Source organism: Balearica regulorum, chromosome 7, assembly GCF_011004875.1.
Source record: "Balearica regulorum gibbericeps isolate bBalReg1 chromosome 7, bBalReg1.pri, whole genome shotgun sequence".
Taxonomy (NCBI): Eukaryota; Metazoa; Chordata; class Aves; order Gruiformes; family Gruidae; genus Balearica; species Balearica regulorum.
Window position 1 is genome coordinate 8,012,138 of NC_046190.1, and position 142,109 is coordinate 8,154,246.

General features: G+C 40.1%; 2 protein-coding genes across 4 annotated transcripts; one reads left to right on the plus strand and one right to left on the minus strand.

Moving 5' to 3' along the window:
- Positions 1 to 24,519: 24,519 nt before the first annotated feature.
- SHTN1 (shootin 1) lies at positions 24,520 to 92,514 on the plus strand. 2 transcript variants are annotated; one of them, XM_075757816.1, is made up of 18 exons: positions 24,576 to 24,731; positions 34,498 to 34,550; positions 39,569 to 39,673; positions 42,351 to 42,411; positions 46,925 to 47,019; positions 49,168 to 49,336; positions 52,637 to 52,734; positions 53,710 to 53,791; positions 56,356 to 56,450; positions 67,909 to 68,055; positions 69,392 to 69,545; positions 70,476 to 70,581; positions 72,274 to 72,356; positions 75,711 to 75,820; positions 76,479 to 76,532; positions 81,071 to 81,191; positions 82,087 to 82,270; positions 90,593 to 92,514. In XM_075757816.1, exons 5-18 carry the CDS (start codon positions 46,933 to 46,935, stop codon positions 90,801 to 90,803), a joined length of 1,701 nt encoding a protein of 566 aa, XP_075613931.1. In that variant the 5' UTR covers positions 24,576 to 24,731; positions 34,498 to 34,550; positions 39,569 to 39,673; positions 42,351 to 42,411; positions 46,925 to 46,932; the 3' UTR covers positions 90,804 to 92,514. The 2 variants fall into 2 exon arrangements, with proteins under 2 accessions (XP_075613930.1, XP_075613931.1); XM_075757815.1 differs by lacking the exon at positions 39,569 to 39,673 and having other exon boundaries at positions 24,520 to 24,731.
- Positions 84,954 to 113,419, minus strand: ENO4 (enolase 4). 2 transcript variants are annotated; one of them, XM_075757812.1, is made up of 15 exons: positions 113,096 to 113,315; positions 111,548 to 111,676; positions 110,120 to 110,310; positions 108,547 to 108,692; positions 106,412 to 106,581; positions 106,052 to 106,183; positions 104,545 to 104,610; positions 103,731 to 103,796; positions 101,491 to 101,658; positions 99,531 to 99,656; positions 97,024 to 97,219; positions 95,982 to 96,049; positions 95,299 to 95,416; positions 93,038 to 93,250; positions 84,954 to 85,059 (listed from the first exon to the last, which is right to left on the minus strand). In XM_075757812.1, exons 1-14 carry the CDS (start codon positions 113,249 to 113,251, stop codon positions 93,078 to 93,080), a joined length of 1,905 nt encoding a protein of 634 aa, XP_075613927.1. In that variant the 5' UTR covers positions 113,252 to 113,315; the 3' UTR covers positions 84,954 to 85,059; positions 93,038 to 93,077. The 2 variants fall into 2 exon arrangements, with proteins under 2 accessions (XP_075613927.1, XP_075613928.1); XM_075757813.1 differs by lacking the exon at positions 84,954 to 85,059 and having other exon boundaries at positions 92,725 to 93,250; positions 113,096 to 113,419.
- Between the last annotated feature and the right edge of the window lie 28,690 nt (positions 113,420 to 142,109).

Here is a 142,109-nt window from a genome sequence, read left to right on the forward strand (position 1 = left end):
AATAGCACAAATGTAGTAAGTCAGTCCACCAGGCACGCTGGTATCCTGATTGATACAATTTTAAACGAAGGAATTACAAGGTGTAAGGATGGTGCACAGACGTTTCCGAGAGGCTTGCAACTGCCCGGCTGAAAGTAAATAAGAGGGAGATCAGAAGTTCGGTCAGTCCGTGTTGGCTTAGCCGCACCGGTGCACGAGAAGGATGCGGTCTGCTAGACGAGCACTGGATGTCATTTGCTACGGTGCTTATTCGTGTATTTGTGGTAAGCAACAAAATATGGATTTCTCTCCGGGTTGGCGTGAATAGAAAAACCCTAATCACGATCACTGTCAACCTCCAGGTTTATACAAATAAGGAGAGATTCCACTTAGTGCGACATTCTGCAGCAAACATTAATACACTCGCTATGTGTGGCTTTGCCCCTTCCTACCCCCTCTTTAGTTTCAGATACTGTATTGTATTTCTTCCGACATGTTGATTCTACCTAATGTTAAATGGTAATTGGCAGTAGTATAGGTGGGGAGAGAAACATTGTTATATTTTGTTCATTTTTCACACTTCAGCAGTTATCCCTTTCTCTCCCTGGCTGTACGCTTATTAGTGTATGAAATGCAGGTGTGTGGGAAATGGCAAGCACACATTGACAGGTTATTTTGTTGGCCACTGCCTAATTAGTAGCATAGTGGATGCACCCTGCTAAGCTTTAGTGTGGTGCAGTAGAGCTGGTCTGTTCTAATTTCCTCACAGCTTTGATATTCAGCAAGAGATTGACGGTTAGCACAAAGAGCCAAAGCGCGACGGAGGCCTGCAGAAACAATGGCCCTTCTTGCTTGTAGACACCACAGATGTGAGAGAAAGCTGACTAAAAACAATTGGCCGACACTGTCTAATTGTCTCCAATGTCAGCATCATTAATGTTTTCCCATGTAAAAAGTAAAAGGCCAAGGTTGTATCCTCCCTTTATTTTGAGTCACATGATTATGTAACTTACTGAGATTCAGATTAAGTGTTAATTGTATTTGTGCAATAAAGAAACTGAAGCTACCTTGAATTTAATGAATATGTACTTAATTAATTTTGACAGCCTTTATCTTTATTACCTATTGAATAATCACAATCAGAATTAATAACATTTATAGGCAATTAAAATTACAGCCTATTTAATGATAATATATGTTTACATCTTTTGCTGAGATACAAATTATGAATACTTATTAGCAAAGAAGTTGTTTCCCTGCCAGGAGGGTTTCTTGTCTGTGTTAACAGCAACAAACAACAATAATCAGTTCAATGTGTAATAGTGCCTTTCACATCAGACAATCTCCCAAAGCGCTGCACAAGGGCACATGAGAAAAGGCTTTGCAGAATTTAAAGGTAATCACTAAATGGCAAAAATTGTAGTGTGCCTGGAACAAATGCGTCAAAATTACACACGATAAGACAAGTCTGACAATATTTGAGCAGTTTCAAAGCTTTATTTTCTCACAGAAAAGAATAATAAGAATAAAAAGGGTCCATTGAGGGTGCAACATCAAACTCCTTGCTGACCCAGTAACACCAGACCAGAGTTTCAGCAGCCACAACCCAGAATAGCTCCACTGATACCAGTGTGGCTAAAAGTCTTTTGGCCCCAAGATTTTACGTAGAAATTCCAATTCCCTGGTACTAGAGAGGGAGAACAGGCACAGCTCTGACTGTACCAGTGCCTACAAAAGTAGATGGTGTGACGTGAAAACCAGTAAATCGTACAAATAAAGATGCTTTGGAACAGTGAATCCTCTCTGCCACCATCCAAGAGGGTCGTTGCAATTTAAAAGAAAAAGGACATGGGCTGTTCAAAGAAGGAAAAAGGATAGGGCCTGGGGCTTGGCAGGTATAACTTAAACCATGAAACACATCAGAGAGAACCAACTGGTGCATACGCCCACCGATGCCGCATACATCTGCACGTACACACTGCCTGTATTCGTTTGCACAAGTCATTCCACTCTTCGAATGTTTATTTTCTTAACATCTCTTCCATTCAGGGGATGGCAAGTCTTCGTCCCACCACACGGCCACTGGTCTCAGAGAGATGCACAACTTCCACTAAGTAATGGGACTTTGCATAACCCTGTTCAGGAAAGAATCGGCTCTGATACGCACGTAACCTATGAGAAATAACCACCTACCTCATTAGACCTGAACACATGGCAATTTGGTAAGTCCTCACGAAGCCAGGATTCGAAACATGCATGTCCAGACTCACGCGCTCAGCATCAGCTTTGCTTTGCCTTCCCAACCCTTTGTCCCCCCAGTGCCCTTCTTGGCTTTGCAAGGCGATGCTTCTGTCTCTCTCACTCCTGGCCCCAAATCATCAGGCACAGACACTTGGAAAACCTATGGCAGCAAAGTGACACTGAGTGCCTAAAATCTCAGTGCAGGAGAGAGCCGGGGGGGGCTGGGTGATAACCGGGGGAACAGGGCCATTTTCGTCTCTATATATTCAAAGGTGTCTCACCTACCCCATCACATGGCTCGCTGTGGGAATTTCCTAAACGGAGAGGTCTCCTAAAATAATGATTGAAAAGGAATAGGGGTATGCAGCTCCTTCCCTTCTTCTAATAAGGAAGACTTTCTCCCTTTTTCTAACCATATAGCCTCACCAGGCAGCCAGCAACCATAAGCAAGGGAGATGCTCATTATTTGCCTAGGAGAGGGGAACTGGCATTTTTGGGTACTTCTACGTGGTTAAATTAAAGAAGGGAAAGAGCAGACTGGACACCTGGGCCTTCCATTAACCATATTGTTTAGATCACTTCCCAGCTTGCTCTCAAGGCTCTAGCTAAGTCTCCAAGGTAACATTAAGAACAGATTGTTGCAGGGATTGCTCGCAGAAGGTAGCATGTCTTGTGATACCATGCAGTTTGGCTTCTCTGGCATTATCCCAACGGGCTTTGCAGCCCCAAACATTCTCACAGATCCCCATGTCTCCAACCCCAGGGCACAACACACAGTCTTGGTTAAAAAAAAAAAAAACAAAAATCTAGCGAGCTGCAACACAGCCCTTGTGTTATTTCAGGTATTTTGAATACTAAAAATAAACCCTAAAAATACAATTATTTCTGTCTAAGGCCACAATGTGCCTAGGAAATACTGAAATCCACCTCCAGCGTAGTGTAAACACGGCCTATCGAGAGGAACTAGCCCTGAGCAGCAACGATACAAGCCAGGCTGAGCCTGTTGACCCTGGGGATAATGATTTCTCCCTAGACTACTTTTGTTTATCAACATAGATATAGCCTTTGTAACACTTTCTGAACGGGCAACCATTAGAAACCATCAACAAGTGACTAACCTGGCTTAGAAAAGGAGGTCACTGTATCCCAAATAACCTCTTCCCTGTCCATTTTGTGAAAAGAATGGAAAAAATCTGAAAAAGGGAAAAAAGAGTGAACAGTGTGAGACAGAGAAGCTGAAGGAAAAGGCAAAGAGGAAGATCTGGAAAGGGCAGAGCCTCACCGTTCTCATGTGGTTGTGCTCCTCAACTGATGAGCAACAGGCTCCTGGGCTGGGACCTGAGCTGTCCCAGCTGAGGCCACCAAGCAATTACTGGCTCCTAACTACACCTGCCATCACCCTGCTGCCAGCCCTAACTCTATTTAAAGCAGCCCCACACAGGGGGAGTGCTTTTGTGCTGTTCACCTCAGCCTGGTTTGAATGTTCCTCTGGTTTGTATCCTGTGTGGTTGGCTGCTTTCTGTTTAACCTTGCATCACTGGTGTGTGTGCCTTGATCTAAGTTTCAATATTAACCTCTGGGCTGGCTTGTTGCACCTTAGTCTCTTATACCCTGTGTTATTTCAAGTAAGTAGTTTTTGCCTAAAAAAAACTTTAGGAAATTTCTGATATTGACTTCTGTGAATCCTTGTAGAAGTTAACTGCAGGGTACCTGGAGAGTGAGTGCTGGAAAGGATTGCTGAAATCATGAGGTTCCCCTTGGTCCTGGGTTTGGAGAACTGGATCTCTCATCTGAGCAGAGGTCCTAAGCAGGCAGTGCCTTTCTAGAAACCAAGCATAAAGGCAAAAGATGGAGCCTCTACTTCATGCCATAGTGATCCTAATAAAGCACAGGTGTTTAAGCTTGAGCATTTAAGTCAAGCTTTGAGCACCTCCTGCTCAAAACTTACTAGCCATGTTAGTCACCATGCCAGTGTAGAGTTAATGGAACAAGTTGTGCTTTAGTTATGTCTGATGGCTAAGAAAGCTTATTGTGTAGTGTGAAGGAGGAGGGGAGTGGGGCAAGAGGGTAAAGGGCTAGAAGCTTGGGCAATGGAGAGCCTTTGACTCAGAGAGACCAACAGAGCTTTGCTTGATCATCCTATCAAAATGGCATGAAAAAGGGGAAATTGTTACTTGTTACAAGTATGTAGGGAAAAGAGCCCTGAAGGAGACAAGCTATAAGGTAAGGCTGATGCTATGAATAGGTAGTTAGATGTTGTCTAACCTCTAGTTTAACATCTGAGTAGCCTTGCAATCAGAGGAACTGTGAGCAGTGACAACCTAGTCCCAAAAGGGAGCTTGGTAAGTGTATGAGAGGTATTGTGTGAGATGATGCATGGGGCTGAACAGCACGTCCTGGATGTTCTCTGTTGGCTCAAGTTCCCCAAGCAGCCAAAGATCATGCCAGAGGTGGCTGTGTACAAAGAGTGTTGGTGCGTGAGAAAAAGGAGTCGTCCTCCCATCCTGACTTCAGAATCTGGACTGTAAAGGTAAACTGAGGCTTGGAGAGATAGAAACTAATTGCACTAATTCAGATCTCTGAAGAAATGCATACTGACATTCACAAGCCTTGAAGTACTACATTTGAGGGCTCTTACCAAGCATTTAAAAATGAGTCTTATGACTGACTTCAAGGTAAGACTCCTGCCAACTCCCCTCTTGCGCAGGGAGACAGCAAATAACCAGTTACTGCTGGGCATTGACAGAAAAAACAAACAATACATTGCTTTGTAATAGCTGCTGTGTATGAAATCATTCTGTTAACTTATAAAATCAATGTCTATATATTGTTATGCTATTCGTTATACTGTGGAGTGCATAAACAGTAGTTTCACAACCCTGAATGCCTGCTCCATTCTCTTTTATTCAAATACAAGATCCACCTCTTTAATCCCATAATTCATCAACTTTGTTACACTTAAGACATTGACTTTTCCATCAAGCATAAGAAAGTGAATCACTCATCCCTTATGCAGCTGTGTGCTCTTACATCAGCTCCTCTCCCCTTAGAAAAGTGTACTTGGTTGTACCTAGGATAATTGAGAGCTCAAAGCTGGGTTGCTTCAATCTAGGGCTGAGCATTAACCTTTTCTGCGCTGCACAGCAGTTGCAAGGAGGCTGTGCTACTTGCGTACCTACTCAGAAAGTGCAAAGCAGGAGCAGATGCTGTCTGGAGCAGAAAGCAACCCAGGGAGTCCAGGAGTATGTCAGACTTCTGATAGAATGACAGCCAAAGGTGAGACCTTGGGGACTGTTTTACAACTGATTATTTTCAGGGATTTTATTTCCCATTATAAAAGTTATGGAGTTTAGTCCTAGCCAGGCAGTTAATTTTCAGTTATTGGTTGTATGACTGCTTTTCTCAATATGTCCAACAGTGTAATGTATTGCCGGCTGAGCAAACAAAAATACAATATCCAGAAGAGCTGAGACAGTGCCTTGCGTTAGTAAGTAAATGACGACACAAGACTCACACTAAATAGATAAATTTCTTGTACAGGCCAGCGATGAGAGATGGAACTTGCTATGTGCCAGAAATACTTGCCCATGTGGAGGGATGTGCCTTGCTGTCTGGCCATGGGATATCCCCACCCTCAGTGGTGCTTCTCAGCGCACCTCCCTGCACACGAAATGTGGATTAAGCAGGACCTGCAGCACAAATGCACTGGTTTGAGCACAGCAGTGGGAGATGGCTGAGGGAGGAGAGCTGCACAACACTACTAGCCCAGGCACTACAGTTGTTCTTGCTGCTGCTGACACTCCAAATACGAAAGCAAAGGATGCAGACTTAAAAATATCCTTTTCTCAGATACCATCTGTCTTGGAAGCCATTTGTCCTTTAATCATGGCTTGCATTAACAAATATGAGTTATCAGCTTGCTTTTCCTCACTTTGTTTCTTGGCAAAGGGTAAACTACAGGGCTTTGCATCTTCCAGGGCATTTACTCTGCCACGTCAAGGAAGAGAAAGCAATGTGCTACTAAATGAGTTGTCTGACGTACTGCCCTTGCACTCCTCAAAGACATTCAGTGGTGTGCAACACCCTGTTATAGCCATACCTGACAACAAAATGACAGAATGTGAGTGCTTGTCAAAAAAAAAAAAAGTGGTCATATAAAAAAAAAAATCACAGGTTTTGTCTGAAGGGTACATCTCTGGGGAAAAGCTTCCTTTTGGTGCAAGACAACTTGAAGTCTTTAAGTAGCAATGTCTTCACTATCTGCATCGGGAGGCTTTGAACTCCAGATGTTGCTACAGGATCCCTTTGCCCAACTAGGAGCTTCTGCACCTAGTAAATCCTAACTTTCTCCTTAAAAACAGTTGGGAGTTTAGCAATGTACATATTACATTGCATTTCCTGCCAAAAGTGCAGACTTTAAGCTAGGTTTCAAAAGCCAATCCTCTGCAAGTACTCTCCTTACCTTTTCTCAGTGCTTATTTTTTATTTTCTTAGTGTTCTGAGTTTTCACCTGAATGCATTTTGTTTATCTTCATAAAAGGTAGTTTACATAAATGGTCCTGTTTCATCCATTGCTATGGTACCCATCAGGGAGATCAATAAATGAAGCAAATTTTACTAGAAATAAGGAGGCCAAGGAAAAAAATGTAGGTGAGTTTTGTAGTATCATTCACTCAGATAATGGTAGTCTGCAGTAATGTAGGCAAGAACAACAGTATCGACTTGTAATCCATTATGAACCAAGGTGATAGCTTTGTTGCATGGTCTTGTTTTCATTTTTTAAGACTTCCCAGTGGCTTTTAGTACTTTACATCTTCATTAAGGATTTTAAAAGCAAAGATCTTTGCTTACATTTATAATACTTTCCCAGTGCTGTGATGAAGCACAGTCACTTGCTAATGGATTTCTGAATGCCATTTTCATTATAATATTTTTATAAGACCCCTCTCTTCCTCTATTATTACATTTGCTTTTGTAAAATGGTTGAGACTGCTCATCATGTACTTTAGGTCCTTTAAATATTGTTCCTGTTTACCATTATGGGAGAGAGTTGGTGTTTTATTTATATAAGAATAAAGCCATAATCCAGTTTGTATTTGGCAGCTAAGTGCGTTTATGCAGCACCTACATTTATTCCCAGGATGGATAATAGGTCATCCTACTTCAGTATGAATCAGTCATGCAGTTAACTTTGAACTATATACACGTAATATTGGCTGAAGCATTAGTCAATGTAGTCTTTATATTTGTAAGTGTCCGGGGATTTCATAATGCCATAAAAATAAACTCAGCTGCATAAGATAAGCGGTGTTATTTAGGGGAGATAAAGTATCGACAGCTTGACCATATCAAGCATGACTGTATCATCTGTCTGCATGAAGGGGAAGGGAGGACGAAGTGCTGCAGTGTCCCTGCCCGTGCACAGACACCTGCTAAGAGGTGGCTCCTGTTCGGAGCAGCTCCTGATGGCTGGGGCGGCACGCAGTTGTCTTAGGTAAGGGAGGTGTGGTTGGCTCCCTGTCTCCAGGCGGGAAGGTCTCACCCTCAGACCTCCCTGCCAGCCTGGAGGCCTTGGTACAGAAATCACCCTTTATTTAATGAATTGGCCCATAGGCCTGACTCCAGTCCAGCAGGACTCCACCAGCCCAAAAGCCTTTCCTGGGGCTGCTTTGCCCCAGCCTCTTCAGGCAGCCCTGCAGCTTGTGGGATGGGAGCTGAGCGCCCAAACCTCCCTGATCCGTGTAACGGCCCGGAGGTGGGAACACCACCTCCACTGCTGCTGGCGGCTTGGCGAGGAAATGTTTGACGACTTCTTGGTGGCTCCTCCAAGGCACCCACTACCCTTCTCTTCACTTGAAAATACAGCATTAGATTCTCTCCTGATCTATATATAAACAAAGTAGGAAGGCAATTGTTCTGGTTATAACACTAATATTTCAACAGCCACAGTCCTCTATTGCAGTCATCTTTCTTGATTTAAATTCATGCAAGGTAGAGCTGACTCTTGTTCTCTGGATATAGTTCTCCAAATTGATGTCAATAGAGATGCACTTGTACTTTAAGTAATAATCTAAAATGAATGTGGTTCCTGGCTGCCCAGAATACTGAGCAACCCTATGAAGCAATGGTTCAGAACAACTGTTGTAAATACCAGTAATGTTAAGATACAGAGTGTTATTACAGAGCTTTTGCGATATATTTTTACTAGTGTTTTTCAGTTATTCCTGCCCTAGTATGTCAACAAGCTGACTTAGTGGCTCAGGATTTGCTCCAATGGGTAGAAGTCAAGGAAAGAAAAGCAATTCTTGAGCTTGAGGAGCGTTATATTCTGCCTTAATGCATCTTTCAGCTGATCCGTCAGAAATATTTCAGACCTATTAATCCTGCAAATCTTCTTTCAGTTCATCTGTATGATTTGTGCTGATAGCTCTCCTCTCTTGGAGCAATGATAACAATGCTTTATAGAATTCCTGCATAGTTAAAAGCAGATGCTACCCGTCTGAGGGTGATGAATCCCACATGTTGAATGTGCCAAAGCAAGGACAAAAGCCCAGAGCCTTGAGCCCAAGGGCTGCTGATAGGCAAAAGATGGAAAAACAGCAAGAGAGGCTGTCTAATGGTAGCCCTTCCTTTCTACTTGTCTCTGCTTGCATTATCTATTGAAGCTGATTCTTTTTTGGGGGGTGGGGATGGAGATGTTTAACTGGTATACTGTCTTCAGGAGTTTTTATGGCAGCTCTGATGATGAGCATAGGGTTCAGCTAGAGCTGGTTAAGTGCCTTTGCAATGCAAACAAACTGAATACAATGTCGAGCAATTCCAGGTGGGGAATTCCTGTCCCAGCTCCAAAGGCTGGGTGCTGGGTGTCATGAGCAAAGTGAACCTGGAACCTGAAGGGACCTGGAAAATACCCAAACAGTGCAATGTTTCAATGTTTTTGATCTGAGCAGGTGAAAGAAATGAGGAGGGCAGAAAGGCAGGGGGAGACAAAGTACACACCAGAAGGCTGATCCTTCCCGTGTAAATATTGCCCAGCCAGTTGAATTCTCATTCCTACTGTGATCTGATCTGGTCTTTTGTTTGATATTTCCACCCCCCTCCTCCCCCTTCCCTTCTTCATACACTTCTGTCCAACTTGTACTACTTGACCATTTGTAGACAGCTTGAAGTTGACGCAGTCCCACTGAGGCAGCTGGCTTCATCCTAGACATCAGAGAACTGGAAAGCACTGGGTATTTTGAAGATATTTTCCTCCTGTGTTCTTGATGGGAGGATGATTTTCTGATGTTTGACAAAAGCCAGTTGGTTTTAAACCTGGAAATTAAGGCTAAGATATGTTTCAAAAGCATTACTGAAATACTCCAGAGAGTATCTCAGACCAGAGACAAAGACAGTAGAGCATTAGAAACAGCAGGGCTAGAAAATCTGTATTTACTGAAAGTGTGGCTGGCTTTTAGCAGCTCTGGATGTGTGGGCATGTGTTCTGCTGAGAGAGGAGACTGAAATTCAAACTGTTCATCTTTAGGTTCAGACTGGGTCAAGATTTATTTGCTGATGTAAATAGCTTCCAGAAAGAGACAGAAAGGTGTTAGCATCTGTCAGCACTGATAAATTGAATAAGTGAGTTGTGGGTGGAACAATTTATAGTGTTTTTTGACTGCAGTCCATTGTTCTTCAGCAGAAAGAGTAAGAATAGAGACTAAATCACCATCGGTGCATGCCAAGGACTTTATCAGACCTGGACAGTCTTGAGACTCATTACTAACCCGTGCTTATGCCAGAGCCAGAACTGGAGGAGATCTCACAGACTTGCAGTGCCAGCTCTCCCCAGACACGCAGCAATTCTCAGTTCCGCAATCTGCCTTCGTTTCCAGACTCTCCTGCCAACGGATTTGGTCAGAGGATCTGCCCTTACTTCCATAAACCATAGCTGGTTCTTTTATAAAAGTTAAATGTGATTTACGACAGGGTAGAACAGGCTGTTCAGATGAGCTAGGCAAGCTGGACCGTGTCCCACGCAATACACAATTTCCTGTGTTTTTTACTAACTACACCAGAATGCCTTCTTTACCAGTTCAATAAGCACATGCTAGTTAAACAGACGTAATTCTTGAGGCACTGTAGGAAGTAAAAATGTAAAAGTTTTTTTTTTTTGCCAAGCATTTGTTCCAAAGAAATCTGCTGTTCAATACAGCCTGCCTGCTCCTGGCTCCTCTGCCGCCTCCAGAGCGGCTCGGAGGCGTGTGCATGTGTTTGGTGGGGGGGGAGAGCGGTTTCTTCAAAAGCTGCTGTGGCCGTAGGTCAGTTCATTCAGTGTGGGGATCCAGAGCCAGGACGGAAGTGTTGGTGTGACATTTTTGCTACAAAGCCACGCTATACCTATTTCAACATCTAGTCTGCAAACATCTTGGAGCTGGTGGCATTGCAGGAACTGTAGGGATGACTCTCCTTCCTGCCTCAGTAGTCTCACATGAGCAGTGCCATGGGCGACCCAATTTCAGTGGCAGCAGAAAACAAAGTGGCTCCGCATCTTCTTCTCTCTGGAGGGGATGGAGCTGCTCAGACTTGCAGCTGTAATCCCATCATGCGACAGGAATGCGTGTTACAGCAGCCTGAGCTAATAGTGGGGTTAATGCCCCCTTCGCGGCGTTCCCTTTTCCCTTCCTTCCTCCCGCACCTGCTGCTGTAAATTCCCGCTCCAGAGAAGAATTGTCAGGATTAGAGCCTTTGTTTAGAGCACTCAGACCCAGATTTTTTCTTTACAAAGTCGAGTGCCTAACTTGCCATCCTCAAAAGGGTGATTATTTTGGGTTTGTCTTCTAATACCACCTACAGGCCTGAGCTGACTTTGGGTTGATAAACACTCAGCTTTTTCTGAAAATCAGAGCCTTTAAGGATTTTCTTTAACTGGATGCCCCAGGAAGACGAGTCACACAGGAGTTGTGATGTTTTCTTCCCAGCAGACATCAGAGTGGTTTCATGAGTATTACTGAGCTGTGTAAACTTCTCAGAATAGGGATTACTTTTTCTGCAGCGATTGCTTTTTCTGCAGTGGTAACTTTGCAAATGTTCTGGTCCAGATGTAAGTTAATTCAAAAATAAGAGGGAACATGGCTGTTGCACTGCTCTGGCTACCCTTCCTGCATGGTTCAGAGTCAAAGACCTTGGGATGGCAACCTGCCTGAGTATTAAGTTTGAGGGTATCTCATGTAAGTGTCAGAAAAATCTAAATGCACAATGAAAATGTGCTGAAGTGGTGGATCAAGATGTACAGAAGAGTATGGAGCACTCTTCTAGAGAGTACTCTTGCAGGGTATCCAGCAGCAGAAAGTGGGCCCATTTCCTACCACACCCTGGGGAGGCACCTGTTTAGCTGATGCTGTGGTTTCAGCGCTCAAATGCAGCTCTTTCACATCAGGGCAACGTGGTGCCATGCTCAGGCTCAAGTGGCTCTTGTAGAAATGAGCTTCCTTCTGGTATTTCTCCTTAATGTGCTAGGAAGCAGGACAGGTTTTCCGTAAGCGGTGAGGAATGGCGTTCTCTTCTACCTGTGATTTCTCGAGCTGGCATGCTTTGCTTTGAAAAGTGGGAGAATAACGGTACTACCTGATTTACTCTAAGGTCTTGTTTTTAATACTCGAGTACAACTGCTTACCACCAAAAGGAAAGACATTTTTACCTTGTGCCATAAACCTAGCCCTAAAATTAGACCTTAACTCCCCATATTCCAGAAAAAAATAATCTATGTTCAGTGTAGAAAATGGAATTAAATTGTTAACAAACAATATCAAGGCTCTTGGATAATACAAACAGTTATCCTAACTTTAAAAACATAAATACTGTCTTTAACAGAATGTTGCCTTAACTACCTCTAACAGGCTCTGGCGTTTAGTTGTACAGCTTTCAGCTCCTGCAAGAAGATGGGCAGGGTTGCTATTAATAGACAATTAACAGCGTGTGATCACATGCCCAGGACCGCATCCTGAACTGTACAGATAAGGTAAGACAAGCCAGGCTTGCTATGGGAACAATCTTGCAAGTGCTTCACAGTTGGGTCATGCTTCATGTTATATTTCTGGATGCTATTTCCTGAGTTTTAGCACATTAAAAGCTAGGGGGAGGAGGGACAGGAGGCAGGTAGGAATAGTCTGGAGCTTTCCCCCAACATGAATGATCACTGAGGACGAATTTTTCAGAGCTGGTGTCTGGAGGGGTTGGTAGCCAGAGGAGGGGGCTCACTGCAGTGTGGACACCCCACCAGAGGTGATGGAGACACTTTGTTAGTGGGCTCCGTCATCAGCTGTGGAGCCAGGGAGGAATCTGATGCTCGGAAATAATGGGATCCACTCCAGCTGGGCAATGGGTCCCAGTACTCTGGACCCCACTGACCCTCTTTGACCCCAGGTCACCTGTTTTCCCAGCTGCTCTCCCCTCCTCTTTCCACACTGTTCTCTGTAAATGACTCCCACCCACTCTATCTCCTCCTTCTCATGACAGCCCCAGTGTACGCCATCTCCTCTCACCATGCCCCCCCTCATCCTCCTGAGGCCAAAAGGCTGTCACTGCCCATCTCCAGGTTGCTCCAGCTGAGGCGGTGCAGAGGCCACCCTCTCCAGGGTGCCCCTGCCCCAGCCTTCCGCTTTGGCAAAACCAAACTGTGGGGCCAAGAGGTCTCCTGGCCACCACAGGGATCCCTGGCTGGGTTTTTAGAGTTGCTACAAGGTGATGAGGTTCTACATGTTCCCAACCAAGTGGCAATAAATTCTTTTGTTTGGGTTCTTTTTTTCTTAAGGTGCTCAAGATCAGTGGCAGTGTAACTGCTAAAACAATCCCCAAATTTGGCTTCAGCCAGAAACTTGCCACTGAATTCTTTAGTCCGTGTCATTACGTTTTTGGCAATGCTATAAGCAAAAGCAAACCAGTCCTTATAATGGCATGTACGTGACACTAGATCTGCTTTACAGTTCGTCTGAAACCTCTTACAGTAGGTACAGAAATGTTTTGATTCCCATGCATTTGTATATAAATACATAGTGCTGTATCTTTGTAGGGAGTATCCAAAATTAGTCATTTATAGTTTGGGGTTTCTTTAAATTGTTCTATGGCCCTCTAATTGAGGACAGCCTTCTTCTAAAGACATGTTCACATACACCACCCACCAACCAAACTTTTTTCAGTGTCTGTACCCTTTGGTATTCCATATGAGATCATTCACTGAATGGTTTAAAGGCTGTTTTTTTGTCAATTTTCAGCAGCAATTAGCATCAGCACAGCCCATCAGTGTTGACACCTTGGGATTGAGGCCTTAAATGAAAACAACCAAGGAAAGAAACATTGCCTCTTCTGTTTTTTATTTGAAGTGTAACATTTTTAAGATCAAAGCTAACCTATTCTGTGTGAAATCCTCCACTAAATTTCAGCTCAGGAATGCAAAAGCAGGGTTATTTTATTTTTTTAAGTGTATCAGCTGGATTTCTGCACATCTTTAAGTGGTTTATACTGCAGAACAGTCTGATCTCCTGCATTGGCACCTTTTCTCCAATGTTTTGCCGAGCGCTGCTGTATGCAGCCTGGGGTGATTCAGAGTTTAATACTTGGTCCCTCACCTACGGAGGTGCAGGAGCGGTGGGAAGGGCAGCCTCGACAAGCCACGGTGCGAGCGATGCAGCGGGCAGCGCAGGCAGCATCACGGCACGCTGCCTGCAACCAGCCATTCCGGTGGGCTGCGTGATGTCAAATGCAGAGTGACACGCGAGGGAGCGTCGGCTGAACGTCTGATCTCCAGAGTGCGCTCACTTGCTCTTCCCAGAGCTGAAACACGGGCTCAGAAATACTGCTTGGGTCACGTTTTGCATATGCATTTTCTCTAAGTGTTTTCGTCTTATCAAGAGATGCTTTGTATAGCCAATGCAAATTACATATCCATCTTCCTCCAGGAACAGAAGGAGAAAATAATAGAATAAGGGATTGGTTGTTTGCTTTGGCTCCTAGCACAAAGTGTAAGTGCCTACCATAGCAATGTGAAGCAGATTTTAATATTTCCTGTTGTTTAGCAGATAATCAACAATGGCAAATGTTGTTGTTTCATGTACAAGGCAGTGTGGGGAGCTGATTAAAGCAGGAGATGGAGACATCTTCGACGATGGCAGTGGAAAGCTCTGCTGTAAACATCGAGCTAGACACTCAAAGTAGCTTAAGCCTTACTTAGATAACAGCTTTTCAGTCCCTGCCGAGCCAGGATGTGGCTCAGAGGCCACAGCTCCAAGTCTGAACGAGACAGTGAAGTCAAAAGTGTCCAGCACAAATCAGATCACAAGCATCTCATTTGGAGTATCTCAGCTGAATGCATTTGGGGGGGGAATAATACAAGATGGCTATGCTGAAGGCTGCACTGGCACTGCTACGTTATTCAGATGAGTGGCTTGCAGAATTTCTCAGCTCCTTTGTACCTTTTATCCTTGGGAATAGTGTTCTCGATGAACCTTTTGGCTTATTAATGCTCATCATTATCCAAATTGCTTTTTGTCTTTCAGTTATTGCTGCCTCTTCTTGTAGGCGGTGTTCATAGGAACTTCTTCCAGGGACAGAAAAATGATGATTAACCCTTTGTTTGCCTTTCCATCTTCTCTTGATTTTAATAAGATATGAAAGGCAAAAATCTGAGACATCTGTTGTTTCTTTCAGCCATTTCCGCAGAGACATTAGATAGCATTTCAAGCACTCAACTGACAAAACAACTCACCTTGTGAGAACACTCTGATTTATTAGATTATTACATTGCACTAGTTTAGTACAATGTAGTGAATAGTTTTTTCTCTGATTTCAATTTTTTTTCCGTTAAAGCAGTATTTCCACATAGTTTTATGCTATTTTATTATATATGAATAAGCATATGTCTGATATTTGGAATGTGAAGGAAGTGAGTTAAAAAGAATGCAATTAATCCCCAAAATAATCTTCTGATTGGACTCAGATGTGGTTAATGCATGATTTGCCATCTACTTTAACTAGAAAGCCTTAATGTAGAATCAGTATACAAAGAAAAAACACTGGCAGGGTAAGAATATGATACACGCTTCTTCTAGCAATAGAAATAGTGAGAAGATGATATATGCTACTTCTGGCAATAGAAATAGTATATATTCTCATCTAAGGAATAGAGCAAACTTCACTTTGTTAAAATTTTAAAGCCAAGGTGGTTACTAAAAACTAATTTTAGTGTGGCAAGCAGGATTTTCACCCTCAATGTTCACTCTAAGGAGGTCGTGCACGGCCTGTTTTGTTAGGGAAGACACAGTGGAGTGGTCTGTTGGAAAAATGCTCCACAGGGGCCTGGCTGGGTGATCACTGGTGGATTTGCTGCTCCATGAGGTTCTTCTCTGTTTTCACTGTGATTCTCAGTTTCATACTCTTGTGGGAACTTGCAAAAACCTATTGCTGTGCATTTTAAAAGGCCACACAACACTGAAGCTACAGGGCAAACCCTGGCTCCAGTAGACCCATGCAGCAAGTTCACTGGGGTGGCCAAGGGCTCGCAGGAATGAGTTGCTCTGTGTAGGCTCCAAGAGGAGGTTGTGGATGCCCCATCCCTGGAAGTGTTTAAGACCAGCTTGGATGGGGCTTTGGGCAATGTGTCCCTGCCTGCAGCAGGGGGTTGGAACTAGAGGATCTTTAAGGTCCCTTCCAACCCAAACCATTCTATGATTCAAGAGCAGAGAGTTCTCTTAAATGCTAAGAAATGCTTTGGGCCAAATTCAGTTCCAGTAAAACTCCACTGTGAACAGTTTTTTCTCTCTCCTGAACAGCCCTCTATGAACTTCTTGGAATTTCCAGTGCAAGGTTCATTACAGAATTTCTTTATCTCTGTTTATAGTATTGCCAGTAACAGCATTGAGTGAGCTGTAGGAGCTGCCCTCTGGTACAGCAGATCAGCAAAATGAAGAGCGTTGCAAGGGATACATTTCTTTGGTACCTGATGATGAACAGTTGGGCAAGTGGGAGAAAGTTTGCCTGATATTTTTATGGAAGTAAATTTGTTTACTCCTTGGTCCCTTTAGTTCTGCCTTGTTGAAGGACTTCCAGAAATGCTGAGAATACTTATGGCAACTTTGAGCTTTGCCTCTGTCCTGAAATTCTTACAACCCCCCCCAGGTTTCTACTGGCATGAATTGATAGAGCTCCACAGCGTACAATAATGCCATGGTGATTTTTATCAGCAAAATACCTGGCGTAATTATCTTAGTGTAGCAAGTGTGGTCAAGTGGTGTAATGTAATCCAACACCATCTAAAGAATGCACGTGACAGCTTTGTTTTGCAAGAAGGGAGTAGAAGGGCTTGTTGGAAAGAGAGCCCAAATGCCCTTTAATTCAAGGAACTAGCATCTGACCCTAATTATGTAGTGAAAATGGAGGTAGTGCAAGCACCAGAAAATGGACAAGTCTGCAACAGGAACAAAAGTATCAACTGCTGGTGAGCTGTATGCGAAGTTCAACTGAGAGAGAGACAGACAGACAAATTGGCTCCAGTTGCACATAAATACTTGATGGAAAGTGTGTTGAGGAAGCAGGGCACTGGGTTATTTCTCATAAGCTGCAAAATTGCTTAATATAAATGAATTGAATTGCCTTCCTGTAGAAATTAATTATGAACGCAACTTTACAGAGCAGCGTAATAAAGACGTAGGCAAAATAAGTGGCATTGAATTCAAAAGCTATGCATAATGAATGGTCTATTAACATGCCTATGATCAGTACCAAGAGACCTTGACTGTTGTATAGTAACATACTTAAGTTTCTAACTAACTGATTTTATTATTTAGTTTGACATGATGCTGTTTATCTAAGAACAAGGTCTAAAGTAGCACTGCGAGCTCCAGGAATAACTTACCAAGGAAGAATTTTTTGTATTCAGTGACACCTCATTAGATTTCAGTGTGTTCTTTGCCTAAGATTTCTCCCATGATAAGCATCAGTCCACACTAAAATCTGATTATGTCCATGTTTCATAATGAAATTATGAGCACAGAGATACTTCATCCTACATGGCTAAGATTTATTTTTTTCACCCAATCTGATAGATCATCCATTCTTCCTGGGGGGGGTGGGGGTGGGGGAAGGCTTCTCTACTATAGTCATTTATCATCACGTAACACACTGTAATTGTTTTAAGATATCAGAGTAGGGACTATTGGGAGTAAATGCTGTTAAAGTATTTGCAGATGAGCAATACACAGACCAGATACCTGTTAACAGGCAATTTGTGAAATTTCCAGAGTGCTAATAAGATTGTGTAGAGTAACTTATTTTGTAGTGGGGAACATTGGATTCTGTTTCAGGCAGATATGTTCACATGCAGTCTTACCAGTTCATCTCTCCTCTTTGCAGAATACCATAGAAGAGAGAACATCTGACCAGAGGCATCGGTGGAGGGACAGTGTCTTTCACAGACTGATTGAGGTTGGAAGGATCACCTGGGGGTCCTCTTGTCTAACCTACCTGCTCAAGCAGGGCCATCTAGAGCCAGTTGCCCATGACCATGTCCAGATGGCTTTTGAGTATCTCCAAGGATGACCTCTCTAGGCAACCTGTGCCAGTGCTTGGTCACCCTCACAGTGAAAAAGTGTTTCCTGATGTTCAGAGGAAATCTCTTGTGCTCCAGTTTGTGTCTCGTCCTGTCACTGGGCACCACTGGAAAGAGCCTGGCTCTATCCTCTTTGCACCCTCCCATCAGGTATTTATATACACTGAGATCCCCCCCAAGTCTTCTCCTCTCTGGGCTGAACAGACCCAGCTCTCTCAGCCTTCCCTCTACATGAGGTGCTCCAGTCCCTTAATCATCTTAGAGGCCCTTTGCTGAACTCTCTCTTTTATATGTAAAAAAAAGACTTTAACATTTCAGCATCAATATTTGGTACACAATTTTCCATCTGAAACCAAGGGAATTGAATTGGGAACTCTAAGAGGGGACTACTAGCTCTCGGGCTGCAGAGCTGTTACTGGCAGAGCTACTGTAGGTTTGTGTTTTTAATGACTCGGGTCACCAGTGTAACATCTGCAGCAAAAAACCTCATGTTACAACTGCTTTAAAGAAGTGATGTGGTGCCTCAGCCAGGGGCCTGTTCCTTCCTTCAAATAGACAAAACAAGTCTCAGATGTTCTATGTGAACACAGTAATGTGTTTTCTAAGGAGAAACAGGATGCTTGAAAATGTTTCTTGCAAGGATCCTCTCCTGTGCTGTGGCAGCCCATTTTATCCAAAGAGCTACAGAATAAACCAGAGCAGAATCCCAGAGGACCACATATAAGCCACTGCAACAACTAGTGAAGCACTGCCTTCCCAGTGTGATACTGGTGAAACAGGGTGCCCTGCTTCAGGAAAGAGGTCTGGAGAGTGACTCAGTTTCCAGCTTTCCAAGAGCATGATATTTGTCCCTGCCAGGCTGGAAGCAAAGGAGATCTCACATATCGCTGATAGGAACATAGTGAATCACTTCTGAGCTATTTGTTATCTCTAAATATGTGTCGTTGCGTGTGTTGGCAGGTGTTCACATCTCAGCAGGTGAAACCCACCACCTGTCGGTGCTTGCAGACAGAGGAAGTACCTATTTCAACCAAATTATATGAGGTGAGCATTCACAAAGTATGATGTACTGCTATGAAGGGTGGGTAGATATAATTTGCCTAGTTATATTTTATAGTTGCAAATTTAATATGCAAGGTTGTTAATTATGGTATAATTGAAGCATTTTAAAATGCCTTGCTAAATACTTAATCTTCTTCTGATTTATCCTCCAATCAGTTTGTGCCTTTTTTTTTTGTGTGCGGATAGACATGTTTGCCATCCTAGATGGGGATAACTAGCAAAGATCATGCCAGTGTCTCTAATCAAATGGTTAAGTTTTTCGAACGAATCCATATTATCTGAGTATTTTATTTTTAATCATACTTATACTCCAGTTTGAATGTGTGTTGATTAGTTACTTGTCATCTTAGGGAAACAAGAAATGCCCATATTTACCCAGATATATTATGCTAGTCATTATTCAGCACTGATTGGTTTGATGGAAAAATATACATTACCTCAGCAGATAAGCTGCTTAGTCTTATTCATCGTGTTAATTATATACTCAAATAGCTATTGCCATTTCATTTTTTTGGTGTTTATTAATAGTTGTTTATCTGTGCAGTGATTATGTAGTTTATTCTTCCTTACCCCGCTTCCCCCCCTCCCCTCCAAAATATGTCTGCTCTGCAAGTGGTAAACATCTGGCTGTAGTCATGCCCTGAGGGTAACTTCAGCCTGTGGTCACAGTTGTTTCCACAAGGTAGCTCTTTCCTCAACACGAGGATGATGAAACCTCAAGAGTGAATTTAGGCTTTGCGGGCTGATGGATGCCGCTGCTTCAGAAGAGAATGCCCTCCTCTCCCAGCCGGAGGTCTACTGCTCCCTTTTTGCCAGTTGTTCTTGGAGATGTTGGGGATTTATTTGTGAAGGAGAAGTAAGATTGTCTTTGTGTCCATGAAAAGGTCCGAGTAATTTTTAGCCCAAATGAGGAACAGGAATATGCACATTATAGCAACTGCACCAAACTTCTGATTGTAGTATCTATTTGATAAGGCACCACACTCTTCACTTCTGCATGTACAAGTATGTGCAGTGTTCTGTTAAATAGCTAATTTATGAGAAAAAAATTTCTATAAGGATGAATAGATAAGGTTCACAATCTACTGTCTCTAGATGATTCCAGGCCAAAATCACTCATTCACAATATAAATGTTTCCAATTTCTAGCTCTTCACTCTAAATTCTATAAATTTAAGAGTTATGTGAATTATCACTAGCATTTGCTTCAGTTTGTCATTCTGTGATATTTTCAACTTGCAGAGTCCATCTGTGTGAATACTCATCAAAGTCCCACAAAGCATGTTCTTAACCATGTAAAAAATTTGCAGAAATTATATGCAAGCTAATTACTAGTAAGATTCTGCACAGCTACAACAGTCTGAGTTACACACATGTGTTGGGAACTGTTCATGTTCATCAGCTTCAAGCATTAGTGAAAACAACAGGAGGCGTCCAACTTCTCACTAAGATCTATCCCAAGGGAAGACAAAGAAAATTAAACCTCTCAACCTTCTTCACCTTCCATTTTTTATATAATTATCATATTTTATACAGTTTTTGGCTACTGTGAAATTGAGAATATCAGTCAGGTTCTCATATTGCAGCTCTGAGTTCTTTGTTACTTGCTTTTCTCTTACTTTTTGATATAGCCCCAACTGCAAGCTTCCCTTCATGCTGTCTGCTATGAACATCTTTTGTTAATGAACGTCTCCAGAGAGAGACAAAACCTGATAGTAACAGGAAGAAATGATGAGCAATGAAGGTCCCAAACTATCTTGTAATTAGGAGAGTTCATGTACGGTCACAAAAGAAATTGCCCCTCTGGGAATGGCATCATCATTTCAGAAGTACCTGACTTGTTGGCACTGCCCCTCCTATTCTCTCTGGATACGAACATAAGATCTGCTGTGTATTTAGAGCAGCAGGATCAGGGACAGGCTTGTGGCTAGTGTCTGCAAGAGGTTGAGGCTCTCTTGCTCATCAAATGCTCTTTCACTTCCATATTGGCACCAACTCTCCTGGAAATCCTATGGAAGGACTGACCGTACGAGTGCAGCGTGGCTGAACTCTACCGCGTGGGCAGCTGCCAGCAGAGAGAGGCAGTGCACAGAGCCAGAGAGGCTCTGGAAGGACAGCAGCCACGTTTTGTTCCAAAGATAACACCTGGAGCTGCTGCCTTCCACTACTGTTGTTCAGGGATGCTGCTCTGGATGCTGTGCCTAGGTTGTGACCATTTATCGGTGGCTCTCTCCATTCGCTCAACGAACTGTGGAGATGTGGCCATACCCCATTTCCATGGGTGAGCCCACACAGCCCTGTACATGGCTTGGGAACAACGGATGCAAAGAATAAATCTGTCCTGCTGCAAGAAGAACAACAACAAAGGGGTCTGAACAAATGTGTCAGTGTTATTTCCAATAAAGCTGATAAACTTAATCATCTGTGAACAACGGGGTGGGAGCAGAGATATGGGAAGACTGAATCATCCCTCAAAACACAGGGCTCTGCAAATGCTTCCAAGTTTCTGGCTTGGATTACAATGCCGAGAGATTCAGCAGGGAAGAGGTATTGCTGTTCAGCTCTAGTTTTCCCTCCCATCCTTCTCAGAGCTTAGTCAGAGTCCATCACCAGCTCCTGGGTATATGTAGACCTGCCTGGAGATACTAAATTGCCTGCAAAGAGTTGGAAAGGTGGCAGGGGAGACTTCTTGTGAAGTTAGCCTTGGTGTGGGTGATGGGAACTGGAGGCAGAGAGGAGCGGGAGTAGTACATAATAGTCTCCCCTCTTACAGTTTAAACCCTGCACTAATTCTCCAACCCAACGGTTACTGAGGACAGCTTACTAACAGTTTTGTGATAGTCCTTAACTGATATCAAGACCTTCGTTATTTTTTCCCTGCAGGAAAGAATCCCCCCCCAAAACACCCTTTTTTCTTCTCGCAGGCCCAGGTTAGGTTTAGAATTGATTGCTCTCTGCAGACTCTCCCTGGCAGGTCTATGTTTCTATTTGACGCATAGTAGTAGGAGCTGGCATGCTATTCCGCCTGATGTCTCACCAGAGTCAAGCACAGCAGGAATAAACCACAGTGTGTCTTATGTACTTATTTATATTCCAGATTTTGTCTTTTTTCACAGCCACATATTACCTTAATTTATTCAAGCTTCCAGAAAAGATGCACTTATTTTACTAAAGAAAAGCAACACTTGCTTAACAATTGATTAATATCTTTGAGGAATAATGTTGTAGTGGCACCCACCCTACTATTGCAACCAAAGGGGTCTGCAACAAGGACATCCTTGTTTTAAATTCTTACTTTTCAAGGTATTGTAAACTTGATGTAGGTCTAAGTGAAGAATAACAATAAGAACAATGATGAAGCCGCAATATAGAAATTATGGAAGGGAATTCTTTTGACAGAGCCATAACACTTTAATTTGAATAAATAAATAAATAAATGGAAGAATCAGCTTACTGTCTGCAGATATCAAAGAGATTTTATGCCTTGTTCTGGCTGTGTACAACAGACAAAACATTGTTGCAAGACGAAGATGTCCAGTGTCTTGGCACGGTGCAGGGATAACGAACTCTACAATCACTCTTTTTTTTGCAAATCCTGCTATTGCGCTGCATGAAAGAAATTGGTTTGGAATTAGAGGGGGGTGATACCAGCAATGGGAAGAGGAGCTTGGAATGAGACCTGTGGCTGAAGGGAAGCCAACAGGCAGCCCAAGAAAGGATGCTAAAAAGTAAAACACTGGTAAAACTGCTTGACTTAAAGTGGGGGGCTAGTCAAGACCAAGGTCAGCTCAGAACTCTAAGGACCTAAATAAGACCTCTGTGTTCCTTCAAATGGAGGCATTTACTGATGTGTGACTTTATGTGTAGTTTTTATGTTCAGCTTTTGGTTACAGACACAGATTCTGGTTGACTCTTTTCCATTAGGTTGAAAAGCTCTGAAGTATTAGAGGATTTTCTCCTGTAAATTAACATAATCAAATAATTTGTTTCCTTTTTGCTCAATTAAAAAGATCAAGGGTTTGAGGTCTCTCATTACAAAGCACTCTCTTCAAAACTTAGGTCATTTTTTTCTCTTGTGCTTTCTCCGTAAATGTCTCTGTACCATCTTTTGAAGAACTGGATACAGAAACTTTATTTTGGTCTTGTCAATGTCATAGAAGAATTTTTTTACCTGTCGTCACTGTACATCCCATTCTTTTGCTGCAATACCTTACTGGCAACACATATGTAATTACTTGCACTTTGCCTCCCACTTCCTCTACAGAGCCTTCGTTTTCCAAGATAATTTCCCATTCTTTGCATATGACTCCACCTCTAGGAGCATGAATTTATAACTTTGCCTTTGGTACAGTTAAATGCGCTTTGTGCTGACTAGTTCAAAATAAGCTGACTAGCTTACGAAACTTCCCTGCGTGACCTCCTTTGCCTTACACGAGCATACCACGCTTATGAGACACCAGTATAGCTCACACGGGTCTCCTGGTTTCTTTCCAGGATGCTACACATGTTGTTAACTACTTCTGGGACAGATAATACTGTAAAGCATCAGAATGGAGTCTCTTCACGTTTTAAAGGTTTACTAGGTCAAGACAAGAAGACTACAGGATGCAGCCTGGGAGGAAGGCGGCAGGAGGACTCAGCAACTCTTTGTAGTGAGGTCTTTTTCCTTTCCTTCCCAGGTATTTCTAACTAATGTTGCCATGTGTGCGCCAATATTGTGTTTTCTGACCTGCCTGCCATGGTGAACGATGCGTGTTCGCCAAAGAAGGAGGGATGGAGGTATATGAATTGCCCACGCAAATCTGAAGATAGCTGCCTCTCAGCTGACCGCTACTGAAGCTCAGCAAAAACCAGAGGCAGAAACAAATTCTGCAGTGCACTCAGTGTCACTCTGGATAAGCTGGGTAAGGTAACCACTTTAATAGAAAGATCATCACTGGATCCACTCCTTTTCCACGCAGGGATTGTCAGAGAAGAGCAGAGAGAATTGTGTTCTTCTGAGATGAACATAACAGGGTCCAAAATTGCAGTTAAGTGCCAGACACTGAAACTGGCACACTGTTGTTTCCCTCTGATCCTCACAAAGAGTAATGCAATCCTCCAATTCTTTTTTTTTTTTTTTTAACCTGTTAGTTTTCTTCATACCACAGTACTCAAACAGCAGGCTTATGGCCTCCCACCACTCCTCTGGACAGTGCACGGATCCTAAGTGGAAAGCTGCCCTATGCAAACCGTGCAAAAGGGCTTACTAAAAATGCACACGTTCACGGGCGTGCAGGGAGCGGTGCCGAACGGCTTCTTCCCAGCTCACGGGGTCCCCGTGGGAGACCCCTGCCCGAGCGGCTGGTGAGAAGGTCCTTAACGGCCCGTCTGTGCCTGCGTGAGGGCGGCTGGAGTGCTGACCACGCCAACGGGGTTACTAGAGCACCCGTCTCCTCTGACCGGTGGTCTCTTGGTGCTTTTCTTCCGCTCCTACCCCCTCGTTAACAACCAGAGCAGCCCTCCGAGGCCCTGCCCGGCCTGGGGAGCGGGCGGGGTGTGACAGGAGCCCTGAACCCGCGTGTGTGCGGGCTGTGTGTCAGCCTGCCAGGCGGTGCCTGCCCGCGGGCTGAGGTGCCGCCGTGCCCGCACCCTCGCACATGCTCACTGGGGCGCCGCGGGAGTCTGGGCATGTGCAGAGCGGGCCGGGCCGCTCGCCGCGCCCGCCGCGCCCCGGGGCTCCGGCCGCCGCCTCACGCCCGCCCGCTGCCAGGTGAAGCCGCGCTAGGTGAGGCGGAGCGGGGCAGCCGCTGGCCGGCGGCGGCGGGTCAGGATGAACAGCTCCGATGAGGAGAAGCAGCTGGAGCTCCTCGCCAGCCTGAAGGACCAAGGTAGGGGCGGGCGGCGCCGTCGTAGCCGCCTCCGGTGCTGGAGAGAGCGGCTCCCCGTTCTCTGCCGCGGGCCTGGGCTTGGCCGGTGGGAGCGCGGCCGCCGCGGGGCGGCGTGAGGCGAGGGCTCCGCGCCCGGCGGCGCAGGGGGACGGGGCGCGTCAGGGCGGGCGCGGCCTGCGCCTGGGGGGGCGCGAGCGGCTGCGGCCTGGGCGGCCCCCAGCCCCGCGATCGGGTCCCTTCTCGTTCCCAGGCCCCTTTGTCTGTACAGGCAGAGGAAAAAAAAAAAAAGCCTTTAAAAAATAAATCAGGGGAGTGAAACGTTTTGGCTGTGCCCCTTGTCAGTGCCCATCCCAGCTGCCTTGCCTCCCCACAGGTGCTCTTGGCTGAAGCTGGGTGAGCGCAGGTGTCGTGGTGGCCGATGGCGGGTTGTGGTGAGGGGGCTGAGGTGCCATAGCACGTGGCTGTCGCTGTTGTCAACGTGACCCTTCCAGCCCGGCGTTCAGTCTAACCTGTGTGCTGGTAATGGGTGCATGGCTAACAGCTGGCGTTGATCCCCCAGCCAACAGCACTGGTGAGCCTGGATGTCTGACCGGCTCCAGGGGGTGAAAGTCCATCTGCCTCACTTTTCTCTGTGGAGCTGAGCTTCATGTGGAGTGCCTGGCTGCGCCTAACCCGGCGTTGTGTCCCGTCTCCCACACTGCGTTGCAGGATCCGATACTGACCCAACCCATCAAACACTCTCTGTCCCACTCTGCATCAGTGTGTAAACTTCCTACTGATAGCTTGGGACTTGCACTGATATGCTGAAAGTTGCTGTAGAGCCTTTGTAGTTCCAGTGTAAATGAAAGGAAGCACTTGTCCTGGGCTAGTTTGGTTCCCTGTGTGAGTCACCCTCGGTGCTTTTGTAGAAAAGTCCAGTGCTTTAGCTTTGTAGATATTCAGCTTCGTGAGTGCATCGTGAGTGGGTAGTTTGGCTAGGAAACTAAAACATTGCAATATTTCATCTTCTGCAAGAAGGGACGTGGAAAAGAGTTTGGATGCTCAAAAGGCAGCCCATTTTTAACTTCCCTGGTCAGTCTATCCCTAAATCAGGTTGGTCCAGCAAAGTTTCTACCTTGGTTAACCAGGTAGGCAACATTTGAAAAACTAGCATTACCAGCCATTTGAATTGTGGACATTTGCTTGTGAGCATGCATCAAGTGATCGGCGTGCCTCCTATTTCGCAGCTTCATGGGCTGTAGGTACAGAGTACCAGTGCTGTAATTCACAGCTGCATTCTTCTGGGAGGAGCTGTCTGGAAAGGACCTGATGGACAAAGTTGTGTAAAAGAGTGAAATTACAGGGATGTGATCAGTGCCCCTTTTTCTGTCATTCATTCTGACCATAAACGTGCTCAGTCACCTTTGCTGTATAGCAGAAGCTTTTCTTAACCAAATTTCACTTGGATATTTATGAACTATTTGTGACCTGCTTTGGCACTTCTTTTTTGATTGTTCCCATACACTCAAGCATTGTACATTTGTGTTTACTAGCTGCACTGGGTAGATTCTGACTTACAAGGATTTCAGTGGGTGCAAAAATTCATGATAATCTTATAGCTGTGTGTTTTGACAATGTGGGACCAAAAAATAAGGCTAAAATTCTGGTTTTTTGCTGCTTCCCTCCAGTATTGTTGGCTCCGGAGGAGCTATCTGTGCCAAAAGGACAGTTGCTAAAATGACAATAATCAGTTGCAAAAAACACGAGTTTGGGTTATTCTTTGGAGAAATCCTAGCCTCTTGCAATTGGTTAGATGGGACTTCAGTTCTGAAGTCTGAAAGTCTTCAGTTCCAGTGGGCTGAGCATCCTTTAATGTCTAATGAAATTTTACAGGACTGCAGGAATTAGTTCAAGGGAAAGTTACTGTAACTTGAGGACTGGCTGTCCCAGATCCACTTCAGCTGTTGAAATAGAAACTGTACTCGGCAGACCCTGTCCTGTAAGGCACTGTTCTTGGTGATGTTCATCCCCAAACATAGGAGTTGTAGTATCTTGTGAGGCTAACAAATGTTTTTGTAATTGTATGGCTGGTGAGAAAGTTGTTACCTCGTGGAAAACTTTTGAAAATGCTCTCCTATATGCTGGTTTGCATCTAAAGCAATGCAAAATTATGGTAGCACACAGTAGTTAAATTAGTAGTTAAAGTATGTTAACTGACAAGTCTGAGGTGCCCAAAGAGTCCAAGTGGTGAAAAGGTAATGAGATACATAAAATTATCCTAACAGTAATGACCTAAATATTGTTACTGTGGGCAGGTAAATTTGCTTCCTCTTTATGTACTGCAAATTTGAATCTGTAGTTTCCCCTTCACTCTTATTGATAACAAAGCAAGACTATTTCAGATACTAGCATCTTTCCTCAAGTGATTTTAGTATACTCTGTTAAACAGAGGCAGCATGAAAAGAGGAGGAAAAAAAAGTCTCTCATTTTTCCTTGTTGCTGCCCACAGGTGTAGATAACAGTATTACTTTGGAAGTAAATGCAGTTGGTGGAAGGATCTGCTGTCTCTGAATATTTTGGGTAATGAGTGTATGTACTTTGCAGGAGTTCTATCTTTATTGCATTCAAAGTGGCGTATAGCTTTGTATTACTGTAACATTATGGTCCGTAGTCAGATTTCTGAAAAACACCCTTTGATTTAAAGGGGTTTCAGAGAACATTTGTTCAGTAGCCCATGTTTGCTTTCTCTTTCAACACGTGTTTTTGTAGTCTTGAGAAACTCGCCTGACATCAGGTAACTAAGCTGGCTGAGAAATGATGTGAAAGGTAGAGGGGAAGGCAAATAGCAGCATACGTGGCTGATTGCTGTCACATTTCAACTGCTGCTTAGACTTCCCCTAAACAAGGTCAGTAGATTGAACCTGAGGCAGGTGTTTCGTAGCTGTCCACTCAATTCCAATGGCAGCTGTGACACTGGCTGGTGTCTGGGCAAATTCACTTGGCTGTTTGGCAGAGCTTTGAATGGTGACAAGGACACTGAAGCTGTCTGTGTGCAAGATATGCTTATCTTTCACCCATGCTGAATTTTCCAAGTCCTGTGTGTTAGACTCAGATACCCGATACTGATCATCCTTCAGCTTGCTCCATTACCAAGTTTAAGGTGAGCATCATGAAGAAACACGATCTCTGTATTGATCATATTTAGGACTTAATAGTATTGTTTGAGTTTTAGTCTTGTAAATAGCTTTCTGAGAGGGCTTGGTTAGATAAAGCAGATTGACTGTAAATATTAGTATTACCTAACTGTACTCTATGTGATATTTTCAGCAGTGCAGATATTTTCTGGCCAACTGGCCCTTATAATTTCTGTGGGTAAGACTTAAAACTGAAACAAAACAAAATCAGGTGGGCAAAACCTTGTGTTACTAATGGTTGGTTGTAGAACCTGAGGAACCGTAGCAAACTAACAACTGCATCGTAACAGCGGTTGGTTACCTGCCTGGAAGGTTGCCTTGTTTGTCTTTGGTTTTATTGGCACTGCTGGTACTTTGCCCTTAAAGATAGAGTCGTCTTCTGCTGTGTCACTTCTTTGTTCAGTTGAAAACAGGATTCAGCAACCAAAACATCTGGAGTTATCCAATAGGTAAAAATACACTTCAGCCGCCACTGTCAGAGTCACATTTCTGGTCACTTTGCTAAATTACTGTGCTTAACAACTACTGTTAACTACACATACACTAAACATGTCTATATTGCCTGGATTTTCTTCACCAGTTTTAAAGGTCTTATCTTGCTCTGTGTTGGCTGGATTTCATGAAGTGTGATGAGTTCCAGTCTTTAGTCTCAAGCACTGTGGCTCTGTATAATTTTTTTTTTTTTTCTTTTAAGATCTATTTGATGTCTTTAAAAAAAAAGTGCCGGAAAGTTTGAATAAGGGAATACCATATATATTCTAAGGAACAGACTGCAAATCTGACAGCAATATCTCAGAGCAGTACTTTTAAAATATGTGCTATTGACAAGCTTTTAATATGGTTTGACAAATATATTCTTCTTTGTGGCAGAGTGGTAATTTTTATGGCCAGAGGAATTTCTTTGTTTAGGGTATGTTTATGTTGGTGTTCATACACAGCAGTCACCATTCCCCAGCAGAACCCATCCTGCTTGAGTGCTTTCTTCATTTATTAGAGTTTAAAAGTGTTTCCTGCTTCAGTTTCTTGTTTTTCAGACACTTGTGAAGGCAAATCTTTTGGTGTGAGCTTACTGGTTTGGCTTTATCAGGCTGTGGTGTGTTTAATTTCCCTGTCCATTTTCCAGAAAGCTTTAAAACTGCAGCATGCAAATTTGAGGTCTCATTAAAAAAATTGTTTGTCCACAGTTTTACAGATTTGAGTCAAATCAAAGCATGTGGGAGCACCAGTGCAGCATCTGACTTACAGTATTTGTACTTAATGCTTACCCTTATATCCTTACAAACGTGATTTTTATTTGTTTATTTTTTTAAAAAGAACTATTTGGTAATTGAATCTTGTAAGTATCAGCTAGTGCAACTGACATGTGACCAAAAGCTTGGTTTGGCCATATAAGCTTTAGGCCTCATAATAGGTGTATATATTATAACTGACTCAAGATTTGGAGTCATTGTAAAGTAACAGGTATAATGCCATCACATACCTTCACCTTTACACAAGCCCATAAGGGCTTATTCCTTGGCTCCATCTCTCTTTCCTGGAGGCCCACGATAAGCTAAAAATGCCGCTCAGGCATCAGTTTGAAGTAGCTGGCATGTGGCTGATGCTGTCCCATTGAGATAGAGATTGCCTGGTTTTAGTGAAAGGACTCTTTGAGCCTAAAATGGGGAACAAGAGAAAAATTGAGCCCTTTTGACTTTTGTTTATACTTGTGACAGCAATTAACAGCTCTTGTGCATGCTTTGCTTGTAGGGAGACCATTGCTATTTGAGAAACGGTCTGTGCAACAGACTTGGCCTGACTCTTCCTATTCCAGGTACACTGGGATGAGGAGGGTGGTGGCAACAGTCCCAATAAAGCTTCTGGTGCAGTGTTGCTGTCGGGGGTAATTCTTTCTCTAGTGATACATCCGAACCTGCAAAAAGCCAGGTGTTAACTTACTTCTACCAGCCAAACCTGACTTCATTATGTTAGCTTGTTTCATCCTGACCAAAGGACATCTCATATTGTAAGCTCTTTCTCTTGCCTTTACCAGTAAAGACATGTCTGGTCCGTAGTCTAGAAGAATAAATAGTGGAATGGCACTTGCTTTCCTTGACAGCTTTGCTTACTTTCTGATTAAATAAGTAGGGTTGAAATGCTGAAGCGGCATTACCCATTAATTTGGCATGGAAAGGCTCTCAATCTACTTGAAGGCCACACTGGTTTACAATATAAATGCTAAAGTAAATGCATGTAGCATGTTTAAGGTTGTTTTTTTTTAATTTGTATTATTTTAATACACAGCTTTAGAAAAGAGGTTGATGAATTTTTTAATAAAAAGAGTAAGAAGAGTCTCACCACCTCACTCTGCATAAATGAAGGTGTCTTTTCTGTTGTTCGCTATGAATTATAGTCATTACATACTTTTACCCTTATGACCTTTTTTTACTAATAAGTGCTTTTTAGCCATAATAAGTATCTAATATATAAAACATCTAATTTAGATAATACAGATCTTCTGTTAGCAAATCCAGGTTCAGGAGACACAGATTCACAACTAAAAATCAAAAGACTAAGATATAATTAAAGGAGCTTCTGTATACAAAATTACCTGCTTAATTTAATACAGATAAAGTGCATTAATACATGTTGACAGGACAGTCTCTTCTGGCCAACTGAGCTGAGGAGTAAGTAGTTGGTGAATGAGCATGGTCACATTATGAAGGAGCGTGCTGTGTTCACTCATTTTGGCTGTTTTGTGGTTTGACTGTTTTACAATAGGAGCAGGGTGGCTGGGAATATGTTTTGGGTGGGTTAAGAGCTATAGCCCAAAACATTCTGTTCTTTTCTCCTTTTTCCAGCTTTTTTCTTTCCTTAGTCTTGAAATTAAGTTGTAGTGTTGTTCTCAGGATGTATCAAGGTAGCCTGAATGTGATTTGGATCCTGATAAAATGTTTATATAATACTGTTGTATATCAGGAATAATTCTGTTAAGGATAAACAGAAGCTGATGTCAGACAGTGACAATACCTCAAGAAGTCTCTGATATTTACTTATTAGAGTTCTTCAAGATTCACTGGAGGCTAGTGAGTACAACATAGGCATTTTACTATCAATATATGCTACAATATTGATTCTTTGAGAAAATTATGTATAATTCTGGAATTTTAGTAGCACCTTTAGTAAAGCATCTTCACTTGTTTGTTTCATTCACCACTAATTTATTGGAAAGAGATATCTTTATTCTAGGCTAATTTATATATAGCATAATCTGATTGAGTCAAGTGAGATGTAAGAAGTTTTGAGATGCTCAGGTACGATTGTTGTTGTGTATATTGTGTGAGAGTCTTCATAGGTTAGGGAGAAAAAATAGTCCTGTTTCTCAGAGAAGGTTTAGGGAAGTCCTCATACAACAGGATTTATGGCTTGTCAATCTATAAATGAGTGATAATGGTACCTCCTAAGCTACCAGAGAGGTTTTAAGGTTTAATAATCTAGATGAGATTTGGAAGATGTAAAGAGTTGCCTAGTGCTGCTGGTATTAATTGTTCTAGAGTAGTTTTAGAGCAAAGACATCGTTGTCACCTTTATGCCACGTAGTGCTTCAGTGAAGGCTATGTAGACTCTTGACTTTTTTTGAGATGGCCTCAAAACTTCATTGTACACAAAACACTTGAAAAACTTTGCATAAAAAATTCCCAATACCCCCCCAAAGTAAAAAAAAAAGAAGAAAAAAATCCAGTCACACTTCATAACTTCTAAGTCATCTTCTGTCTTTTGCAGAGAATCTGATATACAGCAGAAAATGCATGTAGTCTTTTTTTAATTACTATTTCTGTTTCCAGGCCTGATAAAACCAGCAGTTTCTTCATTAGATTTAATGTTTAATAAATCCATACCTGAAAATCTGAATGATGAGATCTGTGTGGGAGCATCATCTAGACATTGCCATCCATTCTTTTAAGAGATCTGACCCTTACTAGGTGTTAGGTGTATTGAAGGAAGAACTAATAGTTTTGCAATGACAGTAATGGGGGAGCATGGTAAAAAGGCACTGAAGACAGTTTCCATGTGAGTGCAGCATGGAGTAGCTGATGATTTTGTGTTTGCATTCCATGACGAACATGCCGTGGGCTACCATCCACGGTAAAAGAGGGAAGGGCTGCCCTGAACAGGCAGTTTAATTTCCAGTGAGCCCTTACTGGGAATTGCTGGAGTGTTGTTTAAGTTCGTGTCCTTGTTTTTTTGGTAACTTGTTCTTGTATCCATGCCTTAAGGGCTGATGATTCAGAATTCTCGGATCACGGAGCATGTGAGGGGAGCTGTCGTGGGTGGGGCAAATCTGTATTTACCTTTTTCAGTCACTTGTAAAGTATTGAATAGCAAGTATAAGTTTGCCTTAAAGGCGAGCAAACGCGAGCAGTTTTCAAGTATGAAGAAGCTTGAATTCTTATCTGTTGGTAGAGTTTTCATTCCTTTTCTTGCATCTTGATGCTAGAAATCTCTTCCCTTCTTTTCCTGCAGGGAACAGGAAAATGTCTTAGAAGTGGAACAGCGATCAACAGGCGTAACTTTGGTGTTCTTGTGTAGGAAATACGTTGTTTCACTTTAGGTGCCCTTTCTTAGAGCAACTGCATCAGTGTGGTATCTTCCCTGTTCATCTACCTGTTGTTTTTTTTCTGCTTCTTGAGTTTGAGAGAGGGGTAGGGGTCTCAGGGGTAGGTAAGGAGAATTGGGGTCAAAGGAAAGGGATGGATAAGAGACCTTGGTTTTACTGGGGTGGGGATACAGGGCACATTAAGAAACCTGGTTTTGTTCATTCCACTCTTTAGATACACCTTTTTACTCCAATGAGTGGCAGTGAGGATTTTTTCCCATCTGTTTAAATTACCAGATTTCCTTTGAGTTTGCATGTGGCATGAGACTTTGTTTTCAGTGGTTTTATTGAACTTTTTTTCTTTGAGAGCCCTGGAAAGTTTTCAATGCTTGCTGGTAACAGCAATGCTGAGATTCTGGCTAAGACATGTCTACTGTTCCTCAGTTTCCCTTTCTAGTTAATACAGTCTGCAGGGTCTTGCCATTTCCCCATTGCTGGTCTGGGCACATAAGGAGCAGAGTCCTGTGTTTTGAGTTACTAGCCCAGGAGCTAACACTGCTGTCTGTATCCCAGGCTTAATGTACATCAGTCCAGCATCTCTAAAATGAACTGATCTTAGAGAAAAAAAGAATTATGACAATTTGAGTTTTTTACATCTAAGGGACTTCTGTGCTGCTGCTGTGAGTAATAGGTATGTTGAAGGCAAGCAGAACAATGATGCCATGGACCTAGCTTTCAGGAGTGAGTTGAATTAGTTTTATTTCAGCAGATTTTGAAATGCTGAGGAGAGAGACGAGGGATGTCACAACAGTGTAAAGTATAACTTTGTAAGTGCTTCTTGTTTGAAAAAGTTCAACTATCTAAAGCTCGAAGGGGCTAGTGGGTTTTCAGGTGGCTAATCTACCAGACTCTACATGATCATGTCTTCGGATCTAGGGTAAGACATGTTAAATTTAAGATGAAACTCCAACATATCTGCTATCATTAGCTGAAAACTATATATTCATACATTTTATCCAGTTTTAATTAAGTTGGCTTGAAATAACACCTATATCCTAGCGTAGCTGCTGTTAGGTACGAGAAGAAATGTGAGGAGAAACTGAGGGGCTGGAGTAAGATGCAATGTCAACAGCCCTCTCATTTTATTCTTGCAGTATGCATCTTAAAGACTGGAAAGTGATCCTTTTTAGCAAGGTTTGTTTCTCTAATGTTTGGAGGTGTATTCAGCTTCTTTCTAGTGAGAATAAAATTTCTGGTCTCAAAGGCCAAATAGCCCATACGGGACACATTGAGAGAACAATAGAATTGGCAAGTTGGGGCAATGATGGCACATCCGTAAGGTAGTAAAATAAAAAGTTTAAGAAGGGCATACAAAATTGCACAGTAAACTGGAAGCTTAATTGGTAGCCGATCAATTGTTTCTGCATATTATTTACTGGTTTGAAACAATGGACTTCCAGCATCCTGGAGGTTGATCGCTTCCCTGCTGGTCCCTGCAGCTGAGTTCTTGTGTGATCTTGGGTATATTATACAATCTTTTCATGTCTCCTCTGTGGAGTTTAAAGAAAAAAAAACTCTCATAGGACTCTTGTTGGAAGAAAATGTTAATAAATAAATAAATAAAGGTGCTCAGCTACTCTGGAGGTACCTATGTGTAACAGTATTGCATTAACCATGATTTCTAGCATTGATCTGTAACCTGAGCCAGTGTGGGTTTAAAATGGTGACTGCAAGCCAGTACATTCACCTTGTAATTTTTGAACTCAATCAATGAGATTGTTTAACTCTCCATTGATCAAAAATTGATTGTTTTGGGAGCCACCATCTTTTTCAGACACTTTCCAATTACTTCAATTCTAAAAGGATATCCAGTTCATCCATAGGCTATTAATGAAGTTTATGACCCATGTTATTTAAGAAGTCTATGTAGATAGCCAGAAGAGCTTTAAAATGAGTAAAAAGGAGGTAAAGGAGGTGCTGCAATATTAACTTTTTTCCTTTTTTTCTTCTTGTTTAGCTATTGGCGAATATGAAGAACTTAGAGCAGAAAATAAGAAAACGAAAGAAGAGGTTTGTATCTATTGATTATTTATTTAATACTATGCTAAATATCTGAATACCTTATTGGTTATGGCAGGTTGTTGTCTGCTTTTGTGAGCTCAGCTGATTACTTACAAGTAATAAGTACGTATCAAGGAGCAGTGAATGCAACTCCCAACAGCTATTCCAGCTGCCCCACTCCAGAAAAGTTGCTATAAATATATATATATTTAAATGATTGCTGCTATAGCCAGTTTGCGTATGATTACAATGTAAGCATAGACCAGCTCAAGTGTTTAGATATTCTTAGGAAAATTTGTTTCTCTTGGATCTAAGCCTTGTTTTATTACAAATTGATTTGCATGGTGAGACTTACTGAAAAGAAAATAGAACAACTTGCATCACCCAGCCTTTCTGAAAATTCGGAATGTAGGAATATGATTTCTGAAGGTATTTGAAGTGCGTGTCCCCCACCCTGAAAAAACCTAATCCAGTTTTTAACAGGAGAGCAAGATGTCTTATCTCAATTCGCAGAATGGTACTGCGGCATAAAATGGATTTGCAGCATATCACGCATCCTTCTGTGAAATTTGTGTGCCTGTACAACTTGAAAAGAAGCTTTGAATGTATAGGCTGAACTTCATACATTACTGCAGGCTTAATTTTTTAATGCTCAGAGATACTGGAGAAGAAAATAATGACCACTTTCTAGATTGTTCATTGTAATTATGATGAACTGTCTTTCTAGTAGTAAAATTAAACACATTCGGTAAGGTATCTCTTCCCACCCAGGACTCTTGTTCATTCAACACACCTGCTTTCTGTGAGGAAGCCAACAGAAACAGAGAACTCTGAGAGAGATTTGATGGTACTGTTGTGTTGCATATATCCAGGCTGATGTGCAAAAGGTTTTTAGCAGATATTTGCCAAAAGAAACTGTGGGCAGAAAAAGCCTCTTATCAGTTCTAGATAGCGAGGAAGGCAGAGGAGTCTGTGCTGCACTGTGTTGTAAACAGAGTATTATCCTTTTTCCAGTATTAGTGAGCTGAAGATGAAGAAACATGTTAGTTTTCAAATCCCTGTTAGCTGCCAAGGCATGTAGGTTTAATTTAGCTTTTTGTGAAGTCATTTCTGAATGGTCACTTTTAGTCCAGTTGTTACAAACATTACAATTCAAGGCTGTATTGGGAAGACCTTGTCCTTAACTACTTTCTCATTATTAAAGAAAACTGGAAGCTTATCTTCATATTCTGCTTCAGCAGTGATTATGTGTATTTCCACCGAGCTCAGCGTATTGTGCTTCACTCCCTCCTACCCACTGACCTTATCTTTTTACTGTGCTTGTTGCCGCATTCCCGTTTTGCTGTCTTACACCAGAGCCTCAGATATCCCAGGAAATCTGTCCTCTATTTTTGCTGTCCGGAAGACTCTGGCAATTCATCTCCTAGTGCTCAAAACAAAAGGAGAATGAAACTGAATTAGACCAAGAGTCCATTTAGTCCAGTATCCTGTCTCTGACAGCAACATGGAGGGAGGAGCGGAAAAGCACAAATAACACCTCCACAGAGTACTCTTCCAGTCTTCAAACCACTGGCAGCCGGGGGACTTCCTCAGCTGCATGTGGTTTCACTGCATTCTGCCGTCCACAGCTCTCTCCCTTAATTTTGTCCTGTTACCCCCAGGCCCATGCTGATTGTTGGCTTCCATCACGTGTGAGGAGTTCCACACCAGGACTGTCCACTGCAGGAAAAACCCAGCTTTGCCCTGAACCCAAGTCCTGCTAGTTTTGGTGTTCCTTCAACAAAGCTTTGTTTAGGTTGGGGGCGGGGAGGGCAATGAGGAGGCTTTTCTTGAGCTGCATTTTTATTTAGAAAATTTTTTTCTTTAAAGGCAAATCTAATGAAAAATTTTGTTGCCAAAATTGAGATGAAATTAGATATTCTGAGGTTGTTTCTTGCGTTCTGCTCTTCTTTCTTCCCTGTTCCTCTCTCTCACAGGACTTCTTTCCTATAACTGCATATCTCTAGCCACTTCTGTGTGTTTCTTCTGAAGGTTGGTACGATGTTTCCAGAATACTTGCATAACAACTGAAAATCCCCCAACCCTGAGCACATGGGGATTACGTCCCCAGTCAGGCAAATAAGTTAAGCACGTGCTCAGGGTTGGAGGATTTTCAGTTATGCAAGTATTCTCCATCCAATAACCTCTATCCTGCAAATTGGTGTGCCTCTGTAAGCAGTCCTGCTTAATTGTTTAAGTGCTTGGACTCAAGTGGTTAAGTGTGAGGCCCTAAGTGCATTTCTTCTACAAAAAAAAAAAGAATCTACTGATACAGAGTTCATGGTTATGTTTCCTTACAGTGCCAATAGTGGAAGAAACTATTCCTCGTGTTACTGCAGGGCTGGGTAAAAGCTCGTTAGCTTCTCTCTAACTTTGTATCTTAGCTTGTGCTTTGCAGGATCAAACCTGATATTGGAGGAAGTATAGCACGGGCTATTTCTGCCTGTGGGTCTGGGAAGTTGTGGGTGCCTTCTGTTCCAGTTTCTGCCACTGTCAGTGTGAGTGTAAGCAAATGGCTTCCTCTGTATCAATTGTGGTCATATAATTGCGTCGATAGGAGGAAAAGAATAGAGAATTAATTGTTTCAGAAAAAAGATTTGCTGATTATTTGTGGAAAGTACCATACTGTGTATGCAGTTAGATAGCAGTCTGTATGTATGTGCTTTTGACGCACTTGGTGGAATTTTTTTCCAAGTCACCAGCACACTTTTATGGCTCTGAAAGATGAGCTGTGTCATGGAGGAATGATTCTAGTTTATATTAGAAACATGGAACGTGGTGCATAACAGGCAGCTAACTTAAAATAAGATTAATTTTAATTTCTGAAAATTTATGCACTTTGTTCCGTATTTTTTCTTAAGATTAGAAAGTAAATTGACTTTTACGTAGGTTACTTTGTTCAAAGCACTGCTGCTTAAAAGGGTGCTAATAACCATGAAAATTCAGGAGCAAAATGTAGATCTTTGATCCGCAGTGTGTCTTCCTCATTGCCTTGCTAAACTGCCAATTTGGAGACCTCTGGTGGGGTCTCTGACAAAATTGATGCAGGCATATTTTTTATTAGTATTTTTAGTACTTCCAAAACCGGAACAAAAATGACATTGGCAGATTACTTGCCTTAGGTCATCCTTTTAATTGAAGTACCCAAGTAAACATGCATACCAGTCCCCAAAAAAGAGATAACTAACATTTAGTTGCACACAGATGTAGATAACTTAATATGCAGTTCTGACCTATTTGGAGTCAGATCATGAATAAATATTTGACTACTTGCTAATCAAACAGAAATGACTTTGAACGCTGGTTTTGACAGTGTTTTGTCATGCTGCCAGTAGGCCAAAAAAAAAAGAAAAAAAAAAGACAGCTTTCCAAAACAGTAGGTGTAATACTGTATCTCTGATACATCATTCATGGTGTTTGCTCTGTTAAAGAACATGTATAGAGTGGATTATGTTTTGTCACCAAATGGGAACAGAGAAGGGATTCTGCCTTGATGACGTGCTCATTCTGTCTGTAAGTAGAGTACAGCAAATGTCATAGGATACTTTCGAGCACTGTACCAAACTCATAATTTTAGAACAAGCATTAAATCTGCATAAATTTCGCAGTCTTGTGTAAATGGGAAAGAATGGATCTTGTGTTGCTTAGCAATGGCTTAATTGACTGGATGGCTACTACGTGAACTTCTTGCATCTTAATATCTGGACTGAACAATCTGTTTCTTGTTTTTGCCCTTTGAAGGCCCTTTACTGAAGTCAGTAGGAGCTTATGTGCAAAGTAATTGGCAAAAAAGAAGTCTGTTAGAAGAGAATAGACAAGAAAACCAGGCCTCCCTGGAATTAGTGGCAAAGAGTCATTAGGCTGGTGGGAGCGAGTGTGTGGAGACCTGTGTACCCACAGGCTTCCAGGTGGTTGTTGTGTGCATCGACTTCCCAGCATCACATTGTAGTGTCAGATTCCCATGATGGCATGGTACTATCCTGGTATTGTGCTAGCTCCAAGTGCAGGCCAAGTTCGTGTACTGCTGTTCACCTTGCTATATATGCAGTGTTTGGTTTGAACACTGATCTTTGACATGTTATGTGATTTGCTTCTAAGTAGTCAGCATATCAGTTCTCTGTACTAGAAATGAAAGTATTGCCTTGTATCTTGTATACCTAGAAGGCAAAAATCTGAAACCGAGTGGGATCGGCAAAGCTCCTGAACTTGCTCCTCCAAAGATGAAGCATTGTAAGGAGTTATTCACAAAATGAATTTTTTAATTGTTAATTTGTTTCTAAAAATACAGATGCAAATTCTTTTTGCTGCCAAGAAATTCTTGTTGACTCCTATAGTTAGTTCAGGACTGGAAGAAGAGCAGCGAAGCTGGTGAAGGGTCTGGAGCACAAGTCTGATGAGGAGCAGCTGAGGGACCTGGGGTTGTTCAGCCTGGAGAAAAGGAGGCTGAGGGGAGACCTGATCACTCTCTGCAACTACCTGAAAGGAGGGTGTAGCCAGGTGGGGGTTGGTCTGTTCTCCCAGGTAACAAGCGATAGCACAAGGGGAAATGGCCTCAAGTTGTGCCAGGGGAGGTTTAGATTGGATATTAGGAAAAATATCTTCACCAAAAGGGTTGTCAGGCATTGGAACAGGCTGCCCAGGGAACTAGTGGAGTTACTGTCCCTGGAGGTGTTTACAAGATGTGTAGATGTGGTGCTTAGGGACATGGTTTAGTGGTAGAGTTGGCAGTGCCAGGTTAAAGGTTCGACTTGATGATCTTAAAGGTCTTTTCCAACCTAAATGATTCTATGATTCTATAGTCTATTACCTTTGGTTTTTATTGAGATAATGGTGCTATAAATATTAGATTAAAAATATAGTACATAAAATTGTGTAAATGCTCATTTTCCTCTTCAGAGAAGATGAACGTCTTACTAAAATAAAGTTAAAAACAGAAAATTGACCAACAATCCAGGAGTTACTGACTTTTTTTTTTTTTTTCATTTGAGGGTACTCTTGAGTATGGCACTATCTGCTAATACTGACAAGGGGACACTTAGTGAATACTTGAAAGCTGTTCCTCCTCAACAGTTGCATGCACTTGAATGTGAAAGGTGAACGGTAGATTTTATAGTAATGTTATGCTATTTCCCTTTTAATATTTAGGATTAGCGATATTCTTGTCCATTAACAATTCTACTGTATATGCCTCAAATTGCTGTTATGAAAGGTGAGGTGATTGTGAATGTTACAGGCTTCAGTGCAGCTTTTTGAGATCAACTAACACTTCTAAATTTTGATATTTTAAAACTTAACTGTTTTAAAGGTAAGGTCAATTTATTTTAAGGGATGACAGTGTTTTTTATTTAATTACTTTATAGGAATATTTTGTTTGCATAACTTTCCAGTTTGAAACAGTACAAGTAGTTAAAGACAATCTCAACTTTTTCTAATTCCTCGCTAAATTGGAGATAAACTAGGTTTTTTTGGTAGGACTTGTAACAGCTCTGCTTGCACGGGTCTGATTGCAAGACAAAAGGCAAAGTGCTTTCCATTGATCATTTCAGCAAGGGCAACAATCTCCTGCTCTCCTTTTCTTCCTGCTTTTTCATTCTGAAGCACAGTAGCAGCAAAAGAAAAATATTCAAAATGCTGCAACTGGGAGCAGGAATTGCTCTGCAGACACCTAAATCTACAGACCCTGATGGTGCAGAGAAACGTGTAGCTATCAGGAGAATAGCCAGCTTGCCGTGGTCCAAATGGAGCTCTCTGAAAATAGCACTCAAGGTGAAGTGGAATAGGTCATTTAACTTCCCTTTTTGCTGCACAGGGGAAGCTGTTACGCTTTACACCATGTCGCTGGAGGATTTCAAAAGGAGTTTTTCCTGTCATTAGGATAGGGAGGTACCGCATCCTCTACATCAAAGTTTCCATCAGTAGGAAAGTGTCTTGTTGACTTCCACAGGCAACAGATCGGATCATTAAAATGCTAATCTTCCTGGGTTTTAAACTGAGCATTAAAAGCGCTTGATCACTTAATGGGCAGTGGGCTGAAAGCTTGCAGCGTGGGGAAGAATCTGTGGGTGAAGTATGCCAGTGTGGTTACAGTGTGTCACTTGTAAAATACGAAGAGGCAGCAGCTCACACTGATCCTCCTTTTGCAGCGGAGCTGTGCTCTGCAGGAACAATCAGAAATACTTTCTTTCTGCATCTTTTACTGTTCTTAGACTGTACTTCTGCCAGTAAGGTAAGGCAAATTTTTGCTGAGGAAACTGAAAGGGAGAGCAGCAAGCAGCAAGATTCATGCACAGATTTCCCTTCCCCTCCTCTCCTGTGCAAGATTCTCTGATCAGCTTCTTTGTTAACAGGGCCAGGTGAAACGGTGAGTCCTCATCCAGCACTGCTTGCTCAGCACTCCTTGCTCCTTCTGCAACTCTTTCGTGTTTCATAGACCTTTACAGCAGCTGGTTACTTACCTGTCCCCCCTACTTGGCCGCTGTCCCTTGCCTCAACAACCCAGTGCCGTGATAAGAGAGATTGCGAGTGCAGCTCCTTTTGCTCCCACAGATAGCTTCCAAAGCCTGCATGGAGGCTGCTCCTGAGGCGACATCAATGGCATCCTCTCCTTGCCCAAGAGCAGATCCTCCTTTGGGCCTCATCCAAAGTCCTCTGGAGCTGATAGAAGGGCTCTCTTGAATTTGGCTGTCTTTGAATCGGACTGTCTCCCTTCTTGTTGCTTAACAGCAGGCTCCTTTCCCAGCTAACTCAAAGTGGGTCCTCATGTGGAAAAACTGAAAATTGAGCAAAATCATTTCAGGTTTTTTTCCCCAGTTCTGTTCCACTGACTGGTATCCTTGTAATTGCAGTTGCACTGGAAGGAGATCAGTCACATAGATCTCTTCCAGAAGTTAATTCATGGCCTTACGTTGATTTGTTACTGTGAACATACACAGCTGCGTGTGAGGAAGGATGTCTGGTACGCTGTGTGTGTAAGACACGTTGTGTGCTGGTCATACTTCCCCTCCGGGTCATGTGTTTTTCACAGTGTAGTTAATCACTGACTGTGTCTCTTGTGAAGTTTACTCATTTCTTTGAGTTCTTTCATTTGCTTATAGAAGGGGTTTTCTTAGAGAAGTCTATTTAACGTCTGCTTTATTCTTTCTTTTTGAAGAAACCTTTCCACTGTAAGATCAGTGATTGCAGCCCTGTGTAGTATTAGCATTGACCCCCAAATTAATAAAACTGGGGTGATGGGAAATCCTCAAAGTATGAAAATGAGCGTCCTCCCCTCTTCAAGGCTGAAGCTTTGCTTGTGATGTTATGAAACTGAACAGCATGTCCCTGTTTATTGGCTTTGAGGTTTTCCTTGCACATGGTAGGTATAGAAATGCAGGCCTCTCTTCCAAGTCTATTTGTGTTAAGTAAACTAGACTTAAAGCATATTCTTGATGTGCAAAGTAGTATTGCTTTTACTGTTGTGTGGAACAGGATAACTGCTTATATCAGTTTTGGATAATGTGGCTCTTCTAAAATATTTTCAGAGTAGCTCTGAATTGAAACCTAAAATGAAGTACAACTTGCCAGTTTGGATAGGAAATACTGTAGGTAGTGAATTTTTTATGCATAGTTTCCATTGATCTTACATGACAGAGCAAAAAGAAATGATGCTTTCATAGGCTTCTGTACATTATTGTGCTGGCAATTGATCTTTGTTGATTTTGCATGTTGTGACTGACTGCTAATTAAATAACTGGGATCGGTGTTTCATTTCAATTTTCTCTTCTCCTACAGTGCGACAAAATCAAGCAAGAACGAGATGAGGCTGTCAAAAAACTGGAGGAGTTTCAGAAAAGTAAGTTGATAATGTTAGTGGGAATTTCTTGATCTAGAGAGTTATGAACATTACTCTGCATAATCTCCAGCAGTGATAAGAATGCTGAGATTCAAGTCCACTTGCTGTTTCTCCTTCAAAGCGTTGTTTTAAGGAGTTAATCCAGTGAGACTTTGACCGTTGTCAGACTAACTGCTGTCACAGCATTTGTATGCTCTGACACAGGTAGCCATTCTTAAAGTGCGAAGTGGTGAAAACACAGTGGTACAAATGCAGCTCTATCTCACCTGGATTCAGCAAGTGACTTTCAGAACGATATGTGCTTGGACTGAGTGAGATTTCACCCTATTGCTGAGATTGCCGCTAATGATAATAATGGTAATTTTTTCATGAAGAAGGACTAAAATTACTTTAAGCATAGACACACCAAGAAAAGGATTTTAGGATGAACTGCTGTCTCTTGATAATTTTTAGAGCAAGTTCTGTCTTGTCAGGGCTGTAAGAATGTCAATATTCACTTTTACACTTTTGTAGTAGTGGTTCTATTGAAACTCTGTGGTGTCTGGAAGCAACAAAGCACATCTAATGGGAGTGGAAGTATCCTAGTGGAATAGCTCCTTAGAAGAGACAATTACAATAGGATTGTGGTCTGTTATGTCTGGTTTGTGCCAGTATGGTGAACTGCACTACGAAGCATCAGAAATGTGAGTGAAGTTAATGCAGGAGAAGGAAATCATATGGTCTATACTTTTGTGTGACTGTATTAATAGTGGAATTTGCTCACTTCTCTTTTATAATTGTTCATATGATACAGTTATGGAAAATAATCTAAAATCAACAGGAATCATCTACTGCCTTAAATGATCTTAGGTAACTGTTCTGTGAGGCAAGAATGTTCTCTATGAAGTCTAATTCCTCTGGAAAAAATTGCAGCCTGTTTTGTTTTTGTTATGATACAAGGAATACCGGAGTGTGACAGAAAATGTCAAGTAGTTAAGACTTAAAATTTGAAGTAATATTTGATGTTGTAAAATTTTATAGGTTTCTTTTATCTTCCTTTCACATTTTTAAAGGACATACCTTGTAAACATAGTGATAAAATGCCAGGAATATTAGGATTTTAAGGCAATAATAGAGCCCATTATTTAAACGACAATATAAAAGGCAATTATATTGATGAAGAGCTACATCGGCTTTGTGTCTGTGAATAAACTTGGCCTGTACTCAGCTTCTATTTGTTCTCCTGGCATAAACACATATTGTGTGTGATTCCAGTTTAATGGGGCCCCGTTTGTATGCCAAGCAGCTGCATTTTAGGCCCTATTGCGTGATTTCATAGCTCTCTGAAAATTGGTTCTATTGAGCACAAGAGATAGAAGGTGGTGGTGGGGGGGAAAGCTTCAACACACAATCATTTCTTTTCAATTGGAGCCAGCAAGGTTGATGACAACATGACCATTGTGTTATAATGATAAGACCACTAAGGATCTGTACCTCTCATCAAGGCTTTCACACAACAGCAGATACAATTTAATTCACTGCTCTGTCAGCAGTGCTGATACCATTATGCCGTCTGTCTCCACAGTTATAATCACTGTCCTCCGAGAAATGCAGTTGAAATGATCTTGAGCAGTCAAAGAAACTCTCAATTAAGGCTGCCACTTCCAATGTGTCAGATTGTGTCTTATGCACTTGGTACAATTTTCACTTCCAATCCTGTTTATTTACAATGTCTACCAGTAATTACGCTTAACATGTCATTTAGTGAGGGTGCCCCTGCCAAGGAGATTGTTGGGTGCTGCAGTACCATTGAGTGGGAGTTTCTCGCAGTCAATGCCATCAGCGGCTTTTAGTCCCTGATGGGATGCAGTAGTAATGTTGATAATGCAAGTATCGTGCTCATCAAGTCATAATTAGATGCCACTCAAATGTGCCACTTGTAATAACAGTGTTGATTCATGTTTTCTCGGTGACTGCAACTACTAATTAGTTAAGTGGTTTTTGGTTGGCCTGCATTTGCTGCGGATTATTATTACCCCTGAAAAAAACTGTCAAGGTTAGAGATGTTTCAGGCCACTTAGTGCTGCTTTATGAATTTTAATATTGACATAATAAGAACTTTGGACAGACTTAGGAAATAATATATTTTTGTATTTAATTTGGAAAGATTTTTTCCCCTGAGTTAATCATAATTGCAGGTTAATTAAGTTTAAATGAACCAAGAATAATCCCTAGTTCTGCCATGTGAGCCCAATCCTTGTTTCCTAACTTTGCTTGAGGCCATTAGATTCCTGTCTGTAAAATGGGAGCAGCTCTGTATCCTCTCTGCTCCCTTATCCTGCCCAAAGCATTTCATTGCTCCAAATTCCCAGAGCTAGGCAGAATAAAACCAGAAGAGATATGGACATGTTCTACCTGAAGCTTTTCCTCTCTCAAATTAAATACAGCAGCTGGTATGGCACCCTTGGAGCAGATAATTTCTCCAAATTTTCCATTTCAGAAAAAAATGGAAATAAAAAGACAACCAAAGAAAGAGGTGTGGTTGCTCTGCTGTTAAAAGACTTTATGTGAATATAGTTTTTGGACCAAGATTTCTCAATACGCTGCCCTGCTCTTTTTTTGACTGCTCATATTTCATAGAACTTATTTCTTGCATGCAGCTACTGATTTGACAGCAAACTCCAATGTATTGCTGGTTTCCTATGTTATTAATGAAAATGTTAGTTAATATTGACTAAGTAAAGCTGCATAAATAACACTTAACGGCCTGCTTTTTCCTATCCTAAAGTTCTGTTTTGTAGTCATTAAAATGACCTCTGGATATCAAAGAGGACTTAAGTATCTCTCCTCAATATTTAGGCAAAAGTCTTGGAAGAGGGCAAGTGGGACTTTATACCCAGTGGTATGAAATCACTAGTTTTTAAAGCTTATCTTCATGAAAATGAAAGGAGATAGTCCTTCATATTTACACTATATTCTTCCAGCCTTGTTTCTGCTTTAAAGTATTGTTTAGCTGTGAATAGTTTTTTCTGCACATTGAAATCCTGACACGGGGCTGAAAAAGAATCTGCAACATCAAATTACTTACAGAATTAGGGTCCAGTCTGCTGCTTGGGATGAATAAAGGTGCCAGGAACCAAGGAGGAGTTGCATCAATGGGCAAGGCGCTAGCCTGAGAAATGGGAAACTCTTGCTGGGTTTCCTGCTTTGCTCCAGATCCCCTGTGCGACTTGAAGCTTGTCACTTAGAAGATGACTTTCAGCACTAGCGGTACCTGCGTACCTCTGGAAGTTGCGAGGAATTCCAAGCCAAAACGCACCTGTGTTTTTAAATGTCCTCTAACTCACATTGGTATCCTGCATTGCAAAATAAGATTTGTTCCGTAACTTTTTGGTCACTCTAGGAATGTTGCGTATCTTCAATACAGCGATGTGTACCCACTGCAGTAATAGGGATCCTGTAAATGCAAAGGACAGATGTTTCTCTTGCTTTTCCAGCTGTGACATCAAATATGGTAGCACAGTCATGTATTTCAGATGCAGTCAGGCAGCTCACTTTTGCGCAGAGAAGATTGTATGTGTCTCTGTGTGTGTGTGCTGGTGTCTGAATCTGTGTAGGACTGTAAAGGCAGGGTGTGAGACCGCAGTGCTTATTTTAGGGCACGCTTAAGCACAGAGAGTCTTCACATAAGAAACAGTTCAGTCATTACAGAGCTTGGGTTGTTTAGCTGAGGTTGTCAAAAATCGGGCAGTGCGTGCTGTGTTGAGTGTCCATCAGGATTGCATCCATCAGGGTGTATCCCAGCTGCTGCAGGTAGTGTCGAAGCTGATGAGGCAGAACCGGAAGGAGCAACTGTGCTGTGCTAATGATTTTACTTCAGTGGAGTATGTGCCGTAGGAGGCACTACAAATATGGAGGCTTTGGTCACTTAACTGCTTTCTCCATTTCCTAGTAAACTTGCCCCAGGCCTGTGCTATATGTCTGTCCTGCAGCTCTCCCTGTACAGTGTGTTTAGCAAGTATGATGATGCTTAAAATACCATATAAACCTGAAGTCCGAAAGGTGAAAATAAACTTTATAAGACACCTGAGTTAATCTTGCTGTTTAAAAATACCGAGGTTTAAACTTCTGAAGATGGCATCCATACCTAACTTTCAAGAGGATTATGATGGCAATCTGAAGGGACAATCCTAGTGGTCTGACTTGCATTCCTCAAGTGTTAATGAAATAAAGATGGTGAATGACGATGGTCAGGGAGGCTCCTGCTGGCCGCCTACTTCCATAAGTTTATGCTCAGTTCTCTAGTTTCCCCTCCAATGATGCGGACACAGCTTGAGCAAGTTGCTTAAAGCAATGAACCAGATACTCAATGTTCAAAACAGTCCCTATCCATGGAGATTATCTAAGTACGTATTTCCCTGTGTTTGAAATGCTTATGTAGAAAGTTAACGGAAAAACATGTAATATTTCTGATCATGGGATACATGTGTCAAATGCAGGAAAATACTGACTAATTTTTAAACTCTTCCCCTAGTTTCTCACATGGTTATTGAGGAAGTAAACTGTATTCAGAACCATCTTGAAATTGAGAAGACGTGCCGTGAAAGTGCTGAGGCTTTGGCTTCTAAGGTGAGAAGACTTATGGTGATTCTGTTTCATCCAATTTCTTTTTTAATTTTGGTTTTTTAACTTGAGATTGTATATGTGTCCATATATGTTTTTGTATAATCTTGGGGATGTGGGAAATTGTTTTGAAGTGGCAAAAGCTATAAGCCATATGCGAGATGTGAAATACAATTCCCTCCTTTAAAGAAAAAAATACCTGTTTTAATTTATTTTCTATTTTGGAACAATAAATTATGGACCAGCATCTTGATATCTAGTTTTTATATGCATTTAGGTTAAATGGAAAACAAGTTTTAGAACTGTCCTGTGTGAGATATAAAACAATAATGAGCATTTCAGTGTCTAAATCAAATGGAAAAAGTCAAACACTGCATTACATTTCAGGTGATTGTTTATGAAAGCAAAGCGAGGGCAGGGGAAAGGTGACCTCCGCTGCTCTGTTGATTGCGTCTAGTCTGATGAATTTAGCAAGTGTGTAATTTTCTATATTCCATCTCATCAGAAGTGCATTATTATTAAAGAATGTTTTTATCTCTCTGTTATATATTTTTGGTTGTGTAAAATGCATCTGAGCCACTTCATCAGAAAATGGATTACAGCAATTTTGAACCAAATTTCATTAGCAATGCTGACTGCCTTTTCTTTTCTTTTTTTTTTTTTTTTCCCTTCCCATCCCCTGCCCAAAGTACATCCTTAGATATGGTAAAAATCACACCAGCAAGAAATCACTTTAATTTAGATGCATTAGCAATGTACTTTCTGGAGGTATTTACTTAATTGTTTGCATAATGACACTATATTAGAATTCATAAGATAGACAATCAGCATATAAGTAAGAAAATGAACGTATTTATGCAACTTTTCTTCTTCTCTGCACTTTTCCTGTAATGCATGTACAGGGACAGTTCAAAGACTAGCTTTACCCCATGGGGCTGCTTTGCTAAAGCTGATTTGTTTGTTGTTGTGAGCTGACTAAATCAGGTTCCTTACCCCACCCTTCCCACTTGCTCAGTTTCATTCTTTGGGAATGAGATGAAGAAGTTTTTGAGTAAATCTCTTGTAGTTGGGGGGCTTAGGAAAGGGGGGATCAAAGATGATTGCTTAGGTAAAACTTCAGGGTCAGCCTAACTGTTCGGTATGCATTTTATTTCAAGGTAAACATTGGACTTCTGAAGTCTATGTTGACTTCAACATGTTGTACTAATGGTTAGTAGAAAATTGAGCCTCATTCTTAGACCTGAATGCAAGGAGTGCTTGGCTGGTGGCTGGGCAGTCACCCCAAGATATGCCTGAACACCCCTGAGACTGTGCTGAGCTTGCTGAGAGCTGCTGGCAAGGGGTGTCTAGATACAGAACAGTGAAGGAAATGGTGAGAGTGAAACATTTGTAGCAGTCTCTGTTGTTCAACTATTCCTGGCACCTTGGTGGAGATGGAGATGCCTTACAAGACCAATTCCTTATCATCCACCAATGAGGCATGTGTTTAACCATCCAGCTGAGAGTGGTTTCTGACTTCTGGTTTGACCCATAAAGTATTGGTGTATAAGGCTTTCATCTTACATATATTGACTCTACAGTAAGAATTACTGCGAATTGAAAATAATTCAAAAGGGTTTTGAGGTAATTCTGCCGTGACTGGGAGTATAGTAGTTGTGGTGTTAGTAGTTTATAAGCAAAATAAGGACAAAGGAAGAAGTAAGAATTTTTATTTGACCAATTAATATAGCTGGGAAAACCAGACGAGGTTTCAGGAACACAAACTCTTCTTCAGGTTATTCAGTTAGGGCTCCTGTTGATGCTGGTACATGCTTAAGGGTATGGAGCTGAAGCAGCTATCACAAAGAATGTGATAGCATTAAGTAAGCCTGATGATAGTTGATTTAATTTGAACCTACACAGGGTATTTATTAGTCAGAAGTACCAGTGAGGAAGGAAGAGCATAGATGAAGCATCATGTTGAATTCAAGCTTCCTCAGAGGAGGAGGACAAGCTTCCCATCTTCAGACCATTTTAATGTTGAATGGAGCATTTAATCTAATGTTACTTTGTCTTCTTTGTTTGATAGATCTTTTAATGATAAGGGAGAAAAAAATAGAGCAGCTTAAAGACAGACTAACTAGCTTCTTACTGTTTGTGCTTCTCAACTTTCAGCTGAACAAAGAAAATAAGACCTTGAAAAGAATTAGTATGCTTTATATGGCAAAACTGGGCCCAGAAATTATCACTGAAGAGATTAACATTGATGAGGACGATTCATCCACAGATACAGAAGCTAACTCTGGATCATGCAATTCTGTGCATTGTCAGCAGCAAATAAAAGGTGAGTGTTGTTGCTGAGCTTACACCACCATACAAGGCAGAAGTTGTCTAAAGAATGGCAGTATTGGTTTGGACCAGAGATCTGTCTGGCTCAGAGTCAGGCTTCTGAGAGTGGGCATCAAAGGATTTCCAGGAAAGCCGGTAAGAACATGGTAGGCTTGTAGTGATACTGTGTAATGTATACAGTGGATATACAGCCTGCAAAGTAAGTTACAATGCAACAGGAAAATGAGATTTACAGGCTAAGAGATTTCAGTGTTACTGAGTTGGTAGAAGAAATATTTCCTCAGATCATTAACAAAGTAAAACTTAAGCAGAAGGACAAGGTCACCTTGATATTGCTTCAACTGCAATGTCACTATTTCAAAGCTTGTAAGACGGGACTCTCTGTTTCCATTTCCATTATGTACCTTTGTATGCACATACTTCAATTATATTCCAGAGCTGTTACCAAACAAGCAACTGAAAAAGAGACTGTTGTACTGGGTAAAACAGCAAAGCTTGGGAACGTGGCAATACATTGATAAGATAAATCTATGCTTTATTAAGAAATTTCTGGTTCTTTTCTGAAAGGCATTTCCTATTTCTGTAATCCAAAATCTGCCTTCCTTTCTCATCTTAACTCTGTGTTGAAGCCATCGTGATTCTATATGTTGTTATATCATAGTATGCAAAAAATGGAAATGCCCACATTCTGCATTTGGTGACAGAGAGAGAGATTAGGTGGTTCACTTTTTTAAATAAAAAGCTTTCACTTTTTTTCTGATAGACATAATTCGCTATTGTAACTTACTAAGTACAGCTTTCCTGAACTTTCAGCCTGACCTCATTAATTGTTTTCTGCTGGAATGCAGCAGCCTCAATGAAGTGGTACAAAGTACCACCGAGAAAAAAGAAAGTGTGTTGTAAAAGTTCTTTTCAAAAAAACCCACCCAAGAAATAAGATGTCATAATACCCTTCTATAATAAGCAATTTTCCATCCTATAAATGTAGGAAAAGAGAACAGCGTGACACACACCATGCAACCCATCTGAATCAGAAATAAGACTTGGGACTTCCTCCTGTCTTTTATTGGAGAAAGATGTCAAGGATACATTTCAAGAGAGCAAAGACTCTGACTGCAGATCAGAGAACGTGGTTAGGAGGGTAGCAGGGTCAAATGAGAGAAATATTTCAAGAAGAGCTCTGATGTATATGCTTTCTGTCTTGAAGAATTCATTAAAGAATGAAATGTGGCATGTTGTAAGGAATTTAGAACTCTGGCTTCTGCTCCTCTCTCTAGCCTTATTATTGAATGTTAATGACCTTGCTTTTACAAGTGCTGAGTATTTGTAAAAGCATTGGCATCCCATTTGCTGTAGGAGAAGATATTCCATCCCTGTACCTGGAGAGAAGCATGTGTGTCTGTGGTAGCAGAGTGACCTGACCACATGTACCAAAAGGCAGTGGTAGGGCTGTGTCCCTAGCCTAGGCCAAGCTGCATGGTGTTTGTCTTCAGGGAAAAATCTGATGTTACAGCTTGGAGTACCTGCTAAGTGAAAGACCATATGCAATGAAAGATGTGTTTTCAAAACTCCCCTTAATGTTTTGTGGTGTTGTCCAAGGTGAAATCTGCCTATCTATGCATGTTTATGATTCCTAGCGGTTGTGTTTTGTGCTGGGAACCTTGGAAGTCTTTTAGCCTTCTCACTATCCAACGAAATACTGGATGTTTCTTGGAATGATTCCTTCCTTCCCACCACTTTTCTGTAAGCATATACAAAAAAACGTAGTAGAGTATGAGGGTCTTTCTTTGATTAAAACCTTCTCATTTATTAAAGGGATAAACTTTTGTCCCTCTGATACCTTCCTCTGTTTTTGCTCTCTTATAGATTAGGGAAAGGTGATAGTAAAGCTGTAGTTCCTAATGCAAGTGTAGAGTGATCTCAGAGCAGTACCTGAAATTCATTTATAGATTTTGGGTTTTCTTTTTCTTTTTTAGCTGACCTTTCCGATATAACAAGAACTGAAAATTAGTTGTGTTGGTCAAACAGTTTAGTGCATACCCTGTATCTGAAAAGAAACATTTCTTATATACACATTTATAAAGATTTAGTTATATGGATATGATTTATTCTCTGTATGAGGTTGATATATATATATATATTGTAAGACCTGACTTAATCCAGTTACTATAAATTTCAGACCTTTTTTCCCATTAATTTCACTGGAAAGCACAAATCCATAAAACAGACTATTTGATTCAAGAATCTTCTGGGAAAACAAGTCTTTTTATTTACGTTAGAATGCGTGTGCCTTTAATTTTGAGAAAAATAAATCTGAGGCTCCTGAATTGGGAGGGGGTGGCTGGGGTAGAATCAACATTTTCAAGATGTGACACCAAACAGAATGACATCCAGCGTGTCATCATCATCTGCAATTGATTAGCAACAATTTTCTCAACTTGTGGCTGGTATTCAACGAAGAGCAGTACTATGAAATACTGGAAGCAGGTGGGGAATGAGAGCACTTACTGGAAGCTAATATACATCAATAAATTTATATTTTTATGGTGTTTTTATGTTAACCTAAACCTTGATATATTATGTATGCAAACTGATCTCCTGTTAAGAAGTGATTATAATCAAATGTTTTATTCCATTGTGAATTTAATTTATTTAATATTTTGATAATTAAGGAACAAAAATTCTGAGGGGAAAATTACCAGCATTAGCTCTTCCATCGGTAAAGGTTATATTCTGACTCTGTTCACATAATGTTACAAAGACTATAAATTGGCAGCTGTTCAGGACAATTTCTTCAGTGAAAACCTCCCAAGTACTAACTGCCTGTTGTTTTGTTTATTTATTTCCCTTGTGACAAGAACTCATGATCCAAAAAGAACTGAAGTGCATTAATTTGTTTTAAAGGATGTCTATTAAAAATTGCTTTCTGCCACCTCTGTACCAGAGTCTCTGTGATGTGACAGTCTCCTGAGTAGGACTGAGGATACTCTGTGGTGGCAGGATTGGCCCCGTTATGGTAGAGAATGAATCATTCAGAATGCAAATAAAGACGGCAGTACTGAGCAAGGCAGCTTACCTCACGAGTGTAAATCTGAAACTGTGGCCCAGTTATAGATCTGTTACTTGACTCTCATGCGAAGTCCTAAATTATTGAGGATGTACCTTGAATACACCTGATGCTTTGTATGCAGTTAAGGTGTTCTGTACTTGATTGTATTTGCATTGGTGTGACATTTCCTTTGTTGTTTTCTTGCAAGAATAAAATATATTTTTCATTTCCTTCCTCAAACTGTAGAGCTGCGAGATCAAATCATATCTGTTCATGAGGAAAAGAAGACCTTAGCCATTGAACTGGAAAACCTGAGGTGCAAACTTGTAGAAGTAATTGAAGAAGTATGTATTGTACCATGGAAGGCGAGACCATGTTAGCATGTAGTCAGTACTTTTTGTATCTCATTTTGCTAAAAACGCTCAGTTGTGAAGTTAATTGAATACTATCTGATCGCAGGTCCTGCTAGCCAGCTCGTATGATGGACCATTAGGGCATATGCCTAGAAGGGGTCTTCTACATCAGAGTCCAGTCTGCTGCTGTTGCGGGCATATGACTTCTCATGCTCTGTTCTAATGCCCATATTATAACTCTCATCTCCACTTCCCAACAGCCCCTCACCTATCACAGCCTGTGGGGTTTGGGGTTTTTTTTTTTTATTTCCTTAAACCTGTGGATGTGCAAGAAATACTTCTGGACAATGTCCAGTTTAATCCCTGGTGCTACTTCATTGAGCATATCCTTGAGTTTAGCCATTGGCAGTGCCCTGTCATGGTAATTAGACCAGCAAATTGTTTTTTTGAGCCAGCAGAGTTTCATTCCTGCTTGAAAACTGGATAAGCCATGTACTGATGCAAATCAGGACTTAGTGGCTCTTCCTGTCTATGCAACACGTGCATTCAGAAAGACACAGCTGACAGCTCTTGGACAATAAACAGAGCCCAGGAAAAAAAGCAAAACAGCAGCCTGACTATATTAAAACGCAAAGTCAAGCGCAAGCTAGTAACTTTTCAACCAGGTGCTGTGGTGCCTCATCCTGAAAGGTTCCAAAGATGTTGTATTTGCAGCTGTGACTGGTACGTGCCATGAGAATGGGCCATGGGAGCCACATGTGAAGGATTAGTTCATATTCCTTCAATGCCATCTGTTATGGGGTCTGTAAGTTGGGTAAAAATGCTTTCCATTCCACCGGAAACCCTAAGATCAAGCCAAACCTAAGAAACAGAAGTGCTGAGAGCGAAGTATTGCTTGCATTATGTCTTGGTATATACCTTATGCCACTAACTAAAATATTTTTTTTTTTCTTTACACTTTCCTAGGTGAATAAAGTGAAAGAAGAAAAGGCTGCTTTGACAGCAGAAGTTAATAAGCAGCAAAAACTGCTGGAGAAATGTAACAGAGGTGTGTGGTCTCAGCAGGTTCTCTAACGGTTTGCTACATTCTTTGCAGAAGTTTCAGAGCTTTTATGTTGTAGCACAAAGAGGTTACAGAACAGTGACTGTGGTCCAGATCTGACATTCGGCATTATTGCTGCGGGCACTGCATAAACACAGAAACTATTCTAGACTGTCTGTATTCCAGGAAAATGGAACTGTGTAAATAACAGGTTGAATGTGAGAAGAGGAAAACTTTTTGCTCTGTGGTACAAGTGGCAAGCTAGGACTCCTTCATAGAGATGGAGTTTGAATCTTATCCTGTTTTCCTAAATCATTACATTGCCTTCCATTTAATTGGGACACAGCTAATGATTTTGAATATCTAAAGACTTGGGAGCAACTTGCATGTTCAGAGGATGATGGGGAAAAGGCAAGAGTGCTGGGAATGAGATAAATAGGATTTCCAAGTTATGGAAGGAGAGCAGGGACTTTCCTTTCTTGGAAAGAGATGAGAGGTAAAACCGGGGCAGGAGAAGTCTAAAATAGGGCTCAGAAAAGGAAAGCTTTTCCTTAATGAAGGTGAGTACTTCCACATGAGAAATACTTGGCCCAAAAGTAGTTCAGAGGGGAGGGTGAAGATTTTAGTGTCTTGGATTACTGTGCCCTTTTCTCTTGTTGCCAATTTAGCCTTGTGAAATTAAAAATTGTTTGGTTAAAAGTCTCCTTGGCTGTTTCACGTTTTCCTGAAGTGGAAGACGACGAGTCTGGTCTCTAATGTCTCCTTGTCTTGATGCATTACTTGTTTTACCTTCCAGAGGCACTCAGTTATTTGTTCAACAGCACCTTAACAATACATCCTGGAAGTCTTCAGCTGCATTCCCAGTTATTCTGATTTATCTGTTTTACTTGCTTTCCTAGGGAGGAAAAAGAAAAAGCTCTTAAGAATCTCCCAGGAATTCTGAAACATTTGTCAGGCAGTGGAGGGAATGGCCAGGGCTGCTGCTTTCACACAGAAGGACCTGTGGAAATAGCCACAGCTAAGTAGTGAAAATACAGAAGAAAAGTGCAGTCTTTGGAGTAGTGAAGAGTCCAATGATGGCATGGCCTTCTGCCAGTAATATTCTTTTTCTTTGGAAAAAGTATACAAAATCAGCATCGTCCATGTTTTCAAGGATACAGCTGAGTTTTGAATTACAGAGCAATGTATGAGCTTTTAGTGGGAAATTATATTCTCTCTTTTTCTTTTACTGTCCAGTGGGACAGTGTCTATCTTCTATGAATGCTGCAGCTGTCTCTTAGCATAGAGAGAGGAGGTTTGCATAGTAAGGCATGTTCTGTAAGCTTATCTTACCTCTTTCATGTGTCTGCATTGCTTGAGGCAGTATTTGAAGACTCTTAAAACACCAAACTTTGGATAAGTTGATTAGCCAGACCAACTTGAAGAAGCTTTTGATGGGATAGTGTGGCAGATCAAATGTTTCTGAAATGTTTTTTTTTCTCTAAGCACAATCAAAAAAAAGAATGTCTTGTTTCACGTTTGCCTGTTTTCCAGGAAGGAGGAGTTATACCAGGTTAGGTCCTAATGCACAGGCAACAGAAAGCAAGATTTTTTTTGTATGCTTGAAATGGCCTACCAAGGTATCTATTCAATGCCTATTCAGTATCTGTTCTATGTGACACTGTCTTGGAGCTGTGTTATCAATACATTTCAGTCAGAGTTGGTGAATTTATCTTGAATCTTTTTGAGTGTATGGGTTTTTTGGGGGTTTTATTTTAAGTTTACATAATTTTGAGAGTCAAGAGGTTTGGTATGTGTATCCCACACTCTACCACTTACTGTCTGTAGCTTTAAAAACTGTTATGCTTGTCTGCAAAGAAGCAAGGAACTTACATAGGACAGTGTTAGAAACCCAGTGTCATCATCCTAGAAACTAGTCTTCAGCCAGTAAGAGCTGAAGCTTATGCAGGTAGTCACTGAGACATGTTAACCACAAATGATACTTGAGTACTCACAAAGGATGCTTGCTGTCGTGGATTGAGGGCTGTTCAGCATGGCTTGGGGAAGCATGCCCATGGTTAGCCTTAGCCACCCATATGAGCCGTGCTTTTGTGAGCACAGTTTAAATACAGGCAACACAAAATTGCAATGCTTTCTTCTTGAGGCTCCTTTAAATCTCTGTTGTAAAGGGACCCATCAAACCTTACTCAAACCAGGCAGGCAAATACGGGTGCCTCCAAAATAACATAGTAATCTTGGATAGGTTCAGCAAGGCTCTCTTGAGGCTTTGATTGCTAACACAAAGAGGTGAAATACGGTCTGTGCTACATGTTACTGGAGTTTTGAGTCCAGGCGGGAGGAGTATTACTCTATTCAGAAGATCAGTAATTGTGCATCTCTATATAGTGAGGTTTAGAGCAAACAGGACAAATGTTGCAAACGGGACTATATATGGAAATGTAAAACTAAGTTATACCTTCTTTCAAGGATTTGCAGTATTGGGGAATAACAACTTATCTGGGTAAAGCAAGCAGTACTTTCTTCTTATTTTGATCCATTCCACTTCTTATCTTGTTTTGTTCTATAAACAGTGTCTGTTCTGGCAGTAGAGGAATATGAAGAGCTTCATGTAAACTTTGAACTGGAAAAGAACCTGCGTAAGAAAGCAGAGTCGTTTGCACAAGAGGTGAGTAGTCAAGAAAAAGGGATCTTCTAAAATGAAGACATTGCAACTGGGCATCTACCAGCTTAGATGACTTGATTTCAATTCCTAGCTCCTGTACAAAAGATGTCTTTGAATGTCCATGTACTACTTAGCTAACATCTGTACTTCATCTGTAAAATGGGTTTCCTGTTTCAACAGCATTTATAAAGCACTTCAGAATTATCCGTGCAGTCTTACCTCTTTCTCCTTTTAAAGCAAGCCTTTAAATTTGTAATGGGCTTAGTCAGCCAAAACATTTCAATGTGGTATGTGTAGTGGTTGGATCTGGGAAGGATTAGTTGCCTTTCTAGTGATATAATTTGAAGCACTGTGTTTTTCCTGAAAAATATGTGAATTCACAAAAAAAGCATTGCAAAATACAATATTAGTTGTGGTTTGTGCAAGTTTGGCTACTATTTAACATATGCCTTTTGAATAACCTATTGCAGGGAGCATTCAAGCTGAAAAAAATTGTTTCCATGTTCTAGAAAAGGTACAAACTCCCAGAGAGGAAAGTGAGTTACTGGGTAGCATTATGGAATGGCTGGTGGTTGCTGCCTTAGGAAATGCTGACAAACTCTTTCATTCTGTTGGTAGACAGAAGCCCTATAAAATCATGACTTTGTTTTTGTTTTTTTTTCTTTTTTTTTCCTCATGTGCTTTTTCTGTTTGCACTCTGGATTTTGAAAGCTCTGCATTTGGGTTATATTTTCAAGCTTTTCTATCCCAAGCTATGCATCAATATTTTCTTTAATAACAATTGAGCTTACTAAGTAATCATTTTTCAGGTAATCTTGGGTTTAAAGAAAGCTGTTATATATCAAAATTACGTGAGTCATCAGTAGTGAAATATTGGAAATAAGGGGAACATCTGATATGAAGTGGATTTTAGATTTTGAAACCATGGCTGCCAGCAAGCAGGTATTTAGCCTACCAGAAGTCAGCTTTGTCTTTTGTAGAGAGCTCTTTTGCTTTTTGTCTTTGCTGCTGCTGTTTATCTCTCAAAAAAATTTTAAAAATATATTTGATAACTCCTGTACAGCTAACTGCATTCAGTCAGTGATTGTAAGCAAGGACATTTATACATTTTGAACTTGTATAGAAAACAGTGAATAGACTTACTATGTTTTGTTAATCTTGTGGGCTTTGCTGGGTATTCGAGTGTTTTGGATATGAACAGAATCATATAGCAACATTTTAAACGAAACAAATTTTTGGGGATTTGAGATAAACTGTAAGTAGGCTTGAAAATCTGGAAGCTAGGGGTGAGAGAGTTGACCCAGATGTTGCTTGCACTCGCTCTTTCTTGTGTGTGTGCCCTCTGTCTCTGTGCCATGTACAAAGGCTGGAGAACTTTACAGCATCTGGGCCAAGGGTACCGGTTCACTTTTTCCTCATTCCACCTTTTACTACTCTTTCCTGTTCTGTCCTTTGCAAGGTCACCCCATTGACCCTTTGGGAAACGCACTGAAGGAGCTAACTTGGCAGAAACCTAGTAACTTCTAGGTATAGATCAATTTCTGTTAATAGGAAGATTTGCATTTGGTAACAGGGCTGGGTGCTCATCCTGAAGGAGAAAGATATTTGCAAATTCAAGTGTATTAAGCTTTGGAAGATTCTCTTTCATTCACACAGGTAGCTTTAGATAAACCACTGCTTATCAGTTCCACTACTGAAGCTTCAGTCATTCGATGAGTCAACTTGTAATTGAAGTGAATTTAAATGTTTGTGACTTGAATATACACACATACCTGCAGTCTCCTGCCTATTGTTGTCAGTGTCTCTGCCACATGTTGAAAATGTAACTGTACTTCAGGCAAAGCTAAAGCAGCTGACACATTTTTCCCCCCAAGGGAATAAGAAACAATAGAAATTAAAATTATTAACTAGTTATTAAAATGTCCTGTTAACTCCCAAATTGTAAGTATAGAGATGGACTTTTCAGGATTCTGTTAGAGTCAAGAGATGTGGGAGAAAAATGGCTCAAGAGGAGTGATTTCTGAAATCCATGCGCAGCCGCCTCCAAACTCCACTTTTACAGAGCTTTGTGGGATGGAGCCAGAATTCCTCTGCTGAGCAGAACTGGTCGCTTCCCTTTGCCATGGCTTCAGTGCCATTGGGCCATTTGCTCACTGTAGTGTTTTAGAAATAAAAATGAGATCTGCAAATTCCATTCAAATTTCTTAAAGATAAAGGCATTTATTAGTAACCAAAAGTTGTTAAAATATTGCCTATGTTTATTAAGTAATCATTTGGATTTTTTTCAATATGGTTACCAGTCTGTGTTATAAAATATTACCTTCTTGCAACTATTTTTAAATTTTAGGAATCCTGGATTTGTTCATTACCCATGCTTTTATAATAACTATTTTTATAATGCATTTTTGTTAAACCTCTTCGGATTGTGCAGGCATTATTGTTTTATTAGCGGTGTTTGTTGACTGTAATATCTGCAGAACTGTTATTTTCAGAAAACAATTTTCTAAGAATGTTAAACATGTTCATCTAGCATGCATTTTTACAGTATCTGTGTTGCATCTCCTACTGTTGCTTTGCTTTATTGTCTGAAGTACAGAACGATTACATGCTTCTGTTCATTAACTGACAACAGAAGATTGTACATAAAGGTCTTACCTCTCTCTGAAATTAGTAATTTATAAATGCATAGTTAAGCTGATTTTCAGATCATGAAATAGTATAATCTGATACTCTGGGCCCGGAACATTGCTTCTGTTTACATTCATACCTGTAATATTGAGACTCCTATACATTTTGAAAAATGCTCTTTAAAGTACTTTTTGTATTTGAATAACAAGCTGTTAAGTACTATGCCAAGAAATGCTCATTATTTGCACACAAGTACTTCTTGGTTTTTGTCATTGTTTAGTTGTCGCTTCCAAAAATATGAGCCCCTGTTGCAGATTGACAGTGTAGCTCTTCAGCTGAGGCTTTTTATTCCATGAAGTTCTCTAGTCCAAAACGGGGTCATTACAACAGTGAGCTTCAGGCCTGTGTTAGTGTTCCCTTTGTGTGCCTACTCCTCTTCCTTTTGCATCATGCTATTCAGAGAGATTTTTGGAAAGTTTTTTAAAATACAGGAGCATGTGACAACAAAGGCATTGCTCAATTGTGTCTGGGGAACTAGTAGGATTTCAAATTACTTTAAAATTCTGTTATCATTGTCCCGGTTTCACACTGATGGTGTCCTTTAAGTGACCTGAGACATCAGACAGGCAGGCTCTGGCCCACAACAGCAAACCTGTATGCTCGGGTGAGGTTGTATGGGCGTCCTCTCGCGTGGATCTTGCAGCAAGGTCGCAGCTGTGTTTTGAGAGCTGAGGTTTCTAGGATGTGCTTACAGGAGCTGTTTGGATTACGCTAAGGATGTGGAGGGATTTTCTGCTTTCCTACATCAGCCACATGTTTTCTCTGTCCCTATATAATGTTTCTTGAAAAACCAAAAACATCTTGCTGGATTTTTGCTTGAGTTTTGCAGAAGCTACAGCAATTGGTTCTGATAAGCTGTGCAGTGTTGAGAGAAGGAATAGCTTTGAGTGAAGGCAGCATGGCACATTCAGTGCTTTGTGCTTGGCTTGACTGGAGTGCTTTGAGAAAGGAAATAGGCTCCGAGTAACGCGGGCATCACCGCTTGCACCAGGACATAGACATCAGAACAGCACATTGGCATGTTTGTGACATCTTGAACAGCCTAGGTGTGTCTTTTAGCTCACTGAAATATGGAGTTGCTGCCTGTGGAGGGGCTCGTTTGGTGGTGGGCACATTGTCTTTCGAAGAGGCCAAGGTATCTGAAGCTTGCCTTGAGGGGAGGGTTGGCCCGTGTATTCAGATGAACCCCTTTCTCCATAGCGTGGCTTCATCTTTTAGCTTTGCCCTCCTGGGGTTGCATTGTGGCTGTGATGGGAGGAGACCAGATGAGTGGCTGGCACGGGCTGCTTTTCGAAGGGATGCCCTTTGCGTCCTGCCCTTCTGACAAGCGAGGAGGATTTGCTGCAGAACGCGAGCAATTGGGAGTGCAGGTGTGAGAGATAATGGGCGGGTGAGCGTGTGTGCAGAAGCAACGCAGATGGGGGGGAGCGGAAGGACAAGGAGCGAGAGAGGGAGGGAGCAAGCACATATAGGAGTGAACGAACACTTGAAAATCAGAGCTTTTGATTAAAAAAAAAAAAAATCCAATACAGCTTTAATTATAGTCATGCTGCTGGCACTACCATAATATATATTTAATTAATCAGAAATGATCCAACTTCAAACATTAGAATTCACGGTCTTCAGAGGTTCTAAAGAAACTGAGTAAATATTGTCAGCCGTGGTGTGGAGAGGGGGAAGGAAAGAGAAAGAGGGTTTGAAGTGAGTCACAATCCATTGTGAAAGGTACAGGAATCTGCATAAAAGAGCTAAATAAATAGAGTGTGTAAGGGGCGGGGGCATGTAAAAAACTGTACCTACCTGAATAAAACAGGGTTGTTAACATAGGAATCTTGGCAAGCTTAACCAGAATTCTAGTGTCATGTTTTAAGAGACACTTTAAGATCTCTCAGCTCTTTGTGGAGCAGTTTATAAGAAAACAAAGGAAGGCAGAGAGTATCTTGAAGGCCATCGCAATAATATAGAGGCTAGCCCTGAAAAGCACTCTTCCACAAAGATGAGCAAAATACAATACATACAGCCAAAGCAAGCCAAAAGAGGAGGAACACAGTGAGAGAAGTAAATTAAAAGTCTTAACGATGTAAAAATCCCAGGAGTTTAACAAAATAATCTGGCATAAATGGTTTATTAAGCATATATCGTGCCTTGCAACAATATTTTGTAAAGTGAACAGTTTATTACTGTCGTGTGTGCTGGCATGGAGACAACCCCTGCACCTAAAGTTACTCTGGAAACCTCCCAGAGAAGAGGCAGTGTGCTCTCAAAGTTAGCATTGAGCTGTTGTTTTGTGTCCTCTGTGTCTTGGATAAATAGAAATGAAGTGTCAAACTGCTGAGCAGGTTGGTTGGGGTTCCTCTTACTTTTGAGGCTAGCATAGGCTTTTTTTTTTCAAAACAAGCAACTTGGAAAAAAGGTTTTCCCAAGTGTTTATGGTTATCTGTAAAATAGTTTGCAGTTTGAGAGGTTGAAAGGCTGCATTCAAAGGAACTGTGATCCAGGTGGATTAAAAATTGAAGTGAATCTGTAATGTGCATTGTTCATCTTCTCCTTGACTTTCCCTCCAATTCTCAGTGCTTACTGATGTATTAAAAACCAAACTGTACCTATACCTGCGTTCCTAAAAAACTATTACACAACAACATGTTTCCATTTAACTTGTTTACCTCAGAATGCCTGCATCCCATACCTGGGCCAGTGCACATCTAACATTTCTTAATCTGGGACTGAGTCTTTCAGTATTGAAAGGTAAAAGGTGGCTATCATTTTATAACACCTAGGAAAAATTATTGTCATTCTTAACAGATGTCTGCACTACTCATGAGGTTGTGTGCAACGGATTTGGTTATCTCGATGACATGAGCTCTCAAAGAATTCTTCCTCAGATGCATTTGTGACCTTTTGGGTTAAATTGTGAGGACTTTTGCATTAATGGGCCACATTTGTGAGCGAATACTGCAAACCAGCACTCCTGGAGAAACTCTGTGCTTACAAGTACCACACTTTGTGCATTGCCAAGGATAGTTCAACAGCAACTGGTATCTGCAGACAATTAATTTGCAGTCCAGCTGACTGAACTGGAAATAATAATTAAAGAGACATGATAAGTGGTTAGTACTTGAATTCTCCTGAGCTTGAATGTTACCACTTTTGAAGCATGATGTAACACTAATATGTTTCATCAAGCTTTTTCCCAAGAACAGGCTTGTGAAATGGTAACAGATGTATGCTCTAGGAAACTCTCTCTTTGGTCTCTCTCTTATTTTTTTCCCCCCCTTCTCTTTTTTGTTCAGGCAATTAATCTATTGGGGAAAAACGGTGAAGAGGCTTCCTCCTCCTTCTGAATATATTAGATGGTGTCTAACTGCTGTAAGACTGTGAGCATTAATAGAATGTACCACTATACTTCTACCATGGGAAAAAGAAAACCGTTAACTGCAGGAAATTAAGAAATAAATAACAATAGAGATTACTTTTTTCCCCCCTTTTATTAAGGCCTTGGGCAGTTATGCCTCATAAGTGAAGAATGAGTGCTGTAGTTTAACGAACTCTTTTGTGTGGAACAAGCTGGTAAAATAAATAGTACTGTGTTTTTAAGGAAGTCACAATGCTGATGGGGATTCAGTTTTCTCACACTCAAAATACATGCTCCAGGCACCTCTGTGGTGAGAAGCAAATGATGGACAAGAAATAGGGTTAACTCATCTACTCCAGTTCCCCCATTCTGAGTAAATTAGACCTCTTCTTTTGAGCCACTTACTAATGCTGCATCTTGTAGCTCTTTAGAAATAGTCCCTTCAGAAGCTGTCTGGCAAATACTAAAGCAACTGTATAGTATCTTCATTAGTCTAAAATTGATGCAGGTCTTAACAAAAGCTATTAACTGTAAAATATTATGAATCATCTAGAGAGAGAGAGGAGTGACTGTTGGCTGCCCATAATCATGCCTATGTCCTTTTTCATGGTCATATTGCTCAGTTTTCTTTGGCAGTTTGAAAATCCAGCCAGGGTTAGTCTGGCTCCTCTGAAGGAGGAAGGTCACAGCACCTTGCCAGAAATGCTTCGCTCTGGTTTTCCGTACTTCATGGTGGTTTTTTTTGGGGGTGTGTGTTTGTTTGTTTTTGTTAAAGAGAGTCTTGTCCTGTGCCCTCCATGCCCTTGATATTAGCTGTTTGGGTAATCTTCTTTTTCTGTCTGACATCACATGACAGTTACTTTCCATAGAAGCAATTCCCAGGCAGGGAAGAATATAAGCACCAGACAAAATACTCAGATGAGAGTAATGCCATATGTACTGAAAATTAAGTGTGTGCTGAAGTAAGTTTCTGGATTGTGTCCTAACTGCAGAATCCGTGTATTTGTTGTAGCTTTTTTCCTGAGTAGCACTTCAGACACACTAAACCACAAGGGGTTTGTAACTCATCCAAGGCTGATACTATTGCTTGATGTGCAGCATTGCGCCTGAGGCTAGAGAGAGCATTTCTAGGTCAATGTCCAAACTGTGGGTGTTTCTTAATGTGTTTTAATAAGATAATCCGTTTTTCAACTTTTCTGTCAAAAACCCCCAGTAGCCATTGTTTCCTGCTGTAATATTTATATGCAGTGAAGCTCACAAGCCCAGGTGTCCTTGATAATACAGTACAGTTAAGCAGTTATAAAGTTAGAGTACATGTATTTATTTTTTTCCTGATTCGCCATTGAACTAAAATCCACACCTGGATTTATATTTTAAACTGAGTACCTCCTGAATTTAGAGCCACTTAGTGCCCTGTCAAGCCATAATCGGACAAGATCACTCTGTCACCCCCATCACATAAAATGCTTCAAACAGCCTGTTCTTTTGGGGAGATACAAGTACCTTGACCCTACCTCTGTTGGGACTTATTTCAAGACTGAACACAAGACTATAAGGCTTCAGGGTACACATAATGCAAAAGACGTCAGCTCCTGTAACCTGTGACAAGTGTAAATGAGTGGGTTACCACTCCATAAGGATGATTTCTCACTAGGATGTGGAGGGGATGGAGCAGCGCTGCCAAGGATTGAAATCAGGGCCAACTGCTCAGTTGGGTGACCTTCTCTTTTCTGTTTGAGACTTCTGAAGTTTGACTCTGCCTTGCTACATATCTTTTGTTATTCTATTCGTAATGGGTAGCGTTTGCCACGGATTTTTTTTTTTTATTTTTTTTTTTTTTATGCAAGCAGTGATTACCTTATTATAACAGTGCTGCTGTATTGAGACATTCTTCTCCCATCAAACTGTGGCTAAGGCAAAAAAGTTATTCCACGTAGTGAGTATCCAAACAATGTATAGATGGAAGTGTAGCAACATGTGGATATTAAAGCATTTTCTTTGGCCTCATTTTGCTCCTGGGAGAGGATTTAGTTGGAAAGCATCCAGTTATACTCTGAACGCCACTTGAACGAGGATCGAAGTTCCCAGGGACTTGACACTAACAGAGTTGCTTTCTAACTTTTTTAATGAGGAAGAATTCCTTTTCCAGCTCTGGTGTAAACAAAAAACAGCTGCAGTGAATGCTCTGTGGGGTAATGGTTAGAGCAGGGGCTTGAGAATGAGGTGTGGCCCCATTAAGGTCAAGGGAAAAACTTCTGTTATTTTCGGGATTTCACCCCCTTCTCTCTCCCCTCCCCAATTCTTGTGCAAACTCTGCTGATGGAAAGTGGCCAAGTCCCAGATTTCCTGCATGTTGGAGCTTCTGTTTGTAAACTCACAAGGGAAATATAACTAGCTGGTTTGCACAACACTTGGAGATTTTGTAAATGAAAATGATAGGTGTAAGCAAGCTTTGTCCTTTGCGATCTGCCTTTAGTTGTAGTCGTGGTTTCAGTAGATTCCTCCAGTATTGACTTACGTTTCTAGCATTGATTGGGATACTCTGCAGATAATTGTCTAGCAAGTGGCAAAGTCGGAATTAATCCATCAGTTGGTTAAATTCCACCTAGTCCAAATAATCCTGTTAGTAGCTGTTTTGCCCTTTCAGCAGTCACTTTAATTAATAGTCAGGGTTGTGCAGGCAGTCAGGTTTCTGCCCTCCTTACTCACCGAATGATTGTTTTAATTTTAAATTAGACTTAATTTCTAAGGATCTTTTTGGTCCCACGTCACACACACAGAACAACCTCTCAAGAACTTCCTGTCAGTTCATCACCAGCTCTCTGCTTTATTTGCTATGACCATCTTGTCTAATTTTCTCTCTTCCATCTGGAATATGCTGGTACTTCAAGGACACATGTGTAAGTAACTTCTGAAATGAATGGGAATCCCCATGAGAAATTGATTCCCACTTATCTGATTGAAGTATTAAGTTATAAGCAACAAAGTTTTTTTGTGGTGGAGAAGACATTTTCACATATATTGTAAGCAGGAACGTATTTGCAATGTCATGAAAACAATTTATAAAGCTAATTGAAAATGCAGGACGTCACATTAAAACTTCTGAATGAAAAGGTTTTCACTCAGTTCAAGAGGATTTTTTTCATTTTATTGCAGAGGAGCATGAAACAAAGTGAATATGAATTTTCTACATTTGGTGAAGTATCCGCTCAAGTCGAAGAAATCAAGTTGCTCTACTTGATTTCTTCTTGTTTTGGCAGCTTTCTGCTCCCTCAGGCTGGAACAACTCTGTTCTGTTGGTTTTAGTGGCAGAAATTCAGGGAACAAAAATCTGGAATTATCACCTCTTATTGTTTTTCAGATTAAAAAAAAAAAAGTTTTCTCATTGATTTGAAAGTTCACAGTAGGTAAACTGTGATGTTTGCTAAAGGTGGCTTCTAGATAGATGATGTTTCTGTCAGGCTTAAATAACTTTTGACTGACTTAACAGGAAAGCAGGAGGCTTTGAGACAGTATTGAGTTCTTTAGCAGTGATTTAGAGGCCTTTCTAAAGTACGATATTTTGAAGATGCTGTTTCTTTTAGGAAGATAAAATGTTAATCGAATAGATGAGTTGCAATACAAAGACAAACCTTTACAGGTTGGGGCGAGTAGCTTTGATTCTGAACTTCTCTTGCCTTCGAATTGTTTTTGCACAGCCCTACTAGTGTAAGGTAATGCAAGCATAATTGGTTTGACTGGCAAAATTTTGGAACTGATGGCCAGTGCACATTTGCACCACAGTGGCCTGTGTATTGTCGTAAATTTTTTTTTTGTTTGTTTAGTAACAAAGTATAGTACTTAGAGCTTGTATTCATTGTTTCCTCTTCATCGAATACTTCCAGTCCTTTATTGCCTACCCCCACGGCACAGCTTTGCCCAATGAAGTGTTCATTGTGGGTTTTATTAGTATTAAGGCCGCATCAATTGACTCTTCTAGGCACGCAGGGTCAAGCAGGCTGCCTTGTGAGTTAAAAGTTCAGCACGGTCAGCAGGCTGCTTGGTCTGTGTGTACGGCTAGGGAGAGAGTTGCTTGCTAAGAGACTCACTTGAAGCCTCTGTGCAAAGCACTGGGCGGAATGCTTGCCGCACATCTGCATCAGCTGCTGGTTCTTTAAAATTCAGTTATATTAAAAAAAATAAATAAATCACGTAGCATTGCAGTAGCACCGAATGGGAAGAAACCATACGTTGTATCTGTAATTTTGGTTTGTGAATAAATAGTACGGGAACCTGAAAAGATCTCATGGAACTTGCGTATTTCCAATACTTTATTCTTAAAATTTCTTCTTGCTTTTGCTGTGCTATACAACAGTGTTTGTCAGTTCAGTCAGTTGTACAGTCTGAGGGAATGTCTGTGTTCTCAGGCTGTTCTCTGTTCTCTTGCCATAAGTGGCATGCTTTGCTGACCTGTGCACACTCATCTGAAACCTCAGCATGACCCAGTCCCTATTTCGGCTGTAAGAATAGGCGCAGCTGAGTTTGTCAGGAGTGGAAACCCTGTTGCCGGGGGGAGCAACCCTCTACCTGAAAGAGATGTCAAGATGCAGAATAAATTCACTGAGAATTTTTTTTTGGTGGGAAGCAATCTCGTTTTTCCAAGTTCCTAAGCAGTCTGGAAGGAGGGGATCTCTCTTACAGAAACGGCATGTGCTGACAGCCTCTGCACCTCTTAGGGGAAGCCAGGAGAAATGTGTGGTATTTTTATCGAAGTCGTGTGTCTAAACCATTTACTCCCCCCCTGCAATGTATCCATTCCCTACATCAGAAGTATAACCAGGGAAGAGGGAAAAACGTAAGCATCGGAAGTAAAAGGCTGTAATTGCCCTGAAATGTCTTTTGCCAGGGAAGTGCATACACTGATTACACAAACATGAACAGAAATTCATTTCCCAACGACACTCCATCATTCACGGATCCAGGTAGCCCTCAAATATGTGGGCTTTATGCCAAGGCTTTCAAATGTGTTTGAGGAGATAGCTTGTGAATTCATAGACATTTTTTCCTCCACCCAGAGTTCTCTTAATCTCTCCAGAGCTCTGAGAATAGGGATCAGATTGTTCCTATTCCCAGGAAACAAAATTCAAGGATGTGTTTAAATTCTGAATCCTGCCAACGTGTGGGTGATTGAGGTGCAGCAGTGGGTCATTCTCTCAGCAAACACCTGCTTCCTTTCAGTGAGAACTTAGCTCTTGCAAATTTTGCTCTCAGAATTCCTTTCCCCTTCCTTCTCACCTTCTTCCTCTCTACATCTACCATATTAACACAATGTTATTTTTTTCTTTTTTTTTCTTTTTTTTTTTCCAGTTGCTGTATTTCCCAGGATAGCATTGGACTGTGCTTAAGCATTGTTTTTGTTGGGGGTGGGTTTTGTTTTGGCAGATGTTTATTGAACAAAACAAGATGAAAAGGCAAAGTCAGTTGCTTCTGCAAAATTCTGCTCCTGATCAACAGCTTTTGAAGGCTTTGGATGACAATGCTAAACTAACCCATACATTAGAAGAGGAGAGGCTTCAACACCAACAAAAGGTAAAACAGGATTACTTTTCATCTCATGCAGAATTCTTTGAAAGCCTCCTGGATTTAAGGATTCTCATGTACTTGTTATGTTCAGAATTATTTGAGATCTTGTCCCCCAGAGGACTTCACAATCTAAAAACTGAACTTCAGAGAAGATTGTGATTCCCTTCTGGTTTGCTGGTAAAACGTAAGTATAAAACCTGAAGATTTTTCAGCCTGAAGGCTCTGATTTAGTTCAGTATTTTATTCTGGATGCTAGTAAAGTATAGGCTTAATTACAAGCATAATGTGAAGTTCCATTAAGTGAAGAAAAGGTGACAGAGTATTTTGGATGTTGAGTAATATAAAGGGTATTTTGGGGGAACCAGCGAAGAAAACCAGGAGGTGAGAGGTAGGCAGTTCACATTAGTAGTCTGGTTGCTTGTTAAAGACAGATGTGGGGGAGAGCTGGACATACCGGAGTAGGGAAATGTTAGGTGAATGCTGCAAAGTGGTGTGATAGGATCTAAAGTGCTAGGATCTAAACAAATACATTATTTGAAACTGGACTAGATCAGTCTCTAACTGGGAGAAATTACCACTGCTTCACTTGAAAGCCTGAAAATAAGTTTTCCCTTAGTTGTGAGGTCTGTTCTTAAAACTCTGGTAGTAGAGCAATGCTGGGAAGAGGTACACAGTTCCTGTGCTTTCATCAGTGCAGCAATACTGAGATTATATGTAATCTCACATCCATCTGAATGAGTATTTTGGAAGAATAATTGCCAATTCGTAGAAAACCTCTGCATCTTTGCTTCCGTGAAGTCCAGTGCAAAATGTATATATTTAGGGAGTTGGGAAACAATTGCCGCTCTGTGCCTGAATGCTGCCTCTTAACCTGATGTTCCATAATTCGCCCGCTGGCATCTGCACGAGTCGAGACAGGGGAATTTAAATAACCAACCCTGTCAGTGGAAGCAGTCAGTAAAAGAACAAAAATGTCAATGTTCTCATGCTTCAAATGAAGAAACATTTGAAATTAAATTCTAATTATGTGATAAAAACTCTATAAAAACAAAAAGGGAACAATTTATAGCTTAAGTACTTTACAGCTAAGGACGTATTCTAAAAAAGAGATAAAACAAGTTATCATACAGATAAAACAAGGTCACGACAGAAAATTCTGACATCTCTCAGAAAAATCTGTCCAGTTCTCATTCAAAAATTGTCCTCTTTCCGGGAGTTGTAGTTCAGTCCTATACTATAACATCATGTTTTCAGGAATAACTGTGCCTAATGGGTTATTTATCAAAAGGAAGGACAGAAAATATCTTTTGTTGTAATGAATGCTATTGTTTGCCAACTGCAGATCAAAGAATTGGAAGAGCAGCTAGAGAATCAAGCACTGCATAAGGAGATTAGCCGTCTTAAACAGCAACTAGAACTTTTGGAAGAAGATAAAAAGGAACTAGAGCTTAAGTGTCAGAACTCAGAAGAAAAAGCTAGAGACCTAAAGCATTCAGGTAAATTCATGTAGTAACTTTCATTTTAGAGATACAATTTAGGGGGATGTGAGTCATGCATGTCTAATAGAATTATACATGTTACATTTGAGATCCAAGAAGCAACAGCTTTTTTTGTAGCTGAGATCCAGACCTCTGTGTCACATGACAAAATTCAGCAACTGACTTCAACCACAGAACAGTCATGTCCAGAAAGTGTGTGAAAGAATAACCTTTCAGTACAATTTCTGTAAGGTGTAAGAATATTGTTGTTACATTGCCCTGAGTTTTACAATGGAATATATATGTGGGTTTCCATGTGAAAGACATAATCCTTCATACTCAGTTAAAATGTATCCTCTTACCTAGTTTTAAAAATAAATGGTATAGCACAGTGTTTCTGCCCTTCTTGAGTTAATTGCATTTGACAATATTTCAAGTGCAGAAAAGTAATTTCCACATTTTAAATCTGACACAAAAACAGGAGAGAAAGAATCCGTTCCACCCACCGCCCAGTTTTGGCTATTTTTGCGGGGAAAAAATACACCAAAGTCCATCAGAAAGACACAGGGATGAGACTGGAAGCTGAAATTGTTCATTTCTCTCGTCTCTTGTCAGTTCATTCTCAAATACAACCTCGAATAGAACATAGCAGGAATGTGAGAAACTTCCCTGCTCGGTCATTTCACATGAAGAATCCTCTATGAGGGAGAGTGTCATTTTAGTTTCAAAAGTAACTCAGGTTGGAGGTAACTGGTTTAATAAGAATCCTGTGCATCTAGGACATCCTTCTTGGTAGAAAATGTTGCCAAAAATAGGACTTTGTAACAATGGCATGGTTTAGTCTTCTTTGTTTTTTAGTTAATTATTAGTGGCTTTTTTTTGTAAACCATCAGAGCAGATGTGAGAAACCAAGAACTCACTCTAGTTTGCTTTATTGCTCTTACGCAGTTGATGAACTTCAAAAACGAATACAGCAATCTGAAAATCCTGCGCCACCTCCTCCACCGCCACCACCGCCTCCTCTTCCTCCTCCCCCTCCTCCTAACCCTATACGGTAGGTGCTTAAATCAAGGGTCACAGCATTAGTGCTTTGCTGAAGCAGAATGCATTACGTGAACTTGCATCCAAGCAGGAAAAATGTCTTTAAAAAAAAAAAGGCTTTCTCCATCTGTCATGGGCTCTTTACCAGCAGGACACACTCTGCCCCACCTGCCAGCAAACAAACACCCTGACAGTGTTTGAACAGTGTCTGCCTTGCCAAGCCTAACAAATTGTCTAGACTGTGACTTTGGAGGAGGAGGGATACCTGTCTCCTCTAAATTTAGGAGTTATTTTTTTCTGTTCACCTGATAGCTGTAATTATAGACCTGTGAAGTGCTTGTCTGAATCTACTGCTAAGAAAACCCCTTTGAACCAAAGGATATGTTGGATTACTGTGTGTCCCTTCCTGTCGGATACGGGTGATGAAAATGCAGACTCCATTGAGTTCCCACAATTGCTTTCATAAATTAAAAAGACCCAGAAAACCACCACCCCATCATCAAGCAGTTTTGGGCAAAATTATCAAAATTAAGCCTGATTTTTGCAAAGGACCGTAAAAGAGGCTGACCAATACACGATGTATCAGGTATTAGACACAAATTAATTAACTAAGCCCTGAAGTGTACTTAGTTAATTTTAGGAACTCAGCTAATCTTCATATTGGCTGCTTGGTTTTAAAAATAAATGGACTTTGATGACACTTTCTAACCTTCCGTAACAGAAATTACATACAGAAATCTTGTTAACTACTGTGTTGAATACATGAATAGGAATGATTACTAATGGAAATTCTTCCATTTGTGCATCTTGCTTTGTTTTTCAAAGTCCAAACTAAATGTTTCTGAACAATTGCATTTTGGTCTTTTGCTCCTTGTATGTCCATTAACTCATTTGGCTTGCTGCTTTCTCACTAATGCGTAGCATGAATTAACTATGTGTGGGTGTTGTGGGATTTTTTGTTTTGTTTTGTTTAAGTAAGTTTGTGCCCTTTATTATTTGGAATAGATAACACTATTCATTTTAAACCTTGTAGTAGCTAAATCAGAGTATTTCCTTCAGGCACTGTGAAGTTTATGTGCATAGAGGTGGTTTCAGAGCCTAGGCACTGGATGCTACTTTGTTCTGCGACAGAGTTTTGACCCTTTATGTCAGCGAGGTCAGTCTGCCCCATAAGAGGCAATGTTCAGTAGGGAATGATGAGCTTATACTTGGGCTTTAAGATGAATCATTTCCTTGCCTGACTTTTACGTTTTGACTATAGTGAAGGGATAATTATTTGACACTAAGAAGATGGCAAACTTGTAGTTGGTGAGGGGATACTGATCACCATATTTAAGTGTCCTCTGGAGAATAATACTTCACTTCAATATCAGCAGATCTTCCTTCTTTTTATTGTGCTGGAGCAGCTTCAATTTGTCATGTGTCACAATGAGACACTGTCTTTTAATATTCAAATCTTTTGAGTGTTTTGATTTGTGTCTAATGTCTGTTAAAAAGAAATAAATTTCTCTGGTGCATTTTGATGGGAGGCATTGTAGGGGGTAATTCAGTACATACATCTGCATTCAAGAACTGTTAAATGAGTCTTTTGTAAGTAGCTGTATAATCAGGTATAAGCAAGCTGTTTGTGTGTCGTGTCCAAGTTCATTCTAACAGTGTGTAATACAGGACAGAATGACAATCTGCAGTTTCATTTTCCCCACAGGTCTCTCATGTCAATGATTCGCAAGAGATCTCACTCCAACACCAACGTGAGCAAGAAGGAGAAACCTCCTCAGCAGGAGTCAGGTATGGCTCTTCCTTTCTCAAGTCATGTGGATTATTCACTCGGTACTGCAGATAAAGCTAGTGGGGAAAAAAAAAAAAAGCTGATATCTGTGGGTACAGACAGTGATGGAAATGCTCATAATGTCAACATTAACAACTGCTATGCATGTCCCAGCATATTCATCTACCTTGCAGTCCAGAAATGTGATTGCAGCTCTGAAGCAGGAAGTGATATCTTTGGCATTTTTGGTACTGCAAGTTTCCTTGAGATACCAAGCAAATTTGCATAGCCCTCATAGCCATCTGTGCTCCCACAACTGCTGGTGATCAGTATCCAATTTATTTTTTCCAAATGGATTTCAGTATGAACAGTCTTTGAGGCTGCAGTTAAAAAGCCTTAAGGGAAGACCTTGCACTTGCTGTAACTGAAAAAAAATTTCTTATCTTCCTACTTCTGGCTGTCATGCTTATCTGATATGTCACTGAGCTGATTTCATTCTCTAATGTGGCAGAAAACAATATCTTTGTCTTTTTTTCCCTTGGGGAGAGGGTGGTCATGTTTATTATAGGCTCACAGAAGGACCTGACAAGATAAGCACTTAGCTGGGTATGGTGATATGCTGGGTGAGGTGAGGAGAACAGGATGGTTCCGTTTCGGCCCCGTGCTGTTATACTGACCCTGTCCTGCTTGTTGAGTTGCACCCTGGCAGTTTGATACTGCCTGTAGTAGTTGTACTATAGCAGCACTGAGACGCTCAACCTATGCCACTACATGGGAGACACTACAGCGTGTAGCTGCAGCTACAGTATGTCCAGGGCTTTGCACTTCCACAGATTATCTGGAAGAGGGAGAAGAACAAACCCAACAAGCATGAAGCAGAGAGCAGGTTATATACAGTATAACACAGGGAAGTTTCAAACTTCCAAATGGCTTCTTGTTTGTTGTTTCTTCTGTCCAGAGCATCTCCGCAGAGCTAGTTTGTTAAATGCTTCCGTTTTCATCCCTCAATTCATATCGTATGAAATTACCACTCAAAGTTGACTGTAATGCTAATCCTTTAATAATACTGAAAACCTAAAACAAAACAGAATCTTGCACTAAGGTGGCTCTGCATGCAAAGTAACAGCTGAAATTGCATTTTATTGTTGTTAATGGAAGCTGGAAACATAGTAGGTTGAGAACAGGAGTTAAGTACAGATTTAGAAATGAGCATGGGTGCCTGAAGAGTCAGAGCTAGTTAGACAAGCATTGCCGGTTAAATAACTAAGGTTTTTTTCGCTGTTTCTCTCTTCCTTCTGAAACAGCAGGAGTTTGTACTGAATTGCTTAACTCATTTGCTGCCACTTAAACAAAGAAGGGAGCTGCAGAAGGGAACGTGGCTGAAATTATAGGTATAGGATATAACTGTTAAAGAAAAAATTGCTGTAAGCAGACTGTACTGGTATGTAAGCATGGCTGGATTGTTGGATGGGCCCAACAGGCAGAAGGTGGTAGAGCGTTAGTTTTACCGCTCCCATTTTTTAGGTGAGGAACTGAGGAATGAGGTGACTTGTGCAGGTCCCTGGGGGAATCTTTGGGAACCGGTTACCAGTCCGAGAGAAATAACGTGATTGCTTTGGGTAAAATAATAAAAAGAAGTGACCTTGTACCGAGATCTCTGATGAAAAGTCAATCTTATCTTTCAGTAAAAGTTCAATTATGTTGCCCTCATTTATCAAGTTTCCTTACCTTGAAGCATCCTAGATGTTTTGATTACACCTTTTTGTTAAGACTGTTAGAAACAGTGATTGCAGGAAATACTATGAAATTCACTGTAAGTTCTCTACACCCCATTCTTTCGTTGTTTATTAGCAAACTTTAACAGTTCTGACCTTTCTTCAATCATATATAAACTGCTGCTTCTCTTGATAGTTGAACTGTTCTTAAAATAAAAATAAAAAAGGAGGAAAGTTCTTTCTTGATCTAGTTATTATATCCAACTTGAGGCTTGTTTTGACCCTTGTTAAGGACTTTGAATGAGTGATTTCTATCCTATACCGCCAATTAAGCTTTTATATTTGAAACAGCCTGTTTGTGAAATCAAAGCCTGATGTTAAATCGGCTTACAATACAGAAACTGCATTTCTATGAATCATCACTAGTACCCTGACAAGTGAGAGAGCGAAAGTCTATTTAAAATTCCTGTTATATAAGGTACAACATTGCGGCTTTGAGTAATGTCAACCATATTCCTCCATGTATTTGCTTTAAGTACTCTTTCTTTTTTTCCCCTTTTTGGTATGACACATTAAGTGTCTTTTGTTACATTATCCAGAACACTGATAAGTTAGCAGGTATAGCTTAGGTTCATTACACAGCTTCCCATTTCATCTGAATATTTAGCAGTCCTGATACTGAATTTCTTGAAAAAGCAACTGTTTCCTTTCATACTATTTAAGTTTTGTCCTTTAACTCGATGCAGTGTACATTAAATGTGTGTTTTTAGTTCAGTCTGAAATGTCAGTGTATCATTTCAGCAGGGTTCTTAAACCCATGTGAAATATGAGACATATTTGGTAGTCTTGTGACGGGCTGCATATCGGGCTCACCGTGGGGCATTATCAACTTGTCCTGTGTCAGCGAAGCTGTGGAAATTTCTGCTGAGTTGCAGTGAAGAGATACAGTAGAAGTGGGGCTGTATTCTTCAGGCCTTGGTGCTTCAGCCTATAGCTCTGACCTTTAGTGAGTCCCAAACAGTTATAGGAGCTTTGCATTTTTCGGGATCTGGGCCCTGCTTCTGTCCAGACTTTTGCAGGCACTGCGGTTTGGCGTTTGCAAAGTCCACAGCTGTGTGTAGTCCTCAATGTGTGTAGATCGGCATTTTAGCCTTGAAGAGCTTGTGACAGTTTAGATGATAGCAGAGATTGTGCTGTATCCAGAAACTAGAATTCTTGATAACTAGAGATGAGGTTGCTGGTTTCTGCTACCATATAGATATATGCAGTGTAAGGTAAAAAGTGCCTCATTGTGGTGGGGAAAATTAAGAGTAACATAGTGGTCCTTTGAACAGCCCACTTACAGGGAGAAAAATAAGCCTATATATTCATGTTTATCATTTACATTTTTATTAAAACTGAGAAAAAGCACAGATTTGGATCATACATGAGCAGTATGCATCACACATACAGGCAGGAAGACCTACTGCACATATTATAACTAAATACATTGTATATATATAAATGCTGTTTCATCATTAAAAGTGATTCATGATGATGGTAACTGGCTGTATGTGGCAAGCAAGCTGTTCAGGAGGCTGTCTAACATGTTTTTTTCTTTGTACTATTTCTCTGGAGTTCATATCTGGAATGTGATATGCTCTTTGATTTTTGGAGCAGGTGAAGAAGTTACAGATCTGAAGAGACAAGCTGTTGAAGAAATGATGGACAGAATTAAAAAGGGAGTTCATCTGAGACCAGTCAACCAGTCAAGCAGGCCTAAAACAAAGGTTTGGAATAAATAGCAGAGCAATAATATTAGCTAAGTACAGTAATTTATACTAAAAATAAATCAGGCTTTCTGTAAAACATTCAGAAGAATACATTTGCCTCACCTCATTTGCATTGCTTGATATTGAATAAAATTAGTTAGAGCAGCATATATCTGAAGAACAGAAAAAGAAGTGAAGCCAACACTGAGTAAACAGAAGCCCAGTTTCTTTGGCACAGAAAGGAACTGAAAGCAAACATCTTGTAAACAAACAGCTACTGAGAAACAAAAACCACAGTGAGAATAACTGAATTGAGTAAAGGGAGTGATCCAGAAGTAGACTGTATATAGAAATATTTCTTCCATTTATGCAACACTTAGCACTAATACCTGAATGTGGCTACTATAAAATATTGCTTACCATCTTCACAAAGCATAATCTTCCTTTATGTATAGGCTGTGGTTCACAGTGTTAAGAGCTAAGACTCTTCCCTTCATCTGTATAAGAAAATAGATTGAATGTTAGCTATGTGCCCATGAGAGGAGAGAGCAGAGGAGCATAATGCAACTGCGTGCCTCTGCAGTGGACCCTCATGCGATGCCTGTCTTCAAGTACAAAGTCTGTCATGGACCATTTCATGTATTTTTTAACATGCATGCATTGTGTTTGTTTACAGCCAGAAACACCAAAGCCCTCTGAAAGTGCAATGAAAGAATTAAAAGGGATTCTGGTAAGAAAACTTGCAGGTTTTATTTCAGTTTTTTTCTTCTGTGGTGGGTCGACCCTGGCTGGGGGCCAGGTGCCCACCAGAGCCGCTCTATCACTCCCCTCTTTCATTAGACAGGGGAGAAAAGTACAACGAAAAAAAAACCTTATGGGTAGAGATAAGGACAGGGAGAGATCATTCTCTAATTATCATCACGAGCAAAACAGACCGAACTTAGAGAGGGAATTCATCTTATTTATTACTAAGCAAAACAGAGCAGAGGAATGAGAAATAAAACCAAATCTTAAAACAGCTCCCCCCACCCCTCCCATCTTCCCGGGCTCAACTTCACTCCCGGCTTCAACCTCCGCCCCCACCCAGCGGCACAGGGGGACGGGGAGTGGGGGTTACGGTCAGTTCATCACACGGTGTCTCTGCCGCTTCTTCATCCCCAGGGGGAGGACTCCTCTCATCGTTCCCCTGCTCCAGCGTGGGGTCCCTCTCACGGGAGACAGTCCTTCACGACCTTCTCCAATGTGAGTCTCCTCCACGGGGTGCAGACATTCAGGAGCAAACTGCTCCAGCGTGGGTCCCCCACGGGGTCACAAGTCCTGCCAGCAAACCTGCTCTGGCGTGGGCTCCTCTCTCCACGGATCCACAGGTCCTGCCAGGAGCTTGCTCCAGCGCGGGCTTCCCACGGGGTCACAGCCTCCTTCAGGTGTCTCCACCTGCTCCGGCGTGGGGTCCTCCACGGGCTGCAGGTGGAATCGCTACACCCCCTCATCCTCCCTCCATGGGCTGCAGGGGGACAGCCTGCTTCACCATGGTCTTCACCACGGGCTGCAGGGGAATCTTGCTCCGGCGCCTGGAGCACCTCCTCCCCCTCCTTCTGCACTGACCTTGGTGTCTGCAGATGTTCTTACATCTTCTCACTCCTCTCTCTGGCTGCAAAAGCGCTCTCTAACTGTTTTTCTCTTTCTTAAACATGTTATCACAGAGGCGCTGATTGGCTTGGCCTTGGCCAGCGGCGGGTCCGTCTTGGAGCCGGCTGGCATTGGCTCTGTCAGACACAGGGGAAGCTTCTGGCAGCTTCTCACAGAAGCCACCCCTGTAGCCCCCTCCGCGACCAAAACCTTGCCACGCAAAACCAACACATCTTCTCATTGAGCTGACATGGCCTTCTGTGCGAAATAGCCGAGTATTTGAAGGTTCTGCATTAGTGTTTTGGTTTGAAGCTGTAGAACAGTTCTGGAGTGGTTGAGGGAGGTGATTCTCCCCCTCTACTCACCCCTCCAGGTGGGGTCTCACGATACTCTGCTCTCGTGAGACCCCACCTGGAGTACTGTATCCAGCTCTGGGGGCCCCAGTACAAGACAGACATGGAGCTGTTGGAGCGAGTCCACAGGAGGCCACAAAGATGATCAGAGGGCTGGAGCACCTCTCCTACGGGGACAAGCTGAGAGAGTTGGGGTTGTTCAGCCTGGAGAAGAGAAGGCTCCGGGGAGACCTTATAGCAGCCTTCCAGTACCTGAAGGAGCCTACAGGAAAGCTGGAGAGGGACTGTTTACAAGGGCATGCAGTGATAGGACAAGGGGGAATGGCCTTAAGCTGAAGGAGATTTAGATTAGATGTTAGGAAGAAATTCTTCCCTGTGTGGATGGTGAGGCACTGAAACAGGTTGCCCAGAGAAGTTTTGGATGCCCCATCCCTGGAAGTGTTCAAGGCCAGGTTGGATGGGGCTTTGGGTGGAGGGTGTCCCTGCCCATGGTGGGGGGGTTGTAACTACATGATCTTTAAGGTCCCTTCCAACCCAAACCATTCTATGATAGGATCTATGATACATGATATGAATCCCCTGATTCCGTGTTTGACTTTTTGGTTCAACTGAAAGATTGGTTTTAGTCTTGCTAACAGAATTTATTTTGGAGAAAACTAGTCTATTAACTCTGCTCCAGATTTGTATGTTCCTGCCACTAGAGGGGATGTTGTGGTCTGCACCTGCCATAGATCCTTTGGAAACTTTCTAAGGACTCACAGTGGGGATGCTTAGGGGGGGAGAGGCAGCTGAATAAATCTAGTCCACAGTAAACCCCTTGAACTGCATATATAGTAGATGTAAGGTTCTTATCGTCAACTTCTCTGAACTCCTGCTCTCTCCTGAGGCACCAAATTTCTTGTTAGCATAGACATAGCCTAAATAGAGCAAGAGTTCTGTAGTCTGTCTACATTTATGTGTAGAAAAAATGTTTGTGAATAGCTGTCCACATACCCATGTATCACTAAATAAAAACATTAGGCTTGTGTGTGGTCCTGCTTAGACCTGGTCTTGCCTGCTCTGTCCTTTACTTCTATATTGCGTTGCTTATTTAATTGGTGGTTTCTTTTGCACAAGTGCTAAAATTGTGCCGAACAGTCAGAAGGAGCTGTAGTTCTCACTCCCTGACTTCTGTGACCCTGAAGCTTTTAAAGCTGAAGTGCAACTTTGGCACATTGGGTGAAATTTTGCCTTTGTAAGGTGAAAAACGGTGAAATTTTGCCCATATCGAAGCAAAATGCTTCACATCCACTCCACAGAAGATAAGGCTAATCATTCTAATCATCCATGATAGCACCTAAACAGCCCTTATAAAAATAACTTCAGTATTCTCTTGGGTGATGCAAGACAGTGCAGCAAAGAGTGTAGCCACAGCTTGTGCTGTGATTTCAAAGTCACAAGTGTGGCACCAATCTTACAGGGAAGATCTAGAGAGCCCCCAGACCTTATTGCTAAGTTCCAAGTAGAAGGACATATAATTGAACGTGGAGGTACATAGAAAAGGAATAGAATGAAACACGGAGATTATGTTTTAAATGAAACTCTGTAAGTATATGAATAGTTTGACATGGTGCGTTGTTTGGAGCAGTGAGGGATGGACTCAGCGATCCTGCCAAAGGTCCTTTCATTTTCCAATAGCAGTTTCATTTCTTTGACACTGTATCACTGACATCGGGGGAGACTTGATTTTGTAGTTCGGAGGGAGCAGGAAGAAACCTGCAGTCGCTGTACTTCTGTATCTAGCTTGTTGCTTTTGAGCCCTTCAGGATATTTGTACTATAAGACAAACTACATAAAATCCAATTCCAGTCTGTTCTTGAGCCCAATCATTATGCACAGTCAGACAACAAACATGGGGGTGGGATGTGATGGAGTAAACATTTGTTGTTACTATGCTAATTATGCATTTCATGTAGACCTCCATATAATTGTTACAAACAAAACACATTTATGGTCTGTAAATTGCAGAGTTTGAGAGACTCTGTCGCTCAAGTTGCTTTTGCACATGTACAGAGCTTGAGCATACCACTCATTAATAAAGTACCTGCTCAGTTAAATTTCAAATGGTTGCCAAAGGAAATATTTTAACTTTTGGGTGGGGGAGTGAAGAATTAGAGTTTCTTTGCTGGGATCCTGAAAGTAGCACAGGCTTTGCAACTTGCAGTGCCATTTCCTTTTGTCATTTGCTATTTCTGATCAGAAGTTACGTGCTTGTCAACAAAAGATGTTACAAATGTGTTAGTTATGCTCTGGAAAAAATGCTCTATGAGTCTGACATGTTTTGGAAGGCTGAATCAACAGGATTCCTGGGGCTTCTTAAAGATGGCAAGACTCAGAGGGAGAATAAAATAGCACGTGGGTCCCAAATTTTCAGTTGCATTATAAACATTTTGAGGAAACTTTACAGTCGAGTGGGTGCTGATCCAGTAACTGACTCTTGTCAGTTGGGAAATGCATGCGGTATGCACTATGTGTGTGTTAAAATTCCTGTGGGCAGCTTTGGGAGGTTTCAGGTTTGATTAAAGCCTTTTTTTTTCCCCTCCCTTTAAGAAAAGCACTGCAGCTTCGCTGATGTAAAATGCTAATCTTGGCATAAGGCAGTAATAGCATGCATTTCTATTTTGTATGTATAAAAAAACTATTTCAACTTGAGATCTGAGTCCATGCTTAAGAGAAACCACAAAGTATGTGGACGTAGGGTCATGTTTTTGGCAGATCAGCTAGACTATAGGATATAATAACATGCTGCAGTTGCAGCTGGTACACACTGACTTCTGCAGCTATGTGTCCGCACCACAATGCAGCAACACAGGACCACACTAAAATATAAAACATGCTGAAAAATATGGATCTTTGGCTTTTTTGCTAATAGGGGTTAATTATGGGCATGATAATGCTCTGGCAGTTTTTTAAGATCCTTTAAACGTTAGGATGGAAGAAGTTGGCAGTTCACTGCAAGCATCAGAGTTTGTTCATTAGTGATCCAGAGCATCATTCTTAAGCCTGCTATCAACCCACTAATGTGTAGGTAAGTATGGTTCATCCCTGCATTGGAAACCCAAGTAGAGGGAGGAGTGGTGAGCCGAGGCCCAGATGCTCTGTTGTACTAAAGAGAGAGCTGCACACGCTGGTCTAGAACTGCACTTGCTTTTCTGCAGTTTAAGAGGTTCTCACGTTGTGCATCTGGGATGTTTGGCAAGGCGCAATGTGCCCTCACAGAGCTTTTCATGCCTGTTTCTTGCTGTAGGAAACATTGAACAAATCCACTAGTTCCCGAAGCTTGAAGTCCCTTGAAACAGACAGCAGTGAAACAGAGCTGGAACGAGTTCTGCGACGCCGGAAAGTGACCACTGACCAGGACAGCGGCAGTAAGTGGCCGGACTCCTTCATAGTCCTCTTCCTCTCCTTGCGTTAAGTGACTCTTGAAGCTTGACTTTCTCTTCCAGACCAATCCCATTTCAGCCATTACGGAGAACCCTGCTTACTTCTACAGTGACTCATTCTCAGTGACATTTTCTCCAAGAGATGCCTCTGTCAGGATTTTCTGCGCACTCACACAGCCATATATGCCCAGGTTCCTCTGTCCTGCCTGGAGCTCAGACTGAGGTTAATAGTCTGAGCCTACTGCGAAAATACTTTTGAAAGGAATGCTAACCAGAGGAATGAGGGTTTAGGAGTAATGTTTTGAATTAACCTCTTCTGCAGAGCAAGGGTCTGCAGTTTTTAAGCTATGCTTTACTGTCCGCATCTGTAAGAAACGATGTTCTGCCTGGTTAGAAACACAGTTGGTGCAAGCGTAAGTCCATGCCATAGTCTATGCAGATGTGGCTGGTTTTAATGTCACTGTATGGTTATAGCTTGGACTTTGTAGACAGACAGCTCACTGACTACTCATTAGTACGAGAACAGGCTGCTTTGTTGTTCGGCTGGCGCTCTCTCCGGCTGTGCTTCAGGCTGGGAGAGCACTGGCGAGTCGTGAGTTGGTACTGCTGCATGGACAGCTGGACTTACCATCCCAGAAGGGGGTTGAGTGCGCGGCTGTGTCATATAGCAAACCCTGCTTGAGGTACGAGAAAGGGTTAATCTTGGTGGGGAGAGCAGAAGCTGCAAATATGATATTTTGATACTCTCCATGCACTGGATGCTGTTCTTTAAAATTCCTTTTTGATTTCTGCAGTTAGCTTGAATTCTGCTGTGCTTATGTGTTGTTTCTAGACCAGTCAATCTGGATAACAGAAGCATGAAACTTTCTTTGGGTTTTAGGTCCCACTGGAATCTTGGCCACATCAGAATCGAAATCTCTGCCTGTGCTAGGTTTGGGAGCCAGTGCCGCACAAACAGCATTGAACAAGAAAGACCTGGAGACAGAATTCAGTTCCAAAGTACCCGACTCAGATCCTGTCTCTAACCAGCTTAAGGGTGTCACGGGCTCCAAGCCTACATTACAGTAAGTGGAATATGGATTTCTAGATATATTTTAGTACCAGATCTGTTCAGCTGGTGCATTTTGAAAGTGATTTAACATCTGTTTTGGTTAACAGGATAAATGTACAGTCTGCAGCTGTTTGCCACTGACTTCTCAAATAATTTGCAGTCTCACGTAGAGGTAGAAATTGAATTCTCTATAATAAAACTCTTTTCCTCTAGAATCTCTGAACATTCTTTAAAAATAAAAGTTCATCATCTCTGCCAAAAAAAAAAAAAGAACTCAAAGAGTTTTCAAGGAATAGCAAGGTTGAGTGTTTCTCTATATCTGAAGAGGGGAGATAGTTATATACTGAATTCTTGGTTTCTAAAAAAAGGTAGTTCTAGCAAGTTTTTTAAAAAATAGAATCATATAAATCATATTAGTTTGTATACAGGTGTGCAGGGCAGTTTCCATTGGACCAAAACAGGTGCTATTACTCTTAAATGTTTGTTGGTAAAAACTCTGAATTACCTTGAAATCCCAATGTTAAGATTCTTCAAAAAAAACCCCTCCCTGAGCTCCCGGGTTGTGCTGCATTTGCACAGACAGGCAGAGGAATCTTTCGTCTCACCGGATTGAAGACCCGAGGTGCCAGCTCAGCATCAAAGAGTTAAACCTGCTGCGGAATTACTTCTTTCAGACAGATCCCGCGGAGGATTGGTTTGTGTTACAACAATACCAAGCTCCTTTTGAAATTAGGCTGTGCAGTTGCTTCAGTTCCCTTGCCAGGTTGTTTGTCAGTTTGTCACTTCAAGAAAAGGAAATAGATCAGACAAATCAGATCGGCAGAATATTGTAATCATGGCTAATTAAACCTCTTGATTTCCTGTTCTATCAGTTAAAAAATCCCACCAGTACCAATTCTAGCTCCACTGCCTAGTTCAAAGGAGTAAGTCACGACAAATGAGCTGGAAATTCAGTTCACATCTATTTTTATGAACTGATATTTACTTCACTCTCCTGCAGGTACTTTTATAATTTATTTTTGAATGGATAAGGAGCCAGATTTCCTTTTGTGCCCTACAGTTTTATGCTATTTGCACCGAGTTTTAAAAGTAGAATGCCTTTTCCAATCATACATATTTTCCCCTTTTATTTCATTTAAGTATCCTTAGAAGAAAGATGATCTTCATTTTAATTTAATCAGAAAGATGAAGATTTGTTCAACAGTTAATTTGACATGAATAATGCCATTGCATTTTCTTGAACTGCTACCCTGACACAAAGGTGAGGTTGTTCCTGAAAAATAGTGTTTGTAGTTTGTGGATTTCTACAATTTTGAACAGATAACCTTAATCAGAAAATACAGCAGCTCCTACCACCTTTTGTCTACCTTTTATTCCACCAAACTAAGTGGAAATTGCATTTACAAGAAAGGAAATGAAATAATTGCAGGCCCCAAGGTCTCGCAGAATGCATGGTGAATTGACAGTGAAAAGGATCTTGTGTTGACAGTCACAGTTGTTACGTGTTATAAAAGCATATGTGAAGCTCAATTTATTTCTCAGCTTGCCTATTCAGTGACATCCTAAAAGACACATTTCACTTTAATTTATCTGTTTAAACCATTAAACCAAATGTGGGGGCCAGATTCCTTAGTGCTGCAGGGCTGCTTTGCACCGAGTCACTGGTGTAAACCTGCTTAATTGGAAGGGCTCATCGTTGAGGATGGCTTTCCAGCAAGAGAGAAGGTGCTGGGGCTATCATACTTTTCTGCCACTGGGCTGGCAGGGAGGAGCAGAAATACCTAGGTGCTTCATACCATGTTGAAGTGCAGTGGCTTTTCTTCTTTCTCCGGGGTACTGTTCACAGCAGAGGTTAGTAGAAGCAGCCTCCAGACACCAAGGTGTGTAAGCGCTGTTTTGAAACAGCATTCATTTGAAGCAGGCATCAGAAGAAAGTTCATGTGTCTGACAACTTGGCTCTATAGTTAGGCAGTTTTCTGGGCTTCCCCGAGTACTAGCAGTTTAGTTTGGATCAGCAGAATGCTTCTGAAGCAAATCTCCCCATTTGCTATGCTGTGATTTGTATCCTGGAGTGGTCTTGGTGCGTAAACTGAATCCCTGGATTCGTTGGATGGGTGAAACTAAACCAGAAGACGTGATCCAGCCTTCAGTGGTTGTCCCGGGGGCCACATGAGAGCTAGTTCAGTGAATAACCCCTCGAAACGTGTTACGAGGACATGGGTCTGAAGCACAGGCTGTTTCCCTCTACAGGTCTGCTCCTGTGGCACCACGCTCTTTCCTAAAGTAGACCATGTTAACGCTGCTTTGAGCAGATACCCTAAATAACAAAGGCATACAAAAGATTTATTGTGCCTCCTCTTTTCCTTATTCATACCTGAGGTAAAAGGATGCAGCTGTCTCATCATTTGCAATTCCTTGAAATCTGTCAAAGGTGTGACCTGCTTCAACTGTTTGCAGCAGCCAAGCAAACCTTTTATATAGCACAGTAGAGGATTGCATGTCTCATAATTACCAGGTGTCTCTTGCAGTGCAGTGTTTATTCTTTTTTTCTTCACTTAGATTTTAATGCACAGCTTCCTATAGAAAACCTTAGGGATAGTTGTGCATGAGATACTTCTCTTTGCTGCACCATCCATTTACTAAGGTTTGTAATCCGAAGGAGGAGGTAATACGTACAGACATTTAAATGCGAACAGCCCTATTCATCATTCTTTATTCACCTTGAGTAACAGTTGAGCACACCCGTTCTCATGGAGAAAGAAGGTCACGTCTTTGAAAAAAGACCCAGTCTTGAAAATGTATCTGTGAACAATAAATACATAGACAGAAGTCAGCTCGTTGAGTAAAATCTTAGATCCTTCTGGCACCCAAGTGAGTGACAATCTAACCTAAGTACTACTGGGGTAAGGAATTTCAGTGTTTGGTTAACGTAGGACTCATAACGTGGTTGGTTACTCCCGTGGTTAAGTGTTACCAAAGCACTTGGCCACTGGCTGAATCAGTTTGTTACCAAAGGAGGGACTGTGGAAAAGGGCTCTAATATCCCCAGATACAGGTTGATTCTGAAATTTCCCTGTAGTCAAACTAAGTGATGATGGCTCAGAGAAATGAATTCAGAAAAAAAAATTTGGGTTTTGAACCACTAGGTGAGGTGTTATTTTGGTGCAGGAGGTTGTTAGAAGCTATTAAGCAAATGATTTGGAATGCACGAAATTTCGCTGAGGTGGTGCTGAGGGGGACGACATCAATAATGCGTGTCCTATAGAGAAATGGAAGCCTTACCTTAGTATTCAGGTAACTTCCTCCGCAAATCTCTTCCCAAATGTTTAACCCAGCGTGAGTGTAATTCTGTGACAATTGCTTAGAAGAGAATAGGTGACAATTTACTTCCCTTGGGAGCAACGAGAGTTCCCGGGACTCCCTGGGGCGTGCAGACACAGAAGGGAAAGGTGTGGCTGGCTCTGCCCCTGCGTTTTGGGTTTGGGTTTTTTTTTTTCCCCAGCACTTTGTAAACATTTTGTTTCTGGGCAGCAGACTTCTCCGCTAACAGAGCGAACCACAGAGAAGGGTTAGTCTTAATCTGATGATTTTATACAATTAAAGGATTTGTCCTCCTTCTCCTGGCTGTAATCTTAGTACCCCTGAATCATCTACCAGCTCTGCGGGAAGCAGCTCAGCCTCAGCTAGACAGAACTGCAAAGGTTTTCCAGCATAGGTTGAACATGAGCAATTTAGTTCGAACAACAAATGAAGAAAACAATGGGATGTTCTGCAAGTTTGAGGTCTCCTCAATTTGAACTGTTTTAAAAGCCATTATCACACATTTTTCTTACACTGTACTTCTTGTATGCTCTCTCAGTGCAGGTAGAAGCTCTCCAAGACTCTTCATTTAAATTAATTTGCCAATCTTTTTGAGCACTTTCAGAAAAGCACCTAAAAATGGGAAAAATTTCCATACTAAAGATTGTCTGCAGTTCCGTTCTGCTCGCTGCTATGTTGACACCTTTCTGCTCAGCTAGATTTAACAGAGGCATTCCTGAAACAGAGAGGGCTTCTTGCACTTTCTTCACAGATGTCTGGTGTTGTAGATGGTACTGGTACTATCAGAGGACGGAACCAACAGACTAATTCACTAGTGTCACTGGTTGTATTCCCTGTCATTTCCTTTTGACATATACTACGCTGTGATGGAATTTTTTGTTCGTTGAAGACTTTCCGGACTTGGAATTGGTGTATTTTTCACTATTGTTCAGTATTAGCCTTTGGTCCTCTCTGTTGTATTCCCCTGCGTTGTTAAAAATTCTGAAACATTTAATAAATACATCTGAAGCTTTTATTCTCAATAAAAGTTTTTGACTAGAGGATAAAATTGACTCGCCTCCTGTGCTCTGGCATGCAACAGAGAGACCACGGTGGCACTTGCCCAAGCTGAGACCCTGTCTCCCGGCCGGGCTGGCACTGTGAGCAGCTTGGTCCAGGTCAGGGCAGGACTGCTGAGCTGCTCTTATCTGGCAAACCCTCCGAGCGTGGCAGTTCGGAAGGGACATAGTCATTTGGAGCATAAGCGTTACTGTACCAGTGATGGGGATCTTGTAGGAAATGGGAATGTTGGGGTCAGAGTGGGCAGTAGTTAGGCAAGAAGCAAGCTAGAATTGACACACAGGTGTGTGTTTTAAGCGGTATAAGGAAGCAACTGGTGGTGAACAACTGTTAAATCAGCTTAATGCTTCAAATCTCGTCTTTTGGGGCATAAGGAATAGCACCGGTGGAGTTTCACTTTGCTTTTGAAAGCAATTTTGCTTTGAAGAGAGATGACAGCTATTTCAGTGTCCTAGATTAGGGAGCTTGCGGAAAGACACAGTATACTAATTTGATGCCATGTTAAATGTTGGCTTTTGTAGCAGCAATGACTGATCGTACAGCTCAGATTCCGGGCAGAGTATCTACAAGGAATCTTCCCTGCTTACACTATGTACTTGCAAAACCAGTCTTTGCTGGAATAGATTTTTGCCAGTATTTTCTAAATACGCTGTAAAACCCATGAATTTTCCTACGGTGTTTTCCTTGAATGGTTTCCTTTAGTATTCTGCTTTTACATATTGTTAGGAATTTGGATGGGACTTCTTCCAATAAAATTTTCCATGATATTTACATAAGATTCTGGTTTCTAATGGAAACATATTACAATGATTTCATGAATAGAGCAAGGTTAAATAATACCAAGGTTATAATGTTAACCAGAGGAAACAAAGAAAATCCAAGTCTCAGTTGAGAATCTGATCCTTAGTTTGTCCTTTTGTGCTCCTACCGTAAATTAGTCACAAAGCACACAGCAGTACCTAGTTCACAGGCATAACCCTTCATTTTTACACCTTCTGTACCTCCTCTAACTATATAAATGGACTATATTGCTTTCGAGACTATCACAAGCGATCCTCAGTACTGCCTGGGACTTTACATATCCCGTACAATTAATCTAAAATGCACTTATCATCTAAATTGGATTTCACAGTATAGATTTTATGTCTTTAGTCCTAAAAATGTATGCAGACTTATGAACAATTATGTATGGCTGAGTACAATAGCACTAGGTTCTCCATTTCTGGCTTAAATATATAGTTGGACAAATAACAAGAATACCGATAACAACATTAACAACCTTAATGAAGGAAGAGCTTTGCCTAGAGCTAAATGCAAATACCTTGGCTGGACAAATTTCTAATTGTTCAAAACGGTGGCTAACTCTATCTGTACTAATTGCTTTTCTCAGCTTCATTTGTAGCAGCAAAACCTGGTTTTTGAAAGGGAGCACCAAAATTATGTTCATTCTTGCACTGAAACTTTATTATGCCTGCATTCTGCTCTTGACAAACTATTGAAAATGAGCTATGAATACCTGATAAACAGGGTTAATAATTTTTAACAATACCTCAGCTGTAACAGCAGCACTGTCAGGCTGGTGCTGCAACAGCGTAAAGGATTTGAAGAAGGGAATGCTAGTACAACCAAGTCTGAATAGTAATTCTTATTTTTATGCTTGAAGCGCTGATTTAATCACTGGTTTTCTCCATTAAACTACTTTATATCAACATCTTTCATTTTTCTGTCCTTTGAAGGTGGTAAATATGATTGCCGTTTTATCCATTTTTGTTATAAATGAAACAGACTTCAGAGCGCTTGGCTGTGCATCAGTTGTTGGAATGCTGCCATACACTAATGCAGACTCCCCGCTGTGAGCCCAGTGAAGAATTATACTTTGATTCACCAGATTGTATTAAATAGTCCAGCTGTTGGGATTTGAAAGATAGTTACCTCCAAAGTGAAATAAAAATGAACTTGGCATTTATGGCTTTGACCATTTTTATAGTGTTGGGCAATCAGCTTTTCAGAGGTAGCACTTTTTAAAATAACCCTCTTCTGGTTACACTGCTTTAAAAAGTTTAATTTGCTGTAACATTCAAAATACCCCACCTTGTATTTTCTGGAATGATTGGCAACTTTTGCATAAAATAAGCATTATTTCCCTTATGAAATCACTAGCTTCTGATGATAATCAAATGAGTCTGAAACTGTATCTATTAGTGCCAATTTCTGCATTAATTAACTTATACCGAAGTTCTAATGTTAGAGACAATTCTTGTAATTAAAGCTTGAATATGGAATTTCGTTTGCTATACATAGTGCTTCAGTAGCAAGCCGAGGAAATTCTTTTTGAAATGGAAAGTGCGACAACTGTTGTTTCTGTGATTATTTATTTGTTTTTAACCTGTCCATTTACTCTCTCCCCATCAGGTGGGAGCCAGTACATTCTCCGCCCCGTGCTCTAATTGTTGAGTGGGGTGACCTCTTTTTTCTTTGTCATTTTCTCTAGGACAAAGACTGTCGCAATAAAGGGCGGTTCATAGCAGATGGATCCAGTAGCTGAATTTCTTTCTCTGACCCCTAGTTGATTCTACTTTTTCCTTTCAAGGGTGTTATCTTAGCAGTATGGAAGGCTGATTCTTATGAGTAAGCATGAAAAATTAAAAAATATTTAAAAAAAAAGAAAAAACAAGAGGCTGCGTGCTAGCAAATGCAGTTGCATTCAGCAGCTCTGCGGTTAGGTTTCCGGGGAGAGCAGAGCCACACACCCACTGGTGCGTGTCGCACCGAGGTGTTCTGCGCCTGTCCAGTCTGGGGGCTGTAGCTGTACGAGTGTAGACACCTGTACGGCGTTCACACCGCTGTGTAAAGCCCTGTGAAAGATGGGCCGAGCACACGTGCGCGTGATGGCCCCCTGAGGCACGGGGGTTACGTACCCTCAGACGCGTGGGGCCAGCGGGCCCTGGGAAGGGGAAGGGGGCACGAGCCCGTTGCAGCAGCACTGAGCTGGCGTAGGAAACACCCCGGCCTGCGAGGTGCGCAGGTCCTGCTTTCCCAGCCTTTGCCTTGTTCTCTGCTGGTGCCTCCTGGCTAGTCAAAGGGTTTGCCTGCACATTTTCAACACTAGTACAAAGCTTTTGAACATAGACAAGTGCTTTTAGTGTTTATAGCATGATGCTAGCCTTGACAAATAACCCCGGTGTCTCTGACCTTTCCTTCCTCTCTCCCAGCTCAGAGGGCTTTTTATCTGCAAGAATCCCCGCGCTGCAGGCAATCAAGTTTTAACCCCATTTCTGCAGCACAGAACGTAGGGCTAACTCCCTCTGTATTCCAGGAAATCCAGTAGGCAAATTCTCAGAAATCACTTGCATCTGCTCCCAGCGAGACCACGAGCAGCCTGTTGGTGCTGAGCCACAGTGGAAAACCTGGTTATGTCGCCTCTGCCTCCCTGCCATGCAGGAGAGCCGAGAGCAGGGACAGCGCTGTGCAAGTTGCTCCCGGAGCGAGGTGGGGAGCAGCAGCCAGGTTGTCGCTCCTTCAGGCTGCGGGACTCTGAGCCTGCAGCCCACAGGAACGGGTGGCGTTTTCCCTGGGTGCAAATGCTCTGCTGGGCTGGGGGAACCTGAACCCAGCTCTGGGATGAGCAGAGAGAAAATAAATTCTTAAGACTTTAAACTGATCCTTTCATAGTCTAAGGATTTTCTCAGTGCTTTGTAAGTTTGTTTTTTTCTTTTAAATATCTTCTGTGGCTAGCTTAACACATGGTTCAGGAGTTGTAATGTGACTGGTGCATTTTGTCAACTATTGTCTATATGTAACAGCTGTAAATCTAGAAATCTGTTTACCTGTTTAGTAGACCTGTCCCGGTCATACGTGCCACTAATAACAGAAATGCTTCTCTGTATATTTATATTGTTTCTCCTAAATATGAGAACTGTTATCTGTATTCATATATTTATTCTTTTTTCTTTAGATCAACTAGTCATACAGAATTGACAAGAAAAGCTTCTAGCAGTGAAAAAGAGACAGAATCCGTTGTAGTTTTAGATCCTGTTTCCACCAGTGGGGATCAGACGTCTGAGAACGCGCTGAATCAGAATGAAGCGAAAGCAGAAAAAAGGCAGCCGCTGCATAAAGAAACTAATGTTGAGAAAATAAAAGAAAGAGACAGTTCTAACTGTTAATTGTTATTCTGAAAGGCTGTAACTTTTGGGAACCATTATCTGGACATGTAAATTGCATAGGTGTGTTACTAGGGGCTACGGTCAGTACTCCAAACAGTTTTCAAAAACATGGTCTTTTGTATGCAGTTTTGTTACATGTATTAAAGTGTTAAATATAACTATGTATCACTCAAAATCCCTTTCCCATTTTAATTTTGCAGGTATGATTATTATTTTCTTAGACGTTGTCAGTTACCTTTACTTTAAAACTGTATTTGAAAAGGCTTTTTAAATTATTCCTCTGTTCAGAAGGCACCTTGTTAAAGGCCCATTCCAAAGCCTGCCAGAAGCCCCTTGCATCTCTTGACTGGAGAGCTCGGGTTAGACGCTGTGAAGGGGATTATGCGCACACCAGCTTTAGTATGGGGGGTATTACTCATCATTAAAACATCAGCTTTTAGACACATTGCTTTCAAAACATTTTGATATCTACTTAAACCAAGATCTTGTAGGTCTCCTCACTGTTGTCTCCACAGATGCTCTTTTGAGGAAATGAAAAGCACAAGTGTAACACTTCTGTTTCACGTTCCCCCAGGACAGCTCGCCCAGCGACTGCAAAGCAGAGGCCGTGCAGCGTGTCATTTTGGTACCAAGACTTTCGGTAACCATAGCCCAAGTCACAGCTCTGTGGGTTGAGAGTGGTGCTCTCGTTTGGATTAAAAGCTTTTCCAAGGAGGATTTATCTCCTGGGGTTTTGTTTCAGTGTCACATTGCAAAGCTGGGAACTGCTGTAACTGCAGTCTGTGCGTGCTGCTGCAAAACCTGTTGCCCCGGGCTCCGTGGTATGGAGTACGTTTGGGATTCGGTCATTCTAGGACTGCGAGTTATTTCACATCAACGTTTTGAGAAGTCCCAGCTGAAACCTTGCAGCACTAACAAATGAGCCTTTGGTTTGAACCTGGGACACACTAATTTCTTCATTAGGTAACAGTTCATTTAGATGATGCAAATCCCTGTTTCCCTCAGCCCTTATTTCCTATGAAGATAGGGAGGGAGGTACATAATTGATTTGCTCCACTGCCAATGCACATTCCACGGGAGTCTCTTTTTACATTCAACACGGTATCTCATTCTTTTTTAATGAACGAACAAATGTAATCAGGGATTTAACCGAAGATCGGTGTAACTGAAATTGGGTGGTCAAGTACTTGAATGCACTTGGATTATTTTTTATGTAATGATGTGCAACAGTGATAATATTGAAGGATGAATGTTCTGAGTTTCTTGGTTTGGCTCTGCATGCAGCTGTCTGGTGCTTTTCCTAAAAATAAACCGATAGTAACGAGTGTGGTAGTTACACATCTTTTTTGGTGTTTTTTGCATGTTTGCTAAGAAAATCCTGGACTTGATCTAATTGCTGAACTACATATAATTCCTAAACTTGGGGAAATTTGTCTCTCATCGATAACCTTCATTTCTGGGGGGGCGGTTGGTTCTGGTGATTCATTTCTCACTTAGGTATCTGTTACACTGAATTTAAAATGCAACGTTTTATATATGTATTTTTCCTCAAATTATTGCTGCTGTATTATACGTTTGAATTTTCAAATTATACAAAACCCAGAAGTTTTTTAAGAAGTATTTCTTTTTCTTAAACTGTTTGTTACCTAGGACATAACTTATTTATCTTTTCACTGTTGCTTATTAAATGACTCCTGACAAGTTTCCCAGACCTTGTGAAATCGAGTTGTTATTCCCTGCCTGGGAGTGCAGCAAGCTTCCGAGGGATGCCAATTACAGCTTTGTGCCCTACATTTGGGGTTTGCACTGCTGCACTTGTATTGATAGCTGGCTCAAACTGGAGCAAAATTTCCCTTGTAGGCCAGATCTAAGAGCAGCATTGAGGGTGCGTGGGGGGATGGAGCAGCGTAACAGTCAAGGCCTTTGTTTTTTGTAATTTTTTTTTTTTTTTTTACTGTTTGTCAATAGCTCACTCTTTGTATGGAGAGAGATATTTTGCCTTTCCCAAAACAAACATTTAGTTTGACTTAACACAGAGGTGTTTGTTTTGTCAATTTGTAAATACAGCACAGAATTTTGTGGTATTTTCAAACTGTAGCTGCTGCTCAGTTAACTTGGTTTCAGCTGAAAGCAATGGTCTCCTGGGAAAAGAGAGCTGAATGCTTTTAAAAATGTTTAGCTAAAGTGCTTGAAAATAAATGGATTAAGGAATAGTTAAAATATGAGTTTCTTACTATTTTTTTAGAAATTTATCCAAAAGTTAATGCTGACAGCCTAGGTCAGCGTGCTGTTCTCCGGGAGCTGAGCAGGCAGACCTCCAACCTCCTGGGCTGGCTGGGAGAGCTGTGGAGGTAATGAATCCTGCTTTGGGGGAGGAAGCATATCAGAAACTTGTTTTTCTGGATGTGATTCTTCAGCAAAAGCAATAAACTCAAGATTTGCTTCACCTGAAACAGAAGAGAAAAAAAAAAACTTCATGTTTGCTGTAATCTGTTTTCTGGTCATGTTCTCTGCTGCACTCAGATATTTATAAAATCCACCTGATGCTCACAAGAGCCTGTGAAACCCCTTTAAAAGTCTGCTCCTTAGAAACAAAGGAGCAGCAGCCCTGTGCTGTGATCACACACAGCATTAGGGCATGGTGCACAGCAGTGTGACCTGGGATGCTTACTGCTTTCCCTTTGTCACGAATCGCCCACCTTGCTGCCTTGGTTTTGAGCACCCACTTTCCTCTGCACTGGTGCTTTGCAGAAGTTCCATCATGACAGCACCTCTTCCCTGCCCCCAGCCTTTACCAGCTCCACGTAAGCCCAGCTCCAGGTGTTGCTGCTGTAGCTAACGCTTCACCTCTCTTCTCACTGCTGTGTTTCCCACTTCAGTGACACTCCTTCTTCCCTAGCCTCACCCCGTATTCCCTCTTTTCCGCAACCGTGATGTCCATCCCATCACTGAATACGCCTCGGCTATGCGTGTTCCTTTTCAGTACAGGGATGATGGCCAGTCTGACTCAGCTTGCAAGCACTTCACTGTCGCCTTCCAGGTGAATCCGGCGGCTGAACCGCAGCGGTGGCACTGGGGCTGCACGGAGGCGAAGCCACACCGCTCGTAGGCGAGGGCGCCGGCTGTCACAGCTGTCACAGGCCCAGCTGCAGGTCCCCTTCGGTGGCTCCTGGGGGACCCCTGATGGGCCAGTGTCACCTCCCATCCAGGAGCCACTTAGAGAGTCCTCTACTTGCCAGCTCTCCAGCGTATCGCAGAGCTTGTGGCCCGGCCAAATGAGGAGTTTGGTATGCAGCTCAGACGTACCATCTCAATATTTCCCTGCTGCTGATTTAGCTGTTGGATTTTATTTCTGCCAAATGATTAACGGCTTCGGGAATTGTTGCTATTTCATGAGATACAGGTTTAAATATTTGTCAAACGCAAGCTCTTTGTTTAGACTGTACCATTTGAACAGAGGATATATTAATATTGCTGACTTAAAGTTCAGAGCTCTTTATAATTATCTGTCTTGTTTTCAAAAAATGCATTCTGTGAAATTACTGTCTTAGCAAAAAAGAATTTCTGCCCGTTTCTATTTTTTACAATGTTTGTATAGGAGCAAGGGGGAGATGTTGAAAACTCAGAATATTTTCAATATTTTTTTTTTTAAATAAAAACTTTGTTCTATAGCATGCATGTCAAGTTCTACCCTCTGTATAGAACATTGAAAATGATTAGAAACAAGAGGGGAAAATGACTTAATTCTCCTTCCTTTTTCTTTTTCTTAGGCATAATGAATTCTTGCAAACCTTTCCTTCCTTTCTTCCTCTCCTTGTCTCTGCCTCCCCTTCAGACTGTATGCCTCTATTCTGTCTTGATTGATACCTGAGCAAGTGAGAAGTGGTTCTAATGAACTGTTAAGCATTTAGCAGTGTGGAGTACAGTGTAAAAAGATGATGCAGATCCCGAAATGCAGGCAGATGCACACAAGTGGCTAAGGCTGAATGTGCATCGTTAACTTCGGGTTTCCTTGGGTGTTATTTAGTGCTTCCCCATGCAATTGTAGCTTTCCAAACACATTTTGCTGGAAACGCAACAGACAAAAGGGGGTTGTGAAATGAAGTTTTGTGAGCAATATATGTTTAGGGCTTGAGAGGTGGGGTATTTGGCCTAAAATTCCGTTTTGGCAGCTTTTCGGTGTGCTATATGCATGGGTTTTGTTTTGTTCCTTTTGCACTGTGGGCTTCAAGACTCTAACCAATTAATTCTGGAAAAAAGCTTAATGTAGGCTACTCCTCAAGAAGGGGTCTATTTTAACATTCAGTAAACAGATAATCCATTAGGACAACAATATACATTGTGGCAAGTGCTATCCTAGTTTTTTTTTGTCAGCGCTTATTTATAGTCTTTTGATTTCACTTCCCTCCTGTGGTGCAGTTTCAATCATTCTCCCTCCAATCTTTGTTCTCGTATTCATTGCAAGCTGAAAACAAAGTAAGAAAGAAGCTCATACGTAGCGTTCTATTCTTGGCCAGTTCTTCCTCTATAGCAAGAAGGCGGTTGTATTTGGTCACTCTTTCTCCGCGGGAAAGACCTCCCAACTTGATAAACCTGGCACCCAGTCCAACAGCCTTAAATGAGAAAGTGCATATTTTAAAACTCTACGGTTCTAAAGTGAAGTTATTCTTAATTATTAAACATGGTATCCTACTTCTAATTTAACACTCTTATCTTTCTAGAGATAAAAACCCTCCTTTAAATAGAAATAAAATCTCTTAATGAAAGATTTGTTGGAGGCAAACAATAATTTTCACTGGCGGAAGAAATGAAATTTTATTTGCAAATGTAGCTTTAATACAAAAAAGACTAAATATACTAGTGTTAAAAATTTTTGCCTAAAATATTATTACTACTTAGAAATGTTTTAAGTAACTCACATTTTTTTATAAACTAATGCAACCAAATAGATCATACATACTTTTGAATATACTCCCTGCTTTGGCAAATTTCCTGTGTGTTCTCTTTAAACTCAAAGATTAACTCTCTGTGGGGAAAAAAAAGCAACTCTCTAGAAAAAGCCCATTTTGTAAAATGTTGTTTCTTTCTCAAGCAGAAGCAGGCTTTCTCCTTAAAAAATAGTTCATGTTAAAAGCAGTGTTTTGGCAATTCTGCAATTGAACAGCTTTCAATCCTTACCAGATCCACAATGCTATCATCAGAAGATTCTCCATCTGGACTTCCTAATATGGTAATATGTCTTTGACCTATATATAACAGGAGTGTAAAACCTTCATTAGTGTATATTTTATATATTTGACACAGGAATTGTTTGGACTTTTCGTGCTTTTTTTACCTTTGGGCTATCTAAGCTTGAATACAAACAGGAGTAAAACCAATGAAACCCATCTCATAAAGATGTAAACTGTATTAGTTTACCACATTAACATTATGTTTTATTTTCAGCATGGTTAAGGGAATATCTAACACCCTATCCTGATTTCTGTCTCTAGCTGATCTGTCTGGAAATGTATTCTACAGCCAAAGAGGCTGGTTTATTTATTTTAAATGTGTTCCTCGCTATAGTAATGATTTCTCTTCACTATAACAAAGAGTTTACCATTATGACTGAATGAAATCTTTAAGTTGCTATTTACTCACTTTGATATAGTCATTCTGGGCTTCTTGAAGGAATAAGGAAGGAACTTAGATATATTAAATTTGTCCATCCATTCCTTGGGTATAAAAATGAATAAAGAACAACTGATACAAAGAAAAATCTTACATATGAAACCGCACAAGTTCTTAGCACTGTTACCACAAAGGCTCAATAAAATGTAGTCAATAATCTATGATGTAAAGCACAATTTTAAACATTTTGGACTTGCTTGGATTTCTTAATTATCAATACTAGTATTAGTCAAAATTCAGATTACTCAGCTACATCTTTTTCATTTTGTTTAATTCTGATATCTAACTGTATGACACTGAGCTGCAGCGTTGAAGGGCACCTACATTCACAGCATCCACAGTGTATTAATTTACTATAGTTGAAGCCTTGAATGCTGTTTTAAGCTCCTGCACAGAGATTTGTGAATCAAAACGTGAATTTTAGTTTCTTCTGACAAGCACTATCTAAATTAGAAGTGGCAATAATTAAATAAAAAGATTTACAGTTGTAGCAACACTATTTATTGACTTGTAAGATTTGAAAGTCAGCCTTTTCCCCCCCTCTACTCACTGTCCAGAAGTCCAGTAACTTGTATGAGGTCTGATACCATGGTTTGGTTAATATATTTTAGGACAACACCACTGCAGGTTGGTATGTTTATGTTTTGGTCAATTTTAAGTTTGGAAATATATGTGGCAGCATCTTCAGCAACCAGGTAACATTTGGAACCAAGAGCACAGCATATGTTATTCCATTGTTGTCTGTCCTGCATAAACAATCAAGTCAATAACAGGAGTTTAGAAAACTGAATGACAACCCTAATTAAGGAGGTAAAAATTGTAAAAAAAAAAAAATCAATACAAATTTGGATTTAATCCTAAAGATACCCTTCGTATATACATATTATATTCTATACTGCATTTTAAATCTGTCTACCTAAGAAAAACATAACACGGAAATTTTGCTTGGATTTTAAGATTTTGCTAGAAAACATAAATTCTAATCTGGAATTAATCAAAGCTAGTTGCACACAAGTATAGTTTAAAATAGTTCAAATTAAATTAACTGTAGGAGTTTGCAATTTTCACTTCCTTCCTGAGATTTATTTAATTTTAATGGTATATAAAATACTTTTCTATTATTTTATTCAGAGGACTTATTCCTGTGTTAATATTTTAAGTTCCATAATATTTGTTTGAATATAAAATAATGAAACAGGAAGCAGTCATAGACTCAATGACACATATCCAGACAGGATGATCAGATCTCTAAGACTGACCCAGAAGGAACAGCAGAATATAACGCTCTCTTTCCAGCAAACTCCATTTTTATAGGATCTTTTTTTCCTGATTTTAATGCACTGTCCACATGATACAGGGATTTAAGGATAAATAAAGGACAAGGATATATATATATAATTTGAAAGAAGAGATTTATAAATTAATTTGCTTTCTTTGTGTCCACAGAATACAAAGTTCTCACATTAAAAACATTACTTTTCTACTTAATAATTCTGCCAGAAATAATTCCTGGTCTGCAGATCAGACTTTTGTACCTATAGAGCTGCAATCTGTGTGAGGGTGCATTCCCATAAGCATTTCAAGCCCACATGTAAGTGAAAATTAAGTTTTTGACACCTGAACAAATGTTTAAACTTAAGCACTAAAGTGATCTGCTGCCTGGCAATGAATTGTTCGATTGGTACCACAGCTAATCCTCAAGGACCTAATTATCTGTGGCAAAGATGTGGCATGGGTGAACTATGTAGATTCATCAGGGGGGAGGAGGAGGAGGAGAGGCATTTCCCTCCACAGAATTCTATTTCAAACTGTACTTTACTATCTGTTCTAATTCTCTTGCAGATTTTCATATTGCAAATATGTTACTTCACAAGAATTCTCAAGGAAGTTTGCAGCCCTGGCAGGAGTGGGGAATAATCTGGTGTTTTGGAACATGGGTAATTCAGAGTCAGACTGAAACAGTGCAGGGAGACAAGGCTAACTAGAGTGAGGTAACAGTAAACACAGATATTTGAAAAATGAACTTTTAAAGTTCCAGCTAAGAACAAAATCAGATGGATTTTGCAGCATATCTGTTTTAGAATTATTAATTCAGGCACAGGGCAGATTCACAAAGACAACATCACTTTGCTTCCCCCTTCAATCACAGTCTTCATGTTTTGTTCATGAAAACAAACCCCATATATTTATTTCAAAGAAGATAAAGTGTGCAATTTGACAGCAAGAGCAAATTTTTATTGTTGTGGAACTGCAGAATCTAGGTCTACAACTGTAGGTTCTGCTACAATTAAGTAAGTTTTTATACTTTTTATAATACATGGAAACTTAATCTGATGTATAAATGCTAATATTTAAAGTTATGCCATCTGTTTCTTTTATCGATTTATAACTTGATAATACACTTAATTAATAGTATTCTACTTTATTGTTGTAATCTATTGGCCACACTAAATTAACTCCTCTAACCTTGATCACAGTGGTAAATACATGGTACCTGACTACCACTTTAAAAATTCTGCCAAGCAATGCTGCCAGTGACAGGTTGGTTTGTTCTGGCTTTGGGTATAAATCTCATAAAGAATAGCAGCAATAATTTTTTTTTTTTTTTAGTGATTCTAAGGAATATATAACTATGTCCAAATTTTTAGCTAATATAATATAATTTATATATCACTTGAATTTTATGATTTGATTTTATAATTTGAATGATTGTTTACTTTATGAGAAAAATGTAATAAAAATGACTGGTTTAGCAAGTAGAATCAGAAAAAAAAAGCATCTTCTTGTAATTTAAAATATCTGTACTGACCCATATTCTGTTCATGCAAGGGTTATTTTCTGTCAGGAATTATGTCAAAAGTATAGAAAAATTTAGAGTCATTGTCAATTACAGATATGCAAATGAATTGTTACATACATTTTTATAGTGATATATTTGTGCCTAAACTCCAAAAATGTCTTGTATATTTGATACGTTTTGTAAAAATGTGGAAAGTTCATTAATACATCACTTAACAGTATTATCAGTTTTTCAAGGACTGCACTGTGGTATCTTACCTCTTTTCTTAAGGGATCTATTAATGCAATAATAAAAGGAAATTTATTAATCAGTTCCACATACATGTCAACCATTTCATCAGGACTTTTGAACATTCCAGTGAGTATTTCATATTTTCCTTTAACCTAGAAAGTAAAGTAAAAAGCATAAAAGATAAGGAAGGTAATACTTTAAAATCCAGACTACTAACGTAAGCACACAGATCTTGTGACAGTAGTAGCTCTATTAAGGCAGTGGATTGTGTGTCCTTCAATAAGCACACACTCACTTGTCTACGTTTTGTCTAAAAGTGGTCAGTGCATTGTTATAGAAAACTCTGACTAAAGCAACAGTGAGTTTCAGTGGGCTCATGCCAAAGTCTCTGAACAAATTTCAAACCAAGGGAGACCTATTTCAGCATTTTCTAGGCAACACTGCCAGTCTTACACAACTTTATCAGAAAAATAGCAATACTTGACATTTTTATTAAATCTTGCATGAAGAACCTCACTTTTCACTTCCAAAAAAAAGTTATTTTTGTCCCCATTTTCATAAGGAAAATATTGCAAGGGGAAAGAAGAGCACCCTCAACGCTCGAAAACAAGATAGTGCCTTTCCTTGCCTCTTTCCCCTTTCAAAAAAAAGACTAGTTTAAAACTAGTTTCATCACTATGGGAAGCATAAACTGCAGCGTATGAGGATTCTTAAGGGCACACTGTCAAACTGTGCCAGAATACTCACTGCTTGAGTGACTTTTTAACAGTTCAGTAACAGAAAGTTATAGAATTACTGATGATAATTAATTGGTTAACATTTTGCTTATACTGGTATAGGGTACAGATATTACAAATTGTCAGGAAAGCAACTGCTTTCACAAAATACATTAATAATGGAAGGTTTGTCACTATAGTACTCCCGAACACACAATATCTCATGAGATATTAAAGGGAATAGGAAGTTTCTTTTTGTGCTTAGAGAGAAACTAGATTGTTCTTGGAACAAGGGGCAGACACTTTAAGGCTTCAGCTGGAGATAAATAAACTTTGTCAAATAAAAGTCTTGAAAAATAAGAATTAAAAACTGAATGTTGATTGATACATTATATGAGATTAATGTTGGTGTGTATACACACATACCATAGTATAAATATATAAAAAGGTCAAGTTAGTTTGAAGAAAACAACAGATGTAGTGTAATAACATGGAGAAATAAGCATCTAGTGCTGTGAAGGAATTACAGTAGTATACTTGTGTAAATAATTTTTTGTTCTTCATCATTGAAAACAAGGTGGATAGAAGATAATTAATTCATTTATACCTTGTGGTAAAATGAAAAAAACCACAGAGGATTTGTTGCTTAACACTTTAATACAAAATTGTCTGAGATGTAATGTGAAATGAGGCTGGTTTGTTAAACAGAGCATGTAGTAGGCGTTTGTGCATGAAACAGTTTGCTACATTTGACACGGACTGATCTGAAAAATATTATTAAATAAATAAACAAACAGAGAAAAGGAATAAACCCATCCAATGCAGGCAGGCTTATACCATTTGAATGATTAAAGTTAAATCATGAAAGTAGCAGAGATTCCTGTAGGCAAGGACACAAGCTGCAATGGGGTCTGCCTTGGTCCAGACAGAGCCTTATCCCACGCAAGGTGCACCACCAGTATGCTGGGACAGCTGCCGGGACGTATGTGCATTCGCACGGCTCCCACCACATCAAGCTACCAGAAGGACGTCTGCACATCTTGTCCCCTTGCACTCACCAGCCAATAACGTATCTATCTGCTACACTTGAAGGTCTGATCCAACCGTAATTTAGAAATGCAGAGACAATTCTTTTGGTTTGCTTGATTGCTACCTTAAAAAAATGGAGTTAGAAGCTTCTAGGTGCGTTTGCAATGTAATAATAAATAATTTTTAAAAATAGCTACATTCTTGCTAAAAATCAACAAAATAGATATTGAAAATAACTTACGTAATCCATTAATTCATGAGCAGCACAATTCATTGCTAAATACATGTCTATTCCTAGCTCCAAACCAATATTGTTGCAAGCTGTTTGCATTAGGAGTAGCAGTTGTTCTAGATTATCACATCCTGTTATTAGGCAACCTAAGTGTGATATTCTTTTTAAGGCTCGTGGCTGAAAGTAAAACAAAACCAATCACTTTTTACTTATACACATGTGTATATACTACTTATATATATTTTTTCACTGTCATTTCAGTCTGCATTCAGTCATCAAAATACAAATCTGTTCTCAGAAATTGCATTAGCAACTTTAAGGACAATTCTCTATGAATGAGGGGTAACCAAGTGCTAATGAGTAGACAGCAAATAGTCCTTGGAAATATGTCCAGTCATGTAGTTCTCATTCTTACATGACCAGTACTGGTTTACAAAAAGATTTTAAAGGCACTCTTAACCACGGAGTTGTCGTAGATGCTATGTAAAAGTTTCCAGTGCTGTGGAACATCCCTTTGCCACAAAAACATATTCTCCACTTTTAAACAGCTTTTACTCACTTATCCTCAACTACAACTTCGATATTACCTCTATGGAGTGTTCAAGAAAGACTAGAATCCTCCAAGACTTCTAGAAGGAACAAATTTCATAGAGGGGAAATACCTCTGGCACAGCTGCATGGAGTTGTCTGCCTCAGAAACAGTGTTCCTGGACACCAGCTGCACGCAGAGTTGCACTGAACAAGTATTTCACGTGTCCTCCTGTTGTCAGGTTTTTTGTAGGTGTTTCAAACACTGATTTTAAACTTTAAAATCTGTGAATTTTGGATTATAAAGAATGACACTAAGTTGCCCAGAAAGCAGCAGGATATAATCCTGAGTTAGCCTGGAGAAGTCAATTGGAAGGCATCGGTTTTGACAAGAGTCAGAGAACTAACTAAAGCAGACAGAACAGAGGCCTAGCGACAAAGGATATATTTTTCACATAAAAAATTAGGAAGAAAATGCAGGTCAAATTGTTATGAGATTATTTTGTAGCAATCTGCAAGAAGACAATCTATTTGACTTGTTGCTTTTGGAGCACTAAGCTGCAGCAACAGACAGCAAGAAATGCTGCAGTCTTTCTGCATTTAATGTGAGATAGAGGTTAAGTCTGCATTTTCATCGCACCCATATGTTATGCCTTGTTACATTCTATTAAAAGCATTGTTTATCTTTATAAAAACATTTTTTTCAGTCTAGTCTTTACTTCTATAACCTAAACAAGTTGTTCTTCTTCACTACTTTGTCATTTTTCCTTTTTATTTTCCCCCCAAAAAGTTCAAACATAGTGCTTTTAGCAGTTTAAAATTCAGTCTCACTACTATCTCTTTTAGTTTTCTCCTATTGAAATAAATATAATTTTTCCAGAGAATCTAATGCATTGTTTCCTTGTACACATCTTGAGTTATTTTAACTTGTGACTGCAGTACATATTGTGACAATAATTTAGAAATTACCCACCAGAAAACCATTGGCCAGCTGCTTAATGATGATGAATTTTGTGTTGATGAAGCAACAAAAAAATAGGAAAACTTCTGTTCATCCTCTCTTTTGTAACTCCATAACAGCAACAAGTCTCACCTGATGATATTTTAATTGTCTCAGAATGGAGAGCAAAACTGGCATGGCATTTCCATCCCACTATTTGGAATACTCATCTATAAACTACAGGTTTTGAAGTGATAAAAAAAGATCATTTGAGTCATATAAAATAACGTCCTGTGCATTACTGTGAGTGCTGCCCTTTAGCTACTGGTTCCTATCTTCATTATCTATAACCTCAAACAGGAACTGGGAACTTGAGGCAGCATGACTAAGAGAGGAGTTATGCTCCCAGAGTTAGGAAACAGCACATTATGCAAGTCTTACATGTAATAGTTTTATCGCCTACATGACCAAAAGGGCATGTTCCCTGCTGGTGCTACAGGCCTGCAAAATGCTCATTTGGATAATTTACCAGGATTTCTATATGAGAAAAATGATTCCAGAAGAATTTCCCTGTTCTGTTATTGTTCCACAGAAAGGGAAGGTATAGTTGGAAGAATCCAAATTATTATGTAAAATATGTGCATATGGAATATTTAAAAGTCTTCCCTTGACCTTTCCAAAATGGTGATGTAGATTAATGTTTCAATTCTTAGGAACATTTTGGTTCCCTGGTGTTGTCAATACCTTGCTGAAGGCTTAAAATGAAAATGTCTTTTCTTACCGGAGCTTTCTTCCCTGTATTATGTGCTCTGCCTTTCTTACTGTCTGCTAGTTGAGGACTGGGCAGCTGTTGGGAGTGAAAGAAGAAAGAAATCACCTCTATGGAAAAGTCCAAAAATGACACAGACATCTCAGAATAACAAAAGAAAACAAAACAAAAGTTGGCTGAATTTTGGTCTAAAGAGATTGCAAATAATTAAGTTAGGAAATAGCTTCTGTTTTGTCTTGAATATTATGAGCAACTATCTGGTTTTATTTTGTGGTGGTTACTCATTTCAAATGTTTATTTCTATGTGGGCATCACCCCAATCATCAGTTGTTTTTTAAAAGATTCTCACCTAGCCTATCAAAAATACAAGGGATCTCTGAAATGAGAATCTAGGCTCTGTACTTGGAGAAACCCAACAACCTCACTTTGCAAAAAGCATATGCACATACTAAAGTTACATACTACTACAGTAATAGTACCTTGAATACATGGGGGGTGTGTGTGTGTGTGTGTGTGTGTGACTTAGCAAGATCAGAACCATATCCTGTATATTCACTGCGATACCATTCACTCCCAGCATACTTCTTCGGGTAAACAGAAAGTCCTACTATGCTTAAAACAATGTTTTATTCTATCTTTGATAATTTAATATCACTAAATGGTCAATGTTTTATTCATCTGTCAGATAAACACATCTTCTATTCTGTGCCATAAGACTAAGGCTGGTAACAGGGTAAACGTTCCACGTGTAAGCTTAAAAAAAGACAATAGTAGTAGAAAGACCAAATGAAGTACATCATATTATTATTACACATTTTTATTGTACCGCTTTGCCTGGAGGCTCCAACAGTCTCATCATTTCTTTCTGAATATCCAGAACTCTTTCTATGCCCTGAAATTAAACAACAGTAATCTTCAAAAGAAAGATAAATTATTTCATTTTAGCAGCTTAAATCAGAAAAGAGAGAACACTTATTCTAAATGCAGATCTTAATATAAAGTCCTTTTTAAAAAAAACTATTATAGATTTCCTTAGCACAATCCCCCCTCCCCCAAAATGCACTCAAGTCCACTGATAAAAGGGTTAGCAGCAGTGGAACAAACAGGAATATTTGATTATGCTGCTGAATGGGATGGCAAGAAAGGTGGTTTCTTCTTCCCCGAAAGGAACCCTTCCCAAATCTAATAAGTAGGCAATATCTGGGTCTGGGTAATTTCTGAGAAGTGGGAAGATGATGACCACTGTTCACAATTGTGACTCTATCTATGACTTCCTAACTGGAAACTCTGACAAAAGTGAACGTATTTACCTTTAGAACATTTCCAGGAACCAGGGAAAAAATCACTGTCTTAATTTTAAACATTGGGGAATGGAGGAACACTCCAATTAAATGAATCCATTGTTTTAACACAAGACTCTTTTTCCTTTTCAGCTGAGTTTTATGCTAAGTTTGTAAATCATATTTCAGACTTTCTTAAACTGTGCCAGTAAAGGAGTACTGAAGGGGGCAGAAGTCAGTCACAGCTGACAACTCATCAATACAGGACGAATGCCTGTTTTTTGCACTGCAGCAAAGAGTTTGCTACTCTCCCATGAGCACTAGGAGGCATTATGTCTTTAAAAGGTACAGAATTAGCAACGTTATTAAGAGCTCTTGGTGACAATTCTAAAAAGTTAAAGGAAAAGGAAAGAGAATCGAGCTCAGCTATTTGTTCAGGTCACCAGCATACAAAGTAGAAATCACAGCATTAATGTAGGCATCTTCTGCTGATGCATTCTTTAACTCAACACATGACTAAACAAAAAGAGAGGGTTGATCCAGCCTGTCTCATCCATCCCTCTCGCCCCTTGAATAGATTTTGTTCTACTTTGTATTCTCTTCTATTTTCACAATTTCATTTTGAAAGCAATTTATTCCCAAAGATTTTATGCTTTCCTGTGAATTTGTTACGAGTTTGGTATGCTCTATCAACTGACATTATTTACAATGTATTAATGCAGAATCACATTCTAAACAAAACTAAAATCTCTTCTTGTTGTGTAATGCAATTCCCCGACATCTTCTTCAATGCACTGATTTTTTCCTCTGTACTAACACATACATTTTTAACTTTAAATCTTCATGTATCTTCTTTTAAATCTTCATCTATTTACTTCTTTTAATGTTCCTTGTGTTAGAATTCTACACATTTGTTAAAACTGGCAAGCAAACACAATGTGAAAAATACAGTTTGTAAGGACTTTATTGAAAAGATCTAGAAACTATATATGTACATAAGGATATATTTGAAGTCTGCAGAATACATTTATAAAAATGAAAATGAAACAGTACCTGTTTGAGTGATAACTGAACTGGTGGTATAAGCATAACTTCTTTCACTAATTTCAGTTTTGCAGGTGAATTTTTTTCACAGTTTAACAGAGTAATCATTGGGAGAGGTAGAGCCATTTCTTTAGGTGAATCCTGTAATTGGGAGTACCACGTGAAAATAAAAATGTTAAAAATCAGAATATTTCTTATATATTTTAATTATGGCACAGGGTTCGAAGACTGCTAAAGGCAACGGTCTTAAGGGTGTATTGTATGAGGTATATTTAATACCACTGTCACGAGGGACTACTGGCTTCAGAATTCTAGAATAAATTGTGATAACTGGGATAAAAGAAACACAATTACAAAAGTCACATGTACCTGATCATGTTTCAGCAGTGCAATATGTAAGTACAATGGGATACGGCTAATGGTGGCACCAGCCTTAGCTATAGCAAGTGATGTTCCCCCAATGGCTAAGCTGCCACAAAGAACTGATTCAATGGGTTCTGCAGGTGGGATCGTTCTCTCTGCAACTGCCACCTTCTTTCCTACAAGACAGAGGTAGTAACTAAATATTTCCTTGGTTTAAAGCATGTGCTTACATATCACAGTTATATGAGTAAATAGGATATTGTCATTTCAGTATGTACTCAATGTATTACAAAAGAATCAGGTCTTTTTTAAAAACTTAATCTTGTCGGTTGTTTTATATGAAATGATCTTACAAGTAAACAAAGTATCTGTCCTCTCTCTGGTATCAAATGTATTTCAAATCCATTTCTTTCAGAGATCTTTCAGCCACTGAAATCTGTATTTTTATCTATGTTTATATCCAGTAATGTATAATTTTCAGGTTCCTTTCATAACCATGATTTCAGTATTCTTTATCATCCTCCTTATATGCTCAGCTTTTGCATAAACAACTTGGAAGATTACATTATAACCTGATTGGGAGTACACATACTTGATTTCTTCTAATGACTGTGAAAAAAATTTAGGCCTATTACTGTTGGATTTTCCAATGAGAAAACAGGTTTTTAAAATATTCTACTTGCATAGTCTTGTTAAATTTTCAAATTTCTCTTTCAGATACAGTAACTTTTGTCAAAATGCTTGAAACCCAGCAGTTCCCACTATCATATTTATTGCCTACAGTGCTTACATGAACACATAGAGTAAGCACTCATGTGAAACCGGAATAAGTGGTCTGATTCTCAAGAATCATAAGCATTTGGTACTTTTATGACAAAATGTTCTTAATAGGACCTTAATTGGATATGCAGATTAGATTATTTGCATACTATACACAGATTCTATACCTCTTACACTGAGGATGAAGAGCTACACACATAGACACCAGCAACTCTGACAAACTGCAGTGTTTTGCAGAGATCCTTTACACTACACTACTTTGTAACTTGCATAAATTACAACATAGATGCTACCTCTGAAAGCACCTGCGTCTGGAAGTCACTAACTCTGTTAATGGTCTCCTGCAACAACAAGTAGCTTTATAATCATTGGCTCCTAATAGTCAGGTATTGATTCTAACAATAATATTACAATGTCACAATCGAATATAAAGAAAACACAATTAGTGAAAATAAGTCATATATGTATCAGGAGAAACTTGACTAGAAGTATAATATACAACATGATGATATCTGGATGGACCTGACAACTGCAGATGTCACATTTCAGGTGAAAGGTGAATTTACTGTTCACACATCTAACATATTAATTGGGAGGTTTTGCTGATAGTATATGACAGTTGAAACTAAACTGATAAGAAATAATAATTTGCCAAAATTTTCTGCCCTTTCAATAAATGATAACAAACCTTTTTTTTCTGAAGGTAATGCATATATGGAGGTAACATATGGTGCTTTTTTCCTTTAGGTTTTCTTTTTAGGCCATGTATACTTTACCCTGTTTCTCTACTCTCACACCATTTGTTCCCTTTAGTAGCATTGTTTGCTTACTTCTTTTTACTCTGTAATGCCCATCATTCCCATCTCATCCCCTTCCTCCTTTCTCTTTGGCTTTCCCCCTTATTCTCTCCTTTTCTCAGTGTTAGCAAGAAACTTCCCTTCCTCCCTCTTTCCATTCTTTTCAACTTCTATCTTAATCCTATTTCCATTTTCCTGTTCAGTTTTGTGATTCCTTTTCCTTATCATTTTTATTCTTCATTTGCATCCTCCTCCATTCTTATTCCTCACTCTTAAGAGTAATAACCTCCTGTCTAAGCCAACTGTAAAACAAAGGCAGAAACTCTGTCAACCAATGCATGTGAATGATGAGAAAACTCTGTATTTTCCCCTCTCTCATTTCTGCAGTACAAACTGCTATGATCAGAAAGAAGATTTAAGAGAAAGTAACCAAACCCTTTGAACATGAGACACTGTGTCATGTGCCCTGAAGTATTCCATGGACATGGAATACTTCAGAAAGTATTTTAACACCTTCATTAATATCTGTATTGCAGAAAATATTAAAATCAAATCAACTAAAACCTGATTTTGCGGCTTTTTTTTTCCAAGGCAGTGCTGTTGCTGATGGAGTGCATGAAGTAAGGGCAAGAGTGGCTTCTGCTTCTTCTTTTACTTCTTCTTGCTTTTGAATTTCTTTTTTTTCTTCTACCTTTTTTGTAAAATATTCACTGAGAGAAGAGGCATAAAGATTACTGGCTCAAAATATTGCTAGACATGTGACAAGAAGACACAGGATACAGGCTAAAGAACATGCCAAGAGGTGGATTAAGGGCATCTATTTGAGCTTCTGCCATAGACTCATTGGGTGAAACTGGAGAAATCAATAAATGACAGTATTTTTGGTAGTCACCTGCAGCTTTGGGTAAACAAAAAGAACCATAAGCAAGTATTATAAACCTTAGCACATGCTTTTTAAATTACATTGGTTTGAAAGTCAGCTCTGTACAGACAGTCTTAGTGTGAAGGATGTATTTGCTTTGCATGGATAGTACAGATCCTTCATGAAAACAGCTTGGCCTAGGCTGCTAATCCAATAGGTCAGTTGTACACTGGTTATCTATGTGGCTGCAAGCTCAGAAATGGCTGAATTTCAATTTTTAGTGTAAAAATGCATTAAAATCTTATTTAGACTCACTTCAGTTGGAAGAATGTCTTTTCAATTGAGTTCTTATTCCCTTCAGCAAGGTTTTCCCAAAGCTAATCCATGTGGAAGGCAATTAGGACTGTTTGCTGCAGTCTGTGTTAAGTGTGGCAGCCCAACCGCTATCCCCTACAGTGTCATTCCCCTCAGTGACATACCTGAAAGAAATACTTCCAATAGAAGAGGATGACAGGCCATATTACTGCTTCCAGGGTGAAGAAAGCCATAACGTTGCCTGATAGCTCCTCTAATCTTACCATAAGAATACAGATACATCTGTGATGCTTCTACCTTACGTCTTTTTTTCTTATAAAAACTATATTTCTTTGAATGGAAAAATATGCTGGCTCTTTTTTACTTTGGGATGCTCCCGAGAAGAAATAGTTGTATGAAAAAATAAACACCATTGTTTACTAAAGAAACTATGTTTCCAAAGAAACTAATTGCCCCAAGTAAGAAGCCTTTTGGAGTAGCCTGCTCAGAAAGAAGACTACACCAGAACTTGAAAACTGTACGTATATACGTTTTCTGCGGATCAGCTCTGCAAATCAGTCTGCAGAAGACACACATGCAGGCTTTTCGTACCACACTTGTTCCTCAGTACAATAAAGATAAGAAGTGGAGTTGCAGTACGAAAAACATCCTCACTGAATTAAACTGGCACTGAATGAGTTTCTTAAACAAAGCCTTTGACTCATGAATGTGTCCAGGCATTTTTTTCTTAGAGACCCTTATTTTTGTACAAGGTATGAAACCTTGTAAAAAACAGCATGATTTTCATATCACAATTATGAAAAAAACAGGCAATAATATAGTGCAATGTATGTCATATAGACATCACATCCTAAAAATATACGAATAGTAGAAAACATTGAATATTCTGTTTTTCATTCATGATATAAATTAATGGTGTACATCTCAAATGTAATAAATTGCATAGTATGCAAAACCTACCCAAGCATCTTATCAACTTTACACTGGTCAGTGGGCTTCAAGTCTCTTAACATTGTGTTCAGTGATTCATTCACCCATTCCACAGCCGTGTTAACAGAGTAATTTCTTTCTTTCTCATCAGCTTCAGTTGTTTCAGGTAAAGCATTTTCAGGTATTTGAGAATGAGAAGACATTACAGTGGAACAAATCCTCTGCAAAACAAAAAATGTAAAAAGGCTTAAAACACTATTTAATTTCTAACTTGGAAATGTCATTCGAAAGACTAAGAAGTATATGTCCTTACCAACTCAACAAGTACATATCTCCAAATCTACTGTTTGCTCCACTTACCCTTTTTCATCCAGCACCTGCTTCCTAGTCTCTTATACTTTGGTAATCATAGATCTTATTCAAGTTTCTTGACCTAAATTATAACTACTTAGACAAAAACCTACTGACAGATCTGCTTTATACATGTATTTTGTTATGAGAGTAGAATGGAGTTTTTTTAAAGACCATAGAGTCATCATGACATCTTTTATTGCAGCTGTTGGTAGCCTGTTGTACCATGATTCATCAGCATTCGTGATTAATGCCATCCCTCATGATCAGTTACATTTTGTCTTACTGAGGTAATTTAAACATATCTTTCTGTACTGCTGAAGGATAAATGATTCCTAAGAAAATTCACTTAATGAAGACATCATTTACAAATGTCAGAGTCACCTGCATTAATAGTATTAACTTCACATACTGTGAATATCTATGAAATTACATTTAATTCAAGAATGAAGTGAACCATAGTTTAACTGAGGGAAAGTATAAATAATTACTCTACAACAGCTAGAGTTGCAAAGAGTATCTTGAATATTTCAGGTTGGGGGGAGAGATGGCAATGCACCATCAGTTTTGCATTACAGGTGCTAGATGAATATGTTTGACATAACTATCACCCACATCAGCCTATTAACTCAGTGTAAAAAAGTTCCTTCACCTATACTGCTTTTCACCTGTACTATATTTTTCTGAAACACTGTCACACAAATAGAAATATAAGGATCTGAAAATAAAATAAAAAAAAAAAAGAAAAATGTAAAAAGAAAATGAACTTACGGGGCTAGATATGGGGTATAAGGAAAACCTACATGATGCATTAAGACAGACAAAAATTTAATATACAAAGAAGCACTGTCACATCCCACTCAAAATAAAGACAAGTATTGTCTAATTAATGGAAAATAAAGTTTTTATAGTTGCTGCCACTGTCTAACTTTTCATAACATTTTTTTTTTCTGTTACAACACTATTTATTCAACTGTTGAGTCACAGGGATTTATATTTTTTTATTAGAATTGGAAAAGAAAATGTTCCTTAGGATGTGGGTAGAAAAGTACCTCTCCCTGCTATTGTCTTATTAAAATAAATAAAACAGGAACAAGCAGCTCATACCTTCTCAAAATTTTTAACTGTACAGTATATTTCCACTTCTAATGTTGGCTGACCAACTCCATCAAGAACTTTTCTGCCAACTAACTTGCATATTACTGGAGCTTTTGAAAATTTAGAAAAGTAGTTAGCCTTAAATGAAAGAGAAAGAACTTAAAGTTAAAAGTCAACTTTTATGCAAAGAGGTTTTTATTCCATTAAATATATTTAAATCAAAACCACCATTGAGCAAATCCATTTGTACATCCCAGTGTTCAAAGTACTGCTGTTACACTGTACATTTATTTCTATATTACCTGCTTAAGAATGAGATTCCAGGGAACACATCCAACACATATCTAACGTGGTCTTTAACGGGCCTGTTGAACTGTCATCAGCAATTATGAGAATATATTGGGTTCTGTCCATATTTAATAAACACTAATGTTACTTTAAAAAAAGGATTGCTACCTGAGGTTTACTACATACTTGCTTACTATTTTCATTCTTTAGTCCAGTATTGGAGATGGTCACTAAACCACGACTTAGCAAATGGGAAAACGAGGAAGCACTCTTATAGCTACATAGAAGCGGAACACACCAAACACCAAGCAAAACAAGAACAGATGTTACTAGTTCTAGACCCTTCCACAGGTGGTGGCAAAACACTTGGAGATGGGAAACAGTGTAACATGTAATGAAACATTTCCTTTCCACAGCAATTTGCACATCAAAGAACATACTAGAAATTATGTTTCTCATGAGTTGCTCCCTACTGAAGTGTTGGCAATTCCAGTACCACCACTAATAGACATTTCATTGGGACTACTGTCTACAACATTTTGCCAAGTGGGAATAGACAAAATTGGTCTGATTCCTGATGCTTCCAGTGAGGCCCATTTGCTTTTCGGCAACAGCTGCAGTGTGACTAACACCCAGTCTCTTGTTGCCACTGGCCCAAGACATCACCATAGTGAGCAGTGGTTTTATTTGGGAAGTCCATCTGTGCCCTCCCAAGGCAACATGCTTTAGCTCTGTGTTGAGACAAAGCAACCAGCACAAGACAAAAAGCCCCACTGCTGCAGAAACGTATTTGGCCCAGCATCAGTGCCACTGGTGACAAACACAAAACCATCACAGACCTTGCCTGAGTCAGTGAGAAATTATTAAAGCTTAATTTTAATTAACAGAGATGCTGAGTTCCTCACATCAACCTGTTGGTTTATCAGACTCTTGGGGTGGGTGGGCAGCACCCCCCTTGTCTGAGGGCAAGCATGGAGACCAGCACCTGCGCCAGCTAGCTGGGAGGGGGCTACGGGAAGGCCCGGTACGGCGGGCACCCACGGGTGCCTCGGGGAACCCTATGCAGCCACTGACGGCCTCCCCCTTCACGCTGTTCCTCGCCCCTGAAGCAGGGCCAGGTAGGCCCCTGCTCGCCGGGGACAGCCCTCTCCGGCCTCGCTCACCCCTCCGGAGGGAAGCGGCCCCTCAGCCCGGCCCGGTCGGGTCTCCCTCAGGGAGAACCGGGGCGAGCGGTGGGCGTCTGCGCGCTGCTTCCCCTCCCCGCTCTACCAGCTCCCCGTAGAGATCCGCGGGGCGCTGGGGGAAGAGGGCGTTGAGCGCTTCCTCCATCCGCTGCGGCACTCGGTGGCCTCGGTAGTACTCCGCCGCCTCCTGCCGCGGCCCTTGGAGCCCCCGCTGCTCTTGCCGCCGCCCGCCGGGCTCCATCGCGGGGCTGCGGCTGCTGCAGGCCGGGCCGGCTGCTAGGCGACGGCGGCAGCCCGCGCTCTCGCGAGAGCCGGGCGCCCCGCTGCGCTCTTTCCCCCGCCCTGCCGGCCCCCGCGGGTGGGAGAGCCGTCCCCTCAGGGTGCCGGTGCCGCGGTTCCTCGGTAAACGACGCTTTAGTCCCACGGAGCCGCTAATGAACACCCTGCTCCTGCTGCGTTGCTGGGCCGGGCTTGGTTGGGGAGCCGGGGGATGGTTTGGGTTTGGTTTTTCTTAATGCTGCGCGGTGCTCGCGTTTCCTTCAGAGGCTGGTTATGGTCTTCCAAGACAGAATGCCTCGAGCAGGTACTCTTTAGTTTTAAAAGTCTCTGAACAACAAAATTGTGTAAGATTATCGCCCTGAAAGAGAGACAGATTATGGTTTGTGAAATGTCTAGTGAGGATAACGCTGCAAAATGCCCCAGTAACTCTACTTCAGCGTTTAAAAGCCCTTTACTTTCAATGAAAAGAAACGTTTCACAACCTAAATGATCATTTTTAGTCTGCAATTTCCTACAAAAACTTTCACTTTGTTACACTGTTCATTGGTAATTTTGTTGAAGTAACTGAAAATGGAGATACTTAAAAAGCTGTTAGCTGCACACTTCCTCAGCTCTAAAATCAATATGTGTAGACCTTTGCTCATTGTGTGTTCACTTCTCTAGGTTGGGTGATAATGAAGAAAAATCCCTACTGAATCATTTTCTTTTCCTTTCACATCCTTCAGAAATAGTATGGTACCTCTCCAGAGAGTTAAACCCTCTTTTTTTTTTTAAGCTGTTTCCTCAGAAGAAGTTTCTAAACTGACACTACCCGTTCCTTGAGGAGAGCGGGCAGCGAATACCTCATTAAGATTTTCCTCGTTCAGAACAGGTCAGCACGGTGGGCAGCTGCTCCTTTGGGTACGGTACTGCTCAGGAGGGGCTTGGCAGCAGTAGTGGAGTAGTCCCACACCTGTGTCACATGCACGTGCTTGGCCTAGAAAGCTCTGGTTTAATTAAACATTCCTGGAAGAACAGATTTCTGGAGGTAATGGTGCTAGTGTGGTGCTCTGAGAACATCATCATACACTAGATAATACAACCCTATGTGAGAGCTCTGCCTTCTGATACATTTCAACTGCCTCTAGATCTTTTTCCCACCTTCTGCCTTTTAAAGGGCTCTAAATACATCGTGGAGAAACAGCTTCATGTATTGATCTCCTGTCTGGGAAAAGAAACTTGTCAGCTTTGCCTTTAGGAAAGCAATGAGCTGAAGCAGGTTGATACTCACTTTATTTAATAATCTTGCACTCTTTTTTTTAATAAACAGTTTGAAATACTAAGGATTCCCCTCAAGTATTTTTCATTTCTTGGTTCATGATCAAGTGAATGTTACATGAATTATCTCTATGGTCATGTAATTTCCATTAACAGTAATAGTAATTGTAAGCCTGTAGAAAGAGGCTGGCTTATCCTATGATCCTACCTATTATGAAGTAGTTAACTGATTAAGGTTAGGATACTGCAAGCCACTTCATACCATCGGTGAACTCTCTGCAACCCCATTATCTTCATTAGGCTTGTGTGGGTGTAATTAATTGGTGTTTAGTTAACAGTTGTGTTGAATGAAAAGAATTTAGTTCTATTTCTCTTAGTTTTATTGGCCCCATGGTGCTAACAGGCTAAAGTGTAATTAAAAACTCTCTAATCAAAGTATATATAGCAAGCCCCAAGGAATGTACCCAGTGAGGAAAAGCCTATGACTGGTGTGACTCTGGCCTTTGAGAAATGACCAGGTACAAATGACACCCTATACAATGAAAATATTTCAGTTATATCAACATGTACATTTAAAATGTACAAAACTGGCTGTATAAGCTTGCAATCTTCGCTTTCTTAGGTGTGTGCAGTAACACCATATTTTGATATCCTCTCACCAGATTTTCTCCCAGAATCTTGTAGATTGTATAGTATTTTGGGTGGGTAGAGAAATGGGTCTTGTGTTTCTTTTGAGAGCATCTGTACATAATTTATTTCCTGGCACAAGAGTTATAGTAAAGGCAAGAGGTGATAAAAAATTATGATCAGCTGTTCCTCATTTATGATATTGTATTGTGTGCATTCCTTTCTTCACCAGATGCTTTGTATCTCACTTGAGTATTTATATGTGGTGCTAATCTGGGGCACTCTAAAACCAAGTATAATACAGCATGCTTAAGTGTCGCATAAAGGATTTGCTTTTTGCTGTTCTAAAATGTTGCTTTAAAGATATAAACTTGCCCCTTAAATCAATTAAGATCATGGTCTCACTGCCATCTGTGTTCGTGTAGGATTTCACAGAACAGTAATGTGTGCTCATTCCACTGACAGGGTCTTCTTTGAAGTCAAGTCTGAGTACATGAAAACTGCATGACATTTCCAATAAAATCAGGATTGCCTTTTTAGCTTGGTGATACAAATACTCTTGTACAAGTACATTACTGTTTTTGAGGCATTTTAATTTCTTAAATAAAAAAAGCTTTTTAATTATTTTTTTTCTTTTTACACCTAAAATGCTTCTGTAGTGTTTCTTTTCTTTCTTAATATTCTGTTTTCTATAAAGGGCAAACTGCAGTAACGAAGTTAAATATAACTTTATGGACAAGAGTAAAAAAAACACTTTGGCCCTAGGACGTGGCAGGACATAAGGTTTAGATTGGGCTTTGGGTCTAGATACAAAATATCCAAGAACTTGGGTAATGTATATACTAGGTATTTGGAAATTTCTAACAATTATTTCAGTCTTTATTTTTTCCTCTTTAGCATTATTATTTTAATTTCCAGAGTACTCATATAAGAGTTCATTTGCCTTGAGTAATCATTCTCTGCTCCAATGGTTACTTCAAGTTGAGTGGGTTTTAGTACTAATTTATTTCTAAAGTTTGAGGATTCTTCCTGTGGGTCTGTTCAGCTCCTGCTGTGCAAGGGTGAGCCTAGCTTTCTCCAAAGGAGCCTGCTGAATTAAAATGTGAGAGCTGATAGGCTTTGATTTATCATTCTAACTCTAAGGGTGATTTGGGATGCATAGTGTTTAAAGACAAGTTTTTGAGCTGATTTTTGAGTTTACAGAAGATTGTCCTCAGATTTCTGTGATATAACTATTTTTTGTACTGTAGATTTTTTTTTAATGTAATGCACAGGTAATTGATGAATGCTAGGTTTAGTCTTGGATATCAGTTTACTACATGATTTCTTTGTGTGTGCATTTTGAAGTAACTGTTATGAGCTTTAAGTCATTATTGAAACCTACCTAGTTCAGGGACCCTGACATGATGGATTATAGGGATTTTTGTCAGTATATTGTCAATATCATACTCTGAAATGTTAATACACTTACAAATACATAGAGTCTGAATGTTGTCAGGCTTTGTGAAATTCATATTAATTATTTTCTATGACATGAAAATAAAAATGTGTGTTCATACATCAGTTATTGCATATGAGGTATTGACATATTTTAAAGATGATGTGGCACTGTGGCCATAGTACATTTGCAATTTATATGGACCAGCAATCAAACTCAGAGATTAACAAAGAGTTAGAAAAGCAGGAACATGTAATTAAGTTTTCTAGTTCTGAAGCTGGGTAATTACTGCTAAAGAAAAACTTACTTTTACATAAATCAGTGGAATTTATTCTTGTTCATCATCTCTTTTTTTATGGTCAGAATGGTTGTCTTGATGTTCAAGTTTGAACCTGCAGTTCAAACAGCAGCCAGAAAAAGCAATGTATTAATTAGAAAGGAATGACCCTTTTCTACTTTTCTGACCTGAAATGAGATACCTTTCTGAAAATAATGATTTGATATCTTTTTAAAGGTTCTGAGCACTAAAGCACCTGGGTTTTTTTTTGTAAATCTTCCCATTCATTGCTCTCACTATAAAGAATTCTGCAGAAGATTTTTTTTTTTTTTTGATCTAGATTTTTTTAGCTTCACCCTTCAGGCTTTGTGTTTTCCTCTTTCCTTTTACATTGGATTATAAAACCCCTAAATTTGCTCAACTATTTAAGAAGAAGTACTTGCAGTTCCAAATACAGAAACTTTTGGGGTAGTTGGAAGCAATCTGTAGGTTATCTGTTACCTGTTAGCAAATCAAAGACTTACATGACTGAGAAGTGAAACCCTAGTAGTGCAGATGAACTGGTCATCTGTAGGATACATTAAAAATAAAGTTTGAAATCTTAGTTCCTTACAAGTATGTAATAGTTGAAGTTAGTATTGCAATGAGTGAGAAAGAGTGTTAACTGAGTTCTTAAGTCCTGTAATTTGCTGACAGATTTTAAGAGAAGTCTTTCTGTTTCTTTCCAGGAAAAGTGAAGCTGGTAGCAGAGGGGTTTAAGGAGCTGGAATAAAAAAGGTAATTTTTGCATTACTATTGAAAATTGGGCCTTTCCTGCATCCTGTGATTTTTTTGCTTAAACACATTTTTTGGGACAAACTGAGTATGGAAGAAAAAGAAGAATGGCATTTTTTTTTCCCCATGGTGTATCTCCTGATTTTTACAACCTTAATCACTTGGGGCATGTCTTGAACTTTTAACCTTCTTTCCTCGGCACTGATGCAGTGAATAATGGACTCTCCTGCTTGACACATAACTAGATTGCAGTTCAAAGTGGATGTCACAAACACTATTGCACCATCTGGAGCAAAAGCTTGACTATCATTTCAGGATAAGCCCCTAAGATCATATGAATTTATAACTGACTTCATTTTTTCCATTGCGTTAATTTGTTTCTTCAATTCAAAAATATGTTTTGGGTTTTTTTTTTTTTGGTTTTTTTTTTTTTTTTTTTCAAAAAACTTGCCTCCTGTTGCTGGTATATTTTGCACAATCCCCTTAAGTTTTCCTATAAACAAGATTTAAATAGTTCCCCTGACTTCCCTGAGGCTAGGAAAATGCTGCATGAATTGTGGAGGGAAAATTCTAAGTCTATCTCTTTCTTGCATTAATTGCACTGATGGAAATTGCATAACCATGTTTGGTTATGGTATATTGGACTATATTAGTGTAAGATTATGGTTTGATGGAGCATAACTGGAATTGTGCTTAAGAATAGAATTCAGTGTCAGACTCTAAATTTCTGTCAGGATTTGTACACTTATTACAAAGCATGCATGTTATCCACTGATAGTATTGCCTACTGGCTGTATATTGCACTGGTAGGAATGTATACTTTAACACAGTTAAAGTAATGTATCACTTCAACTGTGATACAGGACTGCTGCTTTCTAGTCTCCATTTCTTACAAATAGCTACTGAAAGCAACATGAGGGGATGAACTGATAGAGTGTTTTGACAGAAAACCCTCTAGAACTGGAGGAAGATAGTGCATCTGCACTTGTACGTTTTGTGAAAAATACCTAAAGCAATGAGGAGGATGGTATGTAAAACTCATCAGGCTTCAACCAGAAAGCAATCAGTACACCTAATGTGTCCAAACATCCATCATAAAAATCACCACTTTCCTCAGTGAAGAAAGAGAATATATTTATTGTCAACTGCTGATGTCTAGTAATCAAGTCAAGAGTAGTACCAAATGTACACAAGTGTATTTGCCAGAGTGTAAAACCTTTATGTTTTTTGACTGTGCTACTTTATCAATACTCAGTTACTGGCTCCATTCATGGGGAGGGTAGCAGTCCATCACACACAACCTAGAACATTCTGGCAGTGCAAACTGTGTATAAGTAAATAACACAATGAAATTATTTTGAGACGTGCTTACTATCGCTCTATTTTAAAGTTAAATGGTATCCTAGCACTTACAAGCTTAAATCCACAAAGGACTATCAGATCACCTACTCTTGACCTCCTGTGTATACAAAGCACTGCATTGTTTTTTGCATATGATCTACAAGTTGGAAGATTTTTAGGCTTTAATTTGAGATGAATTGCTGCCTGCTTGCAGCAAAATATCTCAATAAATAGTGTAGCTCTTAATTAGCAATTTTGTGTTTTAATTCTATCCATATTCTGTGAGCATTGACTATAACAAGCAAGAAAAATTGCACAGGAACATCTTTAATTCCCTGACTACTTGTCAGAAGATAGTAGAGCTCTCCTTTTCTGTTTCTTACTTATAAACGGTCATTTTTTTAGGACTGCCATGAAGTGGTTGTGAAGCTACTGCACTAGTCTGCCCTGTAATGGGAGTTCATTCAAAGGCCATGTTGTTTCAGGACAAGCATCAGTAGCAATTACCACTCCTAGCTTTTCTCTAGAAGTGTGAGTTTGTGTCAAGGGCTCCAGAGTCAGCCTGCTAGCCTAAGCGTCAAACACAGAGACAGATCAGTTATTCTCAGTTTCCTGTGTCACAGTTCTTCATATTGAAGTTTTAGACAGAATTTCCACTCTATTTTTGGCAAACAAGGTGTGGGACTCTGTTTGAAAAAAATTGAGCCTATTGCAACCATCAAGTTTTCAAACTATACTTGTGAAAAGAGTAAGAGGAAATGGTATTTCATATGTCTGCTGAATCCTTTTACGTCACTGCTGTGAAATATTATATCACCCAGCAAAAGCAATTCTGAGTAGGACTTTAGAAATCACTGCTTAGTTTAATTGGATACCTATACTAGAATTTGTTCAGCTTATCAGTGAGCAAGCCCTATTGCATGTAGCTCTACATGACAAAACATAACCATGAAATTCCAAACTAGTAGTTCAGTTTCAGAATTATCCAATGCATAAACAAGTTGAGCATCTAGTTCTCTACTTCATGTTGTTAAACTACTGTAAGTCTGGTTCAATTATAGTGCAAGAGTGGAGCCAAGATCTCTCCAGATATCAGTCACACTGATTTGGGTGCTTTTAATCTTGTGATACTACATGAAACAGTCATCATGTAGCTGCCTGTGTTGGAGTTCCTTACCAGAGAATAACAATTTTCCCTATGGTGGTTCCTCAGCAACTCAGCATATGAATAGCCTATAGCGATCTAGCTGCTGATCCATCTCTCTGTCCTTTTTGCAAAACTCTAAGAAGCTTCCAAAAGCTATTTATTATTTATGGAATTTATAGAAAAAAGATTTTATGGTTATGACTTTGTGATGGTGTACTATTGATGACAGTGCATATGTAGTATAGAAAAAATGTGATTTGGAAAACTATAAAGGGTGAGGTTTTGTGTGTTTTTTCTGATTTTGCTCTGAGTAAGTTTTTACATGTGTAGACTTTTTCTTGCTTATTTGTACTGTCAGTTAAATAAATGGAGATCTTGATTTCAAACAAAATCTCTAAAGCCTACATACTTTTGCGATAAAAAGCATGGTGTCTTTGGGTGCACTCTTGAATTGTTCATCAGTGTGCAACATCACGTGTTTGTTAGAAGTGACAGCATGTGTTTAAGATGAAGAAATGAATTAAATACTGGCCCCAACTATTTCTGTTATTTTAATTGTACTTAGATTTGGAGTGTGATATTTACAATACCTTTTTGTGGTGCAGCATTTTTCTATCAGCTATCATTTCATAAAGCTACGGAGCAGAGCTATACAAAACATAGCCTTGTTTGAATATTTGGCAAGTCACTGTTGCTAGCAAGTGACTAAATGAGAAGGGCATTAACCTCACAGCACTATTCAGTAACTCCACCCACTTCAAGCCATTCTAAGCTTTCCCTTAGCATCTTTTGTATATAGATAATATTTTAAGATTAATAAGAAATTGCATTAGTTTGATTTCTAAGAAATGGAATAGCTTATGATGTTTAACGTCTTAAAAAAGTCATGAAAATATAAAATATGCTGAAAGTGGTGCTTATAAATCAAGATTATCCAGGAGAGCTGGCCACTGCAAACTTGCTATATATACACACAGATACATCCATATACAGGAGCTGCTTCTTTTTTGCCTCCTTGTTCTTGAACTTCACTAAGAGCTTTCAATTGCTCTGACATTTTCAGCCAAGGAAGTAATAGTTGTTGCTGAGCAGTATTCTACAGGCAATTATCTTATCTGATCGTTGGAGCAATCCCCACTAGAAAGGAACCAATACGATCAAGTTAAATCATTACAGAAAGGCAAGAGAAACAGAGGGAGGAACAAATAGAGGAAAAAGGGGCTCATCTCATTAACGGGTGCCTGTGCTGCAAGGTTCAGAACAGCAGACAATGAAGTTAGCCTGTAAAACAAAGCTGTGGAGTTGCCTCTCCTGTAGCTGTTGACAGGTCTGAATCCTCTCTTCCAGAGCCTATTGTGGCTATAGTGTGAGGCACCTGCAGAAAATGTGGCAAAACTAGGCAGGGAGCACGAGCTTTTCAATAAGCTGTCATCTCTCTTCTCCCTTCACCCACCCTCTAGTTCCCAGCAGGAGAGGAGAAGCCATACTGAAGAACTAGACTGGAAAATAGTCATGTGATGGGAAAAGGGGTCAGATACAGACACCTTACTGTTACCAACTTTCTGAGCCTTGTATGATTCAGCTTTTTGGGCAACTCCTAAAGAGCATTTATTCTTTTTGCTAATGCTGTTTTTAAGGTAATGACCTCTACAAACCTGCATCATTGCACAGGCAAGTCACTGTATGATCATTTTCAGCAAATACATTTTTTTAAATATTTATCTCTTCCTATTTCTGCTCTAGAAAAAAAGATAGGGATTTTGTTTTTGTTAATTCACTGGTAAACAATGATTTGAATACTGCCAAAATTGGCTGCGTATTTGCTCTCGCAGGTGAGTCAAAAGATGGATTTCTAGACTTGGTACTTGTGCTGTAAAAAATCTATATTTAGAAGTCCTTTTTGTTGTTTTAACATTTCTAGAGTGTCCTCAAAGGCTACACATACTTGTTTAAAAAGAGAATAAAAGCACTGTCTGTGTATACATACATCCACAGGGACACAGGCACACAAAGAGAGTAAGAACTTGTATGACATAATCTATAGATCCCAAAGCATTTACAAAGGAGAGGGCTTTACCCATCCTGTGAACAGACGGTCCTTATGTGTTTGAGCATATTCATGTGTGCCATGTACGTGTGTAACATTCTTTTTGTTTTGTCTGTGTGTGCAAATCTTGTTATTGTGTATGAATATTATTATTAGTGGAGAGGTCTTGGAGTCCCAATCAGACCTTTTTATACTAGGCATAGCACAAACACAAGACAGAAATTTCCTGAAAAGAAACTGATTAACAAGGGTTGTATCTGCACTGTGGGGTAGAGGTATGTCCTGGTGTAGCTTTATTTTGGCTTTTTGGATGCAAACTCTGCTGCATCTCAGTAACAGAATGGGAGATTTGTGAGGCATCTGATGTAGTCTGAAGGTATGGTCTTCTGGTTTTCCCTGTCAGGTGATGTATAGAAGTGCAGTGCTTCTCCCTTTGTAGTGAGGTCAGGGTTCAGGGGGAAAGTTGGCTTATTTAACAAACTGAACAAACATGGATAATGTGCATAGTCAAGTTGGGTTTTTTTCCCCCCGATAATGGTATTTACAGGATTTGGAAACAGTCAGGGACCAGAATCTCTGGGTATGCCAATGGGTGAGAAAATGACAATACTGTTATTTCAGTTTCCAATACGTGAATCTGAGGATAACCTTCCATTGATTGCAGAGCAAGTCTAATGATTAGGGTTTTGAACCAACATCTTCAGCACCTTCATCCCAAGTACCTTATGTGGAAGATCTATATTAATCTCTTACTTTTGTATTTTATTTTAGAAGGCATAAGTGATATTCTGTGCAGCTGCAATATAATGGAATGATTTCCTAACAAATGAAAAAAATCTTTATTTTGGTAGAACAAAAGTGTTGCTGGTAACATACGGCTGTTAGAGATTGGGAGAGCAAATTCCAAAACCTAAGGCAATATAGTCTTTTTCTGGCCTAAGGAAACAGCCCTCATGCTATATTTTGTAGCTTCCACTGGAGCAATAAGGAGCCAAAGGGTTCAAAGGAAATACAAGGAGCATGGACTGCGGCATGTTCATGGGAAGTAGACATAAAATATCTGAAGACTGGATGCCCTTCCAAGTCCTGTCCAGTTCTTTATTAAAAAGGATGTTTGTCGTTATTTCATTTTCTCTTGTCTTTTATCTTCAAAAACCTGTGCCAGGATTTTGGTCAAGTAGTGATAAATTACAGAAACTCTTCAGGTAAAGAACCTGCAGAAAAAAATAGAGTGATAATAAACTGTCTCAAGGCTGCATACTCTTCTGTATGAATAAATAACTTTTCACACATAAATTGCTGCCAGTGGAGACTTAATTAAGGTAGATTGTTAATATGCCTGAGTGGTATTTTTTGATAATCTTCTGACAAAGGTAATGTGCCAAGATTAAAGAAATTACAAGGAAAGAGAAGGACAGTGTATTCTTAGACATTCAGCCTTTTACATTACTGTAGCATTTGACAGCTCCAGCAAAGGGTTGCAAGCTTACTGGATTTGGTACTTATTCTTGGATGTAACAGAAAAGAACAAAAATACAATGAATACACTTAGAATAATCAGATGAATATGTGATTGTGTATCTCTGTTCCAGTGTGGGTTATGCATACTTTCCCTTTCAGATGTCCCCTTAGGCGTGTTGCAGGTAAGACTGCATTTAGTTGTTTGTTCACTCACCAACATGCTCCCCAAAAGGCAAGAGTTTGTGTCTGATTGTTTAAGACCTTGCTTCTGCTTTGAACATGTCTAGTTCCCTTGGAAAAACATTCTCTACATCCCCATCCCCCTTTAGAGAAAACAAGTGAACTATTCATGCAAAAAAGTGTGTGTGTGGTTGGGAGAGTGGGGGGGCGTGCAATGCCACCGACAAACCCTATTGAAATGCATTGGCTGTTCATTTACATTCACACTTTTTTTAATAAAAATGTTAACTAATGATGTTAAATGCTTTGCCAAAGGTCCTGGCGGGTCAGTTGCCGAAGTGCCATTTCTGCCTAATTAGGGCTCTTGTGGCAGCCCAGGGGCCTCCTGATGCAGTGGGTGACAAGCCGGGAGCTGACAGCTTCAATCGGCTCCAACAGGAAGGTTGGGCTGGTCATGTTTTCTAACTCAGCCAGGTGTTAGCTGAATGTAGGGGGGGTCTTGGCCAGACCTGAGCATTCGTTTGATCTTCCTTTCTTTCACTTGCTCTATTTTGAGCTCTTCCCTTTGCCTGTCCCGTCTTGTGTCAAGGTCAAGAATGAGCTTGACTAAATCAGCAATTTCATTTATCTCTGGGAGATCATTAGCAGTCCTTCTCCCTCCCCTCCCCAAATAAACCTTAGGCACTGGTGCAGAAACAGCACTGGTTCCAGAAACCAGGCACTGGGCAGTCCAGATATGAAAAGGAGAAGGAAAAAATGCAGATCCTTCCATAAACAGAATCTTTTCTACTTCTCTGTTCCTTATTATTAATGTATATTAAATATCTCCATCAAAACACCCTGAGTAACCCTCAAAAACATAAAATTCTTCCACAATTACAAAAAAAAAAGCTTAGAGCATATTTAAAATTTTATTTCAGCACTACTGTAGTAAAAGTGTTTTCTTAAAAATAACAAGTAAAAACAGAATAAATAAAGTTTTCCTTTGTCATCACCTGTTTCTTAGTAGCACACTGACCATTTCATGTGTGGCCTCATGCTTTTGATAGTTGGCCAGTTTTAGGTGTCTTGACAGCTGACGGCTGTGAAATTGGATCATCAATGTATTGGGGAATTTGATTTTTTAAATGGGTATCTTCACTTCGTTATAGCATTTTTACTTCAACTGAGTTATGCTAGTTTATGTTAACTGAGAAAATAGCCCTTAAAACATAAACGCATTGCTGACCATTGTATAAATAACTCAGGATTTCAAAATGCTTTACCAAGAAATGGCACAAAGCATTAGACTGATAAAGGTTGAATTAATTAACTAGATTTCTCTAATCTAAGATGAATCTAATTTTCAGGAGATTTTCTGTTTTGATTTTTTTCCTGGTTCTTACAACTAGATTTCAGACTTCATTGCCTATTTACAAAAAGTCACTCCGTGCAGGAATTGCTTTGGCCTCTGTGGAATGAAACCACTGCTGAAGTAAAAGGTAGCAGTTGGATAATAACAGACAACTGGTTAATAATGCTCAATAATATTAAGGACAGGAAACAATAAAGGAAATTATATCACTTGATAGCTGTAGTCATAATGTAATGGTAGGGTGTGGTTTGGTTTTTTTTAAACAGGAAGACTATAGGAGGAAACAGTTGCATCCTTTCTTATTAATGATGTTAAACACTTTTAATTTTTTTTTTCTTTGTCCTTATCTCTGATCCAAAAGACTACTCCAAAGAAATTCAGCTCTGAAGAGCTTCTGTTGTATTCAGCAAAATTTTAGCTATAAAATAGTAGAAAATTGGAACTGACAGCTGAGAAGCAGTTACACTTTATGAGATCAAGAACAATTTAAGTGTAATTCCATTCCAGTATTTTAATAAAAATTAATTTTCAGTCAGGACAACTATTACAGCAAGACATTCCAAATAGGGAGACCTAAAAGTTGTGTTACGTAGTTTATTAAGACAATATTCCTATCTTTCAAAAGAGATTAAGATTGAAATAGGAAGGTAATGGTGGGACATGCGTTTCTGTCAGGAGAAAATGTAACTGGGCAATATAAGGAATCACATTAGTCAATATTCTGCCGATCTACTTTCTGACACTGACTGTAGCGTACATCTGATTTTCATTGCATTGTCATAAAAAGAACTTGGCATGCAGGACAGTTGCTGGCTAAGTGGCAAGCCCACAGGGTAATTTCCAGAGGGGATGTTTTTTTCTTTTGATATTATTTTTTTGAAAAAGTAGTTTTACTCGTATTGTGAATGTAGAGATATTTTGTTGATACTTGGAGCCAAAAAGCATGAAGCAGAATGCTCGCTGTTTGTATATTACTAATTTCCTGCAGTCTAAAAGAATTTTAACCATCTTTTAGTAATGTTGACAGTTTTTGGAAAGTTAGTGACAATGACAGTGCACCGACTTTTTGACAGATAGTTCTAAATGAGCATTATGATTATGCACATGTGCACTGGTAATACCAAAAATACCAATTACCAATATGATAATACCAAATCATAATTTTCTGCATTCAGTCCTCTGTCTTCCTATGTAGTTTGACTTGGTGTCTACTGTTATAAAATATGCAGATCCTCAGCAGGTTTCAGAAATGCACGTATGTCTGAAAAAGTAGGTAATTGTTTTCTGTTGCACGCTGAAAAATTTTATTTGCTGTTCATGTCATAACATACAAATCAGTTATTGAAAAAATGTACACATCATACATACATTTTTAACATCTTAAAGAGCAGTTCCTGGAAAGGTGAAGCTGTGATGAGAAGTTACTGAAGTGATGAAATCATTTATAAAATGCAGAACACTATGAAAGTAATGTTGGGGTTTTTTAAAGACAGTTACTGAAATCTGTCTTTGTCTCCTTAGTTCATTACATCCACATATTGCAGCACATCAAATAGCCTAAAATGTATAATTCATGAATCTCAAGATGGGTATGTGGGGAGGACATTGCTACTCTACAAGCAAATTTCCTCTGCTCTGTACTGTTCTGGGAGTATGCCCAGAAACTCATGCTGTTGTAGCTTACTCCAAACTATTAGGATTATATTAACCTGCAGCATACATCAATCCAAGCATCCTGCCTTGCACTTTATCTTCATACAATAGAAAAAGTGAATTGAACCAGGGACAGAGAATCAGGTTTTGATCTGTATTTCCTCTCCATTTATAAGATTCAGAAATGTTTCTTCACCAGTTTACTCCTTTAGTGTAAAATGTATGCCCAAGCTGAATATTCGTGTTGTAAAAGTTTACTTGCTTCCTTTATTTGCGACTAGCTAGTTCATGTGTGTATTGTTCCGAGAAGTTCTTTCATTATTTCTTATTGACTGTTGTAATTTTTCCTTTTTTTTTTGTTTGTTTTGTTTTTTCTTCATGGAGGAAGGATAAACCCCTTTATTGAAGTGTTTTGTATATGAATCTGCAATAAAGTTATGGCTGATTTAGTCAGTCTGACCAGCAACAGGAAGAAAAGACATGCACAGATATGAAGAATTCTGCTCTTCTGTGGAAATCTGCGCTGCTCAGAGCAATTGCTCTTGCTTCCACAAGGTAGATCTGAGTGTTGCTCAGAACTGGTACTTATTTTAGACTATAGCTGTGTATTAGGTGTAATCGTGACCTTGGAGATACAGTGTGTGTTAGCAGTCACGGACTTGTGCATTAGAGGAAGGTAGTGCCAGTCACCTTCTTAATAGAGTCTTTTTAATTCTTTTGCAGTTTAGGGCAGAAACAAACTGTGAGGCCTGATCAATGACCCATGAATCCAGTGAAGATTCACCCACTGACCTGTAGTTAGCAATGATTCAAGGCTTTAATGATTCTACATTTTTCCACTCTTCATGTTTTCAATCTTTTATTTCTATCTTCGTATCAGATCAGTAGAATCCATCTGTTAAAGCTAAATACAGTGACATGAGGTCTGAAAAGGTCAGGAGCAGAACAGATTTCTTTCCTCCAGATGGAAGCTTTAAAACAACAGGGAATAATTACATGTAAATGCAAGAATGCTCAGGTAACTGATCGGATTTTATCTGCCTGATCCTTGCATGATGCGAATAGAAGATCGACCTGTCCCTGAACTCTCTTGGCAGCTTCACGGAATGACTTAAACGAGATCAGCTAAAACGATTATACTAGATGGGTTTTAATGATTAGTCAAACCAATTTATCAGCTTGTTTCTCATTGGTACTTTCATTCCACCACGATACACAGGCTGACTTTACAGACTGGCTGCATCTTGTTGACAAAACCGTTTAAAATTTTGGAGGTATAGCTTCTGAGTTTAATTGATAAGTTGTTTCATAAAATACCTATGTGTGTGACATGCATGTTGTGATTGATCAACAGTAGGCAGTCATTGAGTTAAGCTGCTGGAATTCTTCTTGACTTCTTAAGAATGATTTTTTGGCAACATTAGGTTAAAATGTTAGAACGCTAACACTGAAACAGGCCGAAGCCTTCCAAGCTCACAAAAACATCCATTGTAGTAAAGACAGAGTTAAATAGGGAAAATCTGTAATAAAATCAGTCTAAATATTCCCACCCTGATCTTTGGTATCTGGAAAGATGAGAATGAAAAACCCGGAGTGCTTTATTGTTTTCATCTAAACTTTAGGGGGTCTGTTGAGGAAAGAGGATATTCCAGCTGAACATAATAGAGCAAATTCCAGAATGATTAGAGACTGTGATGTCTAATTAATTAGCTTTTGTGGTAGTTAATTAAGTGGTCAAGAGTAGTATATGAGGCAATGAAATCTGCTGCTTGCATTTAGCAGTGCCAAAGGTTATTTATAGGGTACTGATAATGATGTAATTCTATTATACTGCAAAACTTGCATAGAAACATGCTCATTAATACAGTTTAAGATTTGTAACATTTTTATACATGAGAATAATAGTTAAGGCCATGGAAAAATCTTCTAGTGAATACTTGGGCAAAATTACTATCTGCAGACCCATGTTCTAAGCTACTCTCACAGATTTCCATCCCTGGGATTTAAAATTCAGCTTCCCATCAGTAAAATAAGCAGGACTTAGCCAAAAGGCAGAAAAAGCTTTTGCTTCAGAAGGAACAGAGATGGGAATTTTCTGCTATTTTTAGTAGCTTTCATGTTATGTATAAAAATAATGAAAATAAGCGAACAGGTGTATCTCTCTAAGGATACACCTTGCTTCTTACATTTTTTAATCTAAGCTTCTGGGGTTTTTTAGTGATTCCCTGATGTTTAAAGTTGCAAAGGGAATGAGACTTCTGAATAGAAACCAACATAGTATCTATCTCCAGGACTTTTGTAAGATTGCTTGGCATAGCACTGTAAAATCCTTGACATAAGTTTTAAATTTCTTGCATGTATTCCGTAAGCTGAAAACACTGAATATTACTGATAGCAATTTAGATGTCACTGTTGACTATTCACTGTTGATTAGCTATCTTTCAGGTTTTATTTTTGTGGGATGATAGCATGGAGACTGCATAACATCCTGTAAGTGCCATTTTATTTGACAGCAAGATCGGGTACAGGGAAACAGTCCTGGCATCTAAGTTCAGTCTCCTTATGGATAAATGGAAAGAGGGACATCCTGACTTAGGCGTTCTTCGTCCTTAATCTTCCTGAGGACAGCCGGGTCAGTTACATGAGGCCTCCTCCTCTCTCCAGAAGGGTCTCTTGCATGTAGAACAACAGATTGCACCAGTGTTTAGTGTCTTCACTTTTGAACCTCTATGAAGTGTGCAGCCATCGTGTTCCCAGGACCCAATCGTGAGTGGGCTGAGTGCCAGCCCTGATACGATGCTATAATGCTAGCTCGCTTAATAGGGTTGCATGTCAGATGGCACACTTGGGTCCTGCAGGGACAGAAGGCAGAGGTCTACAGGGAGAAACAATAGGAAGAAATGAAGTGGGTGGAAAGAGCAAATCAGGTGTCTGCCACCCTACAGTTACTTGTATGGAATGGGTAAGTGCTAATAGGTGATACCGATCCTGTACTTTTTCCATACAAAGACTTTCCCAATTATGTGTGTTATTTCCATGTCTCTATCCAATACAGAAACTGCACAATGTTCCCTTTTCACTTATCTATCTTTTTATTGAGATCTTCTGCAGCTTGTGGTAATACATTTCTTTTCTTTCTTCTTTTTCTATTATTCACAGTTAAAGACTTGTACTGTATCTCCAAGCCTTTCTGATAGATTCCATAGAGAAGAAAATGATTCAGGGGAAAAATCTTTGAATGCATTTTTTGAAAAATATTAGGACTAAAGCTACCTTAAAACTCCCTGCAGGTTTAATGAGAGTGCCTGTTAAATTTTCTGGGTATAGAAGAATAATTTGCTAAACAAAATCCCTGCAATCGTACCTTGGTTGCCTATCTTTTTTTTTCTTTTAAACTTCAGAATAAATGAAAAATTGATCTGTATGGTCACTGAAACATTAAATTGTCTTATCTGTCACTTGTTCAACATTGGCTTCTTAAAAGGGAAAACAACAATCACAATCAGCAGTTTCTCAGTGCCTAGAAGAAAATAGAAGCTATAAATGGACAGATGAATTATGTGCTTCCAGTGGTTTTCAAGGGAAGCATTTACTGAGGGAGAAAATTGTTTTAATCTTATAACAACTAAGGAGTGTAGAGTTTGTAAAAACATGGAACACCTACACATAAACTTAATTTTTGTTGCATAGGAACATATACAAAGTAGCTTTCAACAAAAATGGTTGGGGAAACAAGCTCTTTCATTGTTTGGTATGCTATTTTATATCTTTAACAAATCTCTGTGAAGCACTCAGGGAAACCTAAACACAGTGGGTTAGTTGAGTGTTCAGCCTTTATGGTTTTCAAAAAAAACCCAACAAAACAACAAAACAAACCCAACCCCAAAAAAGGAGTGAATCTTCTTTTAAAATGGAAATAAGTATAAATTTGGGCCATGTGGTGTGTATCTTTTCTTTCTTATTTTGAAAGAATGGAGGAAAAGAATAGGAGGAAGCTAGAATCAAACCCAAACAAAGAGCAGCCTCCACATGCTTGTTTTTCATTTCCCTGTCCTGTGTCCATTTCTAAGTTTTACTAAGGATCCACTGAAGCAAAATACAGAGTTGCAAACCTACCAGTAGGAGGCAAGCATAGCCTCTTTCTTTGATTAATTAATCTTGGCCATTAGACCACCTTCTCCCTCCTTTTTTTTACTCTTGTCCAGCTGTTTTGCATTCAGTAGCAGAATGAAACTAAATAAATTTTTGGGAGGGATAAAATCAGAAAGCATTCAAGAATGAAATTTTCCATTCTTTCTTGGAGAAACTAAGTAAATAAAGTACTAGGCATCCAGAATACTATAAATTATGAGTTAATAAGACAGAAATGTAATATTTGAATCCTTTGTTATGATGGGAAGTTAGTAGGAATCATAATCTGATCCTTAAAATTAAGCTGGTTTTTGACTGCAAATCTATAAGCCAGGTAAGGCTAAATAAAGTTACCCCTTTTATCACCATAGTGATAATGTACTGCCCAGTGTAATAATGAGATTTTCTTATGTCTACCCTCTGTGCTGGTGTGGGAGAACTGCTTAACCTACTAGAAATACTGAGGGGAGAGGGGAGGAAGAATAGAGAAGATTGTTGAGGACTAGGAAATGAGGGTGTTGCTTTGTTTTTAGTTCCCATGTGTGCAAAGCATGGGACACAAAGGCAGCATGATATATAAAACATAGATCTTTGCACAAGATGGCTTATCTGCCAAACATTTCCAGTAACATTTTCCCTTCTAAGTGGAAGTATGTTGATGCATTACTCAAAAGTGGACTAAAAATGTAGATCCCATTCCTTCTTCCACTGAGGTTAAAGTAGATGTATAAGATCAGCTATTGATAGAGCTGTGAGCAAAACCTAAGACAGGAGAAGTGAACTGGTGGGAATGTTTATAGAAGGGGGGTTTTGTTCTGGAGAACTTGTTAAGTTTTCCTAAGCCCTTCTTGCATGCAGGGTACATCTTTATGTACAGGCAAAATGCCAAGCTAGTTCCCATCTGTTTTGTTTCGGTGAAGCCACATTGGGGGAGGTAGGTACAGCCTGAGACTCCACTACTACAATCACTTTGAAGACCGAGTTCAGTTCCTTAAGGGTTAGTGAAATAACTGTTGCAAAAGCTGTTTGTAGCTGCTAGTCACACATGTGGACATATTTGCATTGTTCCAAAGGCAGTGAGTGGAATATTGTGGGTGAAATGTGGCAAATAAAATCAAGGAGTTGTGGGAACAGGAAAGCTCAAGTTCTCGGGTGGAAACTAGTAACTAGGGATTCAGACCTTGTGTGGAATTTTGACAGCTGTTATTACTCATGAATGCCTGGGTTCATTTGACCATAGGAAAAAAGAAAGGGTGAACGATACCTGCAGGGGATAATTTTTATTTCACTTCAATCAGAAATAGCAGTCAACAACAGTAGTTTAAAATGCTGTAAATAGAGAGGAAAATACTTAGAGAAAGCAGATACATGTTCTGTTCTGCAGAATGGTATTGCTGATAGACTGCTATCGAAGCTTAAGCAAGGGGTTAATTCATGACTTTTCTGAATACTCATACAGTTTTCTCACACACTGGGATGTGTGTGTGTTACTGATACCTACCTATCAGAAACATACTTCAAGTTCGTAAAGTATTTCTTAGAATCAGAGTGGTTTGGGTTGGAAGGGGCCTTAAAGCCCATCTAGTTCCAGCCTCCCTGCCATGGGCAGGGACACCCTCCACTAGCCCAGGTTGCCCAAAGCCCCATCCAACCTGGCCTTGAACACTTCCAGGGATGGGGCATCCACAGCTTCTCTGGGCAACCTGTTCCAGTGCCTCACCACCCTCACAGTGAAAAATTTCTTCCAAATATCTATCTTATATCTTCCTCATAACTTATATATTTGACTCTTCTAATTTTCATATCTTTTCTAAAACACATTGCCACTGCTTACTACCTTATATGATGGACAGCAAAACTTACACATTCCATATAAAAGGTTTTTAGCATGAATTAGTACTTTAAATTGTAAACAGAATGTCTGCTTGGGATTTATCCACTGTCACATACAAAATAACATTATTATTTTAATTGTGTTTGAATACTTGGTGTAGGGTGGACTGTATATTGATTCTTATGTTTTTTGTGTTTGCTCCTCTAGATGTAATGAAATAAAAAAAAATGCAGAAAGATTTTCCAGCCTAGCAGATTCTTAGGGTTCAGTACGTAGAGAATAAATGCAATTGCACATTACTAATAGACAGCCAAGCAATGTAATAGGAATGACTGATCTTTAAGATCAGAAATCCTGCTTACATGTAAAGACTGTGGGTTTCATGTGTAGTGAAAGATTTAATGCTTTAAAGAACAGATGTCTGTGTTATGATATTCTAAACAAATTGTGGTTGTCAGTGGAGATTCTGCCAAAGGGAGGAGTTCTGTCAACTAAATGATAAGATACTAATTATTGTAAAGGTACAGCCTATCTAATTTTTTCCTCAGCCTTGTTTTACTGGATTTTTTTGCTATATTTGTGAGAAAAATTGTTAGAATGTCCTAATTTATAATGCCTCTGTTTCTGCAGTGTTATTCCTGGTTTTATGGGAATGCCACAGAGGATCGTGTGCATCAGTGGAAGCCTGCTGCACCCGTCAGGGTGGAATAAATGGTACACAAGACCACAGGGAAGCTCTCTGGTTTCTCAGTTCTTGGTCTTCCTTGTCATAGTTCTAAAGGTTATAAAAAATCAGGCCAGAGAAAGAAATGTTAGGAATAACCAAAATTGTTGTTAACAAGCCTGTCAATGAAATGCAGAGGGAAGGTTGATTATGAGGAAGGGAATTAAACACGTGGAAGAATCTAGAAAATCTGAGTTTGTAAGTAACTGCAGCCTTGAGGCTTTTAATGTGTCAGTCACTGGCCTTCTCCACTGAGAGCGGCTAAAATGTTTACAGTGCTTTTTTTTTTTGGGTGGATGACATTTAAAATCTCAGCAACGAAATACTTGCCTTTTTCATTTTAAGTAACTGCATACAAACATGTATTTATGAAATGTAATTTTTGATTGCCACAAAGAGAGACTCGTAAGTAGGCATAAATCAGTTTACAAGTGTTACCTTCACCATAAGTACTTACTTATTGCCTTTATATTCTGTAAATCAAGGAGAAAAAAAAAAGATCAGAATTCATGTGGTTGTTTCTATGTCTTCAAGAGCTGACCAATAATAGCATAAGGGAAAAGGTGGGGTCAACAAAAGGTTTCTTGGAAATATCAGCCAGATCTCTGAGTTCTCATCATATCTCTTTCTCTTGCAGAAATTTAATGGTAAAGCTAAGCCTATAAATACAGACCTCTTAAGTATCTGGTCTTCAGACACGTGAGATTCCATGTGCTGGGGCACACATTTCTCTGCAAGGTTAGGTGATAAGCATATGTCCAGTCATTAAAGAACTGAATCCTGCAGGACATAGCCTTAAGAGGGGAGCATGGCTTATAGCAGGGCTCCTGTCAGCACTGGGTCCTGCTAAACAGCACATTCTCCAGCTGCAGTGCCAGTACCATGACCTTTCTTTTGCTCCCTGACCCACACATCAGATGCAGCTGGTCAGATAATCGCAGATCAGACTGACCACCTGCATCTGATGTGTGGAATCCGAAAGTGGGAGAGAAGCCATGGTACTGCCATATAAAATGTGCAATGCTAGCAGTGACAGAGTGTGATACAAAAGAATGAGTCAGTGCATGAGACTTGACAGGTCTGCTTTGTAGCGCAGCTGGGGATTCACCAGATCCCACAGCACAGGGAGTGGGAAGGGAAGTGCTCTGTGTGCTGCCAATTCCTCCTCTTTGCAGAACAATCCTTAGAAGACTGTTTCTGCATGCATAACTTACCAGCCTACCTAATGAGATTTGCACCGCAAACACCACAGCTAAATTTGTCTTACAGATAGTGTGGAAAGCACTTTAGCCTAAGAAAACACGATTTTTAGCCTCTTCCCCATTTATTTCATAGAGAGCTCTTGTTAAGCGTTCAGGTTTTGAGTCAATGTTATCAAAGCTACATGTTTTGACAGGTTCTCTCCTGTGTGTGTGTATATGGAAAGGTTCTTCATGTACCTCCTAAGTTGAGAGATATAATTTGAACAGAGAAAATTATGGTTCATAAAGTGCTCTTGTTAGGTGACATGACTATGCTTAGTCCACTGCAGGACAGCCTACACAGAGAAATGCATATTTCCATACAAATTACAGTATACTGCAGCCAAGAGATCAATTAGAATGTCTGCGACCAAGAACTCTCAAGTGTCTCCATTCAGTCTGCCATTCAAACGAGACGAGAAATGCGTTCAATTGGTGTAAAGAATTTGAACTCTTTCAGGGAATGTGTAGAGACTGCTGGAAAGTGGCATTCCCCGCAGGGTGGGACTTGCAGATTCTGTGAGATCCAGCAGAGAATTTTAAGGGTTCTGTAACCTAACATTTTGTCTCCCATTGAGAGAAAAATTGCAGAACCTGCTGAATATTGTGGAAAGAATGAGGATTTTTCATTGGTCAAATATAACTGACTATGCTGGCTCTATCATGTGTTGCATCGGTCAACTTGATGATCTTAAATTTATGCTATATTTCCTCTGAAAGGAACTCAAAGCACTCTGCAAGCTATGTTGCAGGTACAGCACCAGCACCTCTGGTGTTGAAATGCAGATCTTCTGGAATGAAACATCACAGGAATGAAACATCATAACTGTTTAACAATGCACAGTAACAGTTGACAGATCAAGACAGGAAATTCAGGTTTAAAAAAACCTTGAAAATGTAGAAGTGTGTATTTTATAGGGCAGCAGAGTATGATATTGTTTACTCTTTTGATAACTGCCTCGAGATATTCATTTGACCAGAAGTTGTCAAAAACTGTGTTTAGCAATTCAAAATGCCTACCTTTCATCAAGATGATCTAAGATCCCTCCCGTTGACTGGAGCTGGAAAGTTCAATTCTTACTCAAGTCAATGAAAAAGCTCCCATTGACTTCAGTAATACAGCAGCAGAATGCAGAAGACATGAAAGCTATCCCAGCTTTCACTCAATAAAAATACTTACCAAATGAAGTAACTGAAATGTGACAGAATTTAAATATTAAAAATACCTCTAATAGTTATTTCTGTGTAATATAGTTATATGGCAGTTAATAACATTATAAATAGTTTATACTTAAAATAGTGCAACATTCATATACATTGTAATTGTGTTTAAATATACCATTCCTATAGTATTTTTTTATTTTCATCACTGAGTGATTTGAAATATTTTTGCTCCATTTTAAGCAAACATGCTCCTCCCAGCAATTAGTGAAGCATTTTTTTTCATGGCTAGCTTTTCCCCTTTAAAAATATTCTTTGACTGTAGGAAAGATATTAAACTTAATAGAACAATTTCTTGTTATAAAGGTACTAATTAAAAGAGAACTTTTATTCAGAGGCAGGATTTCTTTCATTCATGATTCATTAAGGGTTTCCCCAGGCACAGGATGCGTAAAGTAAGTCTCATAAATTGTTGAGAAGGGGCAGAGTTCTCAGGCGTTTCCTTTGGAACTCAGAGGTTCAAAATCTCTGATAAGCTTTTTATGTTGGTTACTGTCCCAAAAGTTTCATAATATTTTAGGACGCCTCTTCTTGGTCATTTTGGTATTTGTTTACGAAAGAGCAATTGGTAATGATGGCATGACTGCTGGGTCTCAGACTTTAAATGATCTTTTTCATAAGGGATATGGGAGCTCTTTTCTAGTAGGAACTGGCTCAGGTTCAATATTAAATATGGGTTTGCAGCGAGTTCAGCCTGAAAATTCTGGGAAGCAATTGGTGTTTAGCAGCTCAGACAATTGACTAGGATTTAAAATCTTCACCTTTCACTGCAAACCTTTCATGCTGCAAAAATCTCCCCAATGAGAGGTGTGGGATGATTTTCTTGGAGAAGTCAGGGGAAGAGCGAGTGAAAGACTGCCAAATGCAGCCTGCAGTCTGCTAGGGGACAGGGTGTAGGAGCAGCCTGTGGCGTGCTGGAGGGCTCAGGAGCATGCTGCAGGCAGTTAGAGAGCACCCAGATTTCGGTGAGTGCAGGGGCCCAGGCGGGGAGCCGTCTCCCAGAGTTAAAGTATGTAGTGAGCACTCAGCTTTACCCGGGAGGTGGTGGACGGAGAGTGTCTTAGCTTAGTTTACCCACATATCTCCTGTTACCTCTATGTGGTACATCCGCTGCTGATGTGACGCTGGTGTAGAGTGCCCTGGTTCTTTGCCATTCGCTCCCCACGGCTATCTGCACTCGGGTCATTATACAAAGCAATAGGACGCCCTCCTCTGGATTGCTGTGTCCAGCTGCACGTATACTTCGTACAAAACGTCATACAGAAAGAGAAATATGAAAACAGGGCAGATGGGAAGGGTGAGGGTCTTTGAAAGACTCCTTTATATTTTATGGAACATAATAGAAAGTGATATAATACGGTATATGGCATAACATATCGAACAACCTGTGGGATATTCCAATGTATCTATCCTCCCAGTACAGCAGCTAAAAGCTACACTGTAAAAAAAGGAAACTGAATATACAAAGGTAATGTAAATTTATATGTTTGTGTATATATACAAATGTAGGCATATAAATGAATTTTACAAGTTTATATAGGTGTGTATATGTAAGTGCCAGAAGGAAAGCAGATTTAATTTTTTTATTAACTTTAGATCAGAAAAATATTTATTGCTACATTCCAGGACATAATGTAATTGCACTAATGATCAGGTCAGGAAGACCTTTTTCCATGGACATGCGATAACAAATGCCTGGTATGAGCTTTGAATGCTCTCTTCTCCAAGCAAGTTCCTTATTTGAAATTAAAAACTGAGTGTCCCTTAGAGATGCTGCTGTAATCCTTGTGAATAAAAGGAAAGACAGTCTTTTAAAGCAAGCTGTTACTTGTTCACTGTGCAGTAACAGCTATGAGCCTGTACCTGTGGTAGCCTGCCATGTCAGAGTCAGATTCTTAAAAAGTACCACCCCAATGTGATACAGAACAACAGTGGTGTTCCTCAGGGCTCAATTCTAGGGCCAGTTCTGTTCAAAATATTTATCAGTGGTCTGGATGCAGGAGTGGAATTTACTTTAGCAAGTAAACTGGGAGGTGCTGTTGACTCCCTTGAGGGACAAGATGCCTTGCAGAGAGATCTAGATAGATTGGATCATTGGGCAATGATTAATTGGATGAAATTTAACAAGTCCAAATGCCGGATCCTGCACCTAGGACAAGGCAGGCACAAGCATAAATTGGGAGAGGAGTGGCTGGAGAGCAGCCCTGCAGAAAGGGATCTGGGGGTGCTGGTCGGCAGCAGGCTCAACATGAGTCAGCAGCGTGCCCTGGCAGCCAGGAGGGCAAACCACATCCTGCGGTGCGTCAGACACAGCGTCACCAGCTGGTCAAAAGAGGGAATTATCCCGCTGTAATCAGCGTTGGCGCGGCCTCACCTTGAGTACTGTGTGTAGCTCTGGGCCCCACAATTTAACAAGGATGTTAGGTACTTGAATGAGTCCAGAGAAGCACAACAAAGCTGGTGACAGGGCTGGAAGGAATGTCCTGTGAGGAGCGGCTGAGGACTTTGTGCTTGTCTAGTTTGGAGAAAAGGAGGCTGTGGGGTGACCTCAGGGCTCTCTACGGCTTCCTGAGGAGGGGAGGTGGAGAGGGAGGTGCTGAGCTCTTCTCCCTGGGATCCAGTGACAGGATGTGTGGGAATGGTTCAAAGCTGCGCCAGGGGAGGTTCAGACTGGACATTAGGAAGCATTTCTTTACCGAGGGGGTGGTCAAACACTGGAACAAGCTTCCTAGAGAGGTGGTCAGTACACAACCTGGCACTGTTTAAGAGGCATTTGGACAATGCCCTTAATGCCATGCTTTAACTTTTGGTCAGCGCTGAAGTGGTCGGGCAGTTGGACTAGATGATCATTGTAGGTCCCTTCCAACTGAAATAGTCTGTTCTGTTCTATTCTATTCTACCATCCAGGATAATGTGCTACCTACAACTCTTGACTTTCCTGGCCAGCATTGACTTTCGCACTATGAAACCAGATGGATTTATTTATTTATTTATTTATTTATTTATTTATTTATTTATTTAAAGCAGGAATAGCTATTAAAAACAAGATTCCAGGGAACAAAAAGAAACAGTGAGTTTCTTCTGCCAGCTGCTTATCATTGGATAACAAGGACCTTGTATGAGTGTTTCGAAGAGAGGAAATGATTGGCCCTCTGTGAATGTTATACTGAGAGTAATCAAAATGCTTTTTTTTTTTTTTTTTTCCTGTAGTAGAGAAGATGAGGCATGGTCTCACTGTTCTGTATGTTGAAAGATCAATCAGTAGACACATGAAGAAGTGTTCCCTTTCACTCCTTTCCCCTGAATTTAAGATTCTGAAGAGCTTACCTTTTCTAGTGCAGCTCTAAGACCAGAACTCTGAGCAAAGCAACAGAAGTTCATGACAGGCTTTCAGTGGGTTGGCCCTTTGGAATCCATAGCTGAATATTAGGGTTAAGACAGCAAGGTATTGTTAGAAGATAAAGGATTGAGGGAATGACTAGAAAGCCATTTGCTTTTTCTCAAGTCAGAGAAGCAACTGAACATGAGATAAATAAAATTATGTGCATAAACACACAGACATATAAATAAAATAATATAGTTATTCTAAGAACTCACTCCTTTTGAATTAATTAAAGAAAATGGAAGGATGGAAGTGGTCTGCATGAGAAACAGTCCACTGTTAAAAGTAAAGCAGAGAAAATACAGTTCATTTTGAATTATGTTCTTGAACATTTTTAACTCTTCTAATTTGAAGAGGGAATAACATTATTTGTTTCTTTTTTTGAAACTTTCAATAAACATCCTGAAAGCATATTGTACCATAAAATTCGTACATTATTAGCTTAATAGAAATTAAAGCTATGAAAGATCTGTGGAAACATCCCAGCAGTTTTTGCAGGTCTTAATAAATACTGTTGTTGATATACTGAACCACACGATGGCAGTGTATTGTTGGATAAAGACGAGTCTGCTGAACTAGTCTGAAAACTAGCTTCACAGATTATACTTTTACCTAGTGTTAGAGAAACTTTTGTCTCTTAGGGTCATCGAATCCTAATTTTAGCACAAGAATGATTTTCCCAAGGATCTAGTTAAATATATCCACAAAGAAGCTAGTTGAAAAACAACAGAAGCTTCTTTCCAATAAACCCTAGAGCATGAGAGTAGCTTGCAGTCAAGTTACATCTTCTTCTGGATTCCAGACTCCATGACCTTGTGAACAGTAGATCATCTTTGGAGGCCTAATATAACTCCATGTTTCCACTCCTGTGGAAGCCAATATTAAAACTGTTGTTGTACCTAGTGAGAATTGGATTAACCTTATAATTAGGGACAGCAAAGAAAGATCACAGTTTTAATGTGTTTTGTAAAAAGCACCAGAGAATGGCCTTTGAAAAGTCACTTGGAAAAGTCTGGGTCAATGTGTGTGACTTTTGAAAAAGTTGGGCACTCTGGTTTCATCAGTGGCCAGAGCCTTTCTTGAGGTGGAGAGAGAGGCAGCAATTAACTCACTGACAGATAAGAAGGAGAAATGGAGTGTCTGAGTGCTTGGACTCTGATCTTTCCTCAGAGTCAATTAGTGATAATGGCTAAACTGAGTGTTTCTTGGAAGCTAAGTTTTTGTACATGACCTTTTGCCTTGGTCATTAACTGCCAAGTCAAGCACCCTCTGCATTGGTCCTGGCTGTTCCTGCAAAGCAAAAGAAAGGGGATGGGGGAAGGAGAATGATACTGCAGTATTGGTCTGTCCCATTTATTTATTTGTTCTAAGATATTCCCATCCATAAACCACAGCATAGTTGTAAAACAATTGCAAAACAAAGTAAGCAAAAAGTGTGACAGGGTTTTAAATGGAGACAGACCATCCCTCCTGGCCCACATTTGTTGAAATTTAACTTTCTACCAATGTGTAAGGAAGGAGTGTCACAGTGTGGTTTGATAGCTGAGTTCTGGTGGATGAGAGGCAAAACAAATTCCAGAATTAGGACTCTTTCCCTTCCCCCTTCTGAATGGAGAGCTCTTAGCTTAAGGCCTGCTGAGTCTTAGCTATTACACAGCTAAGTGAGAGGGGCTGTTTCTGAGGAAACCAAACTGGCCATTTTTGGCTGATATTTCCAAAGGTTGGTAAAATGTTTGAACTTCATACTCTGTTGGGTTTTGGAGCTTAGCTTTCTTTAGGAGCCATAGAAAAATCCCAGCTTTGTGGTTCTGCAGACAATTCTGTAAACACAGACGCTAATCGAAAAACTTGCAAAGTTGCAGTCAATATCAGCTGTATATGCAATATCTTATAGTGAACACTGACTGCTGATTTCCAGCTGATGGGATATCAGTTGTTGCAGCAGGGCAGTTCATAATGCTAGTGAGCTGCATGGGCCATGCCTTTTCCTGATAGTGCCTTAAGGACAGCCTGCAGGCTGGCTGAATAGTTGACAGCAGCAGCCCACTTCCACCTGCTGTTACTTCCTAGGTCACACTCCACTATTTCATAAGGTGCGTGACAGGCAAGCTCAGGGTCTTCCAGAAAAAATGGTTTCAGCTGCCACATTGGAACAATTCATGTGTGCCACTGGTAATTCTGTGCTGGAGTCAGAGGGATACTTAAGAAACCTAACAGACAGAAGTGAGTTGCGTGAAGTGCTCAGGGGTGTCATCAGTGCCCTGCTGCCATCTGTCCCAAACTCTCTGCAAATACAGACAGAGAGCAGCTTTGGGCAGGCTCAGTTCCCATGGACAATTATAGATGTCTGCAGGTGCAATGAAACCAGAACTTCCTAGAAGCATGGACATGCTGTATGATTACCTACCATATGCCAGGGGATATCATAGCCATGTGATACAGGCAGAAGGTATGTATGTGATGTATTCAGCTGGAAAGACTGGACACTTTAAGTCAGCATAAGAGTTTGCCATGAAGCTCTTCTCTAAGCTCAGAAAGTTATCTCCTGCCTATCTGTTATGCCTCTTGATGCTTACTCATTATTTTAGGATCTTTTACAAACATATTATGTCAACCAGAGATATGTCCTTAAAATTTTACAGTAAATTTCTTTTGATTTCCAAATATTGTCATTTGGCCTCAACCTTTAGGAGTTATCTGCCAAGAAGTGGTTTTGGTTGGTGGAGTTAAG

Coding starts and splice junctions, on each gene's coding strand:
- SHTN1 (XM_075757815.1), top strand. CDS start 24,674: ATGAACAGCTCCGATGAGGAGAAGCAGCTGGAGCTCCTCGCCAGCCTG. Junction 53,792..56,355: donor GCTGGAGAAATGTAACAGAG/GTGTGTGGTCTC, acceptor TTCTATAAACAG/TGTCTGTTCTGGCAGTAGAG. Junction 56,451..67,908: donor CAGAGTCGTTTGCACAAGAG/GTGAGTAGTCAA, acceptor TTGTTTTGGCAG/ATGTTTATTGAACAAAACAA.
- ENO4 (XM_075757812.1), bottom strand. CDS start 113,251: ATGGAGCCCGGCGGGCGGCGGCAAGAGCAGCGGGGGCTCCAAGGGCCG. Junction 110,311..111,547: donor CAGTTAAAAATTTTGAGAAG/GTATGAGCTGCT, acceptor TTTGTTTTGCAG/AGGATTTGTTCCACTGTAAT. Junction 106,184..106,411: donor CACTGCTGAAACATGATCAG/GTACATGTGACT, acceptor TCCCAATTACAG/GATTCACCTAAAGAAATGGC.